The 144,179-nt window shown below is 45.1% G+C and overlaps 2 protein-coding genes across 2 annotated transcripts in view; both read left to right on the top strand.

Moving 5' to 3' along the window:
* Nucleotides 1-52,308: 52,308 nt before the first annotated feature.
* Nucleotides 52,309-122,162, top strand: ALDH1A3 (aldehyde dehydrogenase 1 family member A3). Its single transcript, XM_040342320.1, has 13 exons — nt 52,309-52,499; nt 75,716-75,820; nt 77,994-78,134; nt 79,321-79,450; nt 85,514-85,575; nt 88,884-89,012; nt 93,897-94,010; nt 100,132-100,234; nt 108,614-108,798; nt 112,277-112,441; nt 115,907-116,064; nt 118,455-118,529; nt 121,648-122,162. Exons 1-13 carry the CDS (start codon nt 52,404-52,406, stop codon nt 121,718-121,720), a joined length of 1,536 nt encoding a protein of 511 aa, XP_040198254.1. The 5' UTR covers nt 52,309-52,403; the 3' UTR covers nt 121,721-122,162.
* A 17,632-nt stretch (nt 122,163-139,794) lies between these two features.
* LRRK1 (leucine rich repeat kinase 1) overlaps nt 139,795-144,179 on the top strand; it is a 305,999-nt gene continuing 301,614 nt past the window's right edge. Inside the window, exon 1 of the mRNA XM_040342319.1 lies at nt 139,795-139,907. The gene's annotated coding sequence lies outside the window, so the exon portion shown is untranslated. The remainder of the gene's footprint in view (nt 139,908-144,179) is intronic.

The following is a 144,179-nucleotide window of genomic DNA, read 5'->3' as shown; positions in this document are numbered from 1 at the left end:
AGAGCATTCTCATGAATTGTATTCATCCTGAGCTTTACATACAGCAGTGTGCCAGATTCAGAGACGTCAGAGATTTGAGAACTTGTTAAGTAAACCCGATGATTCGATGATTTCAGAGTTTATAAGCGAAGTGCCGGCTTCCTTCTCCAACAAGCAAAGCCAACAACCAAGTGCTCAGGGTTTATCAGAGTGAGCGTGACACCGAAGGAATCGCTCTACCAGTCCTTCATTAACACTATAATGACACTTCAGTGACTTAGCACAGTTACTCATACTGGCCTTTATGACTAGACGATGAGCTTAAATAAGGGCTCATTTAGACTTGTGTTGACCCTCTGAAAAGTGACCCACAGTGGCACTGTGCCAATTGTCGCCACTGTGCCCTTTAATTGCATATGTACACTACCTCCCAGTGGCGGTTCGTCCATAGAGGGCGCTGGAGCGCCGCCCCCTCTGGCTCTCGCCCACCACTGAGTCTAATAACATACATTCATGCATTGCATGAATGTATGTTATTGTTGCCAGCTGCCGCTGGTCTATTCTGAGATGGCCGGAAATTGAGCTCCGGCCACCTGGTTGGCTGTGCGGAAGTGCCTATCAGAGCCAGCGGCTCCCGGATGTCTTATCCTCGGACGTACGGGGTGCGTTCCTTGGATAAGACTGACGGCCGTCTCAGCCAATCAGGTTCCCCGATTCTGGTTATCGGTAACCTGATTGGCTGAAGCGTCACCAAGGCGGGAGAAGACATCGAGGGACGTGGAAGGAGTAAGGTAAGTGCATTTTACAGGGCACAGCGGCGACAATGGGCACAGTGGCATCAATGGGCACAGTGGTGACAATGGGCACAGTGGTGACAATGGGCACAGTGGCGACAATTAAAGGGCACAGTGACATGCACAGTGGCAACAATGGGCACAGTGGCAACAATTAAAGGGCACAGTGGCAACAATTGAGGGTCACAATGGCGACAATTGAGGGGCACAGTGGCTGCGTTTGATGGCATGACACAGTGGTGACAATTGATGGCACAGTTGCTGCGTTTGATGGCATGGCACAGTGGCTGCGTTTGATGGCATGGCACAGTGGTGACAATTGATGGCACAGTTGCTGCGTTTGATGGCATGGCACAGTGGTGACAATTGATGGCACAGTGGCTGCATTTGATGGGCACAGTGAGGCTGCAATTTTTTTCTTTTTTTTTTTTCGTTTGCGCCCCCCCAAAAATCTTGAGCACCAGCTGCCACTGCTCCCTCCCCCCCATATGGATGGGAGGGGAGCAGTCTGGGAGAGGGGGTGGTAAAAATGTAGCTCAACGTCTGTCTCCAACCGCAAGTGTAAGCAAGCCCTTAAATTGTGAGAGTCTCTATTACAAATCACATACCTTTCAAATGGTCCTTAGTTCTGTACTACATGTCTGTAAAAATGCCAACCCCCCCCCCCACCCACAAGAGAATGAAAAGCGTATTTGGGCACGCAGCAGCTCCTTGGTTTGATAAAGTACAATGGTTTCCGGCAAGTGTGAATTGATGGCTACAATTAAGGCTTATTGACGAAACGCGTAAGCCACTGTACATTGTACACTCCACTCAATGTAATAAAGGACGGGTTGCTGTCTTTTTGCCTTATACCTCCAAGTGTGAATTGATACCAAGTCACCTGAATGTGACTTGGTATCACCCGCTTGCAGTCCCTGTCTTTGTGCAAGGAGAAGTCAACACAAGGACCCAATCAGTTCATGCGCTGACAACAAGCGTGAAGGAGAGAGATGAGCTCATTGCTGTGCTGCTTTTCTTTTCACTGTCCGGTCATAGGCTGGAGGCAGGTCCATGACAATCTGGGCTCAGAGGAAGTGTGTTGAAGGATGTTGGCCATCAAAATAATGACACCTAATGGTGGGAGAGAAGTACTGTGGAACAGCTCCATATTGAAGATTATCATTGCAGCAATGGAACGAACCCTTCATATTTATAGCTATTTCCTTCTTTAGGGATGAAGATTCTGGTTCCTATGTAATCCTACTCAAGAATCCAGAGGGAGGAAAAAAGAAAGAAGAGGAGGAGCTTCACAACTGGAGAAAGTGCAGAGAAGGGCAACCAATCAGATAAGAGGCATGGAGGAGCTCAGCTATGAGGAAAGATTATTAGAGGAACTGAACTTATTCTCCTATGAAGAGGAGACTGAGGGGGGATATGATCTAAATGTGTAAATATATAAGGGGGGGATATGATCACCATGTATAAATACATAAGGGGGGATATGATCTCCATGTATAAATACATAAGGGGGGGATATGATCTCCATGTATAAATACATAAGGGGGGATATGATCTCCATGTATAAATACATAAGGGGGGGATATGATCACCATGTATAAATACATAAGGGGGATATGATCTCCATGTATAAATACATAAGGGGGGGATATGATCACCATGTATAAATACATAAGGGGGATATGATCTCCATGTATAAATACATAAGGGGGGGGTATGATCACCATGTATAAATACATAAGGGGGATATGATCACCATGTATAAATACATAAGGGGGATATGATCTCCATGTATAAATACATAAGGGGGATATGATCTCCATGTATAAATACATAAGGGGGGGGTATGATCACCATGTATAAATACATAAGGGGGGATATGATCACCATGTATAAATACATAAGGGGGGATATGATCTCCATGTATAAATATATAAGGGGGGGATATGATCACCATGTATAAATACATAAGGGGGGATATGATCACCATGTATAAATACATAAGGGGGGGATATGATCTCCATGTATAAATACATAAGGGGGGATATGATCTCCATGTATAAATACATAAGGGGGATATGATCTCCATGTATAAATACATAAGGGGGGATATGATCTCCATGTATAAATACATAAGGGGGATATGATCTTCATGTATAAATACATAAGGGGGGATATGATCTCCATGTATAAATACATAAGGGGGATATGATCTCCATGTATAAATACATAAGGGGGGATATGATCTCCATGTATAAATACATAAGGGGGATATGATCTCCATGTATAAATATATAAGGGGGGATATGATCACCATGTATAAATACATAAGGGGGGGATATGATCTCCATGTATGAATACATAAGGGGGGATATGATCTCCATGTATAAATACATAAGGGGGGATATGATCTCCATGTATAAATACATAAGGGGGATATGATCTCCATGTATAAATACATAAGGGGGGATATGATCTCCATGTATAAATACATAAGGGGGGATATGATCGCATGTATAAATACATAAGGGGGGATATGATCTCCATGTATAAATACATAAGGGGGGATATGATCACCATGTATAAATACATAAGGGGGGGATATGATCACCATGTATAAATACATAAGGGGGGGATATGATCTCCATGTATAAATACATAAGGGGGATATGATCTCCATGTATAAATACATAAGGGGGGATATGATCTCCATGTATAAATACATAAGGGGGGATATGATCTCCATGTATCAATATATAAGGGGGGGTATGATCACCGTGTATAAATATATAAGGGGGGATATGATCTCATGTATAAATACATAAGGGGGATGTGATCTCCATGTATAAATACATAAGGGGGGATATGATCTCCATGTATAAATACATAAGGGGGATATGATCACATGTATAAATACATAAGGGGGGGGGATATGATCTACATGTATAAATACATAAGGGGGGATATGATCTCCATGTATAAATACATAAGGGGGGATATGATCTCCATGTATAAATACATAAGGGGGATATGATCTCCATGTATAAATATATAAGGGGGGTATGATCACCGTGTATAAATATATAAGGGGGGATATGATCTCATGTATAAATACATAAGGGGGATGTGATCTCCATGTATAAATACATAAGGGGGGATATGATCTCCATGTATAAATACATAAGGGGGATATGATTACATGTATAAATACATAAGGGGGGATATGATCTCCATGTATAAATACATAAGGGGGGATATGATCTCCATGTATAAATACATAAGGGGGGATATGATCACCATGTATAAATACATAAGGGGGGGATATGATCTCCATGTATAAATACATAAGGGGGGATATGATCTCCATGTATAAATACATAAGGGGGGGATATGATCACCATGTATAAATACATAAGGGGGGATATGATCGCCATGTATAAATACATAAGGGGGGATATGATCACCATGTATAAATACATAAGGGGGGATATGATCTCCATGTATAAATACATAAGGGGGGATATGATCTCCATGTATAAATACATAAGGGGGGATATGATCACCATGTATTTAAGAGCTGTGAAAATGTGGAATAGTTCTGGCCAGCTCAGGAGATGTGATTACGCAGGTGATTTAATAAAGGAGCTGAATACATCAGGTAAGTGCACATTATACAACTGGATATCAGAAATAAAAAAGATATAAATCAGTGTAGCGCCAGCAAAGATCAACATTGAATCAAAGCCAATCAAATATTTTAATAAAAGTCTCTGCAAACAAATTCCTCTGTGAAAAAGTTCAACAGTGTATCCTGTAACCAGTGTAAGAATATCAATGTAACAATCTCTATCAGATAAAGGACTGATACATTGTTTTTCTTACACTGGTTACAATATTGATCTTTGCTGTGCTACTCTGATTTATATATTTTTTATTTTGTTTTGAGGTGTTGTGAAATAACTTTTTCAGTGGTTGGTGGGATAGCAAGCTAGTATTACTAATAGCATATACATTTATTATTTATTGTTCTCTGCACTGATTGATATAATTTTATATATATATATATATATATATATATATATATATATATATATGCATATATATATATATATATAAATATATATATATATATATATATATATGCATATATATATATATATATATATATATATATATATATATATACCTGAATATCAAAATATTTAGGTTCTAACACCAAAAATTACCGGTAACTGATGATTACGAGGTTATATATATATAATCATTCACTGTCAGGGAATCCCTGTGAGACTTCTGGCACACAGGAGTGCATATGCACGTGGCATTTCCCATTGAATGGTGTTAAGGTGCGTGCAGGAATGCGCATGGGAATGCACGCATGAGCATTGTCCACACTGCCTGTTGGTGGCAGATGGCCCATTCCGGACCAGTTATAATGCGGCAGGCTGGCCCCCCTGCGCGAGCCGTCATAGCCGTACATCGGCTCTTTAACCGCTTGCCGACCGCCGCTCGAACTTATACGTCGGCATAATGGCTCGGCTGTGCAAATGGATCTATATATACGTCCCCTTTAAATTGCCGCCGTGTGGTCGCGCACGTGCCGCCGCCGACCCTGCCGCAAGCTCCATGACCGTGCCCGCGGGATCCACAGACTCGATGTCCGCCGGTGTACCGCGATCGTGTCACGGAACTGAAGAACGGGGAGATGTTAGTGTAAACACAACCTCTCCCCGTTCTGCATGGTGACATGTCACTGGTCGTCTGTTCCCTGTCATCGGGAACAGCGAACACACTCCCCACAGTTAGAAGCACTTCCTAGGTCACACTTAACCCCTTCAGTGCCCCTACAGGTTAACCCCTTCACTGCCAGTGACATTTTTACAGTAATCAGTGCATTTTTATAGCACCGATCGCTGTATAGATGCCAATGGTCCCAAAAATGTGTCAAAAGTGTCCAATGTGTCCGCCATAGTGTCGCAGTCCCGATAAAAATCGCAGATCGCTGCCAATACTAGTAAAAAAAATACATTATAATAAAAATGCCATAAAACTATCCCCTATTTTGTAGACGCTATAACTTTTGCGCAAACCAATCAATATCCACTTATTGTTTTACCAAAAATATGTAAACGAATACATATCGGCCGAAACTGAAAAAAAAAAAAGGCTTATAAAAAAAATAAATTGGGGATACAGTAAAACCTTGGATTGTGAGCATATTTCGTTCCCGAAACATGCTTGTAATCCAAAGCACTTGTATATCAAAGCAAATTTCCACATATGGAAACTCAAATGATTCGTTCCACAACCATTTATTCAGAAGTCCTTCAGTTTATAGTCCATATAAAAAGATTATAGCGATGTGATTGGTTGTGTAACCATAAAATGTCCATCCACAAATGGAAGCCTCCACAAGGGGATTAGAGGCAAAATCCAGCAGGAGCTACTGTCTTGCATACACTCTGTCACACCAAATTCCGACCATCCAAATTGCGGTGACGTGCAACACTACGACGAGCCGAGAAAAATTAATTTCAATGCTTCCGCGCATGCGTCGACTTGATTCTGAGCATGTGTGTTTTTTTCTCCGTTGGAGTTCCATACAGACAAACGGAATTTCCAACAGCAATGTTTTTCATCTGAAAAAAAGAGAACAAGTCGTCAGAATTTCCGATGGAAAAACTCAGATGGGGCACACACACTGTCAGAATATCCGATGAAAAAAATCCGTCTGACTTTTTCCATCGGAAATTTTGATCGTGTGTACGAGGCATAAGTGTAGCAATATGTTGTTAAATGTTGTACCTTCATTAAATGTAACCATATTGCTGCACTTAGAGGCGCCTCTCTTCTCTTTTATACTCAGATGTGACATGACGCTACTCTTATATCAAGACATCGCTTGTATATCAAGGCAAAATGTATTAAAAAATGTTGCTCGTCTTGCAAAACGCCCTCAAACCAAGTTACTATCAAACCAAGGTTTTATTGTATTTATTATAGCAAAAAGTAAAAAATATTGTGTTTTTTTCAAAATTGTGGCTCTTTTTTTGTTTTTATAGAGCAAAAATAAAAATCGCAAAAATTATCAAATACCACCAAAAGAAAGCTCTATTTGTATAAAAAAAGACGTACATTTTTTTTTTTGGTACAGAGTCGCACGACCGCGCAATTTTTTGTTAAATCGACACAGTGCCGAATCGCAAAAAATTACTCGGTCATTGGGCAGCCAATTCTTTCGGGGTTGAAGAGTTTAAGGATGCTACTGCCTTTGCTTGGATGCTGACTGGTCTTCCAGCTGCTCCCTGTGTCCTGCTCACATCCTGTGTTTTCTCCTGTGGCTGATCCGTATTGTTTCTGACCTGACCTTGGATCCTGCTTCTGCTTGACACCAGTTCCTGACCCCGGCTTTGCTTCTGACTATCTCTTTCCCTTTGATTCTATACCTCACTGCTCGCCAGCTGCTGACCTCAGCTACCCTTGTGACCACGCTTCTGTCTCTGACTCTGGCTTCACGTCTCGTCCGAGTGCCTGCATGGCTATCATCCACACCAGGGGGTCTCAAACTGCCAGCTCCATCTGTTGCGAAACTACAAGTCCCATCATGCCTTTGCCTGTGGAAGTCATGCTTGTAACTGTCAGCCTTGCAATGCCTCATGGGACTTGTAGTTTTGCAACAGCTGGAGAGCCACCAGTTTGAGACCCCCTGATCCACACCAACTCTGCTCACTATGGTTCCTGTCTCAATTCTGCAGGGAGCTCTAACAAGCTACACACCCAGGACCTGCAGTGCACAAAGAGCAGTGTTGTTCATCTTCCTTTAAAAAAGTAATTAGTTACAATTACAAGTTACTTGTCCAAAAAAGTAAGTGAGTTAGTGACTCAGTTACTTTATTGGCAAAGTAACTAGTTACTCGGCAAAGTAACTGAGATTTTTTTTTTATATTCTACAATGCAGTTACGGTTAATCATTGCCTTTCTTTCTACTGCAGGGCATGTTTTTTTTAAATCTATACCAAACCTAGAAAGGATTTTAAAGGTGGACCACATTCAAAAAAATTTAAATAAAAAAAAGAATACCGATACTTTTTTTAAAATGTGTCCCCAAATACAGCCATGTCCCCCATATATGCAGCCATGTCCCCCCACATATGCAGCCATGTCCCCCCACATATGCAGCCATGTCCCCCACATGATATGCAGCCATGTCCCCCACATATGCAGCCATGTCCCCCACATGATATGCAGCCATGTCCCCCACATGATATGTGTCAAAAGTGTCCGATGTGTCCCCCATAATGTCGCAGTCCCAATAAAAATCACAGATCGCGGCCATTACCCTGTTTCCCCAAAAGTAAGACATCCCCCGAAAATAAGACCTACTTACAGTTTTGCCTCTCGCTGAAATATAAGGCATCCCCCCGAAAATAAGACCTCTCCGATAATGGGGCCTCCCCCGAACATAAGGCATCCCAATAATAAGGCATCCCGATAATCTGGCTAAAATGGTAATCCCCCTCTCTGATTCTTCTGTGTCATTTTGATCCCCCTCCCCCCTTTGTATACAGGTAATAAATTTCCTTTTTTTTGTTCAACAATAAATGTGTACCGTATTCTTCTTCATGGAAAAATAAGACATCCCCTGAAAATAAGACCTAGCGCATCTTTGGGAGCAAAAATGTATATAAGACACTGTCTTATTTTCAGGGGAAACAGGGTACTAGTAAAAAAATATAAAAAAAAATATGTCATAATTCTGTCCCCTATTTTGTAGGCGCTATAACTTTTGCGCAAACCAATCACTATACGCATATTGTAATTTTTTTTACCAAAAATATGTAGAAGAATACGTATCAGCCTAAACTGAGGAAAAAAATAGTGATATTTATTATAGCAAAAAGTTAAAAATATTGGGCCAGATTCAGGTAGGACTTACACCGACGTATCTTCTTATACGCCGCGTAAGTCCACGGATGCGCCGTCGTACCTATGCGCCGTATTCTAGAAACCAGATACGCCTGAATTCTGGCTCCATCCGACCGACGTAAGTCTCCTACGCCGTCGTATCTTGGGTGCATATTTACGCTGGCCGCTGGGGGCGCTTCCATTGATTTACGTGTTGAATATGTAAATTACCTAAATACGCCGATTCACGAACGTACTTGCGCCCGTCGCAGTAAGCTTATTGTAAGGCGTACGTCCGGCGTAAAATTATCCCTCATAAAGCAGGGGTAAGTCATGTTAGGGTATGGACGTCGGAACAGCCGTCGGATTTTACGTCGTTTACGTAAGTCGTACGTGAATGGGGCTGGGAGTAGGTTACGTTCAGCGCGCGCATGCACCGTTCGTTCGGCCATTCATTTACATGGGGTCACGGTTAATTTTAATACAACACGCCCACTATCTTCCCAATTTGAATTAGGCGGGTTTACGCCGGCCCATTTTCGTTACGCCGCCGTAACTTAGGGAGCAAGTGCTTTGTGAATACTGCTCTTGCCTCTCTATGTTACGTCGGCGTAGCGCAAATGAGATGTGCTACGCCCGCTCTAAGTTACGCCGCTGTACCTGAATCTGGCTCCTTGTGTTTTTTCAAAATTGTTGCTCTTTTTTTGTTTATAGCGCAAAAAATAAAAACCACAGAGATGATCAAATACCACCAAAAGAAATCTCTATTTGTGGGAAAAAAAGGACGTCAATTTTGTTTGGGAGCCACGTCACACGACCGCGCAATTGTCAGTTAAAGCGACGCAGTGGTGCCGAAAGCTGAAATTTCGCCTGGGCAGGAAAGGGGGTATATGTGCCCAGTAAGCAAGTTGTTAATGGGGCACATTTCCTCCCATTGAGACAATGATGGGACACTGGTCCTCCTACTGATACCAATGATGGGGTACTAATCTTTACACTGATACCAATGATGGGGCACAATTTCTCCCACTGACACCAACGATGGGGCATCATTCCTCCTACTAACGACCAATCCTGAGGCCAAGTTTATTCTCACTGATGCTTGGTCCGGGACATTTTGTACCCCTCACCAGCTACAATCCAACCCCCCTAAAGTCAATAAGACAGTAAACTGGCTTCTTGTGTTGAAAGTTTGGAGACCCCTGTTTTAAGAAAAGGCTGGATACATTCCTAAATTAATGAAATATAACGGCATATTAACATTTATAGGCAGGGCCGATCCTAGGGTCACAGACGCCTGGGTGCAGAAATATTTCTGGCGCCCCACATGGGCGTGGTCATCTTACTAACTCCTCCCCTTTACACATGTTTATATGCTCCCCTAAGAAGTCTTCATTAGTGTCCCCCATCAACAGGTGTCCCCCATCAGAGCCCCCCACAGCAGGTGTCCCCCATCAGAGCCCCCCCACAGCAGGTGTCCCCCATCAAAGCCCCCCAGCAGTTGCCCCCCATCAGAGCCCCCTCACAGGAGTTGCCCCCATCAGAGCCCCCCACAGCAGGTGTCCCCCATTAGAGCCCCCCCACAGCAGGTGTCCCCCATCAGAGCCCCCCCCCCCACAGCAGGTGTCCCCATAGACAGTACTTGTCCAATAGATCCCTGTAGCTCGGGCGCGCAGGGAGCAGAAGCATATTACAGGGGGCGGGGCATACGTGGCATCTTTGGTTACTTGGAGGGTGGCACTCAGAGCATTTCTAGGAGTGCACGGGATAATTGGCAGCAGCTACGGCCAACCCAGAAGCCTCTCATCACACCGCCTATGGGAGAAGAGCTGACACACGCAGAGGGGGCGGGGCAGACAGGAGACTGCTCCACGCACACCGGACAGAATTAATTAGTGGAGCCTAGTACCGAACGTGTTTCGGTAATAGGCTCCGCTGTGGTACCCAGCCCGGATTCCGGGGACAGCGAGAGGTATGCGCTCTTGTCAGTTGCCAGCGGAGAGAGCAAGCGGGATGGGGACCCACTGCACCCGCTACATGCGCTCTGCCTCTGGACACAGACAAGGAGGAGGGAGGGGAGCACTTGGAGCTTCGGCGCCCCCACCTCTGTGGCGCCTGGGTGCGGAGCACCCCGTGCACCCTGCCTAGGATCGGCCCTGTTTATAGGTAATACCACCTGGGATTGTTGATCCAGAGAATATCCGATTACCTTATAGGATCAGAAGGATTTTTTTTCCCCCTGCTGGAACAAATTGGACCATTCTATATAGGTTTTTTTTTTTTGGCTTCCTCTGGATCAGCTGGAGTTGTGTAAATGCAGGTTTTTCATAAAAAAAAATCTTGACTTTTTTGTTACTATGTACCAAGACGCTTCGTAGTGTTACTTTTATCAGCGTCTTGCCACTGTAGTTGTTCACCCACTAATACAGTTCTTGGGAAATCTTCTTCCAGATGGCGACGTCTCCTGTCTGAGGATGGAAAGACTGAGCGCGGAGCTCTGGAATATGTTGGCTATGGGGAAGTCTAATATGGATTAACAAATGGAAACAAGAGCTTTTTTTTTTGTTTTTTTTCGCCTGGCTACAAAGCTGTTCCCAGCGCAGAACCTGTCCTCACACACTGTTCTCATTGTTTCCCCTCCATTGCCTCTTGTCACTTCTCCTTGTCAGAGTTTAATTAGGACAACGAGCTTTCACAGGCTCATTTGTCACTTCACCAGCCTTACTAACACTTCCTAACGATGGGAGGTTTAGAGAGCCTTGTGGGTGTGCAGGGTGGTGAGAGGAGAGGGGGGCTCGTACGGGAACACTTTATACAGAAAGGGGGCAGAGGGCACCACTTAACAAGGTCGTTGGGGTCATTTATCAAAGTCTCCAAAGCGCAGACGTGCTGCGGCTGAAAAAAGAAAAAAAAACTCTTATGCAAACAGCACCTGCATTTCCCCCCATTCATTGTTTTTGCGATGTAATTAAAAGGCCATCAAAATAATAAGAAAATGCTATAACAAAGCTGAAATTCAAATGCTGGAGATAGTAGTTTGAGCTTCTTTTTTTTTTACTGGCATATGTCCTAGAGAACAAGTATCCCCTTTATATTATTATTATTATTATTATTATTATTATTATATTGTTATTATCTGTGATGTTGTTACATTTCTGTTTGTATATACAGTAGCACTATTACATTCAACAGTACTTTACAGTAAGCCTATCTTTTATATTTTAACTTATATTTTACATATATTTGTGAAACAGAAAACTGTTTTTATAAATGAACAAATCAATTTGAAATAAATGAATACATTTTAGGAGTCCCACATTACGTGAGAGTCCTCCTTACATCAGGGTCCCCATTAGAGTTCCCACTTACATCAGGGTCCCCATTAGAGTTTCCTCTTTCCTCTTACATCAGGGTCGCTGTTAAGAGTTCCCTCTTATATCAGGGTCCCTATTAGAGTTCCCTCTTACATCAGGGTCCCCATTAGAGTTCCCTTTTACATCAGGGTCCCCATTAGAGTTCCCTTTTACATCAGGGTCCCCATTAGAGTTTCCTCTTATATCAGTGTCCCCATTAGAGTTCTCTTTTACATCAGGGTCTCCATTAGAGTTCCCTCTTATATCAGGGTCTCCATTAGAGTTCCCTCTTATATCAGGGTCTCCATTAGAGTTCCCTTTTACATCAGGGTCCCCATTAGAGTTCTCTCTTACATCAGGGTCCCGTTAGTGTTTCCTCTAACATCAGGGTCTCTGTTTGAGTTCCCGCTTACATCAGGGTCCCCGTTAGAGTTCCCTCTTACGTCAGGGTCCCCGTTAGAGTTCCCTCTTACATCATGGTCTCCATTAGAGTTCCCTTTTACATTAGGGTCCCCATTAGTTACTTCTTATATCAGGGTCCCCATTAGAGTTCTCTTTTACATCAGGGTCCCAGTTAGAGTTCCCTCTTATATCAGGGTCTCCATTAGAGTTCCCTCTTATATCAGTGTCCCCATTAGAGTTCTCTTTTACATCAGGGTCCCAGTTAGAGTTCCCTCTTATATCAGGGTCTCCATTAGAGTTCCCTTTTACATCAGGGTACCCATTAGAGTTCCCACTTACATCAGGGTCCCCGTTAGAGTTCTCTCTTACATCAGGGTCCCGTTAGTGTTTCCTCTAACATCAGGGTCTCTGTTAGAGTTCCCGCTTACATCAGGGTCCCATTTAGAGTTCCCACTTACATCAGGGTCCCATTTAGAGTTCCCACTTACATCAGGGTCCCTGTTAGAGTTCCCTCTTATGTCAGGGTCCCCGTTAGAGTTCTCTCTTACATCAGTGTCCCCATTAGAGTTCCCTCTTACACAAGGGTCCTGTTAGAGTTCTCTCTTACATCAGGGTCCCCGTTAGAGTTCTCTCTTACATCAGGGTCCCCGTTAGAGTTCTCTCTTACATCAGGGTCCCGTTAGTGTTTCCTTTAACATCAGGGTCCCTGTTAGAGTTCCCTCTTACATCAGGGTCCCTGTTAGAGTTCCCTCTTACATCAGGGTCCCCATTAGAGTTCCCTTTTATATCAGGGTCCCCATTAAAGTTCCCTCTTATGTCAGGGTCCCCGCTAGAGTTCCATCTTACATCATCTTATTGCTGGGGACAGGAGGAGCAATTGGTGCTGGGCAAGGAAGTAGGGATTAGTGCTGGGGACTGGAAGGGTGATTTGGGCTGAGGACAAGAGTAGTAATTGGTGCTGGGGATGGGAGTAATGATTGGTGATTGGGACAGGGGTAGTGATTGGTGCTGGGGACATGACTGGTGATTGGTACTGGGCACAGGAGTAGTGATTGGTGCTGGGGATGGGGGTAGAGATTGGTGCTGGGACAGGAATAGCAATTGGTACTGGGTGTAACGATTGGTGCTGGGGGTGGCAGTAGCAATTTGTACTGGGGACAAGAGTAGTGAATGGTGAGGATGGGAGTAGCTATTGGTGCTGATGACTGTTAGAGCGATTAGTGCTGGGGACAGGAGTAGAGATTGGTGCTAGTAATGGAAATAGCAATTGGTGCTGGGATGGGAGTGAAGATTATTGCTGGGGACTGGAAGAGTGGGGACAGGAGTAACAATAGGTTTTGTGAACAGGAGTTGTGATTGGTGCTGAGGACAGAAGTGGTGATTGGTGCTGGGGACAGAAGTGGTGATTGGTGCTGGGGACAGAAGTGGTGATTGGTACTGGGGACAGAAGTGGTGATTGGTGCTGGGGACAGAAGTGGTGATTGGTACTGGGGACAGAAGTGGTGATTGGTGCTGGGGACAGAAGTGGTGATTGGTGCTGGGGACAGAAGTGGTGATTGGTGCTGGGGACAGAAGTGGTGATTGGTACTGGGGACAGAAGTGGTGATTGGTGCTGGGGACAGAAGTGGTGATTGGTAATGGGGACATAAGTGGTGATTGGTACTGGGGAGTGGGGACAGAAGTTGTGATTGGTACTGGGGACAGAAGTGGTGATTGGTGCTGGGGACAGAAGTGGTGATTGGTGCTGGGGACAGAAGTGGTGATTGGTGCTGGGGACAGAAGTGGTGATTGGTGCTGGGGACAGAAGTGGTGATTGGTGCTGGGGACAGAAGTGGTGATTGGTGCTGGGGACAGAAGTGGTGATTGGTGCTGGGGACAGAAGTGGTGATTGGTGCTGGGGACAGAAGTGGTGATTGGTGCTGGGGACAGAAGTGGTGATTGGTGCTGGGGACAGAAGTGGTGATTGGTGCTGGGGACAGAAGTGGTGATTGGTGCTGGGGACAGAAGTGGTGATTGGTGCTGGGGACAGAAGTGGTGATTGGTGCTGGGGACAGAAGTGGTGATTGGTGCTGGGGACAGAAGTGGTGATTGGTGCTGGGGACAGAAGTGGTGATTGGTGCTGGGGACAGAAGTGGTGATTGGTGCTGGGGACAGAAGTGGTGATTGGTGCTGGGGACAGAAGTGGTGATTGGTGCTGGGGACAGAAGTGGTGATTGGTGCTGGGGACAGAAGTGGTGATTGGTGCTGGGGACAGAAGTGGTGATTGGTACTGGGGACAGAAGTGGTGATTGGTGCTGGGGACAGGAGTGGTGATTGGTACTGGGGATGGGAGTGGAAATTGTTGAGGACTGGAGTAGAGATTGGTGCTTGATTCTGGAGTAGTGATAGTTTCTGGGTACCAGGGTAACGACTGGTGCTCTCTATATTTGTTTCGTTGTCCTATTGTTGACATTTTGCTTACCTCCGCAAATACAGTGTGACATAAAATATTGAAATGATCGCCTTTTTATTCTCTAGGGTCTCTGTTAAAAATAAATAATGTTTGGGGGTTCCAAGTAATTTCCCAACTACAAAATAAAAATTTTAACTTTTAAACAAAATGTTCCAGAAAAGGCCTGGCCTTAAAGTGGTTTTATAGGTAAATGAGGGATCTTTTTGACCCCAGATCTCCCAATAAAGAGGAATTGTCATACCCTATTCTCATTACAAAATAAAAAATAAAATATTGGAATGTTTGCCTTTTTATTCTCTAGGATCTCTACTAAAAATATATATATATTTTTTTATATTTAGTTGAGACCTTAGAGAATAAAATGTTTGGGGGGTTCTAAGTAATTCCCCAGCTAAAAATAAATATTTAAATTTAAATTAAAAAGTTCCAGAAAAAGCCTGGTCTTAAAGAGGACTTGTCATACCCTATTCCTATTACAAAATAAAAATAAATTATTGAAATATATATATATATATATATATATATATATATATATATATATATATATATATATATATATATATATATATATATATATATATATATATATATATATATATATATATATATACTGTTTGGGGGGTTCTAAGTAATTTCACAGTTACAAAATTATCTTTTTTACTTTTAAACAAAAAGTTCCAAAAAATGCCTGGTCTTAAATTGGTTTTGAAGGTAAATGAGGGATCTTTTTGACCCCAGATCTCCCAATTAAGAGGACTTGTCATACCCTATTCCTATTACAAAATATTGCCTTTTTATTCTCTAGGGTCTCTACTACTAAAAAAAAATATATATATATATCTATATATATCTCTATATATATATATATATATATATATCTCTATATATATATATCTATATAGATATATAGATATATAGATATATATATGTATATATATAGGGCCAGATTCAGGTACAATTACGTTACTCCGCAGTAACGTATCCCATTTACGTTACACCGCCGCAGGTTTACAGCGTAAGTGCCTGATTCACAAAGCTCTTACCTGTAAACTTGCGGCGGTGTAACGTAAATCCGCTCTGCGCAAGCCCGCCTAATTCAAATGGGGCGGGCACCATTTAAATTAGGCGCGTTCCCGCGCCGAACGTACTGCGCATGCTTCGTCGGGAAAATTACCCGACGTGCATTGCGCTAAATGACGTCGCACGGACGTCATTTGTTTAGAAGTTAACGTAAATGGCGGCCAGCGCCATTCACGGACGACTTACGTAAACGACGTGATTTTTTAAATTTCGACGCGGGAACGACGGCCATACTTAACATTGCTTAGAACACCTAGGAGGCAGCCCTAACTTTACGAAGCGTATCTCGACGGAAACAACGTAAATTTAGATCGACGGGCATCGCGGACAGTCGTGAATCGCCGTAACTAGTCATTTGCATATTCTACGCCGACCGCAATGGCCTCGCCACCTAGCGGCCGGCCTAGAATTGCATCCTAAGATCCGACGGTGTAAGTCAATTACACCTGTCGGATCTTAGGGCTATTTATGCGTAACTGATTCTATGAATCAGCCGCATAGTTAGGACGGGCGGATCACAGAGATACGACGGCGTATCAGGAGATACGCCGTCGTATCTCTTTTGTGAATCTGGCCCATAATGTTTGGGGGTTCTATGTAATTTCCCAGCTGAAAATAAATATTTAAATTTAAATGAAAAAGATCCAGAAAAGTCTGGGTCATAAAGTGGTTTTGAAGTTAAATGAGGGATCTTTTTGACCCCAGATCTCCCAATAAAGAGGACTTGTCATACCCTATTCCTATTACAAGGGATGTTAAAATTCTTTGTAATAGGAAAAAAAAGTGCTAAAAAAATGAGATTACTGAATGAGAAGTAAATAGGAAAAAAAAAATTAAAAGCGCCCTTTCCAAGGGGGCACTCTTTACGTCTAGAGGAAAAGAGATTTCACCTCCAAATACGGAAAGGTTTTTTCACAGTAAGATGAAAATGTGGAACAGACTCCCTCCAGAGGTAGTTCTGGCCAGCTCAGTAGATTGCTTTAAGAAAGGCCTGGATACTTTCCTAAATGTACATAAAATAACTGAGTACTAAGATTTGTAGGTAAAGTTGATCCAGGGTAAATCCGATTGCCTCTCGGGGGATCAGGAAGGAATTTTTTCCCCTGCTGTAGCAAATTGGATCATGCTCTGCTGTTTTTTTTTGCCTTCCTCTGGATCAACTGTGGGTATGGAGTTGGGTGTATGGGATTGTACTGTGTTTTTTATTTTGTTTGTTTATTTTTTGTGGTTGAACTGGATGGACTTGTGTCTTTTTTCAACCTGACTAACTATGTAACTATGTAACTATGTAACTTTCCCTCCGAGCTCATGTGCAGAAGTGAACGCATACGTAAGTCGCACCCATATATGTAAACGGTGTTCAAACCACCCATGTGAGGTATCTCCACGGTCGTTATTGTAAGAGCAACAATTTTAGAGCAAGACCTCCTCTGTAACTCTAAACAGGTAACCTTTAAAAAAAATTAAAGTGTCGCCTATGGAGATTTTTAAGTACCGTAGTTTGTCGCCATTCCAGCTACAATATGTTACAATTGAGGGTGAAACACTGTCCTAATGATTTGCATATGGAAAATACAATATTCCGCGGCTTTGAATGAACTGTATAGATTGCAACACACCCAACGTGTTTTGTACTTACATAGCAGCACATATTGTAGTTTGTTTTAACCATGTACATATACGTCGGCAGAATGGCACGGACAGGCACATTGGCGTACCTGTACGTCCCTGCCTAGACGTGGGTCGGGGGTCCGATTGGGACCCCCCCGGTACATGCAGCGGTTCCCGTGGCTTCAGGAGCGATCTGGGACGAGGGCGCGGTTATTCGTTTCTAGCCGCCCCCTCGCGATCGCTCCCCGGAGCTGAAGAACGGGGAGAGCCGTATGTAAACACGGCTTCCCTGTGCTTCACTGTGGCGGCTGCATCGATCGTGTGATCCGTTTTATAGGGAGACTCGATCGATGATGTCAGACCTACAGCCACACCCCCCTACAGTTGTAAACACACACTAGGTGAACCCTAACTCCTACAGCGCCCCCTGTGGTTAACTCCCAAATTGCAACTGTCATTTTCACAATAAACAATTCAATTTAAATGCATTTTTTGCTGTGAAAATGACAATGGTCCCAAAAATGTGTCAAAATTGTCCGAAGTGTCCGCCATAATGTCGCAGTCACGAAAAAAAACGCTGATCGCCGCCATTAGTAGTAAAAAAAAAAAAAAAAAAACTATCCCCTATTTTGTAGTCGCTATAAATTTTGCGCAAACCAGTCGATAAACGCTTATTTCGATTTTTTTTTACCAAAAATATGTAGAAGAATACGTATCGGCCTAAACTGAGGAAAATTTATTTTTTTATATATGTTTTTGGTGATATTTATTATAGCAAAAAGTAAAAAATATTGAATATTTTTCAAAATTGTCGCTCTATTTTTGTTTATAGCGCAAAAAATAAAAACCGCAGAGGTGATCAAATACCACCAAAAGAAAGCTCTATTTGTGGGGAAAAAAGGACGCCAAATTTTGTTTGGGAGCCACGTCGCACGACCGCGCAATTGTCTGTTAAAGCGACGCAGTGCCGAATTGTAAAAACCCCTTGGGTCATTTAGCAGCATATTGGTCCGGTCCTTAAGTGGTTAATTCTTCTTGCAGCAAACGCTGTCAGACTCTTACATAAAGCATAACACGGAAATGGGCAGCCCAGCTTAGCATTGCGTCCTGCCAAGGGGGGGGCACACAGAGCCGACTTCACCAGATGCTACTGAATTCAGGAAAACAGCTGGAATTAGGAAGCAGGTGTATTTTGGAGCAAAAATAAAGAGGACGACTTCCTGCCTGGTTATTTATTTTTTATTTTTTTATCTTGATGATTTTATACTCTGGAGATCTGTTTTCTCACCGATGGCCAAGAAAAAACTTGGAGAGAAAAAGCCGTGTCTCAAGGCTAATCCAGAGAGCTTAGCAACATCACAGCGAGATGATTTAAATCCCAAAGCGTTGGGTTCACACACAATTCCATCAGTGCAATCATCACCATGTTGTGAGAGGTTGTTAATCTTCATGTATGATTTTATTTGGCAGAAGAACGGCATCCCCGGGTTTAATAACGTAGAATCACAATGAAGTGTTACTATGGGAATCTATAAAATGGAAAAGAAATCTCTTAAAAACCTCAACTCCACTTATAAAATTGTAATTGTTTCTTCACCTGATAGCAATTTCGTCGACTAAAATATATATTTTTTTTGTTGACTAAATTACTGTATATACTCGAGTATAAGCCGAGATTTCCAGCCCTTTTTTGGGGCTGAAAATGCCCCCCTCGGCTTATACTCGAGTCAGTGTACCTGAAATTATTGAGAGGCTGCGGGCGTCCATCGTTTGAAACTTGCGGTCTCCTCCTGGTCCCTTCCGTGTCTGCTGAGAAACGCCTATCACGAACGTTCTCTCATCCTCACCCATCCCAGCAGACACTGTGTTCAGTGTTCCGCCAATCACGGATGCCTTTTCATTCTCGGACAAGAGGACGTCCGTGATTGGCGGAACACTGAACACAGAGGGCCAGATTCACAAAGAGATACGACGGCGTATCTCCTGATACGCCGTCGTATCTCTGAGATCCGACGGTCGTATCTATGCGACTGATTCATAAGAATCAGTTACGCATAGATCTCCCCTTAGATCCGACTGGTGTAAGTGCCTTACACCAGTCGGATCTTAGGCTGCAATCTACCGCCGGCCGCTAGGTGTCGTCGCAGTTTTTTACGCGTCGGATATGCAAATGAGGAGAACCGCCGATTCAAGACCGAACGCCCGCCCGTCGCTTTTTTTTTACGCCGTTTGCGTTCGGCTTTTTCCGGCGGATAGTTACCCCTGCTATAGCAGGGGTAAGTGCGGCGTATCCCATGTTAAGTATGGCCGTCATTCCCGCGCCGAGTTTTGATTTTTTACGTCGATTGCTTAAGTCGTTCGCGAATACGGCCGGACGTAATTTACGTTAAAGTCGAAACCAATGACGTCCTAGCGACGGGCGGGCGTTCGTTTCTGAATCGGCGGATCTCCTCATTTGCATATTCGTCGCGTATACAAATGGAAGCGCCACCTAGCGGCTGGCGGGAGAATGCAGCCGAAGATCCGACGGTGTAAGTCACTTACACCTGTCGGATCTAAGGGAGATCTATGCGTAACCTGATTCTATGAATCAGTCGCATAGATCCGACCGTCGGATCTCAGAGATACGACGGCGTATCAGGAGATACGCCGACGTATCTCTTTGTGAATCTACCCCAGTGTCTGTTGGGAAACTGAGTGCGAGGAAGAACGCCCGTGATAGGTGGAACCGTGTCTGCTGAGAAACACCTATCACAGAAGGGACCAGGAGGAGACCGCGAGTTTTAAACAATGAATGGACACCCACAGCCTCTCAATTTCAGGTACACTGACAATGGACACAGTGACAGTGGGCACAGTGACGACAGGCACAGTGACGACGGGCACAGAGACGATTGGCACAGAGACAATGGGCACAGTGAGGATTGGCACAGTGACGATGGGAACAGTGACAATGGGCACAGTGAGGATGGGCACAGTGAGGATGGGCACAGTGAGGTTGGCACAGTGAGAACGAGAGGCTTCAGCTTTGCAATCTCAGCTAATAAATAGGGGTTATAGTCGGTCTATCCTTAAAAACTTGCTTACTGGGCACATATACCCCCTTCCTGCCCAGGCAAAATTTCAGCTTCCAGCACTGCGTCACTTTAACTGAAAATTGCGCGGTCGTGCGACGTGGCTCCCAAACAAAATTGCTGATCTTTTGTTCATACAATGTATGAACAGAAGATCAGTCATTTCCCCTAGTCAGTCCCACCCCCCTACAGTTAGAACACACCCGGGGAACATACTTAACCCCTTCCCCGCCCCCTAGTGTTAACCTCTTCACTGCCAGTAGCATTTTTATAGTAATCCAATGCATTTTTATAGCACTGATCGCTATAAAAATGCCAATGGTCCCATAAATGTGTCAAAAGTGTCCGAAGTGTCCGCCATAATGTCGCAGTACCGAAAAAAAATCACTGATCACCGCCATTACTAGTAAAAAAAAAAAATATTAATAAAAATGCCATAAAAATACCCCCTATTTTGTAAACGCTATAACTTTTGGGCAAACCAATCAATAAACGCTTATTGCGATTTTTTTTTTACGAAAAATATGTAGAAGAATACGTATCGGCCTAAACTGAGGGGAATTTTTTTTTTTTATATATATATATTTTTGGGGGACATTTATTATAGCAAAAAGTTAAAAATATAATTTTTTTTCAAAATTGTCGCTCTATTTTTGTTTATAGCGCAAAAACTGAAAACCACAGAGGTGATCAAATACCACCAAAAGAAAGCTCTATTTGTGGGGAAAAAAGGACGCCAATCGTCAGTGACGCAGTTCCTGTCGTTTCGGGTTGTCTGTTTCCAATCGTCACTTCCGGTTCATCAGCATGGAAACTGACGTCGTAACTGACGCGCCTGCTCCTCCCATGGATTTTGGCGCCAGTCATGTCCAATGGGAAGAAGGCGAGGGGCCAAAAAAAAGGAGCTGTGTGTTTGTGTTTGTTGGCAAGTTCGGCGTCTTGGGGAAACGATCCCTATTGAGGTCTACGCAGCTCGTTTGAGGGTGCGGTTTTGGTGTGGTTTTAGACACTTTTTCATTTTTGAAAGCCTGATTAATTTTCACCATACTTCTAAGGTATTGGCCAGTCTTTCGGATAGCTAGTTCTGTTCAATCCCTATGCCGCGTACACACGATCATTTTTCAGCATGTCCAAAAAACGACGTTTTTCCAACTTCATCATTAAAAACGGCGTTGCCCACACACCATCGTTTTTAAAAAATGATGAACAAAGCGCGGTGACGTACAACACGTACGACGGCACTATAAAGTGGAAGTTCCATTTGCCTTTTGGCTTCTTTAGCTGATTCCGTGTTAGTAAAAGACGATTCACGCTTTTCTGTCTGTTACAGCGTGATGAATGTGCTTACTCCATTATGAACAGTAGTTTTACCAGAACGAGCGCTCCCGTCTCATAACTTGCTTCTGAGCATGCGCAGGGTTTTTAACGTCGTTTTAGCCCACACACGATAATTTTTTACAACCCGAAAAACGACATAGTTTAAAACGTCGTGAAAAAATAGAGCATGTTCGAAAAAAATTTTGCCCGTTTTTCAGAACCCGCAAAATGCTCTGAAGCCCACACACGATCATTTTAAATTACATTTAAAAAAAACTTTTTTACAACCCGAAAAATGATCGTGTGTACGCGGCGTTTGGCTTCTCTTTCAAAATTTCTAATTTGGGGATTTTGTTGATTTCGATTTTTAGAGTGGATTTTCTCTGTGGAAAGTTGCGGGAAATAATCCTGAGTCTTCTCGGTGTCCAAATCATTGCACTCTAAGGCCGCGTACACACGAGCAAACATGTACGATGAAACCGGTCCGTCGGACCGTTTCCACCGTACATGCCTGCCAGAGGGCTTCTGTACGATGGCTGTACTAACCATCGTACAGAAGTCCGCGCGTAAACAATACGCGGAGCGTGTCCGCGTCGTCGCCGCGACGATGACGCGGAGACGTGGGCAGGCCTGCCATTTAAAGGCTTCCACGCATGCGTCGAAGTCATTCGACGCATGCGAGGGACGGCGGGCGCTCGGACATGTACGGTAGGTCTGTACTGACGACCGTACATGTCCGAGCGGGCAGGATTCCAGCGGACGGTTTTAAAACACGTCCAGGAATATTTGCCTGCTGGGAAAAGGCCCGGCGGGCAAATGTTTGCTGGAATTCGGCCCGCTCGCGCCTACACACGACCGAACATGTATGCTGAAACTGGCCCGCGGACCAGTTTCAGCATACATGTTTGGTCGTGTGTACGGGGCCTTAGGCCACGAACACACGATCGGTCAAACCGATGAGAACGGTCTGATGGACCGTTTTCATCGGACCAAACCGATCGTGTGTGGGCCCCATCGGTTATTTATCCATAGGTTAAAAAAAAGCAATCTTGTTTTAAATTTAACCGATGGATACCTAACCGATAGAAAAAAAAACCCGATCGTTTCTAGGCACGTCCATCGGTTAAAAATCCACGCATGCTCAGAATCAAGTCAACGCATGCTTGGAAGCATTAAACTTAGATTTTTTCAGCACATAGTTGTGTTTTACGTCACCGCGTTCTGACACGATCGGTTTTTGAACTGATGGTGTGTAGGCACGACTGACCATCAGTCAGCTTCATCGGTTAACCGATGAAAACGGTCCATCAGACGGTTTTCATCGGATGGACCGATCGTGTGTACAGGGCTTAACATCTGTTTAGGGGCCAGGTATTCGCAAATATGTCTGCGTTGTAATATACACATATAATTACCGTATTTATCGGCGTATACCGCGCACTTTTTTGCCCTGAAAATCAGGGCAAAATCGTGAGTGCGCGATATACGCCCATACCCGCTTTCCCGCGCCGAGTTTGAATACTGCGCCGGCATATACCGAGCGCAGTACACTCGCATTTAGTCGGGCAGGCTCGGCTCCTCTCGCGCTCACGTCCTGGACTTACAGGACGTGAGTGCGAGAGTAGCCGAGCCTGCCCGACTATACACGAGTGTACTGCGCTCGGTATATGCCGGCGCAGTATTCAAACTCGGCGCGGGAAAGCAGGGATCGAGCGGGGAGGACGCCGCAGGACGCCGGACCCGACGAAGAGGACACCCGAAGCCACAGATGGACGCCGGACCCGACGAGGCCGCCGATGGACGCCGCGCAAGACACCAAAACTGTAAGTACAAAAATCTTTTTTCCACAGGAATGCCGGAGCGCGCAATACCCCGATAAATACGGTATATACATATACATATAATTTTGTCCTGTTTTTTTGCCTCCTTGTCCATCTTCAGCATCCCATCAATGTGGATTCTACTTTTATTTGCACTTGGGTCCAAGTATGTTCCCCCCCTCTATGGTACACCAGGTGACTCGATCCTAGAGGGCTCTGCTCCCAATTACGGCTTTAAATTCGAATTTTAGGCTTTTCCATCATTATTTACAGGTAAACAAACTTAATTTAATTGATATAACCCAAGTCTCTTTAAATACATGGGGCCAGATTCACAGACGAGATACCCTGGAGTATCTACTGATACTCCGGCGTATTTTCAAATTTGCCGCGTCGTATGTTAATTTGTGATTCACAAACAAGATACAACGGCTTTTGGCTAAGATCCGACAGGCTTACGGCTTCGTATGCCTTCGGATCTTAGGCTGCAATACTTCGGCCGCCGCTGGGTGGAGTTTGCGTCGTTTTCCTGCGTCGGGTATGCAAATGAGCTTTTACGGCGATCCACAAAGGTTTTCGCGTTCGTTACGTCGTCGCTAGTCATTTTTTCCTGTCGCAAAGTTAAGCCTGTTTTTACATGGCATAACTTTACACGAGCCATGTTAAAGTATGGCCGTCGTTCCCGCGTCGAATTTCAATTTTTTTTTTTTTGCGTAAGACGTCCGGGAATACGAAAGTATGTTACGCACGTCGCCGTTCAAAAAAATGACGTCACTTCGCGCAAAGCACGGCGGGAATTTCAAAACGGAGCATGCGCAGGACGTCCGGCGCCGGAGCGCGCCTAATTTAAATGGTACACGCCCCATTTGAATTAGGCGGGCTTGCGCCGGACGCCTTTACGTTACACCGCCTTAAGTTTACAGTCAAGTGCTTTGTGAATCAGGCACTTACGCTGAAAACTTGCGGCGGTGTAACGTAAACGGGATACGTTACGCCGCGGCGCAGGTACCTGAATCTGGCCCATGGATTTTTGTCAGTCATTTATTTTCATTGCTTTAAAACTGTGTGCTTTATTGTTATTTTTGTATGTCCATTTTGTGTGATTTCGTTTTTTTGTTTCAGTAGTGCTTGACAAAAAAACTCCTGAGGAAGCCAACAGAATGGCGAAACATGCAGAGAAAATTGTCTGTATGCACACTTGAAACTTTTTTGTATTCTATGATGGATTTTTATCTATTTATTTCATTTTGTATAAACAAAATTAATTTTTTTATATATATTTTGTGTGATCTTTGCACCCTAAAAATCCCATTGAACCTCTCTATGTATACGTTGGCACAGTAAGGTTGCAATGGGCACAGTGAGGTTGGCACAGTGAGGTTGCAATGGGCACAGTGAGGTTGGCACAGTGAGGTTGCAATGGGCACAGTGAGGTTGGCACAGTAAGGTTGCAATGGGCACAGGGAGGTTGGCACAGTGAGGTTGCAATGGGCACAGTGAGGCATGCAAATGGGCATTGTTGACCCTCTTTTCCGCTTACAGTAGCTGCTGCATTCTCACCCTCGGCTTATACCCGAGTCAATACAACTAAAACCAAAAGAATTCAGGGTTCCGGATAGGATTTATATTGTACTTTCTTGTCACGCGGACACTTGAACGTTGTTTGTACTGTTGTTTTTTTTCTTTGTCAAACAGAATAAAAATATATTTGACTCTAAAACCAAAAGAATTCAGATGACTAAAATACGACTAAAGCCCTGTACACACGATCGGACATCTGATGGATTTTTTCGTCGGATATCCGATGAAGCTGACTTTCATCAGTCTTGCCTACACACCATCAGTCAAAAATCCGGCCGTGTCCAACGCGGTGACATAAAACACTACGACGTGCTGAGAAAAACGAAGTTCGATGCTTCCGAGCATGCGTCGACTTGATTCTGAGCATGCGTGGATTTATGACCGATGGACTTCCACACAGACGATCGTTTTTTTTTCTATCGTTTTTTTATCCACAGGAAAATTTTAAAACATGTTCTACTTTTTTTTCACCGATGGAAAACAAACCGATGGGGCCCACACACGATCGGTTTGTCTGATGAAAACGGTCCATCGGTCCATTTTCATCGGACAAACCGATCGTGTGTACAGGGCTTAAAACTAAAATGGCATTTTAGTCAAAAGACAATGGCCCAGATTCACAAAGCACTTGTGCCGACATATCTCCAGATACGCCGCGTAAGTGGAAATATGCGCCGTCGTATCTGTGCGCCGGACCCAGAAACTAAGATACGCCTAAAAATAGGCTTCATCTCACCGATGTAACTTGCCTACACCGGCGTATCGTGGGCGCATATTTACGCTGGACGCATGTGGCGCTCCCATTGATTTTCTATTTAAATATGCAAATGAGGGAGATACGGCGATTCACAAACGTACGTGCGCCCGGCTATGCTATACGCGGTTTGCGTAAGTCGTACGCCCGGCGTAACGTTATTCCCCATAAAGGAGGTGTAACCCAGCAGCAGACATGCAAAGGGCTGCACCAGGGAACACAGCCGTCGTATTTTACGTAGTTTACGTTAGACGTGAATAGGGCTGGGCGTAGGTTACGTTCACGCCGTAGGCAGTGATCCGTCGTATCTTAGGCAGTTGTTCCGACGTGATTCTAAACATGCGCACTGGGATGCGTCCACGGGACAGCGCATGCGCCGTTCGTTATACGTATCGGTCTGGCGCTCGGCCCATAATTTGCATGGGGTCACGCCTCATTTGCATGGCTCACGCCCACTTCCACCTACGCAGGCTTACGCCTTAAAAATCCAGCGCAGTTTGGGGAGCAATGGCTTTGTGAATTCACGGCTTGCCTCTCTGCGCTGAGTCGGCGTAGCGTATATTATTTAACATTGCACTACTCTGGGGAAGTGATCAGGATTTCTTTTTCCTTTTTACACATTCTGATTGCTTATAGCAGTGACTTACAGTGGGGATCGAAAGTTTGGGCACCCCAGGTACAAATTTGTATTAATGTGCATAACGAAGCCAAGAAAAGATGGAAAAATCTCCAAAAGGCATCAAATTACAGATTAGACGTTCTTATAATATGTCAAAAAAAGTTAGATTTTATTTCCATCATTTACACTTTCAAAATTACAGAAAACAAAAAAAAGGCGTCTGCAAAAGTTTGGGCACCCTGCAGAATTAATATCTTGTACTGCCCCCTTTGGCGAGTATCACAGCTTGTAAACGCTTTTTGTAGCCAGCCAAGAGTCTTTCAATTCTTGTTTGAGGTATCTTTGCCCATTCTTCCTTACAAAAGTTTTCCAGTTCTTTGAGATATCTGGGCTGTCTGTCACGCACTGCTCTTTTAAGGTCTATCCATAGATTTTCAATTATGTTGAGGTCAGGAGATTGTGAAGGCCATGGCAAAACCTTCAGTTTACGCCTCTTGATGTAATCCCCCGTGGATTTTGAGGTGTGTTTAGGATCATTATCCATTTGTAGAAGCCTTCCTCTCTTTAACTTCAGCTTTTTCACAGATGGCATCAAGTTACCATCCAAAATTTGCTGACATTTTATTCAATCCATTTTTCCTTCTACTCGTGAAATGTTCCCTGTGCCACTGGCTGCAATACAACCCCAAAGCATGATTGATCCACCCCCATGCTTCACAGTTGGACAGAGGTTCTTTTCATTAAATTCTGTGCCCTTTCTTCTCCAAACGTACCTTTGCTCATTCCGGCCAAAAAGTTCTCTTTTAACCTCATCGGTCCACAGAACTTGTTTCCAAAATGCATCAGGCTTGTCTATATGTTCATTCGCAAAGTTCAAACGCTGATTTTTGTGGTGAGGATGTAGAAGAGGTTTTCTTCTGATGACTCTTCCATGAAGACCATATTTGTACAAGTATCTCTTTATAGTGGAATAGTGTACCACAACTCCAGTGTCTGCCAGATCTTTCTGGAGGGATCGTGCAGTCAAACGTGGGTTTTGAATTGCTTTTCTCACAATCCGGCGAGCTGTTCTGTCTGATATTTTTCTTGGTCTTCCAGATCTTGCTTTAACTTCCACTGTTCCTGATGACTGCCTTTTCTTAATTACATTCCGAACAGAGGATATTGACATCTGAAAACGCTTTGCTATCTTCTTATAGCCTTCTCCAGCTTTGTGAGCGTCAACTATTTTCACTTTCAGTTCTCTAGACAACTGCTTAGAAGAACCCATGGTGCTGATTGTTGGGGCAAGGTCAGATGAGTCTGGGCATTTAAAACCTTTGAGATTGACATCACCTGGTCTTCCCAGACGATGATTGAGAACAATCCATGACACTGGCAGGTCTCAGCTTTGCAAAGGGGGCAGTGCATGCTATAAATTCTACAGGGTGCCCAAACTTTTGCAGACGCCATTTTTTTTTTTCTGTCATTTTGAAAGTGTAAATGATGGAAATAAAATCGAACTTTTTTTTGACATATTATAAGAATGTCTAATCTGTAATTTGATGCCTTTTGGAGATCTTTCCATCTTTCCTTGGCTTCGTTATGCACATTAATACAAATTTTTACTTGGGGTGCCCAAACTTTCGATCCCCACTGTACATTGGTAAAAGCAAGCATTTTACTGAATGAAACTGATTCATTCAGTTGTGTTTTGTTGTGATTAGCTGTGATTGGTCACAGCTATTCACATGGTACAGGTGGGCTGTGATGGGCCCTGTCTGTACCATGGGATCACATTGACCAATCACAACTAGTAACACAATTGTATACAATGGATGGCATAAAAGGAAGCCATCCATTGTTTACAACTGTCATGTGACCTGCTGTGATTGGTCACAGCGATCACATGGTACCAGCAACGAGCCGGTACACTGATCAGTCATTGGCTGTGTCCGGTGGCAATAATGTACAGAAATTCTATTCAATCTGTGCATATGAAGTAAAGCTGATAATAAATATATGATATTATGTAGTTATTTTATAGGGAACATAGAGGAGGATGCACTGTACCATTTGTGGTTGTCCTACTAAAAAAATTTATTCTTATGGGAAGGACTTGTAGAACCTCTCAGTTTTGGGTAAAATTGTCAACAGAGATCCTTAGGGATCTTTTTTTATAGAGAGATTGGATGTATCAGTCCAACCATAAGTGGACAGATCAGGCGAAGATCATCCTATGATTGTAGGAACCTCTATATTGGGTTATAGGCATTTACAGGTATGATGTTCCTTAACCGCTTGCCAACCGATGCACGACTATTTACGTTGGCAGAGTGGCGCGTCTGCGCAAATGGATGTACCTGTGCGTCCAATTAAAATTGCGGGTGCCCGCGATCGTGTCACAGAGCGGCCAAATGGGGAGATGTAAACAAGGCATTTCTCTGTTCTGCCTTGTGTCAGAACAGTGGTCTACTACTCCCTGTAATCGTAATCAGGAGCAGTGATTAATGTCGTGTCACTTGTAGCCCATCCCCCACACAGTTAGAATCACTCCCTAGGACGCACTTAACCCCTTCCTCGCCCCCTAGTGGTTAACCCCTTTCCTGCCAGTGTCATTTACACAGCGATCAGTGCATTTTTATAGCACTGATCGCTGTATAAATGACAATTGTCCCAAAATAGCGTCAAAAGTGTCTGATGCGTCCGAACATAATGTCGCAGTGACGATAAAGATCGCCGCCATTACTAATACAAAAAATAATAATAAAAATGCCATAAAACGATTCCCTATTTTGTAGAAGCTATAACTTTTGTGAAAACCAATCAATAAACGCTTATTGAGATTTTTTTTACCAAAAATATGTAGAAGAATACGTATCGGCCTAAACTGAGGGAAAACATTTTTTTTATATATTTTTGGGGGATATTTATTATAGCAAAAAGTAAAAAAAATATTGTGGTTCCGGCGCCGACGCAGCGCAGAGAGGCAAGCACTGAATTCACAAAGCCAGTGCTGCCAAAACTGCTGGAGTTCTGGGGAGGGTTTGAGGCGGGACCTGGATCAAGGGAAGCAATTCTTCTTTCTTTTCTTTCTTTCTGTCTTTTTATTTCTTTCTTTTTTTTTCTCTTTCTTTCTTTATTTTCTCTTTCTTTCTTTCTTTCTTTTCTTTCTTTCTGTCTTTTTATTTCTTTCTGTCTTTTTCTCTTTCTTTCTTTATTTTCTCTTTCTTTCTTTTCTCTTTATTTCTTTATTTTCTCTTTCTTTCTTTTTCTTTCTTTCTTTTCTCTTTCTTTCTTTCTTCTTTAGTTTCTTTATTTTCTTTCTTTCTTTCTTTCTTTCTCTCTTTCTTTCTTTTCTCTTTCTTTCTTTCTTTCTCTTTCTTTTCTCTTTCTTTCTTTCTTTTTTCTTTCTTTCTTTCTTTCTTTCTTTCTTTTCTCTTTCTTTCTTTCTTTTCTCTTTCTTTTTTTCGTTTCTCTTTCTTTTTTTCGTTTCTCTTTCTTTTTTTCGTTTCTCTTTCTTTTTTTCTTTTCTCTTTCTTTCTTTCTTTTTCTTTCTTTCTTTTCTCTTTCTTTCTTTATTTTCTCTTTCTTTCTTTCTCTTTCTTTCTTTCTTTCTCTCTTTATTTCTCTTTCTTTTTTTCTCTTTCTTTCTTTTTCTTTCCTTCCTCTTTCTTTCTTTTCTCTTTCTTTCTTTTCTCTTTATTTCTTTCTTTTCTCTTTCTTTCTTTTCTCTTTATTTCTTTCTTTCTTTTCTCTTTCTTTCTTTCTTTCTTTTCTCTTTCTTTTCTCTTTATTTCTTTCTTTTCTCTTTCTTTCTTTCTTTTTTCTTTCTTTCTTTTCTCTTTCTTTTCTCTTTCTTTCTTTCTTTTCTCTTTCTTTCTTTTCTCTTTCTTTCTTTATTTTCTCTTTCTTTCTTTATCTTCTCTTTCTTTCTTTCTTTCTTTCTTTTCTCTTTCTTTCTTTCTTTCTTTCTTTTGTTTCTCTTTCTTTCTTTTCTCTTTCTTTTCTCTGTCTTTCTTTCTTTCTTTTCTCTTTCTTTCTGTCTTTTCTCTTTCTTTCTTTCTTTCTTTTCTCTTTCTTTTTCTTTCTTTCCTCTTTCTTTCTTTCTTTTCTCTTTCTTTATTTTCTCTTTCCTTTCTCTTTCTTTCTTTTTTTCTTTTCTCTTTCTTTTTTTTTCTCTTTCTTTCTTTCTCTTTCTTTTCTCTTTCTTTCTTTCTTTTCTCTTTCTTTTCTTCTGCTTTCTTTCTTTCTTCCTTCCTCTTCTCTTTCTTTCTTTCTTTTCTCTTTCTTTCTTTTCTCTATCTTTCTTTTTCTTTCTTTCCTCTTTCTTTCTTTCTTTCTTTCTTTCTTTCTTTCTTTCTTTCTTTCTTTTCTCTTTCTTTCTTTCTCTCTCTTTCTTTCTTTTTCTTTCTTCTTCCTTTCTTTCTTTCTTTCTTTCTTTCTTTCTTTCCTCTTTCTTTCTTTCTTTTCTCTTTCTTTCTTTTCTCTTTCTTTCTTTCTTGTCTCTTTCTTTCTTTTCTCTTTCTTTCTTTCTTTCTTTCTTTCTTTCTTGGAGCCAATTCTTGTTTCCTTTCTTTCTTTCTTTCTGATTTGCGTACTGATTTGCGTTTGCGTATGTGTATACAGTTGCAAGAAAAAGTATGTGAACCCTTTTGGAATGATATGGATTTCTGCACAAATTGGTCATAAAATGTGATCTGATCTTCATCTAAGTCACAACAATAGACAATTGCAGTCTGCTTAAACTAATAACACACAAAGAATTAAATGCTACCATGTTTTTATTGAACACACCATGTAAACATCCACAGTGCAGGTGGGAAAAGTATGTGAACCCCTTGGATTTAACCACTTCCATACAGGGCATTTTAACCCCCTTCCTGCCCAGACCAATTTTTAGTTTTCAGCGCTGTCCCATTTTGAATGACAATTGCGCGGTCGTGCGATGTGACTCCCAAACAAAATTGACGCCCTTTTTTTTCCCACAAATGGAGCTTTCTTTTGGTGGTATTTGATCACCTCTGCGGTTTTAATTTTTTCGCTATAAACAAAAGAAGAGTGACAATTTTGAAAAAAACACAAAGGCCCGGATTCACAGACAGCGGCGCACATTTATGCCGCCGTAGCGTATCTCCTGTACGCTACGCCGACGCAGTGCAGAGAGTCAATATCTTTTACTTTTTGATTTAATAAATACCATAATTTTTTTTTTTTTTCCTCAGTTTAGGCCGATACGTATTCTTCTACATATTTTTGGTAAAAAAAATCGCAATATGCGTATTTGATCGGTTTGCGCAAAAGTTCTAGCGTCTACAAAATAAGGAAAATAATTATGGCATTTTTATTTATTATTTTTTTTTTTACTAGTAATGGCGACGATCTGCGATTTTTATTGTGCCCTTGACATTGCGGCGGACATATCGAACACTTTTGACACATTTTTGTGCAAAATATTGAATTTATTTCAAAATTGTTGCTCTAATTTTTGTTTAAAGACGCAATAAACAAAGACCGCAGAGGTGATCAAATGAAAAAAGTGAATATTACCGCGCTTATCAGGGGAGAGGGGAAGAGGGGGGGAGGGAGGTGGGAAGGGGTAAGGGTACAGCTGCGGCACTGAAAGGTGTATCAAACCATAAATACTTGATAATAGGGAGGGTAGTGCTGCGCTAATGGGTGGTGGGTGGGTAGGTATATGGACAAGTGGGGGAAGGGAATAAAAGATGGTATAACTGAAAGTGGGAACAGTGTAACCAAAATAGCATAAACAAAAAACTGATCAGTGAACAATACTGGTGCAAGTCATAAAACTCCACACATTTCTCTTAATGTGATAAAATCAAACAAGGTATTGGATAGTGCAAAAAACAGTAATTAGTGTATAACACAACACCCGAATAACTGTGATGGGTAACAGTATTAAACTGGTGATAAAAAGTCCATAGACAAGGCTTGAGCTGTGTCAGCCAAAATAAATATGGATAATAATTAAACAGTCCAAAAAATAAGAAAAAGTGCTGGTGTAGGTCCGCAGTGTGAGGTGGAAGAAGGATAGGTATCCAGTGATCCTTTTAAGGTGAATAAGGGTGTCCCCTTACCTTACTGCTGTAAGGTAACAGCATATTGATCCAACCACATTAGGTGGTTAACCAGATGGGCTTTTATCCAGAAACGATAGATCCTCCTTGGAAATCTCGTCCCGGATTGATGAATATCACACCCCAAAGAAAATAGAGCATTGATAGTGTGATATCGTTTAAAATTTTAATTCTCGTAAAAAGTATAAACAAGGGTACTCACATTGTTAAAAATACAATAAGGCATGTAAGAAAGGAGAGCAGTCTGTCGCCAACGTCACCTCCGATACCTCTCATGCGCATTCGTCACTATCATGTGACTTTCTCAGGAAGACTCCTGAGGAAGTCACATGATAGTGACGAATGCGCATGAGAGGTATCGGAGGTGACGTTGGCGACAGACTGCTCTCCTTTCTTACATGCCTTATTGTATTTTTAACAATGTGAGTACCCTTGTTTATACTTTTTACGAGAATTAAAATTTTAAACGATATCACACTATCAATGCTCTATTTTCTTTGGGGTGTGATATTCATCAATCCGGGACGAGATTTCCAAGGAGGATCTATCGTTTCTGGATAAAAGCCCATCTGGTTAACCACCTAATGTGGTTGGATCAATATGCTGTTACCTTACAGCAGTAAGGTAAGGGGACACCCTTATTCACCTTAAAAGGATCACTGGATACCTATCCTTCTTCCACCTCACACTGCGGACCTACACCAGCACTTTTTCTTATTTTTTGGACTGTTTAATTATTATCCATATTTATTTTGGCTGACACAGCTCAAGCCTTGTCTATGGACTTTTTATCACCAGTTTAATACTGTTACCCATCACAGTTATTCGGGTGTTGTGTTATACACTAATTACTGTTTTTTGCACTATCCAATACCTTGTTTGATTTTATCACATTAAGAGAAATGTGTGGAGTTTTATGATTTGCACCAGTATTGTTCACTGATCAGTTTTTTGTTTATGCTATTTTGGTTACACTGTTCCCACTTTCAGTTATACCATCTTTTATTCCCTTCCCCCACTTGTCCATATACCTACCCACCCACCACCCATTAGCGCAGCACTACCCTCCCTATTATCAGAGGTGATCAAATACCACCAAAAGAAAGCTCTATTTGTGGGGAAAAAAGGACATTAATTTTGTTTGGGAGCCACGTCGCGCGACCGCGCAATTGTCAGTTAAAGCGATGCATTCCCAAATCGCAAAACGTGGCCTGGTCTTTGGCCAGTGAAATGGTCCGGGGCTGAAGTGGTTAAAAAACGCTCACACTGAGCAACGATGTGGCACTCTTCCTCCCACTGACACCAATGAGGGGCCACAATTTTTCTCACACTGACACCAATGATGGAGCACAATTTCTCCCACTGACACCAGTAATAGGGCACTATTCCTCCCCCTAATACCAGAGTTGCATTGTTTAATTCCACTGATGCCATGATAATCTCTACTCCCACTGGCCACAGTCCGGCCCCCTGTAAAGTCTGGAGAGCAGTAAACTGGCCCTTTTTTAAGAAAGTTTGGAAACCCATCATGCTCCGGGTGGTGACGACATAAGGGGGCGGATATCACCCGGTGACCCCGCCCCCTTAGATCGTCACCACCCAGAGCATGATGGGACTTTGACGTCATAAGAGGCCTATATAAATCGGTGCGAGCCGCGCACACGGCATTACAGCGGGAGGAAGCAACGTGTCAACTTCGAAGAAGAGAAGAAGAAGGCAGAAGGCGACAAAAGCCCGGGGCCCCCCGTTTGTAGAAAAGCTAAAGAAGAGGCCCCCGGCGGAAGAGAACCAGACGGTGGTGAAGACCGGGACCCCCCCCCCCCCCGGAAGACGTTGAAGGACCCCCCCTCGTAAAAGAGCTAAAGAAGAGAGGGACCCCCCCCCAGCAGAAGACAACAGAGAAGACGCAGAAAAAGCACGGGGCCCCCACTCGTAAAAGAGCTTAGCCCCCCCGGAGCTGACTAATAAATTACTTTAAAAACCCTGTGTAGTGTGTCCCATTCACCTAGGGTGGGGGGCCGGGATCTGGGGGCCCCCTTATTAAAGGGGGCTCCCGGATTCCGATAAGCTCCCCGCCCACAGACCCCGACAACCAACGGCCAGGGTTGTCGGGAAGAGGCCCTGTCCTCATCAACATGGGGACAGGGGGCCAAATCCTCAAAATCGTAGCCTAACTTAATTTTTCCCATTTAAGTTACACTGGCGGGAAATTTCTACCTAAGTGCCCGATCCACAAAGCACTTACCTAGAAATTTCACGCAGTGTAACCTAAATTCTCCCGGCGCAAGGCGGTCCTGTTATCCAGGGGGCGATGACAATTTAAATGAGGCGCGCTCCCGCGCCGGCCGTACTGCGCATGCTCGTGACGTCATTTTCCCAACGGGCAGCGCGCGAAATTACGTTACGCCGGGCTTTGTGGATTGCGACGGGACAATAAAGTTGCGTCGGGTAAAAAAAAAGTTACGCGCCGAAAAATAAAATTCAAAATTTTAAAAAAATCGCGGCGATCGAAAAAAAGGTCTGTTTTTACAAGGTGTAAACAGTTTACACCTTGTAAAAGCAGCCCTAATTTTACGTATGCAAACGTAAACTTACGCAGAAAAAACAAAGCTGAAAAGCTTTGTGGATCTCCGTAAGTCCTCATTTGCATGCGAAATGCCCCCAGCGGCGGATGCGGTACTGCATCCTAAGATCTGACAGTGTAAGTCTCTTACAGATGTCGGATCTTCTGCCTATCTTTGGAAAACTGCTTCTGAGGATCAGTTCCAAAGATAGGCACAGGGATACGCAGGCGGAACAGCAGATCCGCCTGCGTATCCCTTTTGAGGATTTGGCCCAGGGTGCTTTGGGGTGGGGGGGCTGACTGGCCGGGCTGGAGTTCCCCCTCAAGATTCGTACCAAACGCAGCTGACACAGTGCACTGCGGGTACCTGCGGTTATGTGCTGATAGCTGCGGGACTTCGCAGCTGGACGCATTCAGTTCTATTTTTTCTATCCACACAAAACCGCAGGTAACCGTAGTGTGTGAATGATGGAATAGGAAAGCATTGTGTGCTTCTAGCTGCGGTAAAATCCACAGCTAAAAGCACCATTCTATCCGTCCGTGTGAAAGGGGCCTTATACAGCGAACAGTGCTATAAATATGCACTGTTACTGTATAAATTAGGGTGACCAGGCATCCCCGGTTTCCGGAGACAGTCCCCGGATTGAGGACAGTGTCCCCGGACCAAGTCTGTCCCCGGTTTTGTCCCCAGATTGGATTTGAACAGGGGCTGGGGCAATATCAAAGACAGTCAGTGCAGAATAAAAATAATTCTGAATTACACACCCCCGCTCCACCGCTCTTACTAGCTTGGGGGGGTGTGTTTTTTCCCATTATCTCTGATGATCATGTGCTGGTCGGAGCGGAGGGAATATTTCTTCAGTTTCGGGTGCATGCCCGTTCAGCTCCGCTCACATGTTCTTCTGCCTTGGCTCAAGTCCCGGCCAGCCGCCTGCCTGCCTATCTCCTTGCCTTCCCTGGTGGAGTGATCTTCCTCCGCTCCCCATCCAGTAGTAGCCGGGGCCCGGAGAGTAAGACTTAACAGGCTGTGAGACAGGGGAGCGGCGACGGGCCACCATTACTAGTAAAAATAAATATATCCCCGGATTTCATTTTAAAAATCTGGTCACCTTAGTATAAATGTGACTGGCAGGCAAGGATTTAACACTAGGGGGCGAGGAAGGAGTTAAATGTGTACCCTGGGAGTGATTCTAACTGTGGGTGGAGGGGACTGACTGGGGGAGGTGACCGATCTGTGTCCCTATGTACAAGAGACACAGCATCGGTCTCCTCTCTCCCTGACAGGGCGTGGATCTCTGTGTTTACACACAGAGATCCATGTCCCTGCTCTGTCACTGCCAATCGCGGGTACCTGGCAGACACTGCGGCCACCAGGCACACGCATCGGCATCTCAGTGATGAGCCGGGCACGTGCGTGCGCTCCCCAGTGGCCGGAGGATCCGAGGCCGTAAAAAGACGGCCTTCCGGATCTATAAAGCCACCTTGTGGCTGTCTTTTTTTACTACGGCCCGGGTCTCAAGAAGTTAACCGCTTAAGCCCCGGATCATTATGCAGGTAAAAGGACCTGGGCACTTTTTGCGATTCGGCACTGCATTGTTTTAACTGACAATTGCTCGGTCGTGCGACGTGGCTCCCAAACAAAATTTACGTCCTTTTTTTCCCACAAATAGAGCTTTCTTTTGTTGGTATTTGATCACCTCTGCGGTTTTTATTTTTTGGCGCTATAAATAAAAATAGAGCGACAATTTTGAAAAAAATTGCAATATTTTTTACTTTTTCCTATAATAAATATCCCCCAAAAATATTTAAAAACACTTTTTTTTCCTCAGTTTAGGCCGATACGTATTCTACTTATAGAAACTAAGCATTTATTGATTGGTTTGCGCAAAAGTTATAGCGTTTACAAAATAGGGGATAGTTTTATTGCATTTTTATTAATATTTTTTTTTTTTTACTAGTAATGGCGGCGACATTATGGCGGACACATTGGACACTTTTGACACATTTTTGGGACCACTGTCATTTTCACAGTGAAAAGTGGTATAAAAAATGCACTGATTACTGTGAAAATGACACTGGCAGTGAAGGGGTTAACCACTAGGGGGCGCTAAAGGGGTTAAGTGTGTCCTATTGTGTGTTTCTTACTGTAGGGGGGCGTGGCTGGACGTGTGACATCACTGATCGTCGTTCCCCATGACAAGGAACAGACGATCAGTGACAAGCCACAGAGAAGAACGGGGAAAGGTTTGTTTACACACACCTCTCCCCATTCTTCAGCTCCTGTGACCCAATCGTGGGACACCGGCAGCGATCGGGTCCGCGGGTCCCGCAGGAACGGTCAGAGAGCTTCAGGCCGGGTCACGAGCGCTCCGCCGGGGGCGCGCTCGCGACCCACGGCTGGGTTCTTAAAGGGGACGTACATGTACGCCCTTGTACTCAGCCGTGCCATTCTCTCGACGTACACCAGCGTGCGGTGGTCCTTAACCACTTGCTTACTGGGCACATATACCCCCTTTGTGCCCAGGCGAAATTTCAGCTTCCGGCACTGCGTCGCTTTAACTGACAATTGCGCGGTCGTGCGACGTGGCTCCCAAACAAAATTGGCTTCCTTTTTTTTCCACAAATAGAGCTTTATTTTGGTGGTATTTGATCACCTGTGCGGTTTTTATTTTTTGCGCTATAAACAAAAATAGAGCGACAATTTTGAAAAAAAAACACAATATTTTTAACTTTTTTTCTATAATAAATATCCCCCAAAAACATATACAAATTTTATTTTTTTCCTCAGTTTAGGCCGATACGTATTCTTCTACATATTTTTGGTAAAAAAAAATCGCAATAAGCGTTTATCAATTGGTTTGCGCAAAATTTATAGCGTTTACAAAATAGGGGATAGTTTTATTGCATTTTTATTAATTATTTTTTTTACTACTAATGGCGGCGATCAGCAATTTTGTTTCGTGACTGCGACATTATGGCGGACACTTCGGACAATTTTGACACATTTTTGGGACCATTGTCATTTTCACAGCAAAAAATGCATTAAAAATGCATTGTTTACTTTGAAAATGACAATTGCAGTTTGGGAGTTAACCACAGGGGGCGCTGAAGGGGGTTATGTGTGACCTCATCTGTGTTTCTAACTGTAGGGGGGTGTGGCTGTAGGTGTGACATCATTGATTGTGGTTTCCAATATTAGGGAACACACGATCAATGACGGCGCCACAATGAAGAACAGGGAAGCTGTGTTTACACACACCTCTCCCCGTTCTTCAGCTCTGGGGATCGATCGCGGGACTCCAATGGCGATTGGGTCCGCGGGTCCCGCGGCCACGGAGCTTCGTACCGGGTCGCGGGCGCGCGCACGCGACCCACGGCTGGGCACTTAGAGGACGTACCTGTACGTGATTGTGCCCAGCCGTGCCATTCTGCCGACGTATATGTGCAGGAGGCGGTCCTTAAGCGGTTAATTTAATGCTGCTGGGCACCGCCCCCTTTATCCATGAGTATGGCCCCCTGATCTACATGCTGGGTCTCGTACCATGGATTCCAATGGGGGGGTTGTTTTGGTTTTTTTAAGCATGTGATTAGGGCCAGAGACTCTAATAGGCTTCAAATAAGAGTGGGCCAGGGGCGCAAAGCACTGCGCTCCAAGCCCACCCAGTTCTGTGACAATAGAGTATGAATATTCGCTATCACCACACTGATCCTCCTCCCAGGCCAATCAGGAAGGACCCGTCACCCGATTGCCTGAAAGGACAGGCGATCCTATTGGACGCCTAGGAGGAGGAAGGAGGGAGGAGACGCACGACGGAAGCCGCCGTGATGCAGAAGAGGAGTAGAGGACACAGGAGCCGCTGCTCGCCGCCCGTAGGAGCTAGACATGTTCGGCTTGTTTGGTTCCGAATTAAAATTCGATGTATCCGAATTTCTGAATTAGAACAGTACCGAATTTAAACGAAATCGAAATAACGAAATTAGAATTCGGACGAAATTCTAATTCAAATAGTTCTCGAATAGTTTTAGAATTCAAATAGTTTCCCAATTTCCAAAGAGAATAAAATAGAATAGAACATAAAGTAATAGAAGAGAAAAAAAATATATATATATATATATATATATATTTTTTTTCTCTTCTATTTCTTTATTTTATATTCTATTTTATTCTCTTTGGAAATTGGAAAACTATTTGAATTAGAAAACTTTTCAAATTCTAAAAAAAAAAACATTTCAAATTTGAAAACTTTTTGAATTCGAAAACTATTCAAAATTTATTTGAAAACTTTTCGAATCGGTTAACCGGTTCCCGACCAGCGCACGACCATATACGTCGACCTAATGGCACGGCTGCGCAAATGGGCGTGCAGGTACGTCCCCTTTAATTTACGAGCCGTGTGGACGCGACCTTTAATTTACGTGCCGTGTGGACGCGTGCCTGCCGCCACGACCCTGCCGTGAAATCCGTGACTGCGCCCGCGGGACCCGTGGACCCGATCCCGCGATCGTGTCACAGAGCTGAAGAACGGGGAGATGTCAGTGTAATCACAACATCTCCCCATTCTGCCTAGGTGACACTGTCACTGGTCGTGTTCCCCCATCATCGGGAACAACGATCAGTGACGTGTCACGGCAAGCCACGCCCCCTAATCGTTTGAATCACTCCATAGGACACACTTAACGCCTTCAGCGCCCCTACATGTTAACCCCTTCACTGCCAGTGTCATTTTTACAGTAATCAGTGCATTTTTATAACACTGTTCGCTGTAAAAATGACAATGGTCCTAAAAGTGTCCGATGTGTCCGCCATAATGTCGTAGTCACGATAAAAATCACAGATCGCCGCCATTACCAGTACAAAAAAAATGATTAATAAAAATAAAACTATCCCCTATTTTGTCGACGCTATAACTTTTTTTACGAAATATGTAGAAGAATACGTATCGGCCTAAACTGAGGAAAAAATAATTTTTTTAATATATATTTTTTGGGTTTATTTATTATAGCAAAAAGTAAAAAATGTTGCATTTTATTTCCAAAATTGTCGCTCTCTTTTTGTTTGTAGCGCCAAAAATTTAAACCGCAGAGGTGGTCAAATTCCACCAAAAGAAAGCTCTATTTGTGGGGAAAAAAATACATCAATTTTGTTTGGGGGCCACGACGCAATTGTCAGTTAAAGCGACGCAGAGCTGAATCGCAAAAAGTGGCCCGGTCTTTAACCAGCCAAATGGTCCGGGGCTTAAAGGGGTTGTAAAGGTAAATGTTTTTTTCCCTAAATAGCTTCCTTTACCTTAGTGCAGTCCTCCTTCACTTACCTCATCCATCCATTTTGCTTTTAAATGTCCTTATTTCTTCTGAGAAATCCTCACTTCCTGTTCTTCTGTCTGTAACTCCACACAGTAATGCGAGGCTTTCTACCTGGTGTGGAGTGTCGTGCTCGCCCCCTCCCTTGGACTACAGGAGAGTCAGGAGGCCCACTAAGACACAGCTCTTTTCTCTATCTGCAAAGTAGAGAGTGTCCTGACACTCCTGCTCGCCCCCTCCCCCCTCAAGAGGCTTTCTCCACACCAGGGAGACAGCCTCGCATTACTGTGTAGAGTTACAGACAGAAGAACAGGAAGTGAGGATTTCTCAGAAGAAATAAGGACATTTAAAAGCAAAATGGAAGGATGAGGTAAGTGAAGGAGGACTGCACTAAGGTAAAGGAATCTATTTGGGCTGCATTCACACCTGAGCGTAGGTCGTTCGGTCGTTTTTTTTTTGCGTTTTTTTTCGCGCGTATTCATGCTTCTTCGCACGTTTGCATACAGCGTTGTCTGACGTTTTTGTACTTCGATGTTTTTTATTTTAGCCAATAGGAAAAATTATCATCTTTTCATCACTTGTTGCTATGTTGGTAGATTTTTTTTATCTTCTGCCTGGGTGAAAAGTTCTATTGATTAAAGCGACAAAACACCCGTAGCAAACGCTCGTTGTCGCGCTAGTCGCTTGAATCGAGCGTTTCCATTACTTTATATGGGAAATGGAAACGCTCAAAAACGCCCGATTCGCGCGACAAAAAAGGGTCCCGGAACTCGTTTGAGCTTCAGGCGTTCGGCGTCAGGCGTTTTGGAGTGATGATGTGAACCATCTCCATAGAGAATAATGGATTTTTTCCCCTCTAGCGTTTTTGAGCGTCGGGGCGCTCGCTTCAGGCGACAAAACGCTCAGGTGTGAATGCAGCCTTAGCCTTTTTTTTTACCTTTACAACCCTTTTAAGTGGCTTAAAAACAAATAAACAAAATGAATCCTGAAAACTAATGCAACTAATTTAACCTAAACAAATGTATGTAAATAATGAATCGAAACAAAACAAATGTATCTGTTCTGCACATGTCTAGAAGGAGCCCACAACCTAGGTGGGGTAAATACTGGGCTTGAGGACTGACCTACCTACTAGAGCGGGGGGGTTGGGTTGCCCTATTTCTGCACCATTGATTACTGTATAATACTTTCAGAGAGAGACTCCTTTTGAATTTGCTTCTACTCTTGTATAATCTTGTACAGAAAGTGCCGATTTTCTTTATTCTTTTCAATAAAAGGAACTTGGGACCAGATTCAGGTACATTTACGTTGCTCCGCGGCAGCGTAACGTATCTGATTTACGTTACACCACCGCAGGTTTACAGCGTAAGTGCCTGATTCTCAGAACTCTTACCTGTAAACTTGCGGCGGTGTAACGTAAATGCGCTCAGCGCAAGCACGCCCAATTCAAATGGGGCGGGCACCATTTAAATTAGGCGCGTTCCCACGCCGAACGTACTGCGTATGCTCCGTCGGGTAAATTACCCGACGTGCATTGCCCTAAATGACGTCGCACGGACATCATTTGTTTAGACGTTAATGTAAATGGCGTCCAGCGCCATTCACGGACGACTTACGCAAACTACGTGATTTTTAAAATTTCGACGCGGGAACGACGGCCATACTTAACATTGCTTAGACCACCTAGGAGGCAGCCCTAACTTTACGACGCGTATTGCTACGGAAACAACGTAAATTTAGATCGACGGGCATCGCGGACGTTCGTGAATTGCCGTAACTAGTCATTTGCATATTCTACGCCGACCGCAATGGAATCGCCACCTAGCGGCCGGCCTAGAATTGCATCCTAAGATCCGACGGTGTAACACAAGTTACACCTGTCGGATCTTAGGGCTATCTATGCGCAACTGATTCTATGAATCAGCCGCATAGTTAGGACGGGTGTATCAGGAGATACGCCGTCGTATCTCTTTTGTGAATCTGGCCCTTGGATCCTGCAGTACCAGACAATTGGGTTTATAGTAGGAGGGAAAGGATTGCACTCCTTTTTGTGACTTTTATCTCCCAGTAAAGGTTTTATGTCTGTACATCCCCCATATACTTTCTGTGTCTTGATCGTATTCTGGATGGAGCAACACCCTGTAGTCGGGAGTCCTAACCCCAGGATATCAGGACACTGACTAACCTTCTGCTGATACATATCATTCCTCAGAAGTCTCAGGCAGAAGTAGAGTGTTGTAATGTGTTAGTCACACCTGTTAGAGGGCGGCTACATTTATTCTCCATGGTCCCACTCAGTAGCGGCCCGTCCATAGAGGGGGCGCACAGGCGTCGCCTCCCCTATCCATGCGTCCAGCCCCCTGATCTACATATCAGTGGCGCCGGACCATGGATTCCAATGCAGGGTGGGTGTTTTTTTTAACCACTTAAGACCCGGACCGAAATGCAGGTAAAGGACCCGGACAGTTTTTGCGATTCGGCACTGCGTCGCTTTAACTGACAGTTGCGCGGTCGTGCGACGTGGCTCCCAAACAAAATTGGCGTCCTTTTTTTCCCACAAATAGAGCTTTCTTTTGGTGGTATTTGATCACCTCTGCGGTTTTTATTAAAACAAAAATAGAGCGACAATTTTGAAAAAAATTCAAAATTTTTGACTTTTTGCTATAATAAATATCCCCCAAAAATATATAAAAAAAATGTTTCCTCAGTTTAGGCCGATACGTATTATTCTACCTATTTTTGGTAAAAAAAATCGCAATAAGCGTTTATCTATTGGTTTGCGCAAAATTTATAGTGTTTACAAAATAGGGGATAGTTTTATTGCATTTTTATTAATATTTTTTTTACTACTAATGGCCGCGATCAAAAAAAATTTTTCGTGACTGCGACATTATGGCGGACATATCGGACAATTTTGACACATTTTTGGGACAATTGTCATTTTCACAGCAAAAAATTCTATAAAAATGCATTGTTTACTGTGAAAATGACAATTGCAGTTTAGGAGTTAACCACTAGGGGGCACTGAAGGGGTTAAGTGTGACCTCATATGTGTTTCTAACTGTAGGGGGATGTGTGACATCATTGATTGTGTTTCCCTATATCAGGGAAAACACAATCAATGACGGCGCCACAGTGAAGAACGGGGAAGCCGTGTTTACACACACCTCTCCCCGTTCTTCAGCTCCGGGGACCGATCGTAGGACTCCAGCGGCGATCGCTATTAAAACGCACATAAAACACTCCCCATGCATCTCAATGGACCCTTTCACACTGAGGCGTTGCGCTGGAGGAGCGTTGAGAAAAGTCCTGCAAGCAGCATCTTTGGAGCAGCTTTTGAGCGCTGAAAAAAACGCTCCAAAAACGCCCCTCTCCATTGAAATTAATTGAAAACGCGGTGAAAAGGCCCAAATCCCTAACCCTAATCCCACTTCAACTAGTCCCAAATCCCTAACCCTAATCCTAATCCCACTTCCACTAGTCCCAAATCCCTAACCCTAATCCTAATCCCACTTCCACTAGTCCCAAATCCCAAACCCTTATCCCACTTCCACTAGTCCCAAATCCCTAACCCTAACCCTAATCCCACTTTCACTAGTCCCAAATCCCTAACCCTAATCCCACTTCCACTAGTCCCAAATCCCTAACCATAATCCCACTTCTACTAGTCCCAAATCCCTAACCCTAATCCCACTAGTCCCAAATCCCTAACCCTAATCCCACTTTCAGTTGTCCCGAATCCCTAACCCTAATCCCACTTCCACTAGTCCCAAATCCCTAACCCTAACCCCAATCCCACTTCCACTAGTCCCAAATCCCTAACCCTAACCCCACTTCCACTAGTCCCAAATCCCTAACCCTAATCTCACTCCCAATAGTCCAAAATCCCTAACCCTAATCCTGCTCCCAATAGTCCCAAATCCCTAACCCTAATCCCACTTCCACTAGTCCCAAATCCCTAACCCTAATCCCACTTCCACTAGTCCCAAATCCCTAATCCCACTTCCACTAGTCCCAAATCCCTAACCCTAATCCCACTTCCACTAGTCCCAAATCCCTAACCCTAATCCCACTAGTCCCAAATCCCTAACCCTAATCCCACTTTCAGTTGTCCCGAATCCCTAACCCTAATCCCACTTCCACTAGTCCCAAATCCCTAACCCTAACCCCAATCCCACTTCCACTAGTCCCAAATCCCTAACCCTAACCCCACTTCCACTAGTCCCAAATCCCTAACCCTAATCTCACTCCCAATAGTCCAAAATCCCTAACCCTAATCCTGCTCCCAATAGTCCCAAATCCCTAACCCTAATCCCACTTCCACTAGTCCCAAATCCCTAACCCTAATCTCACTCCCAATAGTCCAAAATCCCTAACCCTAATCCTACTCCCAATAGTCCCAAATCCCTAACCCCGCTCCCAAAAGTCCCAATTCACTAACCCTAACTCTAATCCTGCTCCCAATAGTCCCAAATCCCTAACCCTAATCTTGCTTCCACTAGTCCCAAATCCCTAACCCTAATCCCACTTCCACTAGTCCCAAATCCCTAACCCTAACCTCACTCCCAATAGTCCAAAATCCCTAACCCTAATCCTGCTCCCAATAGTCCCAAATCCCTAATCCTAACCCTAATCCCACTCCCAATAGTCCCAAATTCCTAACCCTAACCCCGCTCCCAATAGTCCCAATTCACTAACCCTAACCCTAATCCTGCTCCCAATAGTCCCAAATCCCTAACCCTAATCCCACTTCCACTAGTCCCAAATCCCTAACCCTAATCTCACTCCCAATAGTCCAAAATCCCTAACCCTTACCCTAATCCTGCTCCCAATAGTCCCAAATCCCTAACCCTAACCCTACTCCCAATAGTCCCAAATCCCTAACCCTAACCCTGCTCCCAATAGTCCAAATTCACTAACCCTAACCCTAATCCTGCTCCCAATAGTCCCAAATCCCTAACCCTAATCCCGCTTCCACTAGTCCCAAATCCCTAACCCTTATCCCACTTCCACTAGTCCCAAATCCCTAATCTCACTCCCAATAGTCCAAAATCCCTAACCCTAATCCCACTTCCACTAGTCCCAAATCCCTAACCCTAATCCCACTAGTCCCAAATCCCTAACCCTAACCCTAATCCCGCTTCCACTAGTCCCAAATCCCTAACCCTAATCCCGCTTCCACTAGTCCCAAATCCCTAACCCTAATCCCACTTTCACTAGTCCCAAATCCCTGACCCTAATCCCACTTCCACTAGTCCCAAATCCCTAACCCCAATACCACTTCCACTAGTCCCTAACCCTAATCCCACTAGTCCCAAATCCCTAACCCTAATCCCACTTACACTAGTCCCAAATCCCTAACCCTAATCCCACTTCCACTAGTCCCAAATCCCTAACCCCAATACCACTTCCACTAGTCCCAAATCCCTAACCCCACTTCCACTAGTCCCAAAACCCTAACCCTAATCCCACCTCCACTAGTCCCAAATCCCTAACCCTAATCTCACTCCCAATAGTCCGGAATCCCTAACCCTAAACCCACTTCCACTAGTCCCAAATCCCTAACCCTAATCCCACTTCCACTAGTCCCAAATCGATAACCCCAATACCACTTCCACTAGTCCCTAACCCTAATCCCACTAGTCCCAAATCCCTAACCCTAATCCCACTTCCACTAGTCCCAAATCCCTAACCCCAATACCACTTCCACTAGTCCCAAATCCCTAACCCCACTTCCACTAGTCCCAAAACCCTAACCCTAATCCCACCTCCACTAGTCCCAAATCCCTAACCCTAATCTCACTCCCAATAGTCCGAAATCCCTAACCCTAATCCCACTTCCACTAGTCCCAAATCCCTAACCCTAACCCTAATCTCACTCCCAATAGTCCAAAATCCCTAACCCTAATCCTGCTCCCAATAGTCCCAAATCCCTAACCCTACTCCCAATAGTCCCAAATCCCTAACCCCGCTCCCAAAAGTCCCAATTCACTAACCCTAACCCTAATCCTGCTCCCAATAGTCCCAAATCCCTAACCCTAATCCCACTCCCAATAGTCCCAAATCTTTAACCCCGCTCCCAATAGTCCCAATTCACTAACCCTAATCCTGCTCCCAATAGTCCCAAATCCCTAACCCTAACCCCACTTTCACTAGTCCCAAATCCCTAACCCCAATCTCACTCCCAATAGTCCAAAATCCCTAACCCTAAACCTGCTCCCAATAGTCTCAAATCCCTAACCCTAACCCTAATCTCACTCCCAATAGTCCCAAATCCCAAAACCTAACCCCGCTCCCAATAGTCCCAAATCCAGAACCGTAATCACATTCAGTATTGATGTTTGAAATGTATTAATTATATAAATAAAAAAAAATTACATTTATTATATTTATTACATGACAAAAATAATCACACAATATACAGTATCTAGTACACTCAAAATACTATATACTCCAAAAGAGACAGTAAGAATCACTCCCTTAGGGCACACATAGCCCCTTAGCGCCCCCTCCTGGTTAACTCCTTCACTGCCATTGTAATTTTCACAGTAATCAATGCATTTTTATAGCACTTTTCACTGTGAAAATTACAATGGTCCCAAAAATGTGTCAAAAGCGTCCAAAGTGTCACAATGTCGCAGTCACGAAAAAAACGCTGATCGCCGCCATTACTAATAAAAAAAAAATATTAATAAAAATGCCATAAAACTACCCCCTATTTTGTAAACGCTATACATTTCGCACCAACCAATCGATAAATGCTTATTGCGAATTTTTTTTTCTACCAAAAATAGGTAGAAGAAAGACGTATCACCCTAAACTGAGGGGAAAAAAATGTTTATATATATTTTTTGGGCGATATTTATTATAGCAAAAAGTAAAAAGTATTGCATTTTTTTCAAAATTGTCGCTCTATTTTTGTTTATAGCGCAAAAAATAAAAACCGCAGAGGTGATCAAATACCACCAAAAGAAAGCTCTATTTGTGGGGGAAAAAAGGACGCCAATTTTGTTTGGATGCCACGTCGCACGAACACGCAATTGTCAGTTAAAGCGACGCAGTGCCCAATCGCAAAAAGGGGCAAGGTCCTTAACCTGCATATTGGTCCGGGGCTTAACTGGTTAACTGTCAACTGCGCGGTCGTGCGACGTTGTACCCAAATAACATTTGTGCCCTTTTCTTTCCTGCAAAAAGAGCATTCTTTTGGTGATATGGAGGATATACATATAGATATCTGCCCACCCTCTATAGAGGACACACATACAGATATCTGCCCACCCTCTATAGAGGACACACATACAGATATCTGCCCACCCTCTATAGAGGACACACATACAGATATCTGCCCACCCTCTATAGAGGACACACATCGATATCTGATTATCTGTTCTCCCTCTATAGGGGATACTTGCAATGCCAAGCTGCGGTTTCCAAAGCGAGCAAAGTCCTTTCTTGTATTAGGAGAGGTATGGACTCCAGAGACAGATATATAATTTTGCCCCTGTACAAATCATTAGTAAGACCTCATCTGGAATATGCAGTTCAGTTTTGGGCTTCAGTTCTCAAAAAGGACATCGGAGAACTGGAGAAAGTGCAGAGAAGGGCAACCAAACTGATAAGAGGAATGGAGGAGCTCAGCTATGAGGAAAGATTAGAGGAACTGAATTTATTCTCTCCTGAGAAGAGGAGAATAAGGGGGGATATGATCAACATGTACAAATATATAAGGGGTCCATATAGTGAACTTGGTGTTGAGTTATTCACTTTACGGTCAACAATGAGGACAAGGGGGGCACTCTTTTTTTTTTTTTTTTTTTTTTGTTTCAAAGATGTTTATTGTTAGCTCTTCACAGTACAATCATTAAGACAAAGGTACACGGAATGACATCTCGGTGGTCACAGACCCATAAAGCGAAAATGAGCGGGCGCAGCCGCTTCGCCATACATAGAAAGGGTTTAAATAAAACATCTAAGGGTTATAATGCAGTGAATTAGGGTGATAACCACCTCTATAAACAATCTTCAACTTCTGTGATTGGTAGTCGTGCCAGGAGGCGAAAGTCTGCCCCTCGTGCGGCTTCCATAGCTTGCCTAAAGCAGTGAGTAGCTTATCTGAGGAGCGAAGGTAACGTGCTCCTCTCGTTCAGCCCTGGCGTCTTCCGAGCGCCTTTATGGATAGCTAATATCAAGTGTCTATCTGTCTACCGAGTGTGTCACTAGGCTGATCGCCCTAGCCACATCTCAGCTCTGTTGTCTGTACCGTTTAGCGAAGGGTCATCCCCGTGTGTCGAGGAGGGTATGTGGGATACTTAAAGACAAGGGGAGGGGGGGGGGGGTAGGACCGGCAATGGGACTGGGGGGGGGGCCGGGATGAAGGGAACGGAACATTCCGCCACAGCTCTGTAGGGGGGTATAGCACAGACGTCTGAGGTTCGTGACGTCAAGGTCTAACAGTCCGGTAGTCGGCTGTCGAGGTGTAGTGTTTCCAGCAGGCCCATGTCTCGTTGAATCTGGCAGGGTTGTCGTTGGCTTGATGGATTAGGTCCTCCATCTCCATCGTCTTCTGAATGCGTTGGAACCAGTCCGCCAGAGACGGGGGTTGTGAGGATAGCCATTTGATTGGGATGCACATCCGAGCAGCGTTCACCATGTGCATAGCCAATGAGCGGTTATATCCCTTCGGGAGCGTCAGGGCGTGGTGAAGGAGGTATTGTGCGGGAGAGAAATCTAAGGTAACGGTGGTTATGCGTGCAATGAGCTTGTGGACCTCTGTCCAATAGGATTGGAGTGAAGGGCAAGTCCACCATATGTGGAGAAAAGAGCCCGTCTCCCGATGGCATCTCCAGCATGTTTTCGAGAGCGTGGGGAGGGGGGCACTCTTTACGTCTAGAGGAAAAAAGTTTTCTTCACAGTAAGAGCTGTGAAAATGTGGAACAGACTCCCTCCAGAGGTGGTTCTGGCCAGCTCAGTAGATTGCTTTAAAAAAGGTCTGGATTCTTTCCTAAATGTACATAACATCAGTGGCGTCACTAGGGTTGGTGTCACCTGGTGCGGTAAAACATGATGTCACCCCCCCCCTCCACCAACTATAGTCGCCCCTCAGTACAGACTCCCCTCCACCAAGTATAGACCCCTCTCTGTCAGTGAAGACCCCCCCCCCACTAAGTATAAACCCCCTATGACAAACCACCTCCTCCTCCATTAGTACAGACCCCCCCCTCAGAACAAACCACCCCCCTCCATTAGTACAGACCCCCCTCAGAACAAACCACCCCCCTCCATTAGTACAGACCCCCCTCAGAACAAACCACCCCCTCCATTAGTACAGACCCCCCTCAGAACAAACCACCAACCTTCATTAGTACAGACCCCCCTCAGAACAAACCACCCCCCTCCATTAGTACAGACCCCCCCTCAAAACAAACCACCAACCTTCATTAGTACAGACCCCCCTCAGAACAAACCACCCCCCTCCAATAGTACAGACCCCCCCTCAGAACAAACCACCCGCCTCCATTAATACAAGGTCCCCCTCAGGACAAACCACCCCCCCCCAGAAACAATCATCCCCCCTACATTAGTACAGACCCCCCTAAGGATAAAACTACCCCCCCTTCCATCAGTATAGAACCCCCTCAGTTCAGACCAGCCCCCAGAACAAACCACCCCATCCATTAGTACAGACCCCCCCTCAGTACAGACCCCCCTCCACCAAGTATAGACCACTCTCCATCAGTGAAGACCCCCCACTAAGTATAAACTGTCCAGGACAAATCACCCCCTCCTCCAATAGTCCAGACCCCCCCTCTCAGAACAAACCACCCCCTCCATTAGTACAGACCCCTCTCAGGACAAACCACCCCCCAGAACCAATCATCCCCCCTCCATTAGTACAGACCCCCCCTTTAGAACAAACCACCCCCTTCCATTAGTACAGACCCCCCCCTCAGAACAAACCACCCCCCTCCATTAGTACAAGGTCCCCCTCAGGACAAACCACCCCCCCAGAAACAATCACCCCCCCTACATTAGTACAGGTCCCCCTCAGGATAAAACTACCCCCGTTCCATCAGTATAGAACCCCCTCAGTTCAGACCAGCCCCCAGAACAAACCACCCCATCCATTAGTACAGACCCCCCTCCACCAAGTATAGACCACTCTCTGTCAGTGAAGACCCCCCACTAAGTATAAACTGCCCAGGACAAATCAGCCCCTCCTCCAATGGTACAGACCCCCCCCCTCAGAACAAACCACCCCCTCCATTAGTAAAGACCCCTCTCAGGACAAACCACCCCCCAAAACCAATCATCCCCCCTCCATTAGTACAGACCCCCCTCAGGATAAAACCACCCCCTTCCATCAATATAACCCCCCCAGTTCAGACCACCCCCCAGAACAAACTACCCACCCCTATTAGTACAGACCCCCCTCCCTCAGAAGAGACTCCCCTACACCAAGTATAGACCACTCTCCAGGGGGCACACATAGATGTCTATCTATAGGAGACACACAGATGTCGATCTATAGGGGACACACACAGATGTCTATCTATAGGACACACACACACACACACACACACACACAGATCTCTATCTATAGAGGACATACAGATGTCTATCTATAGGGGACACACACACATATGTCTATCTATAGAGGACACACAGATGTCTATCTATAGAGGACACACAGATGTCTATCTATAGGGGGACACACACAGAGATGTCTATCTATAGGGGACACAGATGTCTATCTATAGGGGACACAGATGTCTATCTATAGGGGACACACATACATCTGTTTATAGGGGACACACACAGATGTATATCTATAGGGGACACACACAGATGTATATCTATAGGGGACACACACACATATGTATATCTATAGGGGACACAGATGTCTATCTATAGGGGACACACATACATCTGTTTATAGGGGACACACACAGATGTCTATCTATAGGGCACACCCATATGTCTATCTATAGGGGACACACACAGATGTCTATCTATAGGACACACACACACATATTTCTATCTATAGGGGACACACACACACAGATGTCTATCTATAGGGACACACAGATGTCTATCTATAGGGGACACACACACACACACGGATGTCTATCTATAGGGGACACACACATAGATGTCTATCTATAGGGACACACACACACACACACACAGATGTCTATCTATAGAAGACACCCACAGATGTCTGTTTCAGGGACACACACACACACACACAGATGTCTATCTATAGAAGACACCCACAGATGTCTGTTTCAGGGACACACACACACACACACACACACAGATGTCTATCTATAGAAGACACCCACAGTTGTCTGTTTCAGGGACACACACACACACACACAGATGTCTATCTATAGAAGACACCCACAGATGTCTGTTTCAGGGACACACACAGATAACACAGATTTGGGATCATCTCATGAATGAACAATCCAGTAAATGACATCAGTGTGATGAGCACATCTGTACAATCACATTGTTACATTGTAAAGAGAAAAGAGGGTGGGGCAGGGATGTCTCTCTCAGCCAATCATCAGAAGTTTCTTCCTCCAATGACACAATGAAGTTGAGTTATTAAAGGGAGAGGAGCTCCCCTGTCTGCCCAGAGAGGAATTCCAGGGAAATCCTGTGCAGAACACATCCAGATCTTTCCTCCTCTCCACCTGACCACTGCGCTCTACAATGACCACCAATGGGACCATAGAGAACGGCCTTCCGGACAAGAAGACGCCTCCATTACCAAAACCCATCACCAACCTGGAAGTCCAGCACAAGCAGGTACAGTCCTGACCCTTTCCATACATTCCATTACACATTATACAGCAGATTGTCATTGGGTTGTGTGAGAGCTTTGTGTATGTGCAGAGATGATCATTGCTGTGATGGGACTGATATAAAGTAGCAATAGAAAATGTACAATACAGAGTAATGATATAACAAATGCAATAATACAAAGTAAGGATATAAAAGTAATGACAAAGTAATGTTATAAAAGTAACAATACAAAGTAACAATGTAAATGTAACGATACAAAGTAATGATATAAAAGTAATGAGAATGTAATGTTATAAAAGTAACAATACAAAGTAAAGGATTTAAAGGTAACAATGTAAAAGTAACGATACAAAATAAGGATATAAAATTAATGATACAATATAAAAAATGATACAAAGCAATGATATAAAAAGCAATATTTTAAAAAGCAACAATACAAAGTAACAATGTAAAAGTAACAATACAAAATAAGGATATAAAAGTAATGCTACAAAGTAATGATATAAAAGTAACAATACAAAATAAGGATATAAAAGTAATGCTACAAAGTAATGATATAAAAGTAATGACAATGTAATGTTATAAAAGTAACAATACAAAGGGGACACAAACATAAACACAGATATCTGTATATAGAGGACACACACAGATATCTGTATATAGAGGGCACACGTATGTCTTTCTATAAGGGAAACATACACACAAATGTCTATCTATAGAGGACACACAGATGGATGTCTACAGGGGACAAACACAGAGACATCTGGGTATAGGGGACACAAATTAACAATACAGAGTAATGATAAAAAAAATAATAATGTTTAAAGCAACAATACAAAGTAAGGATATAAAAGTAATGACAAAGTAATGTTATAAAAGTAACAATGCAAAGTAACAATGTAAATGTAACGATACAAAGTAATGATATAAAAGTAATGACAAAGTAATGTTATAAAAGTAACAATACAAAGTAAAGGATTTAAAGGTAACGATACAAAATAAGGATATAAAATGAATGATACAACATAAAAAATGATACAAAGCAATGATATAAAAATAAATATTTTAAAAGCAACAATACAAAGTAACAATGTAAAAAGTAACAATACAAAATAAGGATATAAAAGTAACAATACAAAGGGGACACAAACATATACACAGATATCTGTATATAGGGGACACACACAGATATCTGTATATAGGGACACACACACACAGATATCTGTATATAAGGGGACACACAGATATCTGTATATAGGGGGACACACACAGATGTCCGTTTATAGGGGACACACACACAGATATCTGTATATAGGGGACACACACATATCTGTATATAGGGGACACACACACACACAGATATCTGTATATAGGGGACACACACAGATGTCCGTTTATAGGGGACACACACACAGATATCTGTATATAGGGACACACACAGATATCTGTATATAGGGGACACACACATATCTGTATATAGGGGACACACACACACAGATATCTGTATATAGGGGACACACAGATATCTGTATATAGGGACACACACAGATATCTGTATATAAGGGGACACACACAGATATCTGTATATAGGGGGACACACACAGATGTCCGTTTATAGGGGACACACACACAGATATCTGTATATAGGGACACACACAGATATCTGTATATAGGGGACACACACATATCTGTATATAGGGGACACACACACACAGATATCTGTATATAGGGGACACACAGATATCTGTATATAGGGACACACACAGATATCTGTATATAAGGGGACACACACAGATATCTGTATATAGGGGGACACACACAGATGTCCGTTTATAGGGGACACACACACAGATATCTGTATATAGGGGACACACACACACACACACACAGATATCTGTATATAGGGGACACACACAGATATCTGTATATAGGGGGACACACAAAGATATCTGTATATAGGGGACACACACAGATATCTGTATATAGGGGACACACACACAGATATCTGTATATGGGACACACACACACACATATATCTGTATATAGGGGACACACACAGATATCTGTATATAGGGGACACACACAGATATCTGTTTATAGAGGGCACACGTATGTATATACAAAAGAAATGACAAAGTAATGTTTTAAAAGTAACAATACAAAGTAAAGGATTTCAAAGGTAACAATGTAAAAATAACGATACAAAATAAGGATATAAAAAATGATACAAAGCAATGATATAAAAAACAGAATTTTAAAAAGCAACAATACAAAGTAATGATATAAAAGTAATGACAAAGTAATGTTATAAAAGTAACAATATAAAGGGGACACAAACATAGACACAGATATCTGTTTTTAGGGGACACACAGATGTCTTTCTATAAGGGAAACACACACACACACGTGTCTATCTATAGGGGACCCACATAGACATCTGTTTATAGGGGACACACAGATGGAAGTCTATAGGGGACCCACATAGACATCTGTTTATAGGGGACCCACAGATGTCTATCTACAGGGGACACCCACAGATATCTGTTTATAGGGGGACACACGTATGTCTATCTATAAGGGACAAACCCACAGACATATGTGAATAGGGGTAAAAAAATTAACAATACAGAGTAATGATATAAAAATAACAATGTTTAAAGCAACAATACAAAGTAAGGATATAAAAGTAATGAGAATGTAATGTTATAAAAGTAACAATACAAAGTAAGGATTTAAAGGTAACAATGTAAAAGTAACGCAACAAAGTAATGATATCAAATTACTGATACATAATTAATAACAACATAAAAAATGATACAAAGCAATGATATAAAAGCAATCATTTTAAAAGTAACGATGTAAAAGTAACGATACAAAGTAAGGATATAAAAGTAATGACAAAGTAATGTTACAAAAGTAACAATACAAAGTAAGGATTTCATAAAAGTAACGATACAAAATAAGGATATAAAAAAATGATACAAAGCAATGATATAAAAGCAATATTTTAAAAAGCAACAATACAAAGTAATGATATCAAAGTAATGATACAAAGTAACGATATAAAAGCAACAATAACACAGGATATAAGGATATAAAAGTAATGACAATGTAATGTTATAAAAGTAACGATACAAAGTAAAGGATTTAAAGGTAACAATGTAAAAGTAAAGATACAAAACAAGGATATAAAATGAATGATATAAAGTAACAATATAAAAGAAAACGATATAAAAAGCAAAGCAATGATATAAAATGATATAAAATGATATAAATGATACAAATGATACAAATGATATAAAAAGCAAAGCAATGATATAAAACAAATAATTTTAAAAGCAACAATACAAAGTCACAACGTAAAAGTAACAATACAAAATAAGGATATAAAATTATACAATATAAAAAAATTATACAAAGCAATAATATAAAGTTAATCATTTTAAAAGCAACAATACAAAGTAACAATGTAAAAGTAACTATACAAAGTAAAGATTTAAAAGTTATAAAAGAAAGTAACAATATAAAAGTATGAATTTTGAAAGCATCGATACAAAGTAATGATATAGAAGTCATGATACAAAGTAACAATGTAAACATAATTATATAAAGTGCCAATACAAAGTAATGTTCAGTTTTTACTACCACATACCTGTGCATCTGTTCTCTATGTGGCATTGTGCCTACTTGTTTTATTTATCGAAAAGCTGGCCATACACTATACAATCCAATTGTACAATCTCCGTACAATCTTCTTTAGGGTTCATGTACACAGGCAGATAGCTCTCCAGCGGCGAGAGTCTGGGGATTCCTGCGACTGTAATGACGGGGGTGCAAAGAGTCTGCTGCAGTCACTCAGCAATGACAGCCGGAGGTGACCTGCGAAGATCAAGGCTGGAAGCAGACAGATCTGTCCCCGATCGATCGCTGGCTGTGTGAATTGTCATTGTATTGTATGGGCTGGGGGGGAGGGGGAATCCACACTGATCACCCATGTTGTGTGATCACCCTCATGGCCCCACACACAATGCGAAAATCCGATGAAGAATACAGTTTTCGATGCGATCGTACGATAATCCGATCGTTAGTACAGAGCGTGCATCCGATATTATCCGATCGGACAAACGCCGGGAAAAAATCTCGTACAATACTGGATCGTACGATTTTCGTTTAATCCGTACAGTTGTCGTCCGAAAATACATCACAACACACAACATCACTTCCGATTTTTTTAATCTGTCGTAAGAGAATTTTCGGTACTTTAGTAAACTCGTCGGGTTCGATATGAGACTAGCATGCAAAGAAAAATAGTCGTCTGATTTTCAGATCGCGTGTACAGGGCGTTACGCTGGTCATACACCATCCAATCTATTATAGGCTGACCATACACTATGCAATCTGATTGTACAATCTCCTTAAAATTATCTATATATTACTCAAGCTTTAAGGAGATTGTGCAATTAGATTGAGTAATATATAGATGATTTTAAGGAGATTGTACAATCTGTGTTAGTGGCCATCCTGACTCTCTAGGACACACTTAACCCCTTCAGCGCCCCCTAGTGGTTAACCCCTTCCCTGCCAGTGTAATTTTTACAGTAATTAGTGCATTTTTATAGCACTGATTGCTGTATAAATGACAATGGTCCCAAAATGGTGTCAAAAGTGTCCCCCATAATGTTGCAGTCATGATAAAAATCGCTGATCGCCGCCATTACCAGTAAAAAAAAATATTATTAATAAAAATGCCATAAAACTATCCCCTATTTTGTAGACACTATGGGCCAGATTCAGGTACAATTGCGGCCGTGTAACGTAAGCCGTTTACGTTACACCGCCGCAAGTTTTCAGTCTAAGTGCCCGATCCACAAAGCACTTACCTGTAAACTTGCGGCGGTGTATCGTAAACACGTCCGGCACAATCCCGCCCAATTCAAATGGGGCGGGTTCCATTTAAATTAGGCGCGCTCCCGCGCCGGACGTTCTGCGCATGCTCCGTTCGCAATTTTCCAGACGTGCTTTGCGCGAACTTACGGCGGCCCGACGTGTTTGTGAATCGCGACGTGCGTAACGTACTTACGCCGAAAAAATAAATAAATAAAAAGCGACGCGGGAACGACGGACATACTTTAACATGGTGGAGTAATTTTACACCATGTTAAAGCACACCTAACTTTGCGACGGGAAAAAAAGACTTGCGCAGACGTAACGACGGGAAAAACCGTTGTGGATCGCCGTAACTGCTAATTTGCATACCCGACGCTGGAATACGACGCAAACTCCCCCCAGCGGCGGCCGCGGTATTGCATCCTAAGATCCGACGGTGTAAGTCAATTACACCTGTCGGATCTTAGGGCTATCTATGCGTAACTGATTCTATGAATCAGTCGCATAGATTGAACAAGAGATACAACGGAGTATCAGGAGATACGCCGTCGTATCTCCTCTGTGAATCTGGCCCTATAACTTTTGCGCAAACCGATCAATAAATGCTTATTGCGATTTTTGTAGAAGAATACGTATCGGACTAAACTGAGGAAAACTATTTTTTTATATATTTTTTGGGGGATATTTATTATAGCAAAAAATTATAATTATAAAAATTGTCGCTTTATTTCTGTTTATAGCGCAAAAAATAAAAACCGCAGAGGTGATCAAATACCACCAAAAGAAAGTTCTATTTGTGTGGGGAAAAAATTATGTAAATTTTGTTTGGGAGCCACGTCACACGACCGCGTAATTGTCAGTTAAAGCGACGCAGTGCCGAATCGCAAGAAGCGGCCTGGTCTTTGACCAGCAAAATGGTCGGGGGCTTAAGTGGTTAAAGTCACGCTCTAAAGTCGTACTAAGACAAGAGCACTGCTGAAAAATGTGTTCGTTTTCGGGTGATTCGTTATGATTGCAATTCATAAATTTTCGAAAATTCATAAATTCGAAAATTTTTAAATCTGAAATAAGGAAGGAAAATTCAAAAGGATAACTAACTAATAATAACTATTAAATTCTAGGTATTGGAATTTCCTTTCTAATTTTGCGTCGTATGACGTCCAGCAGGATAACATGCCGGCGCTCGCCCGCGAAGGGCACGCAGCATGGCGATCGCGAGTGCGGTGTGTCACTCTGACACGCCACATCTCCGATCGTGATAAGAAGCCTCTGTCAGCTGTGACCAATCACAGCTGATCATCGCGTGAACCAGGAAGTGCCGGTGAGCGGCATTCCTCGGTTTGCGCTGACAGAGACAGCCGATCGGCATCTCTCCCTGTCAGAGGGAGGGGGGGGGGGAGTCTGTGCTGATAATCAGCACATTGATTATCAGCACAGCCCTATCAGATGTGCCAAAAAGGTACCCAGTCAGTACCCCCTCAGGAACGCCTATTAGTGCCCAATAAAGAGCCAATCAGTGCCAATTGGTGCCCACCATAGTGCCAGTCAGTGCCCATCACATTGACAATCAGTGCCCAACAGTAACACCTGTCAAAACCTCATCAGTACCTCATCATCAGTGCTGCCCATCAGTGCCACCTGCCAGTGCCAATCAGTGCTGTCTGTCAGAACCTCAGTGTCGCCTATCAGTGCCCATCAGTGCTGCATATCAGTGCCCATCAATTCTATTTTTTTTTTAAGTGTATTTTGTGCGTGTACTCGAGAGAGGAGCCAGACTGCAGGAGTTGGGAGTAGGCAGGCCTCCCCCAGAGGCAATCTGCCACCTTTCTCCATGCCCCGGGTGGCAATGGCGGGTGTGTGAGGGGGTCCTCCCACACAGCCCGCCCTACCTGCTCTGCTTTGAAGCCCAACGGGGCAGAGGGACTCCCTATAAGGGAGTGAGAGGATCTAGCCCGCTCAACCAGCCCCGTTAGTCCTTCGCCTCTCTTTTTAGAGACCGCGTGGTCAAAGTGCGTGCATGTTAACCCAATTTCGAGTGCGTGTAAGTGTGGTGGTTTTTGTGGGAGGGGGGTGGGCGTACAAAGCGCAGGCTTACCTCGCATAGCACACCCACCGGGAGCCGGGCTGAGACCACCAAACTCAATTCACATGCAGCCGAGACCGGGATCCGAATCCCTAGCTGCAGAGGTGAATGGCTTGTCAGCGCAGTGCCAATCGCGTTGAGCCACCGCAGCTCCCCTCTCCCATCAATTCTACATATCAGTGCCTCCTCATCAGTGCCAATTCATCAGTGCCGCAACATCAGTGCCCTTCAGTGCCGCCTATCAGTGCCCATCAGTGCTGCATATCAGTGCCGCCTATCAGTGCCGCCTATCAGTACCCATCAATTCTACATATCAGTGCCTCCTCATCAGTGCCAACTCATCAGTATGTACATTTTGATTGCAACGTCGCATGACCACGCAATTGTCAGTTAAAGCGACGCAGCGCCATGGATCACAAAAAATACGCTGGTCATTGAGCAGCCAAATCTTCCAGGGGTTGAAGGGGTTAAAGTACATGCCTTAAACCTAAACACAGAAAACATGGCTGCTGTCACTAGAGCTGGTTTCTGCATTTAAAGAAATGTCATCCAGAAGACGTTTTTGAAACCTTGTGTGCTCCAAAGGGTTAAAACAAACTCACAGCGGCAGCAGCGTTGTATGTTTTTTTTTTTTTGCAGCTGGCTTCCGACTGTTCGGCAAAACTGATCCCAGCAAATGAGGGCCGATCACTGCGCAGTCCTGTAGTCGATCATCTGGAGTGAAGGGGTCTAATAGACTCTCAATAAGAGAACCTGCCAATGCTATCACACATGGGGGGGCGTTCACCTCCTTGTCCTAGCAATACATTTCATTGAAAAGCTAACACATTTAAAAAATATCAAATTAAATGTAAATTCAAATACTTTTATTTAAAATAACAGAATTTTATTTTTTTTAAGCATACCAGTCACCCTGCACACGCATGCACGTGTATGTAAACAACCATTGAGGTGCCACACATGTTGAGTATTGCTGCAATCTTCACAGTGAGAGCGATAATTCTCATCATTCATTGTTGGCTCTAAATTTATAACGAGGGATGCGACGATACCAAGTATCTTCATACTCGTACTCGTGCGAATCCTCTCCATACCCGAAACCGATACGTTGCCCAAAATGAATTGGTGCAAATCGCAGTGCAAAGAATGGCATGCCAACTGAACAGGAATGCGGTGGGATTCCTGTCCAAATAGTATGCAGTTTCCTCACCGCTCCTGTGCGAACCTGGGCGACGGGGATCCGACTTGGATTCCCGCCAATTCTAGCCACAGCGTTTGGTATGAATCATGAGGGGGAACTCCACGCCAAATTTTAAATAAAAAACTGGCATGGGTTCCCCCCCAGGGGCATACCAGGCCCTTAGGTCTGGTATGGGTTGTAAGGAGAACCCCCTACAATCCATACCAGGCCCGTATCCAAAGCACGCTGCCCGGCCGGTCAGGAAAGGAGTGGGGACGAGCAAGCGCCCCCCCTCTTGAGCCGTACCAGGCTGCATGCCCTCATAATGGGGGGGTTAGGTGCTCTGGGACAGGGGGGCGCCCTGAGGCCCCCTCACCCCTGAGCACCCTGTCCCCATGTTGATAAGGACAGGACCTCCCTGCCCCAGAGTACCTAACCCCCCCATGTTGAGGGCATGCTTTGGATACGGCCAGGGCTGGACTGGGACATAAATTTGGCCCTGGACTTCATCCAGACTGGCCCATTTTGACAGGTCTCTCCCATGGCGGCCGGACAACTCCCGCACCCCCCCGGCCATCCAAGCCCCCTCTCCCCCTTCACTAGCCACTAGCCGTTCTACTTTATTAGAGTAGAACGGCTGGTACTGGTACTCTTATAGGCAGTGCCAGTGGGGAAGCTAGACATTATTTCACCCGGGGAAAATAATCAGTTCGGTGCCCCCCCCTTATGGGACAAGATAAGGCAGAAGGGATAAACTCCCAGGCCATAGCTGTTGAGTCAGCTGTCTGTCCCCTCCCCCATGCTCCTCTGGTCCTCCCCCTGCTTCTCTGTTCCCCCCAGGTGAGCACTGCGGGGAGAGGAGGTGAGCACTGCGGGAAGGGAGAGACAGAGGAGCGGAGGGGGGCGGCGGTCTGCTGTCACTGAAGCCGGCCCACTGAGCCATCGGCCCACCGGGAAACTCCCTGTAGTCCCAATGGCCAGTCCATCCCTGGATACGGGTCTGGTATGGATTGTAGGGGGACTCCCATGCCGTTTTATTATTAAACATTTGGCGTGGAGTTCCCCCTCATGATTCATGAGTCGGATCCCGGTCGCTTCTATGACGCACTCGCTGGAATGTGCTTTTTCTATTCCAGCGGTTGCGAGATGTCGGCACCCTGTCGCCGAGAATCAGCGCGATGCCGTCGTGCTGGAAACACATTCTCGGCGACAGGTACTGTACTTTGATCAGTCATTTCTCCCCTCAGAGAATCGGGATCTGTGTGTTTACATGCACAGATCCCGGTGCTCGCTGTGTCACGAGCGATCGCGGGTGCCCGACGGTCATCTCGCCTGCCGGACACTTGCATCGGCTCTGGGGGCAAGCAGCGGGTGCGTGCACGTGCCTCCGGTGGCGCGCGTGCGTGACCCTAGTGGCCACAAGGCGAATCGACGTAACATAACGTTGTTTCCCCCCCGCCACGCCGTGCTGTCACAGTAAAACTGCGGCGGCTGGTCTGCAAGTGGTTCAAATAATTTTCCAGTCATGCAAAATTTGAAGGAATGATATGTTTGGTGTCTAGTTACTTGATATAACCTTGTGTTTTTTATTATTTTACCCAAAAATGTATATTATATTGTGTTTGTGTGCACTAAAATACATTTTACAGAGTTTTTTTACTGATATATGTTTGGTAAACATAAATGTAAAAAATTGAACTGCTGCCGTTTTATTCTAGAGAGCCTCTTCTTTCAGAAACTATGGGCCAGATTCACGTAGAATAGTGCAAAACTGCGGCAGGGTAACGTATGACATTTACGTTACGCCGCCACAAGTTTTACAGGCAAGTGCTTTATTTTCAAAGAACTTGCCTGTAAAGTTGCGGCGGCGTATCGTAAATTCCCCGGCGCAAGCCCGCGTAATTCAAATGAGCCGTGTAGGGGGCGTAGAACATTTAAATTAGGCGCGTTCCCGCGCCAAACGTACTGCGCATGCGCCGTCCCTAAAATTTCCCGCTAATTGACGTCGCAAGGACGTCATTGGTTTCGCCGTGAACGTAAATGGCATCCAGCCCCATTCACGGACGAGTTACGCAAACGCAAACGACGTAAAATGTTCAAATTGCGACGCGGGAACGACAGCCATACTTAACATTGGATACGCCACCTAGGGGGCATGTTTATCTTTACGCCGCGTATCTCTTACGGAAACGGCGTAAATTTACTGTGACGGGCAAGCGTACGTTCGTGAATCGGCGTAACGACTCATTTGCATATTCTACGCCAACCTCAATGGAAGCGCCACCTAGCGGTCAGTGTAAATATTGCACCCTAAGATACAGGTTTACTGCCGGGGACCATAGAGTATCTTGAGCACAGGTAAAGGCAGACTGGAACAGTATACAGGTTTACTGCCGGGGACCATAGAGTATCTTGAGCACAGGTAAAGGCAGAATGGAACAGTGTACAGGTTTACAGCTGGGGACCATGATAAAACTTGAGCACAGCTAAAGGCAGACTGGAACAGTCCACAGGTTCACGGCTAGGGACCATGGAGTAGCTTGAGCACAGGTAAAGGCAGACTGGACTAGTCAATAGGTTCACGGCTGGGGATCTCAGAGTATCTTGAGCACAGGCAAAGGCAGAACGGAACAGTGTACAGATTTACAGGCAAGTGCTTTATTCTCAAAGAACTTGCCTGTAAAGTTGCGGCGGCGTATCGTAAATTCCCCGGCGCAAGCCCGCGTAATTCAAATGAGCCGTGTAGGGGGCGTAGAACATTTAAATTAGGCGCGTTCCCGCGCCAAACGTACTGCGCATGCGCCGTCCCTAAAATTTCCCGACGTGCATTGCGCTAATTGACGTCGCAAGGACGTCATTGGTTTCGCCGTGAACGTAAATGGCGTCCAGCCCCATTCACGGACGAGTTACGCAAACAACGTAAAATGTTCAAATTGCGACGCGGGAACGACAGCCATACTTAACATTGGATACGCCACCTAGGGGGCATGTTTATCTTTACGCCGCGTATCTCTTACGGAAACGGCGTAAATTTACTGTGACGGGCAAGCGTACGTTCGTGAATCGGCGTAACGACTCATTTGCATATTCTACGCCAACCTCAATGGAAGCGCCACCTAGCGGTCAGCGTAAATATTGCACCCTAAGATACGACGGTGCAGGCCGACGTATCTTAGGCATGTTTAAGTGTATCTCAGTTTGAGAATACATTTAAACATACGACGGCCTTAGATTCGGAGTTACGTCGGCGTATCTACTGATACGACGGCGTAACTCTTTGTGAATCTGGCCCTATGTATTTGTATTGGGGGGGGGGGGGGGGAGGGGGGGTTGTAAGTAGTTTTCCTGCAAAAGAAAAAATGCAGATTTTAACATCTGTGCAAAAAATAAAATAAATTGCTCTGGATGCAAAGTGGATAATCGCGGGAGGCGTCGCCTCCTATAACCTCCCAATAATCCCAGCTCTGGTTATCAGTGCCGGCTACATACAACGTTTTAGGACGGCCATGTGTGGGCTGAGACTGATTCATGATATAATTATGTTTTTACAATTTATATACGAAGCAAAAAAAAAAACAGATCATGAGAGACGTACTTTGCAAGAGATCTGAGATTTTTTATTCATGTTCATCCAAAACAAACATAATCACCGATGTTGGGTATAAATAGCAAAAAAAAAGATCTAATGAAATCTTCCTCTAAAATAAATATAAACTTTACCTGCAGATATAAATAGAAGCCGCATACCACTATCAGTGTCTTTGCGACATTGGCGTCTGGCGCTGAAAATTTTTGGGGGGTGCAAACAAACTTAAAAAAAAAAAAAAACATCAAGCGCAGCCACTGTACCTATAAATTGCCGCCACTGTGCCATCAAACGCAGCCACTGTGCCCATCAATTGCCGCCACTGTACCCATAAATTGCCGCCACTGTGCCATCAAACGCAGCTACTGTACCCATCAATAGCCGCCACTGTGCCCATCAATTGCCACCACTGTGCCCATCAATTGCCACCAGTGTGCCCCATCAATTGCTACCGGTGTGCCCCATCAATAGCCGCCACTGTGCCCATCAATTGCCGCCACTGTGCCCATCAATTGCCGCCACTGTGCCCATCAATTGCCGCCACTGTGCTCATAAATTGCAGCCACTGTGCCCATCAATTGCCACCAGTGTGCCCCATCAATTGCTACCGGTGTGCCCCATCAATTGGCGCCAGTGTGCCCCATCAATTGGCGCCAGTGTGCCCCATCAATTGGCGCCAGTGTGCCCCATCAATTGCCACCACTGTGTCCATCAATTGCCACCACCGTGCCCATCAATTGCCACCACCGTGCCCATCAATTTCCACCACTGTGCACATCAATTTCCACCACTGTGCCCCATCAATTGCTACCAGTTTGCCCCATCAATTGCTACCAGTGCTACCCATCAATTTAAAGCCTCTAGGGCGTGCGCGCGCATCCGTCGCGTCACTGGGAACACAGGGTGCATGCCCGACGGCCGCGATGGCCGCCGGGCACCTGCGATTGCCCAGTAACTGAGCAGGGACGTGGAGCTCTGTGTGTAAACACAGAGATCCACGTCCTGTCAGGGAGAGAGGAGACCGATCTGTGTCTCTTGTACATAGGGACACAGATAGGTCACCTCCCCCAGTCACCCCCTCCCCCTACAGTTAGAACACACATTTAACCCCTTCCCCGTCCCCTAGTGGTTAACCCCTTCACTGCCAGTCACATTTATACAGTAATCAATGCATATTTATAGCACTGTTCACTGTATAAATGTGAATGGTCCCAAAAATGTGTCAAAAGTGTCTGATATGCCCGCTATAATGTCGCAGTCCCGAAAAAAAACGCAGATCGCTGGCATTCCTAGTAAAAAAAAAAAAAAAAAAAATCAATGTCCCCTATTTTGTAGGCAAATATAACTTTTGCGCAAACCAGGTTATTGCGATTTTTTTTTTTTTACCAAAAATATGTAGAAGAATACGTATCGGCCTAAACTGAGAAAAAAAAATATATATTTTTTAAAAAAATTGGATATTTATTATAGCAAAATGTATAAAATATTGTGTTTTTTTTCAAAATTGACGCTCTTTTTTTGTTTATAGCCCAAAACATAAAAACCGCACAGGCGATCAAATACCACCAAAAAAAAGCTCTATTTGTGGGGGAAAAAGGACGTAAATTTTGTTTTGGGAGCCATGTCGCACGACCAAGCAATTGTCAGTTAAAGCGACGCAGTGCCGAATCGCAAAAAGTGCTCTGGTCTTTGAACAGCAATATGGTAATATAGCCGAGTGTTGAAAATGAAACTAAAATACAAGATTGCGAATTACCGCGCCGCGATGTATTTACGAAAGTACAAAATTTACGAAAATTATTATCTACCAGAATTTCGAATCAACAAACATAAATTAGACAGAATTACGAATCATTCAGTATAAACGAAAAAATAAAACTGTTACGAAAATACGGGTCCGAATAGGAAAACTTGCGTCTTACGAAATTATGAGTCTTTATGAATCTACGGAACGAGACGAAACTAAACAAAAAAAAAAATTTTTTTTGTTGTGCACATGTCTAGCTGATACAGACACACCACAGCTAGAGAACTGACCATGGTGTGTTCTCCTGCTTAGTGTGGTCAGTTTTTGATAGGAAAGCAGAGGCACTGGCAGGAACACCAGGTATTTCACACAAAGGAAGTAATACAAAGAGAACAGGAGACTTTCCCATACAAGTACATGGTACAGCAGCCACATATCAGGAATATGAAATGTTGGGTTTACATATTTATTAAAGTTTCTGCAAATGCTGGGGTAGATTCACGTACGGGCGCGCATAGTTACGGCGGCGCAGCGTTTCGTATTTATCTGTGCAAAAAATAAAATAAATTGCTGTGGATGCAAAGTGGATAATCGCGGGAGGCGTCGCCTCCTATAACCTCCCAATAATCCCAGCTCTGGTTATCAGTGCCGGCTACATACAACGTTTTAGGACGGCCATGTGTGGGCTGAGACTGATTCATGATATAATTATGTTTTTACAATTTATATACGAAGCAAAAAAAACACAGATCTTGAGAGACGTACTTTGCAAGAGATCTGAGATTTTTTATTCATGTTCATCCAAAACAAACATAATCACCGATGTTGGGTATAAATAGCAAAAAAAAAGAAGATCTAATGAAATCTTCCTCTAAAATAAATATAAACTTTACCTGCAGATATAAATAGAAGCCGCATACCACTATCAGTGTCTTTGCAACAATGGCGTCTGGTGCTCAAAATTTTTGGGGGGCGCAAACAAACTGAAAAAAAAAAAAAAAACATCAAGCGCAGCCACTGTACCTATAAATTGGGGCCACTGTGTCCATCAATTGCCACCACTGTGCCCATCAATTGCCACCACTGTGCCCATCAATTGCCGCCACTGTACCCATAAATTGCCGCCACTGTGCCATCAAACGCACCTACTGTATTCATCAATAGCCGCCACTGTGCCCATCAATTGCCGCCACTGTGCCCATCAATTGTCGCCAGTGTGTCCCATCAATTGCCACCACTGTGTCCATCAATTGCCACCACTGTGCCCATCAATTGCCACCACTGTACCATCAAACGCAGCTACTGTACCCATCAATAGCCGCCACTGTGCCCATCAATTGGCGCCAGTGTGCCCATCAATTGACGCCAGTGTGCCCCATCAATTGCCACCACTGTGCCATCAAACGCAGCTACTGTACCCATCAATAGCCGCCACTGTGCCCATCAATTGCTGCCACTGTGCCCATCAATTGGCGCCAGTGTGCCCCATCAATTGGGGCCACTGTGTCCATCAATTGCCACCACTGTGCCCATCAATTGCCACCACTGTGCCCATCAATTGCCACCACTGTGCCATCAAACACAGCTACTGTACCCATCAATAGCCGTCACCGTGCCCATCAATTGCCGCCAGTGTGCCCCATCAATTGGCGCCAGTGTGCCCCATCAATTGCCACCACTGTGTCCATCAATTGCCGCCACTGCACCCATAAATTGCCGCCACTGTGCCATCAAACGCAGCTACTGTACCCATCAATAGGCGCCACTGTGCCCATCAATTGCCGCCAGTGTGCCCCATCAATTGCCACCACTGTGCCCATCAATTGCCACCACTGTGCCCATCAATTGCCACCATTGTGCATATCAATTGGCGCCAGTGTGTCCCATCAATTGCTACCAGTTTGCCCCATCAATTGCTACCAGTGCTACCCATCAATTTAAAGCCTCTAGGGCGCACGCGCGCACCCATCGCGTCACTGGAAACACAGTGCGCGTGCCAGGCGGCCGCGAAGGCCGCCGGGCACCCGCAATTGCCCAGTAACTGAGCAGGGACGTGGAGCTCTGTGTGTAAACACAGAGCTCCACGTCCTGTCAGGGAGAGAGGAGACCGATCTGTGTCCCTTGTACATAGGGACACAGATCGGTCACCTCCCCCAGTCACCCCCTCCCCCTATAGTTAGAACACACCCAGGCTACACATTTAACCCCTTCCTCACCCCCTAGTGGTTAACCCCTTCACTGCCAGTCACATTCATACAGTAATTAATGCATATGTATAGCACTGATCACTGTATAAATGTGAATGGTCCCAAAAATGTGTCAAAAGTGTCTGATGTGTCCGCTATAATGTCGCAGTCCCGAAAAAAATGCAGATCGCCGCCATTCCTAGTAAAAAAAAAAAAATAAAAAAAAAATCATTATGTCCCCTATTTTGTAGGCAATATAACTTTTGCGCAAACCAGGTTATTGTGATTTTTTTTTTTTTTTACCAAAAATATGTAGAAGAATACGTATCGGCCTAAACTGAGAAAAAAAATATATAATTCTTTTTAAAAATGGGATATTTATTATAGCAAAAAGTAAAAAATATTGTGTTTTTTTTCAAAATTGTCGCTCTATTTTTGTTTATAGCCCAAAAAATAAAAACCGCAGAGGTGATCAAATACCACCAAAAGAAAGCTCTATTTGTGGGGGGGAAAAGGACGTCAATTTTGTTCGGGAGCCACGTCGCATGACCGCGCAATTGTCAGTTAAAGCGACGCAGTGCCGAATTGCAAAAAGTGCTCTGGTCTTTGACCAGCAATATGGTCCGGGGCTTAAAGCGGAAGTAAACCCATCGATTTGATAGTTAAAAAAAAACAGTTAACATTCCCGGCATGCCGGAAATGCTAGATGTCACATTTGCTTGTGCTCTCAACCAAACTATCAAACCATCCAATGGCTGGTTTCATAACTGATCACATGTGCAGCATCGTGGCAGTTGAGATGGCAGCTTTCTTGGCTGAAAACAATAGGAGGGTTTACTTCCACTTTAAGTGCTTAATATAGCCGCGTGTTGAAAATGAAACTAAAATACGAGATTGCGAATGACCGCGCCGCGATGTATTTACGAAAGTACAAAATTTACGAATCCATTAAACGAAAATTATTATCTAACAAAATTGCGAATTTCGAATCAACGAAAATAAATTAGACAGAATTACGAATCATTCAGTATAAACGAAATAATAAAACTGTTACGAAAATACGGGTCCGAATAGGAAAACTTGCGTCTTACGAAATTACGAGTCTTTATGAATCTACGGAACGAGACGAAACTGAACAAAAAAAAAAACGACATTTTTTGTTGTGCACATGTCTAGCTGATACAGACACACAGTTGCGGTTCGTCCATAGAGGGCGCTGGAGCGCCGCCCCCTCTGGCTCTCGCCCACCACTGAGTCTAATAACATACATTCATGCATTGCATGAATGTATGTTATTGTTGCCAGCTGCCGCTGGTCTATTCAGAGATGGCCGGACATAGGGCGCCGGCCACCTGAATAACGGCAGCTGGTTGGCTGTGCGGAAGTGCCTATCAGAGCCAGCGGCTTTCCGACTACAGCCCTCGGCTCCCGGATGTCTTATCCTCGGGACGTACGGGGTGCGTTCCTTGGATAAGACTGACGGCCATCTCAGCCAATCAGGTTCCCCGATTCTGGTTATCGGTAACCTGATTGGCTGAAGCGTCATCAAGGCGGGAGAAGACATCGAGGGACGTGGAAGGAGTAAGGTAAATGCATTTTACAGGGCACAGCGGCGACAATGGGCACAGTGGCATCAATGGGCACAGTGGTGACAAAGGGCACAGTGGCATCAAAGGACACAGTGGCATCAATGGGCACAGTGGTGACAAAGTGCACAGTGGTGACAATGGGCACAGTGGCAACAATTAAAAGGCACAGTGGTGACAATTGGCACAGTGGCGACAATTGAGGGGCACATTGGCTGCGTTTGATGGCATGGCACAGTGGTGACAATTGATGGCACAGTGGCTGTGTTTGATGGCATGGCACAGTGACTGCGTTTGATGGCATGGCACAGCGACTGCGTTTGATGGCATGGCACAGTGGTGCGAATTGATGGCATAATGACTGCATCTGATGGCATGGCACAGTGGTGATAATTGATGGCACAGTGGCTGCATTTGATGGGCACAGTGAGGCTGCAATTTTTTTATTTATTTTTTTATTTCGTTTGCGCCCCCCCAAAAAAAAAGAATTTGAGCAGCAGCCGCCACTGCATACACACCACAGCTAGAGATCTGACCATGGTGTGTTCTCCTGCTTAGTGTGGTCAGTTTTTGATAGAAAAGCAGAGGGACTGGCAGGAACACCAGGTATTTCACACAAAGGAAGCAATACAAAGAGAACAGGAGACTTTCCCATACAAGTACATGGTACAGCAGCCACATATCAGGAATATGAAATGTTGGGTTTACATATTTATTAAAGTTTCTGCAAATGCTGTTTTTTTTTTTTTGTTTAGTTTTTTTTTTGTTTTTGCACAATTGGAAAGTGTTACAAGATATTAGGAAACTTTTCTTGAAGCTTTCTGAGTTGCTGCCAGTTCCTGAAGGGGTTGAGTTTATCTCTTTCAATGCCAAACACAACACTTTGTAGAAAGCCACGATTTTGCATTGAGATCCTTTCCAGGGGTTGTTTTAGGCTTTTCTCCGGCTGGTTCCTTGGAATTGTTTTTATTGTTCTTTGAAAATCCAATTATCTATCGTCTCTTTTTCCCTGTAAAGTGAACCGTGGAATTAATTTTCAATCAGAAAAATTCTTCCGAACATAAATTCAGACACTACAAAGGTTTTACACTTGTCGAGCCCCCCCCCCCCCCCCTCTCATGTTTAACAGGTGCTTGGTAAAGGTCTGCAATGCCATATTAGGGCATTTATTGTGCGCTGGGCCTCTGCAAACCTTCCCGAGCATTGCAAACAATGAAAACATCACATAGAGGTCAACTGTCTTAGTCTTGGTTCACGGCTGGGGACCATGAAGTAGCTTGAGCAAAGGTAAAGGCAGACTGGAGCAGTCCACAGGTTCATGACTGGGGACCAAGAAGTAGGTTGAGTGCAGTTGAAGGCAGACTGGAACAGTCTACAGATTCACAGTTGGGGACCATGAAAAACTTGAGCACAGCTTAAGGCAGACTAAAACAGTGCACAGGTTCACGGCTGGGGACCATGGAGTAGCTTGAGCACAAGTAAAGGCAGATTGGAACAGTCTACAGGTTCATGGCTGGGGACCAAGAAGTAGGTTGAGCGCAGTTGAAGGCAGACTGGAACAGTCTACAGATTCACAGTTGGAGACCATGAAAAACTTGAGCACAGCTTAAGGCAGACTAAAACAGTCCACAGGTTCACGGCTGGGGACCATGGAGTAGCTTGAGCACAATTAAAGGCAGATTGGAACAGTCTACAGGTTCATGGCTGGGGACCAAGAAGTAGGTTGAGCGCAGTTGAAGGCAGACTGGAACAGTCTACAGATTCACAGTTGGAGACCATGAAAAACTTGAGCACAGCTTAAGGCAGACTAAAACAGTCCACAGGTTTATGGCTGGGGACCATTGAGTAAAAAAACTTGAACACAGGTGAAGGCAGACTGGTACAGTCAATAGGTTCACGGCTGGGGATCTCAAAGTATCTTGAGCACAGGTAAAGGCAGAATGGAACAGTGTACAGGTTTACAGCTGGGGACCATGATAAAACTTGAGCACAGCTAAAGGCAGACTTGAACAGTCCACGGGTTCACGGCTAGGGACCATGGAGTAGCTTGAGCACAGGTAAAGGCAGACTGGACCAGTCAATAGGTTCACGGCTGGGGTTCTCAAAGTATCTTGAGCACAGGTAAAGGCAGAACGGAACAGTGTACAGGTTTACAGCTGGGGACCATGATAAAACTTGAGCACAGCTAAAGGCAGACTGGAACAGTCCACAGGTTCACAGCTGGGGACCATGAAAAAACTTGAGCCAAGCTAAAGGCAGACTAAAACAGTCCACAGGTTCATGGCTGGGGACCATGGAGTAGCTTGAGCACAGGTAAAGGCAGACTGGAACAATCTACAGGTTCATGACTGTAGACCATGAAGTAGCTTGAGCACAGGTAAAGGCAGACTGGAACAGTATACAGGTTTACTGCCGGGGACCATAGAATAGCTTGAGCACAGGTAAAGTCAGACTGGAACAGTCAATAGGTACTCGACTGGGGACCATGAAGTAGCTTGAGCACAGGTAAAGGCAGACTGGAACAGTCAATAGGTTTACGGCTGGGTGTCTCAAAGTATCTTGAGCACAGGTAAAGGCAGAATGGAACAGTGTACAGGTTTACAGCTGGGGACCATGATAAAACTTGAGCACAGCTAAAGGCAGACTGGAACAGTCCACAGGTTCACGGCTAGGGACCATGGAGTAGCTTGAGCACAGGTAAAGGCAGACTGGACTAGTCAATAGGTTCACGGCTGGGGATCTCAAAGTATCTTGAGCACAGGCAAAGGCAGAATGGAACAGTGTACAGGTTTACAGCTGGGGACCATGATAAAACTTGAGCACAGCTAAAGGCAGACTGGAAACAGTCTACAAGTTCACAGCTGGAGACCATGAAAAAACTTGAGCACGGCTAAAGGCAGCCTAAAAAAGGTCAACAGGTTCACTGCTGTGGACCATGGAGTAGCTTGAGCACAGGTAAAGGCAGACTGGAACAATCTACAGGTTCATGACTGTGGACCATGAAGTAGCTTGAGCACAGGTAAAGGCAGACTGGAACAATCTACAGGTTCACAGCTGGGGACTATGATAAAAACTTGAGCACAGCTTCAGGCAGACTAAAACAGTCCACAGGTTTATGGCTGGGGACCATTGAGTAGCTTGAACACAGGTAAAGGCAGACTGGAACAGTCAATAGGTTTATGGCTGGGGATCTCAAAGTATCTTGAGCACAGGTAAAGGCAGAATGGAACAGTGTACAGGTTTACAGCTGGGGACCATGATAAAACTTGAGCACAGCTAAAGGCAGACTGGAAACAGTCTACAAGTTCACAGCTGGAGACCATAAAAAAACTTGAGCACAGCTAAAGGCAGCCTAAAAAAGGTCAACAGGTTCACTGCTGTGGACCATGGAGTAGCTTGAGCACAGGTAAAGGCAGACTGGGACAGTCTACAGGTTCATGACTGGGGACCATGAAGTAGCTTGAGCACAGGTAAAGGCAGACTGGAACAATCTACAGGTTCACAGGTGGGGACTATGAAAAAACTTGAGCACAGCTAAAGGCAGACTTGAACAGTCCACAGGTTTATGGCTGGGGACCATGGAGTAGCTTGAGCACAGGTAAAGGCAGACTGGACTAGTCAATAGGTTCACGGCTGGGGATCTCAAAGTATCTTGAGCACAGATAAAGGCAGAATGGAACAGTGTACAGGTTTACAGCTGAGGACCATGAAAAAACTTGAGCCAAGCTAAAGGCAGACTAAAACAGTCCACAGGTTCATGGCTGGGGACCATGAAGTAGCTTGAGCACAGGTAAAGGCAGACTGGAACAGTATACGGGTTTACTGCCGGTGACCATAGAGTAGCTTGAGCACAGGTAAAGTCAGACTGGAACAGTCAATAGGTACTCGGCTGGGGACCATGAAGTAGCTTGAGCACGGGTAAAGGCAGAACGGAACAGGTTTACAGCTGGGGACCATGATAAAACTTGAGCGCAGCTAAAGGCAGACTGGAACAGTCCACAGGTTCACAGCTGGACAGTAGTTCAAGTAAGGAAAAGAAGAAAAGAGGCTATACTCACTGGATCCCGGTACACAATCACTCCATAGATGCAGCCTCTTGCAAAGTAGTCCAGAATTCACTCCAAAGTGCTCCAGGGGCTGCCTGGTTGCCCCCCTCCTCTCAGCTCACAAATCCATCCCCACATGGGGGAACCGGACAATCTCCTCTCCAGATTATTTAACAGCAACCCAACCTCCATCTGGGCACACCTCTCTAGTAATTGGCTAGGTCCTGCTCAATATTAAGGCTGCTCATTTGAATTTTCCCTTCCTACGTTTCAGAGACTTCCTTGGAGGCAGGGGGAAGTAATCAAACTCCCAGCCTGTGAAGCCCCCAACAGACCAGACAATATCTACAATACAATACAACACAATACAGTACAATATCTAGAAGAAACAATTTTTTATATAACAGATGGCAGATCCATCATACACTATATTACCAAAAGTATTGGGACGCCTGCCTTAACACGCACATGATCTTTAATGGCATCCCATTTTCAGTCCGTAGGGTTCAATATTGAGTTGGCCCCGCCCTTTGCAGCTATAACGGCTTTAACTCTTCTGGGAAGGCCGTCCACAAGGTTTAGGAGTTACTCTTTAACCTCTTCGCGTTGGTGCCTATCAGCCCTTTAAGAGGTTTATGACACCGGGAGGTGGGGTACGGCTTAAGATCACGTTGCTGCCGTGATTGGCTGTCAAGCAGGGATCAGGAGCTTTTGGTTAGGCACCGGTAATTGCACTGCACAGCTCTAGTGTTAGCAATTCAGGCAAATATGTGGCCTCTCGGCGCTAAGGAGCAGGCTCAGAGAGGCCACATATTTGCGTGTGGCCGGCGCCAAGGGGTTATAGAATAGAGATTCTCAACTACTTTAGTAAGTCAACCTTTATTTTGCTCCTTATTTTAATATAATTTCCAAGCTGTCTGCATCCCTGTTGGGAGACTCATTCTACCTGTGGGTTGTGATGACCATTGTCTTTGATACAGAAAGTATGGAAATGTCCATAAATGAATGAATGAGTGACTTATATAGCGCTACACATGCTAACTGAATCGCCTCTTGGCGCTTTTTGCAGCCAGTGTCTTCCTGGCTGGTGCGGTCATTTACCCCGTAGGATATTGACACGCTTGGGACACACATATATACATATATATATATATATATATATATATATATACTGGGCCATTTTGGACAGGATCCAATTAACCTACCAGCATGTCTTTGGAGGGTGGGAGGAAACCGGAGTACCCGGAGGAAACCCACGCAGACACAGGGAGAACATGCAAACTCCAGGCAGATGGTGTCGTGGTCAGGATTCGAACCAGCGACCCTTTTGCTGCTAAATGAAAGTGCTAACCACTACACCACTGTGCTGCCCTAACACGAATCCTAATGAATCCAACTGAACCTCGAGCCGAACAATTATCTCATGGTTGCAAGTCCGTAATTACATGCAAAATCCCTGTTAACCAATGAAAGACTACAAAACAAAGGGTGTTTCAGGACTCCTGGAACCTGTTGCTCTATCACCCTCCTCTGCAGATCACTTTTCAGAGGGGTGGTGGAGACTAATTATACCCAACAGAGGGTATAATCCCTCCCCCACTTTATCCAAAGCCAACAAAAAAAAGCTATTGTATTCTCCATAACATTGAGGCGCTCAACCTGTGGCCCTCCAGCTGTTTCGGAACTACAAGTCCCATGGGGCATTGCAAGGCTGACAGTTACAAGCATGACTCCCAAAGGCAGAGGTATGATGGGGCTTGTAGTTCCGCAACAGCTGGAGGGCCACAAGTTGAGCAACCATCTAACCTTTTAATTCAGTCACTAAATATACATCAGTAAGTAATTGAGACATGGTACATAGGTATTTATTTTGTAGATATTTGGAAATGACCAATGACACCATCTTCTCCTCCTGCAGATCTTTATTAATAACGAGTGGCACCAATCAGTGAGCGGCAGAACATTTCCTGTGCACAACCCAACCACAGGGGAGAAGATCTGCGATGTGCAAGAAGCAGATAAGGTGAGAACCGAGTGCTGCTCTTTGGTATAAGATTGGGAGACCTTGATCATCGTCAGTTGTGAGGACATGGGCGTCCGCTCCATAGGGCAAGGGAGGGCACTTGCCCCCCCCCTAGAAATAAGTGCCATGATCCTCTGTGAGAAAAACAGCAGGCAGGAAGCAAGGTGGCGGCACGGCGAATCCAATTAGAGACGCTCTCTCTCTCTTCTAGCTCCAGCTGACAGAGAGGGGGAGGGGGTTGTTATTTCCTTGGGGGGGCTCAATTTTTTATGATATTGTTATTCAAAGTTGCTAGTTGCTTGATATTTGCATCAGGTTTCTCAAACCTTTGCATGCCTGCGCTATATGTGATAATGACTAAGCCCCTCCCCTTCATGACTTTGTCAAAAAGTGCCGTTTCTAGAGGGGGGTCAAGCCGTGACTGGCGGCTCCCGCGCACATACGCGGGAGTGACGTCACGCGACTCCGGCCAGTCACAGAGCCGCAGTCCGCGGGCCCAGAAGGAAGAGGGCTGAAGATAAACGCTTCCAGCCAGCGGGGACATCGCAGGCTTCCATTTCAGGTAAGTGACACATAATGGGCTAATATTCCCTATTGTCTTCCTAATTCTCCTCCCGGCCAATCAGGCAGCGGGTCTTGATTGGCTAAGGGGAGAAGCAATCCTATTGGCTGCCTAGGAGAAGGAGGGGGGAGGAGACGCACGGCGGAAGCCGCCATGTTGCCGAGTAGGAGACGCAGGGAAGCTGGTGCCGACGCCCAGGAGAAGTGCTGCCCGCGACCTAGATGGGGTAAGTGCGGGGCTGGTGACCAACCGACTGGGGGGGCAGGTTTAATTCCTCAACTTCACCTGATTGGGGTGGCAGCCAGCCACCACAGCAGGGGACCAGGAAATCAACACTCATGGAAGAGTCTGTATCTTAGTCATGTGGAACATGAGGTTCCTTAGGGGTCAGTGATCTAGGCAGGTGTCAGTGGTAGGCAGTAAAGATTTAGGAAATATGATCCGCACTCCGGTTGTTGCTCTTTAACCACTTCCTTACTGGGCATATATACCCCTTCCTGACCAGGTGAAATTTCAGCTTGTGGCACTGCGTCACTTTAACTGACAATTGCGCGGTCGTGCGACATGGCTCCCAAACAAAATTGACGTCCTTTTTTCCCCACAAATAGAGCTTTCTTTTGGTGGTATTTGATCGCCTCTGCGGTTTTTATTTTTTGCGCTATAAACAAAAATAGAGCGACAATTTAAAAAAAAAAACAATATTTTTTACTTGTTGCTATAATAAATAGCCCAATTTTTTTAAAAAAACATTTTTTCTCTCAGTCTAGGCGATACGTATTCTTCTACATGTTTTTGGGGAAAAAAATAAATAAAGTTATTGCGCTTACAAAATAGGGGACAGGATTATTATTATTTTTTATTAATTTTTTTTTACTACTAATGGCGGCGATCAGCATTTTTTTCGTGACTGCGACATTATGGCGGACACATCGGACACTTTTGACCCATTTTTGGCGCCATTCACATTTATACAGCGATTAGTGCTATAAATATGCACTAATTACTGTATAAATGTGACTGGCATTGAAGGGGTTAACACTAGGGGGTGAGGAAGGGGTTAAATGTGTACCCTAAATTGTGTTCTAACTGTAGGTGGAGGGGGGGTGACTGGGGGAGGTGACCGATCTACGTCCCTATGTACAAGAGACACAGATCGGTCTCCTCTCTCCCCTGACAGGACGTGGAGCTCTGTGTTTACACACAGAGCTCCACGTCTTGTCCCTGTAGCCGCCGATCGCGCGTCCCTGGCGGACATCACGGCCGCCAGGCACTCGCATCGACATCTCAGCGATGCGGCGAGCACGCGCGCGCCCGCGCCACTGGATGTGCACACAGGCCGTGTTTTTACGGCCTGTTAGAGATTGAGAACCACCCCGCGGCCGTATAAAGTCGTACGGCCGTCGGGTTGTGGTTAAAAGATCTTTGTTTTATTAAAAAAGCCACAGTGAGCAAACGGAGATGAAATCAGTTGACATGTTTCAGCCTATAAGGCCTTAGTCATAACTAGGCAGTTAAGATACATGTGAGTACTGGAGGGGAGGGGGGGGGGGGTCTGCTAGATAAATTGAGGAGGCTGCTAAGGACTTAATGATGTTTGGTGACGTTCAACAGGCAGATGTGGACAAGGCGGTGGAAGCTGCAAAGGCGGCTTTTCAGAAAGGTTCCCCGTGGAGAAGACTGGATGCCAGTGGAAGGGGAAAACTGCTACACAAGCTTGGAGACTTATTGGAGAGAAACCGAGTGATCCTAGCGGTAAGTCTGTCCATTCATTATTTACTTCTTTTTTTTTACTCTCCATGTACCAGCAAGAAGAATAGTGTATCATTGCTGGTATCAGTGGGAGGAATAGTGCCCCATCACTGGTGTCAGTGGGAAGAATAGTGGCCCATCACTGGTGTCAGTGACAGGAATTATACCCCATGATTGGTGTCAGTGACAGGAATAGTGCCCCAAGGGCCGGATAAAGGCATGCATAGGGCCGCAGTTTGGAGACCACTGGTCTACACCCTTACCTGTTATATGACTGTACACTGTATACCAACAGCAAACATACAGAACAGCTACAGTGTAATGCACAATACTTGTATTTGCCTCCTGATTAATCATTCATGTCTCAGAAGGACACCACTATTGTTTACAGGGGGCCAGATTCAGGTAGAACTGCGGCGGCGTAACGTATCGTAGATACGTTACACCGCCGCAAGTTTTCATCGCAAGTGCCTGATTCACAAAGCACTTGCAATGAAAACCTACGCCGGCGGCCTCCGGCGTAAGCCCGCGTAATTCAAAGGGGCGTGTGCCATTTAAATTAGGCGCGCTCCCGCGCCGGACATACTGTGCATGCTCCCTTTTGAATTTCCCGCCGTGCTTTGCGCAAAGTGACGTCATTTTTTCGATCGGCGACGTGCGTAGCGTACTTCCGTATTCCCGGACGTCTTACGCAAACAACGTGAATTTTTAAATTTCGACGCGGGAACGACGGCCATACTTTATACAGCACATACGTGTGCTGTGTAAAGTTAAGGCACCAAAAACGACGACAAACTTTGCGACGGGGAAACTAGACTAGCGGCGACGTAGCGAACGCGAAAAACCGTTGTGGATCGCCGTAACTCCTAATTTGCATACCCGACGCTGGTTTACGACACGGTGGCCGAGGTACTGCATCTTAAGATCCGACAGTGTAAAACAATTACACCTGTCGGATCTTATGGATATCTATGCGTAACTGATTCTATGAATCAGTCGCATAGATACTCTGAGAGATACTCTGTCGTATCTCCTTTGTGAATCTGGCCCAGGATCTTCCCACATTCACACTTTGTAATAATAATATCCTCTAATTCTAACACACTGTGTGAAGCTGTGAATGATCCCTGAGCCCGATCCCAGGGCAGATATTCTCTGGATCTCTAACACTAATGTTTCTTTTTTTCAGACTCTGGAAACCATGGACACGGGGAAACCTTTCCTCCACGCATTCCTCGTAGACCTGGAGGGCGTAATCCGAACTTTGCGCTATTTTGCTGGCTGGGCTGACAAAATCCAGGGGAAGACAATCCCGGTGGGTAAGTCACAGAATTCTTTCTTGCAAGAGATTAAATCATGTTCATGACAATTTAGGAGAAAATTATGAAATCAAATGTACTTAACCACTTGTCGCCCCGCCCATTGCAGATTGACGTCGTCAAAGTGGTTTGAATATCCTGAGTGGACATCATATGACGTCCTCAGGATATTGAGCTGCGGCGATCGTTGTTGCAGGGTGTCAGTCTGAAACCTCGCAAAACCGATCTAGGTAAAGAGTCTCCGACGGAGACTCTTTACCACGTGATCAGCCGTGTCCAATCACGATGTGAACAGGAAAAGCCGGTAATCGGCTTTTCCTCACTCGCGTCTGTCACTCGCGAGTAGAGGAGAGCCGATCGGCTGCTCCTCTGACAGGGGGTTTTGCGCTGATCGATTATCAGCGCAGCCCCCCCCCCCCCCGAGGATGCCCACACTGGACCACCAGGGATGCCACTAGACCACCAGGGATGCCCACCACAGGTATGCCACCCTAGACCACCAGGGATGACAATCACAAAAAAAGGATGCCAATCAGTGCCCACAATGGATGCCAATCAGTGCCCACAATGGGCATCACTGATTGGCAGGCATTATTGTTTGGCACTGATTGGCATCCATTAGTACAACACATACATTAGTACGTTAGTGCAACCTATCAGTGCCCATCTATGCCCATCCGTGCTGCCTATCAGTGCCCATCCATGCCGCCTATCAGTGCCCATCCATGCCGCCTATCAGTGCCCATCCATGCCGCCTATCAGTGCCCATCCATGCCGCCTATCCGTGCCCATCCATGCCACCTATCCGTGCCCATCCATGCCGCCTATCCATACCCATCCATGCCGCCTATCCATGCCCATCCATGCCGCCTATCAGTGCCCATCCATGCCGCCTATGTGCCCATCCATGCCACCTATCCGTGCCCATCCATTCCGCCTATCTGTGCCCATCCGCGCCGCCTATCAGTGCCCATCAATGCCACCACATCAGTGCCACCTCATCGGTGCCCATCAGTGCTGCCTTATCAGTGCCCGTCAGTGCAGTACCATCAGTGCCCATCAGTAAAGGAGAAAACATACTTATTTACAATGTTTTATACCAGAAACAAAAAAATAATTTTTCTAAATTTTCGGTCATTTTTTTTTTTTGCAGAAAATAAATATCGCAGAGGTGATCAAATACCACCAAAGGAAATCTCTATTTGTGGGAACAAAATTATAAAAATTTAGTTTGGGTACAGCGTAGCATGACCGCGCAATTGTCATTCAAAGTGCAACAGCGCTGAAAGCTAAAAATTGGTCTGGGCGGGGGGGGGGGGGGGGGGGGTATAAGTGCCCGGTATGGAAGTGGTTAAATTGATACTAAAGTCTCCGTTTTTTTTTCTTTAAAAATAAAAAACATGTTATATTTACCTCCTCTGTGTAATGGTTTTGCACAGAGCAGCCCAGATCCTCCTCTTCTCGGGTCCCTCGCTGGCACACTCCTGGTCCCTCCCTCCTCTCGAGTGCCCCCACAGCATGCAGCTGGCTATGGGGGCACCCAAGCCAACTTGCAGCTCTGTGTGTCCATTCAGACACAGAGCCGTGATTCGCCCCCTCTCTCTCCTGATTGGCTAACTGACTTTGATTGACCGCAGCGGGAGCCAATGGCGCCGCTAGTGTGTCTCAACCAATCAGGAGGGGGAGTCTGGGATGGCCGGGGCACTCGTGCACATCGCTGGATCGAGAGGGGGCTCGGGTAAGTATTAGGGAGATTGCTGCACACAGAAGGCTTTTTATCTTAATGCATAGGATGCATTTTAACATGTTTTGTTGCGGAAAATCGCACTGTATTTGGGGTGCCATTAAGAAATAATGGCATCGTAAACGCGCCCCGTGTCAAGGTATGATCCTCCCCGCGATTCCAGAATCGAAGCTAAAAAAGGCGCTCATTTGCGTGCAATTTCAGTACGCCCAGGTGTGATTGGAGCCTAATGCCGCGTACACACGTTCAGATTTCCGATGGAATAAAATCCAATGGAATTTTCCGTCGGAATTCCGATGAAGCTGACTTTCATCAGTCTTGCCTACACACTATCAGACTAAATTCCGACCGTGTCCAATACACGATGACGTAAAACACTACGACCAGCCGAAAAAAATGAAGTTCAATGCTTCCGAGCATGCGTTGACTTGATTCTGAGCATGCGTGGATTTTTCTCTGATGGAGTTCCACACAGACGATCGGAATTTCCTATTGTTTTTTTTTCCCCATCAGAAAAATTTAAAACTTGTTCTATTTTTTTACACTGATGGAAAAAAGTCCGATGGGGCCCACACACGATCGTTTTTTCCGATGAAAAAAGTCCTTTGGAACTTCCGATCATGTGTACACGGCATAAGTGAATATCTCAAGGATTCGCACCTCCATCATCAATAATCCCTAGTAAGGAGCCGAATATGTTTACCGTATATACTCGAGTATAAGCCAAGTTTTTCAGCAAATTCTTGTTGTGCTGAAAAGGCCCCCCCCCCCCCCCCCCCTCGGCTTATACTCGAGTCCCCCGCGGTGCCAAGCAGTCAATTGGCGACCATCCGTCCATCCAGGAGGCAGCCATCCAGTGTAACAAAGCCCCGCCTCCTCCTCGTCCTCGTCCGTGATAGGCGGAACACTGGGAAACTAAATCAGTGTTCCATCTATCACAGACGAGGACAAGGAGGAGGAGGAGGCGGGGATTTGTTACACTGGCTGGTGGCTGCGCTCATGCATGTGCAGAACCCTCGATTGGAGAATTTGACGGGGTTGGAAAATATGACAGAACACCGGCCGCCGACTCACTGCATGACACCGCGGGAGACTCAGAGGCTTTGTTACACTGGACGGAGATCAGGTACATGAAGCACAGTGAGGCATGCAGATGGGCACAGTGAGGCATGCAGATGGGCACAGTGAGGCTGCAAATGGGCACATTGAAACTGTAAATGGGCACAGTGAGTCTGCAAATGGGCACAGCGAGGCTGCAGATGAACATTTTTGACCCTCTTTTCCACTTGCAGTAGCTGCTGCATTTTTCACCCTAGGTACATGAGGCACAGTGAGGCATGCAGATGGGCACAGTGAGGCATGCAAATGGGCACAGTGAGGCATGCAAATGGGCACAGTGAGGCATGCAAATGGGCACATTGGATGCTGCAAATAGGCACAGTGAGGCTGCAAATGAGCACAGTGAGGCTAAAAATGGGCACAGTGAGGCTGCAAATGGGCACAGTGAGGCTGCAAATGGGCACAGTGAGGCTGCAAATGGGCACAGAAAGGCTGCAAATGGGCACAGAAAGGCTGCAAATGGGCACAGTGAAGCTGCAAATGGGCAAATTGAAACTGTAAATGGGCACAGCGAGGCTGCAGATGAACATTTTTGACCCTCTTTTCCACTTACAGTAGCTGCTGCATTTCTCACCCTAGGTACATGAGGCACAGTGAGGCATGCAGATGGGCACAGTGAGGCATGCAGATGGGCACAGTGAGGCATGCAGATTGGCACAGTGAGGCATGCAGATGGGCACAGTGAGGCATGCAGATGGGCACAGAAAGGCTGCAAATGGGCACATTGATGCTGCAAATGGGCACAGTGCCTCAGAGCTTCATCTCATTCACTGACCTCTGGGGAAAATTCCATTGGAAAGTGTAACTTCTCTCCCCCCCCCCCCCCCCCCCGAGTACAACCCCCGGAGTACAACCCCCGAGTACCCATAATAAGGGCTTAGAAATAATCTTTGTTTTCATTAGAATGGAGAACTGATAATACAATTATGTAATGGTTTTACAATTAGTTTGTTTATACACTGAGCCAATTTTATATTAGTTTTCCCCCTTGTGTGTGTTATCTCATGCCAAGGTTCTGTGGACTGGAATAACTGGTGTCACACTGGTGCTTGCAGGTTATATTTAGCACTTATTAGCATGTTTAACAGTCACAATGGAAGTTTGTTCTTTTCCCACCAATCTGAAGGGTTGACACTCCCCCTTGTGGTGTAATAGCAAACTGCAGGCTTGCCAAAATCAGTGGCCCAGATTCAGGTAGAATGGAGCAATATTTGCGTGGGCAAAGAGCAAAGATTTTTCTCTGCGCCCACGCAAATATTTCCATTTGCCCAGCGATTCACGGAGCAGTAGCTCCGTAAATTGCGCGGGCGCTATGCTAATTAGCCCTGCGTAAGGGCGCCTAATGTAAATGATCCCGCCGGGGGCGGGAATCATTTAAATTAGGCGCGCTCCCGCGCCGAGCTAACAGCGCATGCTCCGTCGGGAAACTTTCCCGACGTGCATTGCGGCAAATGACGTCGCAAGGACGTCATTTGCTTCTAAGTGAACGTGAATGGCGTCCAGCGCCATTCACGGTTCACTTACGTAAACGACGTGAAATTTAAATTTCACGGGCGGGAGGCGCAGCTATACTTTAGCATTGGCTGCGCCTGCTATTAGCAGGAGCAGCCTTATGCTAAAGGCGCCGTACGGAAACTCCGTACCTTGCGTACGCAGGGCCCGCGCAACTTTTGTGAATCGGTGGTAGTATGCAATTTGCATACTACACGCCGATCACAATGGCCGCGCCCCCTAGCGGCCAACGCAAGAATGCAGCCTGGGATGTGAAGGCATAAGGAGGCTTATGTTTGTCACATCCTAGGCTGCATTCGGTGTAACGAGGTTCCTGAATCAGGAGCACTCGTTACACCGGAGCAAGTAAGCACTTGCGCCGCGCAACTATGGTTGCGCGGGCGCAAGTGCTTCTTGAATCTGGGCCACTACTGTATTTATTCCAGGTATTCCAGTCATTATTCCCCCCACCGAATCCAATGATGGGACACTATTCCCCCCACTGATACCAACAATGGGACACTATTCCTCCCACTGATACCAACAATGGGACACTATTCCTCCCACTGATACCAACAATGGGACACTATTCCTCCCACTGATACCAACAATGGGACACTATTCCTCCCACTGATACCAACAATAGGACACCATTCCTCCCAGTGATACCAACAATGGGACACTATTCCTCCCACTGATACCAACAATGGGACACTATTCCTCCCACTGATACCAACAATAGGACACCATTCCTCCCAGTGATACCAACAATGGGACACTATTCCCCCCATTGATACCAACAATGGGACACTATTCCTCCCACTGATACCAACAATGGGACACTATTCCTCCCACTGATACCAACAATAGGACACCATTCCTCCCAGTGATACCAACAATGGGACACTATTCCCCCCATTGATACCAACAATGGGACACTATTCCCCCCACTGATACCAACAATAGGACACTATTCCTCCCACTGATACCAACAATGGGACACTATTCCTCCCACTGATACCAACAATGGGACACTATTCCCCCCACTGATACCAACAATAGGACACTATTCCTCCCACTGATACCAATGATGGGGCACTATTCCTCCCAATGATACCAATGATAGGACACTATTCCTCCCACTGATACCAACAATGGGACACTATTCCTCCCACTGATACCAATGATGGGGCACTATTCCTCCCAATGATACCAATGATAGGACACTATTCCTCCCACTGATACCAACAATGGGACACTATTTCTCCCACTGATACCAATGATAGGACACTTCAGGCATTCAGCGCATTGCACTTCACAGCGTACACGCATCATTATTGACTCTACAGCCATTATCTTGACCTAAGTTCATATATTGCTTCCTGCCTGATGCCTGTCCATCCTGGGTGTGCGCCTCTGTGTGTGGGGTGCCGTCTGCCGTTTAGCACCCTGCCTCAGTCCCTGGCAGGATCTACGCCTATTGGGGTCAGTCTGAACTCTACTTCCATGCCATACTGACCTGTAATACTGACCTGTAATCACACACAGGTTGGACTTGATGGACTTGTGTCTTTTTTCAACCTCACCTACTATGTCACTATGTATCTCTTTCCAAGCTTTTATCACTTGCACTGACTTTTTTTGTGATGTTTCTATTATTAGTATTATTATTATTATTATTATTATTATAACCTATTATTGTCTTATAGATGAAAGTTTTCTCTGCTACACAGTACATGAGCCTATTGGAGTGTGCGGGGCCATTACACCGGTGAGTACCAATTGTATATACCAAAAGAAAATACAAACACCTTAAAAATGACATAATATGATGATATCCCAGTCCTTGGTGTTACTTAGGTTCAGGGTGGATTTGATTTAACCACTTGCTTACTGGGCACATATACCCCCTTCCTGCCCAGGCGAACTTTCAGATTTCGGCACGGTCACGCTTTAAATGAAAATTGCGCGGTCATGCGACGTGGCTCCCAAAAAAAATTGGCGTCCTTTTTTTCCCACAAATAGAGCTTTTGTTGGTGGTATTTGATCACCTCTGCGGTTTTTATTTTTTGCGCTATAAACAAAAAAAGAGCGACAATTTTGAAAAAAAACACAATTAGCCGGATTCAGAAAGACTTACGCCGCCGTATCTAATGATACGCCGCGTAAGTCCATGGATGTGCCGTCGTATCTATGCGCCGTATTCAGCAAACTAGATACGCCTGAATTTTGGCTTCCTACGACTGACGTAAGTCTCCTACGCCGTCGTATCTTGGGCGCATATTTACGCTGGCAGCTAGGGGCGCTTCCATTGATTTATGCGTCGAATATGTAAATGATATATAAAACTTGGTTCCAAGGTCCCCAAACCAAAGAGCCAAGTGGGGGGTTTTTTTGGGCCATTGTTGGACTATCACGGTACTAGTAATATATGTAGGTAGTGTACAACAAGAACAAGTAAATAATAATAAAAAACACTTTTTATTGAATAAAATGTCGATAACGACACAAGGGGGATACAGGGTTAAAAAAATACACAATATACGACCAACATAGCGCCAGTATAGTAGTCCCCAGGAGGGGGAGAAGCATAGTGGGTTGGAAGTCATATCAGGACATCTTAACTAGTTTCGTGGCTACACACCACTTCATCAGAAGAGTCTAAAGTTAAAAATGACATGGGTCAGACAATAATACATGCAACAACAAATACAAAAATTATACATTGTGGAAAGGGAGACTCGGCTGCTCACCTAAACGCCCCCCCCCCCACATAGGGCCAGCGGGGAGGGCGGCCACCACCTCAGAGGGTCCCGTGTGACGACCATGGGGCACGTGTATGGGCGAATGGACCTACTTCTCGGATATAGAGGGTGGAAGATATAATTAATATATGAGGCCCAGAGTGTGAATAGGAAGGTAGGTGCAGCACACGTGATGTGTAGACCAGTGGTGCAAATACAAAATGAACAGTAATGTGGAGGTAGGAATGGTGATGTGGTGTGGTGATGGGGGGACATTCGAAAGAAGGGGGGGGGGAAGAGGAGGATAAATGAGGGAAGAGAAAGGAAAGAGGTAAAGTGAAAAGGTAAGGCAAGGCGAACAACAAAAGAAGGGGGGTGAAAAAAGAAAAAAAGTAAAAAGGGTACCTTGAATACAAGGAAATGTAGTGCAAATAGGGGGCCCCGGGAACGAGAGCCCGGGTAGGGATATCTCGGGCCACTTGTAGCCTCCACAAGGGGGAGTCCATGGTACTGGACCCCAGCGGGAGGGGGACCACATAGGGTCCCATGGTGGCGTCAGGATAATGATGCCTACCAGTGATACCTTAACCCACTTGTCAAGACTAAAGGAGCTGTGTCCGTCCATGGACGACAGAGAAAAGGATTTTACAGGGAGTACAAAAATACAATTTTTTCGCTAACAGGCCAACAATTTTTTTTTTTAACGGATGGGCACTGATAGGCGGCACTGATGGCACTAATAGGTGTCACTGATGGGCACTCATAGGCCGCACTGATGGGCACTGATAGCTGGCACTGAATAGGCAGCACCGATAAGGAGCTACTGACAGGTAATATTGAGTGGCACTGATTGGCACCGTTGTGGGCACTAATCGGCAGTTTTATGGGCACTGACAGGTGTTTATAGAGGGGGACAAGCTGGTAGCTGATGGGCACTGATTGGCAGCTGACGGGCACCTTTTGATGGGAGCTGTGCTGATAATCAATGTGCTGATTATCAGCACAGACCCTCCCCCCTCTCTGAGTCACTCTCCCTGTCAGCGTGATCCAAGGAAAGCCGTTTATCGGCACTTCCTGGTTCACGTGATGATCAGCTGTGATTGGTCACAGCTGATCACGTGGTAAGAAGCCTCTGTCAGAGGCTCCATACTACGATCGGAGTTGTGGTGTGTCAGACTGACACGCAGCACCTCCGATCGACGCGCTGCACACCCCCGCGGGCGCGCTCCGGCTCTGTTATCCTGATCATGTCATATGACGTCCGTACAGGATAACACCGCCGTCATTTTTCTATACAGTGGGTGGCAAGTGGTTAATATATTGCTTCACTTATCCACTGGGGACCCCTAGTGACCGTGTATGTTTTTGCAATGTGCACTTTAATTTAATGTAAATAGGGAGCGCGGTTCATCACTGAGGGCCAGATTCAGGTACAATTGCGCCCGTGTAACGTAAGCCATTTACGTTACACCGCCGCAAGTTTTCAGTTTTAGTGCCCGATCCACAAAGCACTTACCTGGAAACTTGCGGCGGTGTATCGTAAATACGTCCGGCGCAAGGCGGTCCAAATCGAATGGGCAGATACAATTTAAATTAGGTGCGCTCCCGCGCCGGACCTACTGCGCATGCTCCGTTTCGAAATTCCCACCGTGCTTTGCGCGAACTGACGTCATTTTTGCGATCGGCGACGTGCGTAGCGTACTTCCGTATTCCCGGACGTGTTACGCAAACTACGTGAAATTTTAAATTTCGACGCGGGAACGACGGCCATACTTTAGACAGCAATACGTTTGCTGTCTAAAGTTAAGGCACCCAAAACGACGACTAACTTTGCGACGGAAAAATAGACTAGCGGCGACGTAGCGAACGCGAAAATCCGTCGTGGATCGCCATAACTCCTAATTTGCATACCCGACGCTGGTTTACGACGCAAACTCCCCCCAGTGGCGGCCGTGGTACTGCATTCTAAGATCCTACAGTGTAAAACAATTACACCTGTCGGATCTAAGGGCTATCTATGCGTAACTGATTCTATGAATAATACTCTGAGAGATACAACGGCGTATATGAGATACTCCGTCGTATCTCCGCTGTGAATCTGGGCCTAAATTTTTATTTATACAGTATACGGTTGGGAAGCAGTTAAAGCCGAATTCCACATACTGTAGCTTCTGGTTGCTGGAAGCTTCGGCTTCACCATGAATTCGTTTTTGCCATTTTCTTGCTAATTTGTTGAACGGATTTGCCTAAAAGCAGCGTCCATGTTTGGTTTACTTTACTGCATCGCTTCTATTGTGTTTTATGATCATTGTTGTGCTTTTCATTTGTGTTTTAGTGGAACTTTCCTCTGCTGATGCTGATCTGGAAGATGGCTCCAGCTTTGTGCTGCGGAAATACGTTGGTGATAAAACCTGCAGAACAGGCCCCTCTCACATCTCTCTACATGGGATCGCTAATAAAAGAGGTGGGACTGATCGTTTCTATCTTCTACATATCTATACATAACAATTTTTTGATACTCGTCGTAAAAACTATTTCTTGGAGTTCATTAACCACTTCCCTACCCGCCCATTGTCAAATGACGTCCACAGATGGGATCTCCCATCCTGGGTGGACGTCATATGACGTCCTGGGCTTCCCGTGCCGTCTACCCGTCGGGGAAAGCAAGACGCTTTCCCCGACTTGTTCATTCCCCGACTTAATTGGGGTAGGCGGTACACTTTGGTGGGGGTGGGTCAGCCACGCCCTGTGACCTTTGACCTCTGGGAACCCGCCTTCTGACCTTTGACCTTTGGGGGAGGTCCCTGTTCCAATTCCTGAGTCCTAGCCATATTCTTCAATGGGAAACCCTAACCCGTCTACCCGGTGCGCGTGCCCGGCGGCCGCGATGCCCGCCGGGCACCCGCAAGTGCCCACAATCACAGCAGGACCGAGGATCTGTGTGTGTAATGATGGGGTGTAAACACACAGATCCACGTCCTGTCAGAGGAGAGGAGACTGATGTGTGTTCCCAGCAGGGCCGGCCTTTGGGGTGTGCGAGCTGTGCGGCCGCACAGGGCGCCATGGGCAACAGGGGCGCCGTGTGGCCACCCAGAGGTGTACTAAGGGGGGGCGAGCCGCCCCCGGGTACCACACACTGGGGGGGTGTCAGACCGACACCCCCCTCCGCAATTGTTTTACACCCGCGGTGGCATTTTTTTCCTCTATGTGTATGTTTAGGTGACCAGGGGGCGAGGGGTGAAGATGGGGGGGCGCCACAGGATTAGCTCGCACAGGGCACCTGAACACCTAAAGCCGGCCCTGGTTCCCAGTACAGATAGAATCACTCCCTAGGGGACATATTTAACCCCTTGATCGCCCCTAGTGTTAACCCCTTCCCTGCCAGTCACATTTATACAGTAATCAGTGCAGTTTTATAGCACTGATTGCTGTATAAATGTAAATGTGAATGATCCCAAAAATGTGTCAAAGGTGTCCGATGTGTCCGTCGCAATGTCACAATAAAAATTGCAGATCGCTGCTATCAATAGTTAAAAAAAAAAAAAAACAATAAATCTATCCCCTATTTTGTAGACGCTATAACTTTTGCGCAAACCAATCAATATACACTTATTTTTTTTATTTTTTTACCAAAAATATGTAGAAGAAGTGAGAACTGAGGAAAATTTTTGTTTTTTTATCGATTTTTTGGAGATATTTATTATAGCAAAAATTTAAAAATATTGATTTTTTTTCAAAATTCTCGCTCTATTTCTATTTATAGCTCCAAAAAATAAAAAATAAACACAAAAAGAAAGCTCTATTTGTGGGGTAAAAAGGGCCTAAATTTTGTTTTTGGACCCACGTCGCACGACCGCGCAACTGTCAGTTAAAGCGATGCAGTGCAGAATCGCAAAAAGTGCTCTGGTAAGGTAAGGTAAATTTTTCCGGAGCTGAAGTTTGACCCTGGCAGTCTGATTTTTGAATGTCAAAGCAGTACATTGTTTTGCATTGAAATTTGGCATTTTTTATTGTAGGCCTTGGGAATAACACACTTAAATCTGTCCAAACAAGAGTCTAGTAGACATTAGACATGTGCGGTTCGTTGCGTTTTGAATTAAAATTCAGACAAATTTTTGTTATTTCTGAAATTCAGGTGTTACCTGAATTTCCTGAATTAGAAGAATACCGAATTTAAACGAATCCAAAATAACAAAATTTGGAATTTGGACAAAATTTGAATCGTTCTTGAATAATTTTCAAAATTCAAATAGGGCCAGATCCACAAAGAAGTTACGTCGGCGTATCTATTGATACGCCGCGTAAGTTTTACGATGCGCCGTCGTATCTTTGTTTTGTATCCACAAAACAAGATACGCCTGAATGTGGTCTAGATCCTACCGACGTACGTGTTAGTACGCCGTCGGATCTTAGGTGCATATTTACGCTGGCCGATAGGTGTCGCTTCCGTTGATTTCCGCGTAGAATATGCAAATTAGCTAGATACGCCGATTCTTAAACGTACGTCCGCCCGGCACAATTTTTTAACGTTGTTTACGTAAGGCATTTTTTGGCGTAACGTTACCCCTGGCTCTATGAGGCGTACGCAATGTTAAGTATGGACGTCGGGACAGCGTCGAATTTTCCGTCGTTTGCGTAAATCGTTCGCGAATAGGGCTTTGCGTAAGTTACGTTCACGTCGAAAGCATTGACTATTTGTGATGTGATTTTGCACATGCGCACTGGGATACGTCCACGGACGTTCGTAAAAAGCGTCAATTACGTGGAGTCATACTAGATTAACATACAACACGCCCACTCCAAGCCTACTTTGAATTACACGGCCTTACGCCGGCAGATTTACATTACGCCGGCGCACATATGGGAGCAAGTTCTTTGTGGATACCCTACGAGCCACTCTGATTTACGGTGGCGTAGCGCATATGCGATGCGCTACGCTTGCCTAAATATACGCCCGTTTTTGTGGATCCGGCCCATAGTTTTTAAATTCTAAAACTTTTCGAATTCGAATAGTTTTCCAATTTCCAAAAAGAGAATAAAATAGAAAATTAAGGAGTAGAATAGAAAAAAAAAACATCTATTCTATTCCTTTATTTTCTATTTTATTTTGGAAATTGGAAAATGTATCGAATTCGAAAAGTATTCGAAATTGATTCGAAAGCTTTTCGAATTGTTTCAAAAACAAATAAATGAAATGAATCCCAAAAACGAAATAAATTAATGAGATTAATTTATGCAAGTAACGAAACTAAACAATTTTTTTTCGTTCTGCACATGTCTAGTGTGATAAAATTTGAACCACAAAATCATAAATTATAATATAATAAATAACGATAAATATTTATAAAAAAATAATATAATAATAATAAATTTTATTCAATAATCAAACCAAAAACACTGAAATGTTTCCAAAACAAGGGTGCAATTTCACTAGTCAATGTAATACTGGACACTGCATATTGGTTTAGTAAACATTTCGGGTATGATACATTTTGAAGCCTAGGACTGTCAAAATCATGACAATGGAAAGCGTCCCTTTACGCAATCCATACTAGCCCATTATGCTTTTACTTTGCAGGGAACAAAAGAGGAAGTAAAACTCATCAGAATTTACTTCCTCTTTAAAAGTGATTTGTCACCTCCTGGCCAGTAAGTGAATTAGTGGGAGGAGGCAGCAAAGGACGAAATTGGGCGTTAACCTCTTGGCGCCAACAGAATGCAAATATAGGAGAGCATTGGCGCCACATATTCAGTACCGCATTTCTGCCACAGCTGTGCTCAGAGCGCACACCCAAGCGGCTAACGGAAAGTTCCCAATCGCTGCAATCTGGAGCTTTCCGATCATGTGACCGACACGACAGCCAATTATAGCGATCACGTCATCATAAACCCCCACCTTCTGGCATCTGAAACCACTTAAAGGGCCAGGAGGCGCCAGCGCCAAGAGGTTGAAGGTTGAAAAGAGTTTAGGGAGACTGAGTGAGAGGGTGGTAATGAGAGTGATAAAATACGTCTGTTTGGCAGTATGGAGGCAGGAATTACATTCTTTGGAGGGCAGATTTATACTGGGTGAAGTCTTGCTGGGACTTTGTCTTATGCCACAGAAGCTCAAGAGTGCGGCTACGACTTCTGACATTTCTGGTGTCATCTGTTTGCCAATGCAGTGAAACCTCGGATTGTGAGTGTAACGGTCAGGGGTTAACACTGTTCACGATCTTCCATTCCACAAACCCAAGACAGCTTATCCGACACTCCACAATCCAGCAGACGCGATCCATAAGCATTCCCCAGAGGGACGAGACACCAGCTTGATTCTGGTTCAAACAAATTAATGATTTAATGGTAACTCGGCCTTGTTATACACAGTTACAAGCATGCTACAGTAATCACAGGGACAATAAAAATCTCCACCCAAAACATCACACAATGGGTGCTTAACGAGTTTCCCCCCAATCCACATCCCAGACAGACATTCGGGCACCGAATCTAGAGGAGTTAATTACTACAGCTGACAAGTCACATTCCACATCTATTATCAATAGCATTTTCACACAAAACAGTGTCATTAGCATACACAATAAAATATGTTAGGAGCAGACCTAATTAGCACAATGGACAATAGAATGCAATCACAGCTTTCATCACTACAGCCAGGTAGCTGGATGTGATTACCATCAATTAACATCTTAACAGTAGCAGACTTAATTAGCACCTCAACAGTCTATGTTACACATTGAATGAATCACACTCTATTGACCTGTTGTGGTCAGAATAAACAACCTGTATTATTCCAAGATCTCCTGCAATACCTGAATTATCATTAATGTCCCATCTCATGTAATCTAGATATCAGTTCTCAGTCATCCTATGCCCAAAAGGGACTCTTGTTACAATGAGTAACGCGGTTAACGAGCATTTCGCAATACGAGCATTTTTTTTTAATCCTGACTCGGTTTGTGAGTGTTGTCTCGCAAAACTAGCAGGATTCAAGCCACATCAGTGTGCAATACCGCATGTGGCCTGAGGTGCAGGGGCGCCGGAGCCGAGCGGAGCTGATCAGAGCCGTTTGGAAATACTCAAGGTTTTCCAAGTCCAGTTGAGCTGTCCCCGAGCCTTTCCGAGTATTTTCAAGGCTCTCTGGCGCCCCCCCCCACCTCTGGCCACATGCGGTATTGCATGCCATAGAAGTCAATGCAGAACAAATCATTTTTGTTTCCATTGACTTCTTTGGCGAAACTCGCTTTGATATGCGAGTGCTTTGGGTTACGAGAATTCTCCTGGAACGGGTTATGCTCGTAATCGAAGGTTTCCTCTGTATTAAAAGCTCTTTGTCTTTCTGTTCTTGCAGGCCGGGTTCCCTCCAGGAGTTGTTAATATAGTGCCAGGATACGGACCAACAGCTGGATCTGCCATCTCCCACCACCCCAACATAGACAAAGTTGCTTTCACTGGTTCCACAGAGGTTAGTAAAATACACACTAGAAATAAATGAGAACGGTGAACATGTAAAAGGGGCCATTTAAAGGGATATTTTAAAGTCTACATTTTTAATAGCCATTATATCAGCTGACCTGGTTGCTTACCTGGTCTGCTGCTGTTTTTCAGATTCGGTGTTTACGAGACTAAAACATTTTTTTTGCTATAAAATTACTTAAAACCCCCAAACATTATATATATTTTTTTTCTAACACCCTAGAGAATAAAATGGCAGTCATTTCAATACTTTTTGTCACACCGTATTTGCGCAGCGGTCTTACAAGCGCACTTTTTTTGGAAAAAAATCACTTTTTTAAATTAAAAAATAAGACAACAATAAATTTGGCCTATTTTTTTTACATATTGTGAAAGATAATGTTACGCCGAGTAAAATGATACCCAACATGTCACGCTTACAAATTGCGCCCACTCGTGGCATGGCGTCAAACTTTTACCCTTAAAAATCTCCATAGGCGACGTTTAAAAAATTCTACAGGTTGCATTTTTTGAGTTACAGAGTAGGCCTAGGGCTAGAATTATTGCTCTCGCTCTAACGATCGCGGCGATACCTCACTTGTGTGGTTTGAACACCGTTTTCATATGCGGGCGCTACTCGCTAATGTGTTCGCTTCTGCGTGCGAGCTCGTCGGGACGGGGCGCTTTAAAAATTTTTTTGGGGGGTTTTCGTATTTATTTTTATTTATTTTACAATTTTTAACACTGAAATAAAAAAAAAATTATCACTTTTATTCCTATTACAAGGAATGTAAACATCCCATGTAATAGAAACAAGCATGACAGGTCCTCTTAAATATGAGATCTGGGGTCAAAAAGACCTCACATCTCATATTAAATGCAAAAAAAAATAAAAAAATTGAAACTGTCATTTTTTCAAATGACAAAAAAAAAAAAATGTTGCTTTAAGAGGCTGGGCGGGACTGACGTTTTGACGTCACTTCCACCCAGCAGAGCTATGGGGACGGGCGAAGGAGATTTTCCTTCAGTCTCGTCCCCGCTCAGCTGCCGAACAGTCCCGATCACCTCCGCCGCTACCGACGGCTACGGTAAGCGGCGGAGGGCGCGGGAGAGCGGCGGGAGGGGGGGGCTCTGTCCCGCCACCGATAACATCGATCTCGCGGCGAATCCGCCGCGGAGACCGCCGTTATCGTTTACACGGCCGCCCACTGAAGAGATGAATATCTCGGTTGTGGCAGCAGCTGCTGCCGTTACCGAGATATTCATCTTTAAAGTGCCGACGTAGAATGACGGTGGGCGGTCGGTAACTAGTTAACCACTTAAGGACCGCCTAATGCCGATATACGTTGGCAGAATGGCATGGCTGGGCACAATCACGTCCAAAGCTTCGTGACCGCGGGACTCGCGGACCTGATCGCCGCTGGAGTCCCGCGAACGTTTTTTTATCACACAGCAAAAATATCAACAACCACTTCACCTTCAGAAGTCTTCCTCAGCTCACTGCTCTCCTTAACTCAACAAGCCTCAGGATGCAGCATTCAGTAGTAATCCTCTGGACAACTTATAGAGGCCTTAATTTCCATTCTGAACAGCTGAAGCTATCCAACGTCCTTAACCACTTCCCGCCCGGCCTATGGCCGATTTACGTCCGGGAAGTGGTTGTGAAATCCTGACAGGACGTTCACGAACGTCCTGCAGGATTTCATGCCGCGCGCGCCCGTGGGGGCGCGCAGCGATCGGTGATGCGGGGTGTCAGTCTGACACCCTGCATCTCCGATCTCGGTAAAGAGCCTCCGGCGGAGACTCTTTACCACATGATCAGCCGTGTCCAATCACGGCTGATCACGATGTAAACAGGAAGAGCCGTCGATGGCTCTTCCTCACTCGCGTCTGACAGACGCGAGTAGAGGAGAGCCGATCGGCGGCTCTCCTGACAGGGGGGGTTCGCGCTGAACCACCAGGGAAGCCCACCCTGGACCACCAGGGTGGGCCAAAAAAAAAAAAAAAAAAAGCATGAAATTTTTTTTTAAAAAAAAAGTAAAAAAAAATAAAAATAAAGCATTAAAAAAAAAAGATGCCAATCAGTGCCCACAAATGGGCACTGACTGGCAACCTGGGTAAATCACCTGTGCTGCCCCACAGTGTCCATCAGTGCCACCCCAGTGTCCAGTGCCATCCCACAGTGCCCATCAATGCCCAGTGCCCACCTATCAGTGCCCATCTGTGCCACCCATAAGTATCCATCAGTGCCACCCATAAGTGCCGCCCATGAGTGCCCATCTGTGCCGCCTATGAGTGCCCAGTGCCGCCCAAGAGTGCCCATCAGTGCCGCCTATGTGTGCCCATCAGTGCCGCCTATGAGTGCCCAGTGCCGCCTATGTGTGCCCATCAGTGCCGCCTATGTGTGCCCATCAGTGCCGCCTATGTGTGCCCATCAGTTCCGCCGATGAGTGCCCATCAGTGCTGCATACCAGCGCCGCCAATCAGTGCCACCTCATCTGTGCCCGTCAGTACTACCTCATCGATGTCCATCAGTGCCATCTTATCGGTGCCCATCAGTGCCACCATATCAGTGCCCGTAATTGAAAGAGAAAAACGTATTTACAAAAAAATGAACAGAAAAAAATAAAAACATAATTTTTTTTCAAATTTTTTTTAGTTGTTGCGCAATAAAAAAAAATCGCAGAGGTGATCAAACACCACCAAAAGAAAGCTCTATTTGTGGGTAAAAAAGGACGCCAATTTTGTTTGGGTACAGTGTAGCACGACCGCGCAATTGTCATTCAAAGTGCGACAGTGCTGAAAGCTGAAAATTGGCTTGGGCAGTAAGGTGCGTAAGTGCCCTGTATGGAAGTGGTTAAACCTTTCTGGCTACCTTTGCAGCCGACACCTGATAGTAATTGGTGAATTTTCTAAACAAGGCAGAAATGTATCTCCCGTCTGTGACAACACCCCCAGATTTACCTGACTTCCTGTCACAATATATATATATATATATATATATATATATACAGATATACATATATGACAGATATGAAAGCACATAGGGCAGTATTAAATTATTATATAAAAGTATGTACTATGAAATACCACGTGAACATGACCTGAAAGAATAAGCAAGCGTTAAGCATTGATGCAGGCAATACTTCTAAAGGGAAACCCAGGCCAGCCTATACAACTTTTAATCCTAATGAGAGATCCACCTAAACAAGAACGATAATAGGGTCCTTTAAGCAGCAAAAACATCAATGTCTTCACCGCCAGTCGGAGCTCATTAACTATATCCAATAAGGTGCAGTAACAAGGTAATGATATTTCCTGCAATGGTTGTAACTTAAGGTGTCTATGTACAGTGTTCGAATAGAAGTGTAGTCAGGGCTGGACTGGGACAAAAATTTGGCCCTGGACTTCATCCAGACTGGCCCACTTTGACAGGTCTCTCCCACAGCGGCCGGACAACTCCCGCCGGCCACCCAAGCCCCCTCTCCCCCTTCACTAGCCACTAGCCGTTCTTCTTTATTAGAGTAGAGCAGCTGGTACTGGTACTCTAAGGCCCCGTACTCACGACCAAACATGTCTGCTGAAACTGGTCCGCAGACCAGTTTCAGCAGACATGTTTGGCCGTGTGTAGGCCCGAGCGGACCATTTTCGGGCAGATCGGACAGGTTTCCAGCGGACAACTGTTTCCTGGACTTGCTTTAAAACAGTCCGCTGGAAACCTGTCCGGCCGGACATGTACGGTCGTCTGTACAGACCTACCGTACATGTCCTGCCTCCCGCCATCCCTCGCATGCGTCGAATGACTTCGACGCATGCGTGGAAGCCTTTTAAAGGCAGGCCACCCACGTCGCCGCGTCATTGTCGCGGCGACACCGCGTCATCGACGCGGCGACACGCCCCGCGTATTGTTTACGCTTGGACCTCTGTTCGATGGTGTGTACGGCCATCGAACAGAAGTCCCCGGGCAGTCCCCGGGCAGACATGTCCGATGAAAACGGTCCACGGACCGGTTTCATCGGACATGTTTGATCGTGAGTACTCGGCCTTATAGGCAGTACCAGTGGGGAAGCTAGACAATTTTTCACCCGGGGCAAAGAATCCGTTTGGTGCTCCCCCTTATGGGACAAGATTAGGCAGAAGTGAGAAACTCCCAGGCCTTAGCTGTTGAGTCAGCTGTCTGTCCCCTCCCCCATGCTCCTCTGTCGTCCCCCCTGCTCCTCTGGTCCTCCCCCTGCTTCTCTGTTCCCCCCCAGGTGAGCACTGCGGGGAGGGAGAGGAGGTGAGCGCTGCAGGAAGGGAGAGACAGAGGAGCGGAGGGAGTGGCAGTCCGCTGTCACTGAAGCCGGCCCACTGAGCCATTGGCCCACCGGGAAACTCCCTGTAGTCCCAATGGCCAGTCCATCCCTGAGTGCAGTAAAGTGTTCCAAAGGTAAAGCTGTCTGTACACAGTGTCCCAGTAAAGCAACAAAGGAAAGATTTGCAAATGGTGGGCGATTGCCCTCTCGCCAACGACCAGGGCGATTTAATGCCTTCTCGGAGTGACATCCTTGCAGTAGGGTGACCACGTGTCCCGGATTGCCCAGGACAGTCACGCATTTTGCAGGTCTGTCCCGGGCACATTCATTCCAGGACAATACAGTGTGAGTGAGAGGGGCCGCCACCTCACCACTTCACTCACTGACAGTACTTGTCCTGGCTGGGAATGCCTGGAGGAGCATAATCCCACCCCCTGCTTGTGATTGGAGAAACCATAAATCCCGCCTCCTGTGTCCAATCACTGTGCTGTGATTCATTTCAGCACAAGCTCATTTTTGGGAAGGGAGGGTGTCCCTGAATGGTAGTTTGGAAATGTGGTCACCCTACCTTGCAGCGGACCCACCTGTGACGACCCACCAATGCGAAGCAGGAAGCGCGGGTTGTCGGACTGCCGAGTGGATGATGAATAAATGTCTGACGAACAGCTGGTAGTGCTAGGCCCTCCGCGGCCGGATTGGAATGTTGTACACCGCGTGGTAGACCACGACCTCACTCTCCCTATGCTGAGAGGTCCGTTAGAAACAAAGCCCAGGAAGAAGAGAGCATGGGGCGGATCTCTGGCCGCTTTTATAGCTCCTCCCAGAAGTCTCCCAATGATGGCAGCAAAGATCCCTGGGATATGTAGTCCGGGTGTATAGTCGTGCGAAGGAACAGACATTCTGAGGAACTACTAGTCCCACAATCCAGTTGGTTGGGCTCACAAATATGAAGTCTGTTAGTGACGCTGGACACCAGAGGGGTAACACAATGGGTAAAACGACAGGGAATCGCTGTACATTGCAATTGCAGTCTATGGGGCAGATCCACAAAAGGATTACGCCGGCGTATCTACTGATACGCCGGCGTAATTTTAAATTTCCTGCGTCGTATCTGTTTTGTATCCACAAAACAAGATACAACGGCATCTGGGATCGATCTGACAGGCGTACGTCTTAGTACGCCGTCGGATCTAAGCTGCAAATTTTTGGTCCCGTCGAAATCCGCGTCGAGTATGCAAATTAGCTAGTTACGGCGATCCACGAACGTACGTCGGCCCGGCGCATTTTTTTCCGTCGTTTGCGTTCGGCTTTTTCCGGCGTATAGTTAAAGCTGTTGTTATGAGACGTACTCAATGTTAAGTATGGCCGTCGTTCCCGCGTACAATTTTGAATTTTTTACGTCGTTTGCGTAAGTCGTTTGCGAATAGGAATTTGCGTAGAATGACGTCACCGTTGTAAGCATTGGCTTGTTCCGGTTAAATTTCGAGAATGCGCACTGGGATACCCCCAGGGACGGCGCATGCGCAGTTAAAAAAAACATTGTTTACGTCAGGTCACGACGTATTTACATAAAACACACCCCCATTACATCCATTTGAATTCCGCGCCCTTACGCCGCAAGAGATACACTACGCCGCTGTAACTTACGGCGCGAATTCGTTGAGGATTCGAAACAAAGCCAAGTAAGTTACAGCGGCATAGTGTATCTTAGATACGCTACGCCCGGCGCAATAATGCGCCGTTGTACGAGGATCTACCCCTATATTGCTACATCTGTATTAATGACGCAGGTATTGCCATTCTGTTGAAGTTGACATGTAATCTATCTGCACACAGGTTGGCAAACTGATTAAAGAAGCAGCTTCTGCCAGCAATTTGAAGCGCGTCACCCTGGAGCTTGGCGGGAAAAATCCATGTATCGTGTTTAAAGATGCCGACAGTGAGTTACATCCTATACATTTTATTTTTTAAAAAATAAAAGTTTTATTAAAGTTTTTAAACATTTGTAACATTATTAACATTAGAATAAAAATGTCTTCCTGTACACTGTGTGAGATTCATATGCCAATGTTATGTGACCAAGGCAGAAGTGTTAACCACTAAGCCACTGCGCTGCCCAATGTGGTCATATTCAACAAGTAAAATGTGTAACAACAAGGGCCCAGATTCACAAACGAGATACGACGGCGTATCTCCAGATACGCCATCGTATCTCTGAGTTGCGCCGTCGTATCAATGCGCCTGATTCTTAGAATCAGTTACGCATAGATTTCCCTTACAGGCGTAAGTCTGTTACGCCGTCGGATCTTAAATGCATATTTACGCTGGCCGCTAGGGGCATGTACGCTGATTTACGCCTAGAATATGTAAATCAGCTAGATACGCGAATTCACGAACGTACGCCCGGCCGACACAGTACATTTACGCCATTTACGTTAGGCTTTTCCCGGCGTATAGTTACCCCTGCTATATGAGGCGTAAATGCGGCGTACCAATATTAAAGCGGGGGTTCACCCTAAGAAAAAAAAAATCTTGGTCTACCATGCCATCCAGCATACTAGCGTTAGCTACAGTATGCCTTTATTTATTTTTTTGGCGCTGTACTTACAGTTTAATCCCTTAGTTTAGTTTCAGACTCCCGCGGAGAGTAGGCGTACCTATGAAGAGGGGAACATGATTGACGTCCGGCTATGGCGCGTCACGCTTTCCGAAAATGGCCGAGATAGGACTCGGATCTATACGGCGCCTGCGCAGTCAGCTCCTAGTCTGTGCGCAGGCGCCGTATAGCGCCATGAAGAGCCGAGTCCTACTCCGGCTATTTTCGGAACGCGTGACGCGCCATAGCCGGCCGTCAATCATGTTCCCCTCTTCATAGGAACGCCTTTCCCCGCGGGAGTCTGAAACGAAACTAAAATAATAAAGGCATACTGTAGCTGACGCTAGTATGCTGGATGGCATGGTACAAAGTTGTTTTTTAGGGTGAACCTCCGCTTTAAGTATGGGCGTCGTTCCCGCGACGAAATTTGAAAATTTTACGTTGTTTTGCGTAACTCGTCCGTGAATGGGGCTGGACGTAATTTACGTTCACGTCAAAACCAATACGTCCTTGCGGAGTATTAGGAGCAATGCACACTGGGAGATTTCCATGGACTGCGCATGCGCCGTTCGTGAGAAACGTCAATCACAGCACTTGCCCGTCTAAGTTGCGGAGGCGTAACGTAGATCGGATACGTTACGCCCGCGCAAAGATACGCGGATCTACGAGAATCTGGCCCAAGGACTGTATTTTTCCGTGTATAAGACGCTACTTTTGTCTAAAATCATTCGACTAAAAATTGAGGGTCATCTTATACACGGAAGAAAGCCGAGGAGTGAACCGCAAGGTTGCGAAACTGCCCCATACCTTGTCACTGCTTCCTCCAGTCATGAGCCTTATGTAACTGACATCAGCTGATGCTGAACAAACCAATTGGAACACATCCCGTTGGAGGTGGAGAGGCACCTGGTATTATTGTGAAAATTCATGAGAAGGGATGGATGAATGAAGGTATTATGATGACCATCTCCCACCCGGCCTATAACAGAACGACGGCCGGACATTGGTTGCATTATCCTGATTGGACGTCATATGACATCTTTCAGGATAACAGCGCGGCGATCGGTGGTGCGGCGTGTCAGCCTGGCAGACAGCAACACCGATTTCTCTCTGACGGAGACTCTACTAGGTAGATTCAGGTACCTATGCCTAACTTTGCGGCGGCGTAGCTTAAGGCATTTAAGCTACGCCTCCGTAAGTTAGCTAGGCAAGTACATGATTCACAATGTACTTACCTACTTAGGCGTAGCCTAAATCGGCGGGCGTAAGGGCGCCTAATTCAAATGTGTTTGAGGGGGGCGTGTTGTATGTTAATGGGGCTTAACCTTAAGTCTTTTACGTTTTTTGCGAACTGCGCATGCGCCGGGCGCCTACATTTCCCAGTGTGCATTGCGGCTAAGTACACCGCACAGGCCTATTGATTTTGACGTGGACGTAAACAACGTAAATCCCGATTCACGGACGACTTGGCCGATACTTACGCAAACGACGTAAAAAATTTGAATTTCGACGCGGGAACAGCGGCCATACCTGACATTACTATTTCAATAGGGCCTAGCTCTAACTTTAACTCTATCTCTTACGTAAACGGCGTAAAAGTACTGCGTCGGCCGGGCGTACGTTCGTGAATCAGCGTATCTACTCATTTACATATTCTACGCCGACCGCAATGGAAGCGCCACCTATCGGCCATCCGAAATATTGCAATCTAAGATAGGACGGCGTAAGCCGTCGTATCTTAGATATGTTTAAGCGTATCTCTGTTTGAGAATACACTTAAACATAAGTCGGCGTAGATTCTGTGTTAGGTCGGCTTATCTACTGATAAGCCGGCCTAACTCTTACTGAATCTACCTATACCACATGATCAGCCGTGTCCAATCACTGTTGATCACAGTGTAAACAGGAAGCAAGGTCCATTAAAAAAAATGGATGAACGAGTTTGGAGTGGAGGAACTTTACTGGCCTGCACAGAGTCCTGACCTCAACCCGATAGAACACCTTTGGGATGAATTGGAGTGGAGGCTGCCAGCCAGGGCTTCTCGGCCAACATCAGTGCCTGACCTCACAAATGCGCTTCTGGAAGAATGGTCAAACATTTCAATAGACACACTCCTAAACCTTGTGGATGGCCTTCCCAGAAGAGTTGTTAGAAAGTTATGAAAGAGAAACTAGATTGAACTTTGGTTAATCCTGAGACTTGCTGCCACATCCCAAAATAATTTGAGAAAACAAATGCCTTGGCCCGGATTCAGAGAGCAATTGCGCCTGCGTAACCATCGTTACGCAGCGCAATTGCTTACTTGCGCCTGCGTAACGAATGCTCCTGATTCAGGAACCTCGTTACGCCGACTGCAGCCTAAGATATGCGTGGCATAAGGCTCTTATGCCCGCATATCTTAGGCTGCATTCTTGCGATGGCCGCAAGGTGGCGTTCCCGTTGTGCTCTGCGTATAGTATGCAAATTGCATACTAACGCCGATTCACAACGTTACGCGAGCCCTGCGTACGCAGTTTACGTCGTTTGCGTACGGCGGTTTTCGCGTAAGGTTGCCCCTGCTATTAGCAGGGGCAGCCAATGTTACGTATACCCGTCGTTCCCGCGTCGCAAAATTTTAAATTGACGTATTTTGCGTAAGTGAATCGTGAATGGCGCTGGACGCCATTCACGTTCACTTTGAAGCAAATGACGTCCTTGCGACGTCATTTACCGCAATGCACGTCGGGAAAGTTTCCCGACGGAGCATGCGCACTACGATCGGCGCGGGAACGCGCCTAATTTAAATGATTCCCGCCCCCTACGGGATCATTTAAATTGCGCGCGCTTACACCGGGCAATTTTAAAGAGCGCACACGCAATTTACGGAGCTACTGGTCCGTGAATCGCGGGTAGCGCAGAAAATTTGCGGGGGCGAAGGGGAAAAAAAGTTGCCCTGCGCCTCCGTAAAAAAAGCGCAAATGTACCTGAATCTAGCCCCTTGTTTCCACTGAATGGAACGGTTCGGGTCAGTAAATTTGGAACGGTTTAGAATGGACCGGTCTATTCTCGTGAGCGTTTCCACTGCAAATCGGACCGTCAGGGACCATACAGGATTTAGAAAAAATGCCTAGCGCGTCCACCAATCAGTGGAATGTATTGCATCTCCGCCCTAATGGAACCTTTCCATTTTCTATGGCCCCACATCTAAAGCAGGACCCAGAATGGTCCGGTACGGTTCGGTTTTATGGCACACTTTCATAATGGAAACACCCAAAATAGCGTACCGTACTGAACCGATCCGCTCAGTGGAAACGAGGCAAAAGAGAAACCCCAAGGGATAGTGCGGGCAGGAAGCCAGACCAGGATACCGTGAAAAAGTACAAAAAGTACCGTATTTATCGGCGTATACCGCGCACTATTTTGCCCTGAAAATCAGGGCAAAATCGTGGGTGCGCGGTATAGGCCGATACCCGCTTTCCCGCGCCGAGTTTGAATACTGCGCCGGCATATACCGAGTGCAGTACACTCGTGTATCTTCGGGCAGTCTCGGCGCCTCTCGCGCTGACGTACTGAGCGTACAGGATGTCAGCGCGAGAGTTGCCGAGCCTGCCCGACGATACACGAGTGTACTGCGCTCAGTGTATGTCGGCGCAGTATTCAAACTCAGTGCGGGAAACGAGCGGGGAGGATGGGAGGACGCCGCAGAAGGACGCCGGACCCGACGAAGAGGACACCCGAAGCCGCAGACGGACGCCGGACCCGACGAGGCCGCCGATGGACGCCGCGCAAGACACCAAAACTGTAAGTACAAAAAAACTTTTTTCCACAGGAATTCGGGCAACTTTAGGGTGGCTCGCTATACGCGGGAGCGCGTTATACCCCGATAAATACGGTGTATATAAAAGTATAAATTGTATTATAAAACAGGTAAATGTTTAAAAACAATGGTGGAACAATAGAAATAAAAAATAAATAAGGTACAGCTACTCAACTGCCGCAATTCACAATTGTACTGATAGACATAAGTCAAAAAACAGATTGTCATTGCAGTAACAACCCTACATGGTTCGGATTCACATAAGAGGCATACAATTCCTGTTATGACGGGGACAGTTCCTTCTTCAGGAGTTGAGCGTGAGCTGACTGTTCTATTTCTATAGAGAAAATATATGTAAATAGGTAAATGTGACAATACACAGTCATTTTAAATTTTTTGATTTTTTGACCTTTAACCACTTGCCGACCTGCCACCGTCGTTTTACGGCGGCAGGTTGGCTCCCCTGCGCGAGAGCACGTAATATAACGTCGGCTCTCACGCAGGCCACTAGGGGCGCGTGCACGCGCCCGCTCTCCCCCGACCCCCGTGCGCGTGCCCGGCGGGCGCGATCGCCGCCGGGCACCCGCGATTGCTCGTTACAGAGCGAGGACCGGGAGCTGTGTGTGTAAACACACAGCTCCCGGTCCTGTCAGGGAGAGAAATGCTGATCTTCTGTTCATACAATGTATGAACAGCGATCAGACATTTCCCCTAGTGAGTCCACCCCCCCTACAGTTAGAACACACCCAGGGAACATACTTAACCCCTTTCCCGCCCCTCGTGTTAACCCCTTCACTGCCAGTGGCATTTTTATAGTAATCCGATGCATTTTTATAGCACTGATCGCTATAAAAATGCCAATGGTCCCAAAAATGTGTCAAAAGTGTCAGAAGTGTCCGCCATAATGTCGCAGTACCGGAAAAAAAATCGCTGATCGCCACCATTACTAGTAAAAAAAAATATTAATAAAAATGCCATAAAAATACCCCCTATTTTGTAAACACTATACTTTTGCGCAAACCAATCAATAAACGCTTATTGCGATTTTTTTTATCGGCCTAAACTGAGGAAAAAAAGTATTTTTATATATTTTTTGGGGATATTTATTATAGCAGAAAGTAAAAAATATTGCTTTTTTTCAACATTGGCGCTCTTTTTTTGTTTATAGCGCAAATAATAAAAACCGCAGAGGTGATCAAATACCACCAAAAGAAATCTCTATTTGTGGAAAAAAAAGGATGCCAATTTTGTTTGGGAGCCACGTCGCACGACCGCGCAATTGTCAGTTACATCGACGCAGTGCCGAATCGCAAAAAGTGGTCCGGGGCAGAAGTGGTTAAAGGGGTTGTAAAGATACAATTTTTTTTCCTAAATATCTTCCTTTACCTTAGTGCAGTCCTCCTTCACTTACCTCATCCTTCCATTTTTCTTTTTAATGTCCTTATTTCTTCTGAAAAATCCTCACTTCCTGTTCTTCTGTCTGTAACTCCACACAGTAGAATCAGGACACTCTCTACGTTGCAGATAAAGAAAGGAGCTGTGTGTTAGTGGGCATCCTGACTCTCCAGTAGTCAAAGGGAGGGGGCGAGCACGACACTCCACACCAGGGAGAAAGCCTCGCATTACTGTGTGGAGTTACAGACAGAAGAACAGGAAGTGAGGATTTCTCAGAAGAAATAAGGACATTTAAAAGCAAAATGGAAGGATGAGGTAAGTGAAGGAGGACTGCACTAAGGTAAAGGAAGCTATTTAGGGAAAAAAGGGAGGGTTATAACCCCTGTCACGGTTTCTTTTTTGGCCTCTGTTTCCCATTGGGGAGGTTTCCCTTCGCTTCCTGTCCCATTGCCAAAACAGGAAGTGAGGGAATCCCTGCTTGTCATCAGAGCTAGTGTCCCCATTGGGAGATTTCCCCCCTGTTAAGGCCCCATACACACGGGAGGATTTATCCGCGGATACGGTCCAGCGGACCGTTTCCACGGATAAATCCTCTCGAGAAATCCGCGGATTTCTATGCGATGGAGTGTACTCACCATCGCATTGAAATCCGCGCCGAAATCCTCTGGCGATGACGTTTAGCGCCGTCACCGCGATTATGACGAGGCGACGTGCGCGACACTGTCATATAAGGAATTCCACGCATGCGTTGAATCATTACGACGCATGCGGGGCATCCCTTCGGACGGATGGATTCGGTGAGTCTGTACAGACCAGCGGATCCATCCGTTGGGATGGATTCCAGCAGATAGATTTGTTCTGCATGTCAGCAAATATCCGATCTGCTGGAATCCATCCCAGGGGAGATATATCCGCGGAAACAGATCCGCTGGCGTGTACACACCATAGGATCTATCCGCTGAAACCCATTTGCTGGGATTTTTCAGCGGATGGATTCTATCGTGTGTATGGGGCCTTACTGTTCTGTGTACAACCTAAAATTTCTGATTTTCTTTCACTTTTGGTAAAAATGGTAAACAGGACAAATAGGGTGAATCTCTCTAACGGGGACACAGAATGCAATAAAAAAAAACTGCCAGGGTTTCTAATCCCTCTTCACTCTATCCAAAACAAACAAAAAAAGTTTTGCCTTTAACCACTTGAGACCCGCGCTATAGACGAAAGATGTCAACAGCGCGGCTCTCAAGTTGCGGGTGGACGTCCTGCTATTTACATTCCCCACGCGCGCCCCGCGCGCCCCGCACAGCGGGGAAACACTGGGCCAGATTCACAAAAGAGATACGACGGCGTATCCCCTGATACGCCGTCGTATCTCTGTTTTAGGGCCGTTCTAACTATGCGACTGATTCATAGAATCAGTTACGCATAATTAGCCCTAAGATCCAACAGGTGTAATTGAATTACACTGTCGGGTCCTAGGATGCAATACTTCGGCCGCCGCTGGGGGGAGTTTGCGTCGTAAACCAGCGTCGGGTATGCAAATTAGCAGTTACGGCGATCCACAAAGGTTTTTCCCGTCGTTACAAGTCTTAGTTTCCCGTCGCAAAGTTAGGGGTACTTTAACATGGTGTAAAATTACTCCACCATGTTAAAGTATGCCCGTTTTTCCCGCGTCGCTTTTGAATTTTTTTGTTTTCCCGGCGTAAATACGTTACGCACGTCGCGATTCTCAACACGTCGGCGTGTCGTAATTTCGCGCAAAGCACGTCGGGAAATTTGCGAACGGAGCATGCGCAGTACGTCCGGCGCGGGAGCGCGCCTAATTTAAATGGTACCCGCCCCATTTGAATTGGGCCACCTTGCGCCGGACGTGTTTACGATACACCGCAGTAAGTTTACAGGTAAGTGCTTTGTGGATTGGGCACTTAGACTGAAAACTTGCGGCGGTGTAACGTAAACGGGTTACGTTACGCTGCGCCGCAGGTACGAGAATCTGGCCCACTGTGCCTGGTGCATCGCTGAGAAGCCGATGCGCGTGCCTCACGGCCGCGATGTCCGCCAGGTTCCCGCGATCGGCGGTGTCACATTTATACAGTAATCAATACATTTTTTAGCACTGTTCGCTGTATTAATGTGAATGGTCCCAAAATAGTGTCAAAAGTGTCCGATACGTCCGCCGCAATATCGCAAAAAATAAAAAAAATGGGATATTATTATAACAAAAAGCAAAAAATTTTGTTTTTTTTTTCAAAATTTTCTGTCTTTTTTTGTATATAGCGCAAAAAATTAAAACCGCAGGGGTGATCAAATACCACCAAAAGAAAGCTCTATTTGTGGGAAAAAAAATCATAAAAATATAATTTGGGTACAGTGTTGTATGACCGCGCAATTGTCATTCAAAATGCTACAGCGCTGAAAGCTGAAAATTGGTCTGGGCAGGAAGGGGGTTTAAGTGCCCAGTAATGAAGTGGTTAACTAATAGTAGAAGATGCTTTCCTAATGCTCCAATCCGATGTTCTCTGTATTGCAGTGGATCTGGCTGTGGAATGTGCCCATCAAGGAGTTTTCTTCAACCAAGGCCAGTGCTGCACGGCAGCCTCCAGGGTCTATGTGGAGGAATCGGTGTACCCAGAGTTTGTGAGACGCAGCGTGGACCACGCCAAGAGACGGATTCTCGGAGATCCATTTGATTTCAAAACAGAACACGGTCCTCAGGTATGGCCAGAGCCACACAAATAAATATATATAACCAGAGCTTTTTTTCTCCGAAAATAGGTGCAGGAACTCAACCACGACCCGTTCAGATTTCACAAACAGTAGGAGGGTCTTAAAGGGGCATTAAATACCAGGATTGCATTACACACAGAGTGCAGAGTTCAGGGGGGTTACAAAGCTGTCACTTGTAAACAAAGAAACCAGAAAAAAAAAGAGAGCAGGGTCTCTTTTTTTCCCCGTCAGGAAAACCATTCGTCTGTATGCTTTTCCGAAGAGAAAGAAAACACGCATGCTCGGAACCAATTCGACGCATGCTCGGAAGCATAAGGCCAGATTCACCAAAGAGATACGACGGCGTATCTGCTGTCTATCTGCGTATCTTTCTATCTATGCGGCTGATTCATAGAATCAGTTACGCATAGATATCCCTAAGATCCGACAGGTGTAATTGGATATCGGATCTTAAGATGCAGTACCGCGGCCGCTGCTGGGGGGAGTTTGCGTCGTAAACCAGCGTCGGGTATGCAAATTAGGAGTTACGGCGGATCCACGACGGGTTTTCGCGTTCGATACGTCGCCGCTAGTATAGTTTCCCGTCGTTTTTGGTGCCCTAACTTTAGTCAGCAAACGTATTGCTGTATAAAGTATGGCCGTCGTTCCCGCGTCGAAATGTAAAAAATAACGTCGTTTGCGTAAGCCGTCCGGGAATACGGAATAACGCTACGCGCGTCGCCGTTCGAAAAAATGACGTCACGGCGCGCAAAGCGTGACGGGAATTGCGAAACGGAGCATGCGCAGCAGGTCCGGCGCGGGAGACCGCGCCTAATTTAAATGGCAAACACCCATTTGAATTGGCCCGCCTTGCGCCGGAGGCCGCCGGGGTAGTTTTCATCGCAAGTGCTTTGTGAATCAGGCACTTGCGATGAAAACTTGCGGCGGTGTAACGTATCTACGATACGTTACACCGCCGCGATTCTACGTGAATCTGGCCCATAGAACTTAATTTTGTCGGTTCGTCTTTTACGTCACCACGTTCTTGGCAGTCAAAAGTTCACCGGGCTTTTGTGTGACTGTGTGTATGCAAGGCAGGCTTGAGAGGAATTCCGTCGGGAAAACCATAGTTTTTTTTTTTCTGACAGGAAAACCGTTCGTGTGTACGGGGCATTACACAAAATAAATTATTATTATTATTATTATTATTGTATTTTTTTGTTTGTGTCTGGGTGTTTATCGTTATATTATTATTAGCATTATTATTATTAATAATAATAATAATAATAAAAATGTATTTAATGTTTTTTTTAAATTAGAGGTTAATTATTATTTATTAATGTAATATTACATAATATTCATTTATTTTACTTATATATGATGATTTTTTTAGTTATTTATGTATTTATTTTACATTTATTTATTCATATATTATTACTATTTTATTTTTAACTTGAGCAGAAAATTGCGCGCGAATGGTGTGTTTCCATTAATTTCTATGACAATCCAAACGTACCAAAAAACGCCCAAATCTGACCGATTCGAGCGACAAAAAAAAGCTCCAGAACTTGTTTGAGCTTCAGGCGACATAGGCCCGGATTCACGTAGAACCGTGTATCTTTGTGCGGGCGTAACGTATCCTATTTACATTACGCCTCCGCAACTTTTACAGGCTTTTACAGGCAAGTGCCGTATTCTCAAACGAAAGTTGCGGCGGCGTAGCGTAAATAGGCCGGCGTAAGCCCGCCTAATTCAAATGTGGTAGATGTGGTCGTGTGTTATGTAAATTTTATGTGACCCCACGTAAATGACGCTTTTTACGAAACGGCGCATGCGCCGTCCGTGAAAGTATCCCAGTGCGCATGCTCCAAATTAACCCGCAAGAAGCCAATGCTATCGACGTGAACGTAAATGACGCCCAGCCCTATTCACGAACCACTTACGCAAACGATGTAAAATTTTCAAAATTCGACGTGGGAACGACGTCCATACTTAACATTGGTACGCCTCATATAGCAGGGGTAACTTTACGCCGGGAAAAGCCTAACGTAAACGGCGTATCTGTACTGCGTCGGCCGGGCGTACGTTCGTGAATTCGCGTATCTAGCTGATTTACATATTTCTAGGAGTAAATCAGCGTACACGCCCCTAGCGGCCAGCATAAATATGCAGTTAAGATCCGACGGCGTAAGAGACTTACGCCGGTCGGATCTAATACAAATCTATGCGTAACTGATTCTAAGAATCAGGCGCATAGATACGACGGCGCGGACTCAGAGATACGACGGCGTATCTCCTTTGAGAATCTGGGCCATAGAGTGGAGATGTAAACCATTTCCATAGAGAATAATTGATTTTTCCCCCCTCCATTGTTTTGGAGCTTCAAGCTCCAAAACTCTCAGGTGTGATTGGGGCCTTAAAGGAACACTAAAGGTACAATTTAAAAAAAATAAAAATAACATACATGTTATACTTACCTCCACTGTGCAGATCGTTTTGCACAGAGTGACCCGGATCCGTGTCTTCTGGGGTCCCTCGGCGGCTGTCTCGGCTCCTCCTCGCAAAAGCTTTCCACGTTCATGCGAGCTCCCTCGCATGGTGGAAAGCTTTTGCGAGCGCGCTCCCGTGATACAGCAGCGGCCATAGCCGCCGACTGTATCACTCGGCCCCGCCCCCCGGCACGCCGCGTCATCTGCTGTGATTGACAGCAGCGCCAGCCAATGGCTGCGCTGCTATCAATCCGCCCAGCCTAGCCAATCAACGGCCAGGCTGGGAACCGAGCAAGATGACAAGCACGTGCCCGGGACTTTCGAACGGTGAGGTAAGTAAAACGGGGGCTCGGGGGGGGGGGCGGTGCTGTCAGATGTTTTTTTACCTTAATGCATAGGATGCATTAAGGTGAAAAAACTTTTACCTTTACAACTCCTTTAAGCCCTGTACACACGATCGGATATCTGATGGAATCTAATCCGATGGATTTTTTCATCGGATATCCGATGAAGCTGACATTCATCAGTCTTGCCTACACACCATCGGTTAAAAATGCGATCGTGTCCAACGCGGTGACGTAAAACACTACGACGTGCTGAGAAAAATGAAGTCCAATGCTTCCGAGCATGCGTCGACTTGATTCTGAGCATGCATGGATTTTTGACCAATGGATTTCACCACAGACGATCGTTTTTTTTCTATCGGGTTTTTTAACCATAAGAAAAATTTGAAACAGGCTCTATTTTTTTTTTCACCGATGGATAAAAAAACTGATGGGGCCCACACACGATCGGTTCTTCTGATTAAAACGGTCGATCGGTCTGTTTTCATCAGAAGAACCGATCGTGTGTACAGGGCCTTAGAGTTAAGCCTTTTTGGCCAACTTGAGTCTTTTGGATCCGGTTGAGTTGAGTGCTCACCATGTGGTCTTTATTATGCTCGTTCAAGTGATCGTAATCGTAATGGTAAATGTGACTTGTCTGTTGGGTCCTCTTAGATTGACCAGGAGCAATTCGATAAAGTTCTGGAATACATACAAAGCGGGAAAGATGAAGGAGCCAAACTGGAGTGCGGTGGATCCGCCGTTGGAGAGCGAGGATTTTTCATAAAGCCCACCGTCTTCTCCGACGTGACCGACGACATGAGGATCGCCAAGGAAGAGGTAGTCTAGTCTAATTGACCAAAACCATATCATGAGGTCACACCTAAATACTTTAGCTTTGTAGGAATCGGGCAGGCCTTTGCACTACATAGTTGAAGGTAAATCTAAAGGATATTGAATAAGAAAATTGTACAGTGGTACCTCGGATTGCGAGGAATGCGGGTGTTTCGCAATACGAACATTGGGCTAGATTCATATAGTCCGCCATAAGTTTGTGCGGGCGTAGCTACGTAGATACGCTACGCCGCCGTAACTTAGTGAGGCTGGGGCTGGATTCACAAAGAACCTGCGCCCTAAGTTACGGCGGCGTATCGTAAATCTGCCGGCGTAAGCACGCCGAATTCAAATTGAGAAGAGGTGGGCGTGTTTTATGTAAATAAATCATGACCCCACGTAAATGACGTCTCTAACGAACGGCGCATGCGCCGTCCGTGAACGTATCCCAGTGCGCATGCTCCTAATCACGTCGCAAATAGTCAATGCTTTTGGCGTGAATGTAATTTACGCAAAGCCCTATTCGCGAACGACTTACGCAAACGACGTAAATGATGCAAAACTCGACGCTGTCCCGACGTCCATACTTAACATTGGCTATGCCTCATATAGCAGGAGTAACGTTATGCCGGAAAAAGCCTTACGCAAACGGCGTAAAAAAATCCGCCCGGCGCACATACGTTTCTGATTCGGTGTATCCAGCTCATTTGCATAATCTACGCTGAAATCGACGGAAGCGCCACCTAGCGGCCAGCGTAAATATGCACCCTAAGATACGACGGCGTAGGAGACTTACGCCGCTCGTATCTTAGCCTAATTTAATCGTATCTGGTTTCCAGAATACGCTTAAATTTACGACGGCGTAAATTCAGAGTTACGACGGCGTATCTACTGATACACCGGCGTAACTCTCTATGAATCTAGCCCATTGTATTTTTAAAAACCTGACTCGGCTTGCGAGTGTTGTCTTGCAAAACAAGCAGAATTCAAGCCAAAGCGATGTGCAATACTGCGTTTGGCCTGAGGTAAGGGGGCACTGGAGCCGAGCGGCGCCGTCCTGCGTTATTCAGAAATGCTCAGAAAATCTCGGAAATACTCCATTTCCGAGCCTTTCCGAGGTTTTCCAAGTTCAGCCGAGGTGTCCTCGGGCCTTTCCAAGTGATTCAGAGGCTCCCCGGTGCCCCCCCCCCCCACCTCTGGCCACATGCGGTATTGCATGCCATTGAAGTCAATGCGGAACAAATTATTTTCGTTTCCATTGACTTCAATGGGGAAACTCGCTTTGATATGCGAGTGCTTTGGATTACGAGCATTCTCCTGGAACGGATTATGCTCGTAATCCGAGGTTCCACTGTATAATGTATGGCCAGCTTTACTGACTGGATCACCAGGTGAAAATAAAGGAAAGAGAGACTAAAAAAGACAACTAGACATCATATCTAAGAATTGGTAAGCTGCAATATGATAAATATTTTCATTTGGGTTTAATACCGCTTTAACCTTACTGTTTTAAAGAAATGTATCAAACAACTACATACCCTGCCCCATGCCGGCATTATCGCTGGATGACCTTTAACCACTTAAGGACCGCCTCCTGCACATTTACGTCGGCAGAATGGCACGGCTGGGCACAGGTACGTACACGTACGTCCTCTTTAAGTGCCCAGCCGTGGGTCGTGGGCGCACGCCCGCGACCCGGTCCGAAGCTCCGTGACTGTGACAGCTGGACCCGCGCACCCGATCGCCGCTGGAGTCCCGCGATCGGTCCCCGGAGCTGAAGAACGGGGAGAGCCCTGTGTAAACACAGCTTCCCCGTTCTTCACTGTGGCAGTGTCATCGATCGAGTGATCTCTTTTATAGGGATCCACAATCGATGACGTCACACCTACAGCCACACCCCCCTACAGTTAGAAACACAAATGAGGTCACACTTAACCCCTTCAACGCCCCCTTGTGGTTAACTCCCAAATTGCAATTGTCATTTTCACAGTAAACAATGCATTTTTATAACACTTTTTGCTGTGAAAATGACAATGGTCCCAAAAATTTGTCTAAAGTGTCCGAAGTGTCCGCCATAATGTCGCAGTCACAAGAAAAATCGCTGACCATTAGTAGTAAAAAAGAAATAATTAATAAAAATGCAAAAAAACTATCCCCTATTTTGTAAACGCTATAAATTTTGCTCAAACCAACTGATAAACGCTTATTGCGTTTTTTTTAACCAAAATTATGTAGAAGAATACGTATCGGCCTAAACTAAGGAAAAAAAAGTTTTTTTATATATATTTTTGGGGGATATTTATTATAGCAAAAAGTAAAAAATATTGCATTTTTTTCAAAATTGTCGCTCTATTTTTGTTTATAGCGCAAAAAATAAAAACCGCAGAGGTGATCAAATACCACCAAAAGAAAGCTCTATTTGTGGGAAAAAAAGGACGCCAATTTTGTTTGGGAGCCACGTCGCCCGACCGCGCAATTGTCTGTTAAAGCGACACAGTGCCGAATCGCAAAAACTGCCCGGATCCTTTAGCTGCCTAAAGGTCTGGGTCTTAAGTGGTTAAAGTCAATGCCATTTATTTGCTCTAATTTGTCAAAAGTATTGGGACACCTGCCTTTACACACAAATGAACTTTAATGGCATCCCAGTCTTAGTCCGTAGGGTTCAATATTGAGTTGGCCCACCCTTTGCAGCTATAACAGCTTCAACTCTTCTGGGAAGGCCGTCCACAATGTTTAGGAGTGTGTCTATGGGAATGTTTGACCGTTCTTCCAGAAGCACATTTGTGAGGTCAGGCACTGATGTTGGATGTGAAGGCCTGGCTCACAGTCTCCACTTTAATTCACCCCAAAGGTGTTCTATCGGGTTGAGGTCAGGACCAGTTCCTCCACCCCAAACTCACTCATCCATGTCTTTATGGACCTTGCGTTGTGCACTGGTCCAAACCATTTGGTGGAGGGGGGGATTATGGTGTGGGGGGTTGTTTTTTCAGGGGTTGGGCTTGGCCCCCTTAGTTCCAGTGAAGGGAACTCTTAAGGCATACCAAGACATTCTGGACAATTTCATGCTCCCAAATTTGTGGGAACAGTTTGGTGACGGCCCTTTCCTGTTCCAACATTACTGCGCACCAGTGCACAAAGCAAGGTCCATAAAAACATGGATGAGCGAGTTTGGGGTGGAGGAACTTGACTGGCCTGCACAGAGTCCTGACCTCAACCCGATAGAACACTTTTGGGATGAATTAGAGTGGAGACTGTGAGCCAGGCCTTCTCGTCCAACATCAGTGCCTGACCTCACAAATGCTCTTCTAGAAGAATGGTCAAACATTCCCATATACACACTCCTAAACCTTGTGGATGTGGAATGTATGTTCTTTGCTAAAGAGCATTATTTTTAATCAAGGAGTTATGGGTAAATCAGTGTCTTTCTCTGGGTTGGTATCAGTTACTCATCTCACGTTGTATATCCTGCAGATCTTCGGACCCGTCCAGTCCATTCTGAAATTTAAAAGCATAGATGACGTGATCAAGAGGGCCAACAACACGGAGTACGGACTGACAGCCGCTGTCTTCACCGAGAGCCTGGATAAAGCACTGAGTGTGGCCTCTGCCCTGCAGTCTGGAACAGTATGGTGGGTATCAGTGGCGCCGACATCAGAGGTCATGTGACATTCCTTGTACTGGGCTGCTTACACAGTAAAACCTTGGTTTGAGAGTAACTTGGTTTGAGAGCGTTTTGCAAGACAAGCAAAATGTTTTAATACATTTTGCCTTGATATAAAAGCGATGTCTTGATATAAGAGTAGCGTCATGTCACAACTGAGTATAATAGAGAAGAGAGGATCCTCTAAGTGTAGCACTATGGTTACATTTAATGAAGGTACAACATTTAGCAACTTATTGCTACACTTAGGCCTAGTGCACACGAGAGGATCGATCCTCTGGCGGATTTTGATCTCATGGTTGTACTCCGCGGTGACGTGTCGCGCCGTTGCCGCGATGATGAAGCGGCGACGTGCGCGAAGCTGTAATATAAGGACTTCCACGCATGCGTCGAAACATTACGAGGCATGCGAGGGATGGATTCGGGCGGATTGATCCGGTGAGTCTGTACAGACCATCGGATCAATCCGCTGGACTGGATTCCAGCGGATCGATTTCTTAGCATGTAAAGAAATTTTGATCCGCTGGAAATCCATCGCCGGGAAAAATATCCGCTGGATCGTACACACCAGGGGATCTATCCGCTGAAACCGGTCCACGGATAAATTCCAGTGGATAGATCCTCTCGTGTGTACGGGCCTAAGAGGAGCCTCTCTTCTCTTTTATACCCTGTAAAACAAATGCTTTGATATTACAAGCATGTTTCTGGAACTAATTATGCTTGCAAACCGAGGTTTTACTGTATTTTATATACAATATTGATTGATAAATGTCAGGTCCGCTATTTTTACACTTTGTATTAATTAACCACTTTAAAACCGCATGCTGTCATATGACGTCCAAAAAGGGGATCTGTTATCCCGGGTGGACGTCATATGACGTCCTGTACTTTGTGGGGGGATATCTGAATGATGCCTGCACCTTGAGGCATCATTCAGATATCATTTTCTTCCGGCGGCGATCCTGCGCACCGTAAGAACGATCATAGCGGCGGTTCCGCCGCTTGATCGTTCTTAGGCCTCATACACACGAGGGGACATGTCCGATGAAAACGGTCCGCGGACCGTTTTCATCGGACATGTCCGCTTGGAGATTTCTGTCTGATGGTTGTACACACCATCAAACAGAAATCCGCGTGGACAGGATACGCGGTGACGTGGCCACGCCGTCGCTGCGACGATGACGCAGTGACGTGCGCGACCCTGAAAGGTCAACCCTTCCACGCATGCATCGAATCACTTCCACGCATGCGAGGGCTTTCGGCCGAGCGGACATGTCCGGTAAGTCGTACAGACGACCAAACATGTCCGACAGACAGGCTTCCAGCGGACATGTTTCTTAGCATGCTAAGAAACATTTGTCTGCTGGAAACCTGTCCGATCCGCTGGAAAATTGTCCGATCGGCCGTACACACGACCGAACATGTCCGCGGAAACTGGTCCGGTCGTGTGTACGAGGCCTTATAGGCGGCGGGAGGGGACATCTCCCCCCTCCCGCCGCCATCCGGTGTTTCTCCGGGCTCTCCAGTGCCATCGGGGGGCCCGGAGAGATGATCGCCGTCCGCCGGATGTGCAGCATAGAGATGACTGGTGACCAGATGGTCACCAGTCATCTCTATGACCGTCGGAGGCCCAGGCACGATGTGATGACGTCACGCCCGGGTACCCCTAAGTAAACAAACCGCAATTGCGGCTAGTAAGAATGAGATCTGTGAATGTTTTTTCACGATCTCATTCTTTCCAGCCTGGAGGAGAGATGTGAGGTCTTATTAACCCCGCATCTCTCCTTAAAGAGGACCTGTCACACACTATTCCTATTACAAGGGATGTTTACATTCTTTGTAATAGGAATAAAAGCGATCGGAAAAAAAAAAGTGTAAAAAAATAAATAAATAATTAAAATAAAAAATAAACAAATAAATAAAAAAAAATTGAAACGCCCCTGTCCCCGGTAGCTCGCGCCCAGAAGCGAATGCACACGTAAGTCCCGCCCACATATGTAAACGCTGTTTAAACCACATATGTGAGGTATCGCCGCGTGCGTTAGAGTGCCAGCAACAATTCTAGCACTAGACCTCCTCTGTAACTCTAATTTGGTAACCTGTAAAACAATTTAAAGCGTCGCCTATGGAGATTTTTAAGTAACGAAGTTTGGCGCCATTCCATGAGTGTGCGCAATTTTAAAGCGTGACATGTTAGGCATCTATTTACTCGGTGTAACATCATCTTTCATATTTTACAAAAAAAATGGAGAGTGTAGTGTCACTTTTAGCTAGTTTGTTATCAATAGCCGGTATAGTAAGTAAAGTGTATCTGGTACAGTGGATGTCTCCTATACTAATCACTCTGCTCTTTTGTAGGATAAACTGTTACAATGCTCTTCATGCACAGACTCCCTTTGGAGGCTTCAAAATGTCAGGAAATGGCAGAGAATTGTAAGTATATCTTGTCAGATGTTAATAAAGTTTACTGGGTTCATTAAAAAAAAAAAAAGAAGAAGAAAAGAAACAATACCATGGCAACCGTTTTATTATTTTTATTATTGAGTGTTTCCCCGAAAATAAGACCTAGCGTTATTTTCCAGGAGGGTTGCAATATAAGCCCTACCCAGAAAATAAGCCCTAGTTTAAAATGCTTGTAAAATCGTATAATCCACTCTATTACAGTATTATATATAATGTACAATGTGTGTGTTTCTGTAATATAATTACTGGGAAGAGAGCTCCGGCGGGTCACAGAAGCGCGGAACGGCGCTATAACGAAGATATTTAGCACAATTATATTACAGAAACGCACACATTGTACATTATATAATACTGTAATAGAGTGGATTATAGGATTTTACAAGCATTTTAAAGCGGAGGTCCACACAGAAAGTGAACCTCCGCTTTTCGGAACCCCCCCCCCCTCCCCCCCTCCGGTGTGACATTTGGCACCTTTCAGGGGGGGAGTGGGTGCAGTTACCTGTATAATACAGGTATTTGCACCCACTTCCGGGAATAGACTCGCCCCTTCGCGTCACCCAGGGCAGTCTTCATAGCATCATGGGCCCCTGGACAAAGTAATGCTCTGGGGCCTCTACAATGGAGACAGTGCAGGTAAACAGAAATCAAGTAGGTAGGAGGTAGGGGATATCTAGGGTGTAGAGGGATCAGAGTGCTGGGGGGATATCTAGGGTGTAGAAGGGCAGCCCGGGCTGCTTTGGAGAAAGGGCAGGGCCCTCCATGCAGCTGGGGCTCCTGGGCAGTGCCCAGGTATGCCCTCTCATTAAGACAGCCCTGGCGTCACCACCCCCTGCTGTCTTCTGGGAAACACACAGGTCCCAGGAGACAGCGGCCGAACCTTGCGCATGCGCAGTAGGGAACCGGGCAATGGCGGCGGGGGCAGCCGAGTGCGATTGCTCATCTTATGCTGTCGACATTGCGGGAACCCAGGACAGGTAAGTGTCCATTTATTAAAAGTCAGCAGCTTCGGTATTTGTAGCTGCTGGCTTTTAATATTTTTTTGGCAGACCTCCGCTTTAACTCGGTTCACAATGGGGATTCCTGACAGGCAGGGAGGGAGAGGGGGAGAGAAGACAGCACAGTACATGGTAAGACCTACCCCGAAAATAAGCCCTACTGTATCTTTTGTTGCCAAAATGAATATACGACTATGGCTTATTTTCGGGGGAAACACGGTAGTGACTCTAAATTATTATTGCATCAAGCATTGATTTACAGAATATACCTCCTGGGGGGGGGGGGGGGTTATTTGTAACAAACTCAGAGCTATTCATCCTGCAGAAACTGGATGCGCATTCATATATTCACACTTGTGCAGGGTGTATTTAAATGAATGATTTTTTTTTATTATTATTTGATTTCTTTTTTTTATTTAAATTTAGATTTTCTTTTTATTTAAAACATTTTTTTTTATTTTTATCAAATTTATTTAAATACAATGCTTTTGGAGTAAAAATCTATCTAAAGATATACAATAGAAAAGAGTAGTTTTGGGACTTTAAAGGGGTTGTAAAGGTACAAATTTAATTTTTCCTAAATATCTTCCTTTACCTTAGTGCAGTCCTCCTTCACTTACCTCATCCTTCCATTTTGCTTTTAAATGTCCTTGGGCCAGATTCAGATAGATTAGCGGATCTTTAGATCCGCGTAACCTATCTGATTTACGATCCGCCGCCGCAAGTTTTTGAGGCGAGTGCTTAATTCAGAAAGCACTTAACTCAAAACTTGCGGCGGCGTATCGTAAATCTCCCTGGCGGAATTCAAATTCCGCGGCTAGGGGGAGTGTACTATTTAAATCAGGCGCGTCCCGGCGCCGATCCAACAGCGCATGCGCCGTCCGCGATTTTTCCCCAGTGCGCATGCTCGAATTTCCGTCGCAAGGACGTCATTGGTTTCGGCGTGAGCGTAACTTGCGTCCAGCTCTTTTCTGAATCGACTTACGCAAACGACGTAAAAATTCAAAACTCGGCGTGGGAACGACGGCCATACTTAACATAGGATACCCCTCACATAGCAGGGGTAAATATCCGCCAGAAAAAGACGAACGCAAGCGACGTAAAAAAAAAATGCGCGGGCGGGCATTCGTTTCTGAATCGGCAGAAATCGTCATTTGCATATTTGTCGCAGAAAAAAACGAAGCGCCACCTAGCCGCCGGCCGGGAATTGCAGCCTAAGATCCGACGGTGTAAGTCACTTACACCTGTCGGATCTTAGGGGGATCTATGCGGAACCTGATTCTATGGGCCAGATTCACAAAGATACGACGGTGTATCTACAGATACACCGTCGTATCTCTGACTTACACTGGTCCTATCTATGCGCCTGATTCATAGAATCAGATACGCATAGATAGGACTAAGATCTGACAGTGTTACACTGTGTTACACTGTCGGATCTTTTTTTCAATTTAAAAATGGCGCCGGGGGCGTTCCCGCTGATTTACGATAAATAATATGTAAATCAGCGAGATACGCAAATTCACGAACGTACGCGGACCCGTCGCAGTGTTCTTACGTCGTTTCCGTAGCGGTTTTCCCGTCGTATACTTACCCCTTCTTTTATCAGGCGCAGCCAATGTTAAGTATAGCCGGCGTTCCCGCATCGAATTAGAATTTTTCCTACGTCGTTTGCGTACGCCGATTCACGAACACGCGAGTCGCAAGTCCCGCTCACGTCGCAACCACTGACGTCCTAGTGTCGTCAGTGGGAGCAATGCACGCCGGGAAATTCCCCGGACGGCGCATGCGCATTTAAATCGGCGCGGGAACGCGCCTGATTTAAATAGTACACTCCCCTAGCCGCGGAATTTTAATTCCGCCGGGGGATTTAGGATCCGCCGTCGCAAGTTTGGAGGTAAGTGGTTTGTGAGTTACCCACTTGCCTCCTAAACTTGCGGGAGCGGATCTTAATTCACGTAGATCGAGCGGATCTATAGATCCGCTGAGCTACGTGAATCTGGCCCAAATACTTTTTCATATGTCAGGCCAGCATTGGCTGTGTATAATATTCCGGCATTCGCCGCTCTCAGTAATGGCCGTTCTCTTCGCAGGGGTGAATACGCTTTGGCGGAATACACGGAAGTGAAGACCGTCACCATTAAACTATCACAGAAGCACCACTGAGGATAAGAAGAGGAGACCGGTGTGTGCGAATCTCACTTCAGCATCATCCAGGACCAGAATGGACTCATTAATACTGAGAGATTCTCTTACTTTTATTTTTTTTATTAAACCATGAACAATATTACAGATCGATCGTCTGTGGTGACTTGCCCCTGACTCTGAGAACCCGCGAGTCTCTTTTCATCTGGACGTAGTGATTACAAACTGCATAGCTGTTCATCCATCAAAACTACATTTAAATCCAAATAGGGAAAAATCGATTGCTCTCAGGATATATACTCCGCCATTCATGTGAGTGTAGAAAATACTGCTTTATGGCCACAAGATGGCACTGAGGAGCACACTTACAGTGTAAGTATGCGGCTCTATTACTAAAAGTATTGGGATGCGCACATTGGCCCAGATTCAGTAAGAATCTGCGCCTTTCTTACGCAGGCACAGGGCAGCGTTTTTGCCCTGCGCCCGCGCAAATTTTCTGCGCTGCCCGCGATTCACGGAGCAGTAGCTCCGTAAATTGCGGGGGCGCTGTGTTAACTTGCCCTGCGTAAGGGCGCCTAATGTAAATGATCCCGCCGGGGGCGGGAATCATTTAAATTAGGTGCGCTTCCGCGCCGAGCGTAGAGCGCATGCTCCGTCGGGAAACTTTCCCGATGTGCATTGCGGCAAATGACGTCGCAAATGACGTCGCAAGGACGTCATTTGCTTCAAAGTGAACGTGAATGGCGTTCAGCGCCATTCACGATTCACTTACGCAAACAACGTAAAATTCGAACGTCGCGACGCGGGAACGCCAGGTATCCTTTAGCATTGGCTGCCCCTGCTTTTAGCATGGGCAGCCTTACGCTAAAGACGCGGTACGCAACCGACGTAACTTGCGTACGCAGGGGGCGCACAACATTGTGAATCGGCGTAAGTATGCAATTTGCATACTATACGCTGACCACCATGGGAGTGCCCCCTAGCGGTCAACGCAAGAATGCAGCCTAAAATCTGCGTGGCATAAGAGCCTTATGCCACGCAGATTTTAGGCTGCAGTCGGCGTAACGAGTTCTCTGAATCAGGAGAACTCCTTGCGCCGGCGCAAGTCAGCAATCGCGCTGCGTAATTATGGTTACGCAGGCGCAATTGCTACCTGAATCTGGGCCATTATTATTATTATTATACAGGATTTATTTGGCGCCAACAGTTTGCGAAGCGATTTACGGCGTGAAGTCAGACAGTACAGTTACAATACAATACAGGAGGAATTAGAAGCACATGAACTTTAATGGCATCCCAGTCCTAGGGCCAGATCCACATAGCGCGGCGCTTTTTTAAGTCGGCGTAGTGTATCTCAGATACACTACGCCGCCGTAACTTACAGCGTATTTTCCGTATCCTGATAGAATTTGCGCCCTAAGTTACGGCGGCGTAGTGTAACTGTGTCTGCGTAAGGGCGCGCAATTCAAATGGATGAGATGGGGGCGTGTTTTATGTTAATACGTCTTGACCCGACGTAAATTACGTTTTTTTTTAACGGCGCAGGCGCCGTCCGTGGGGGTATCCCAGTGCGCATGCTCCAAATTAACCCGCAACAAGCCAATGCTTTCGACGTGAACGTCATTCTACGCAAGCCCTGTTCGCGAACGACTTACGCAAACGACGTAAACTTTTCAAAATTCGACGCGGGAACGACGTCCATACTTAACATTGAGTACGCCTCATATAGCAGGGGTAACTTTACGCCGGAAAAAGCCTTACGGAAACGACGTAAAAAAATGCGCCGGCCGGACGTACGTTCGTGGATTGGCGTATCTAACTAATTTGCATACTCAACGTGGAAATCGAGGGAAGCGCCACCTAGCGGCCAGCGTAAATATGCACCTTAGATCTGACGGCGTACTAAGACGTACGCCAGTCGGATCTAGCCCAGCTTCAGGCATATCTTGTTTTGTGGATACAAAACAAAGATACGCCGGAGCAACCTAGAAGTTACGCGGCGTATCAATAGATACGCCAGCGTAAAAGCTTTGTGGATCTGGCCCTAAGACTGGGATGCCATTAAAGTTCCTGGGGTAGATTCAGTAACATTTGCGCAGTTTTTACGTAGGCGCAGGGCACCGTTTTTGCCCTGCGCCCCTGTAAATTTTCTGCGCTACCCTCGACTCACGGAGCAGTAGCTCCGTAAATTGCTTGGGCGCTCCGGCAAAATGCCCGGCGTAAGCGCGCGCAATTTAAATGATCCCGTAGGGGGCGGGAATCATTTAAATTAGGCGCGTTCCCGCGCCGAGAGTAGAGCGCATGCTCCGTCGGGAAACTTTCCCGACTTGCATTGCGGTAAATGACGTCGCAAGGACGTCATTTGCTTCAAAGTGAACGTGAATGGCGTCCAGGGCCATTCACGATTCACTTACGCAAACGACGTAAAATTTAAACCTCGCGACGCGGGAACGATGGGTATCCTTAGCATTGGCTGCCCCTGCTTTTAGCATGTGCAGCCTTACGCGAAACCCGCCGTACGCAAACGACGTAAACAGCGTACGCAGGGCTCGCGTAACGTTGTGAATCGGCGTTAGTATGCAATTTGCATACTATACGCTGACCACAACGGGAACGCCACCTAGCGGCCTGCGTAAGAATGCAGCCTAAGATATGAGGGCATAAGAGCCTTATGCCACGCATATCTTAGGCTGCAGTCGGCGTAACGAGCTCTCTGAATCAGGAGAAGTCGTTACGCCGGGGCAAGTAAGCAATTGCGCTGCGTAACTATGGTTACGCAGGCGCAATTGCTCTTTGAATCTGGGCCCCTGTGTGTGTAAAGGCAGGCGTCCCAATACTTTTGACAATATGGTGTATTTTCTATGCTGGTCGGTGCCATCTAGTGGCCATAATGCTGTATTTTCTGCACTCGTCCCATTCACATTGAAGAATATAGCCAGAGAACATTTGATTTAGCTCAAGACGGATTTACACGGAGCCGTGATTGGTGAACCGCTAGGCAACTTTTTTTTTTGTTTTTAAATATACCCCCAAAATGTCTGCTTGGTTATCATTTGAAATTTACTGATATTTATATTTTGCATTTTCTGATCTCTTAAAGGGAATGTCACCGTATTTTATAAAATGTTTATCCCACAATATTTTCTCTACCTGCCCCCATACCCGAGGATTTCACTTTTTACTGCTTCCTCTTTTTATTTCATCATACGCACAATATTCACTTCTACAAATGTGCGCAATTTTTATAAAACACGCTTATTTTATAAGAATTAGGCTGGCCATACACTACATTTCCCGCGTTGGGCTGAACAAGAAATATACAGTGGGGGAAAATAATTATTTGATCCCCTGCAGATTTTGTAAGTTTGCCCACTGACAAAGGGGGGGGGGGGGCTTGGTAATGGCTGCCGTTCATCTCTCGTGGGGGATGGGGGGGGGTTTGATGTTAGTTTGTGTCGCCTCCCCCCAAATTTTGAGCACCAGCCGCCACTAACTCAAATCATACACATATCATTACATCAACCAATAAATATGATCTTTGTAAGGCCTAGACATGTGCAACTTTTTTCATTCCCAATTAGTTAAAAAAAAATGTAAATTTGAAAAAAAATCTGAAATTCTGAAATTCGAAAAAAAAATGAAAAAAATCAGAAATTTTAAAGAAATCTGAAATTCGGAAATGCAACAATCAGAAATTCGAAAAAAAAAAAAAAAAAAAAGGAAATTCAGAAATTTTAAAAAATCGTAAATTTGAAAAAAAAATCAGAAATTCTGAAATTCTGAAATTCGAAAAAAAAATGAAAAAAAATCAGAAATTTTAAAGAAATCTGAAATACGGAAATGCAAAAATCAGAAATTCGTATTTAAAAAAAAAAAACGGAAATTCAGAAATTTTTAAAAATCGTAAATTTGAAAAAAAATCTGAAATTCAGAAATTCGAAAAAAAAAAATTAAAAAAAATCAGAAATCTGAAATTCGGAAATGCAAAAATCTGAAATTCGGAAATAAAAAAAAAAAAAAACGAAAATTCAGAAATTTAAAAAAGTCGGAAATTTGGAGATTAAAAAAAAAACTAAAAATTCGAAAACTCGAAAATTTGAAAATCTGAGATATTATCTCAGATTTTCAAATTTTCGGGTTTTCGAATTTTTAGATTTTAACTAATAATGACTTTATCCGAAATAACGAATGCCATATCTAAACGAATGGAACGTAATGAATTAATAATAATAAATTACAATAATAATAACAAAAAAAAAATATTTGTACTATTAATTATTATTCATTTGTTCCGTTCCATTTGTTTAGATGCAGCATTTGTTATTTTGGAAAATTCGTAACTTCGTAAAAATTCATATTCGTTACGTTCACTAACAAACAAATTTTGAAAGAAAATACCTATCATTTAATAGTTGCGTTATTATTAGTTATTTATTTTTTTCGATTTTCGAATTTCCAAATTTTTTTTCAAATGTCTGAACTTCTGATTTGTTATTCATTTTGATTTTTTTTCCTAATTTCTGAATTGTTATTTTTTTTTCTGAATTTCCAATTGTTTTCTTCTAATTCTTTTGAATTTCTGATTTTTTTTATTTATATTTAAAAAAAAAATTGAAATTCCAATTTTTTTATTTGGCCATTAGTGAATGTAACGAATACAAATGTATTTGAAGTTAAGAATTATCCAAAATAACGAATGCCGCATCTAAACAAATTGAATGGAATAAATGAATAATAAATAATAATAATAAAAAGTTTATATTATTATTTATTATTATTAGATTGTTACGTTCCATTCGTTTACATATGGCATTCGTTATTTCGAAATCTTTACATTCACTAACAGCCAAATTTGAAAGGAAATTCCAATACTTATAATTGAATAGTTAGTAATAGTTAAGTTATTATTAGTTAGTTATTATTTCAGATTTTTGGGTTTTCGAATTTTCGTTCTTTTGAATTTTCAGATTTATATTCTTATTTTAGAATTTCCGAGTTTTCAGATTTCCTTATTTTAGAATTTCCAAATTTTAAAAATTTCGGAATTTCGAATTTTAGAATTTCCGAAATTTCACATTTCTGAAATTTCACTTTTTCGACATTTGACATTTTCGAAAATTTCAAATTTCTGAAATCTCAAATTTCCGAAATTTCAAATTTCCAAAATTTCTAATTTCCGAAATCTCTAATTTCCGAATGTCTGCAATTTTGAACTTCCGAATTCGAATTTCCGAATTTTCGAATTGTCGAAATTCGGAGTTTCAGAAATTCGAAAATTCAAAAATGTGACAATTCGGAAATTTCAGAATGAACTAATTTGTTAAAAAACAAATTCGGAACTAAATGAATTGCATATGTCTAATAATAATTATAATAATAATGGTAACTGCATCAAGCTCCTGACAATTTCTCTTTATGAGAAGACCATCCAATATTGTTTTTATTATCCCTTTTTCGTATGTTTTTCCTTAGCGGCCTCTGATTTTTAAATTGAAACTCTAATTGCTATATTAATATCATCATTAATTTCCCAGAGCCTATTGATGTTTAATGAGTTAGTGTCATTTAGTGCTAGCAGATTTAAAAAAAAAAATGTTTTTTTTTTTTAAACTTGTATATGTTCCACCTCTGATATTATTATATATACATAAATGTTACTACTAATATGTAAATTCTGGGTACGGAATATTTTATGTTGTGATAAGATAAACTGTATTCTGCTTTTTTTTATGGACCAGTAAAATTTTAAAAGATTATATATATGTATATTTATGAAATAGATCCAGTTAATCGAACAATATTTTTTTGTATTTTCTTAGTGCAAAATAAAGGATATATACTGTACCTTACTGGCTTTTATTTGCTTCCCTACCATTTTATTCTTCTACACCTAATTTATATCTATACACAGAGGCGGTTCTAGGCTTTGCGAGGCCTGAGGCAAAACTTGACATGGGGCCCCACTCACACCCATGAAGGGAAAAAATAATTTAAGGACAAGAGCCTCTTCCCCACAACCCTGGCCGGTGGTTGCGGGGGTCTGCCGGGCAGGGGGCTTATTGGAATCTGGAAGCCCCCTTTAACAAGATGGCCCCTAGATGCTGCTCTTAAATAACTAAGGGGCGGGGGCCACCCGGTGATGTCACCTGGTGAACCCGCCCCCTTGTGATGTCATTGACTGAGGGCATGCTGGGTCACTGACGCCACAAGGGGTGGTGTCACCGATATTCACTGGTTGTTAGGCACGCTGAGTCAGGGCTCTTAACGCTGCCTTAGCTCAGCAGCGTTAAGGTCCCCTGTCCCTAAAAACTGGGGAAATGCATTGGGTAGGTTAGGCGGCCGCAAGGCCCCTGGAGTGTGAGGCCTTAGGTGACCGCCTAATTAAAGCGGGAGTTCACCCATTTATTACATTTTTTTTTTTTCCCCTTAGATTCCTGCTCGTTTGGTCTAGGGGAATCGGCTATTTGTTTTAAAATATGAGCAGTACTTACCGTTTTCGAGATGCATCTTCTTCCGTCGCTTCCGGGTATGGGTCTTCGGGAGCGGGCGTTCCTTCTTGATTGACAGTCTTCCGAGAGGCTTCCGACAGTCGCATCCATCGCGTCACTCGTAGCCGAAAGAAGCCGAACGTCGGTGCGGCTCTATACTGCGCCTGCGCACCGACGTTCGGCTTCTTTCGGAAAATCGTGACGCAATGGATGCGACCGTCGGAAGCCTCTCGGAAGACTGTCAATCAAGAAGGAACGCCCACTCCCGCAGCCCATACCCGGAAGCGACGGAGAGGATGCATCTCGTAAACGGGTAAGTACTGCTCATATTTTAAAACAAATAGCCGATTCCCCTAGACAAAACGAGCAGGAATCTAAGGGGAAAAGTGCCCTCTAAGGGTGAACCACCGCTTTAAAGAGCCGCCTCTGTCTATACATATTTTATGTTTTGTTGCTAAGATAATCAAAACTGCATAGCACAGTTTATTCAGTCTAGCGCTAGAATTATTGCTCTCGCTATAATGTTTGCGGTGATACCGCTCACACGTGTGGTGCAAACACCACTTACATATGCTTTACGTTACCTGTGTTCGCTTCTGCCTCTGCGAGCGAGCACCCAAGAACGGAGGCGCTTTAAAAAAAATAATTATTTAACTTTTTTATTTTTACACAGTTTCTTTCATTTTTTTTTTATCACTTTTATTGCTGTCACAAGGAATGTAAACATTTCTTATGACAGCAATAGGCAGTATAAAAAACAATTCAGGAAACCACGCTACTGTTATTACTGTGTTCAAAAATAAAAGTGATGTGTGCAAAGCAGCGACTTAACCATGTGACATTGCCACAGCAAGTATAGGGCTAGATTCACAGCCATCTGTGGCGGCGTAACGTATCGTCTTTACGTTACACCGCCGCAAGTTTTCAGCGCAAGTGCCTGATTCACCAAGCACTTGTGTGTAAACTTAAGGCGGTGTAACGTGAAGCCGTCCGGCGCAAGCCCGCCTAATTCAAATGGGGCGTGTACCATTTAAATTAGTCGTGTTCCCGCGCCGAACGTTCTGCGCATGCTCCATTAGGAAATTTCCCGCCGCGCCTTGCGCGAAATTACGGCGCCCCAACGTGTCTTTTGAACGGCGACGTGCGTTACGTCCTTTCGTATTCCCGGACGTCTTACGCAAAAATAAAAAAAAATAAAAATTCGACGCGGGAACGACGGCCATACTTTAACATGGCTGGTTTAAATATAAGCCATGAAATAGGACTCGTAACTTTATGACGGGAAAAGCCGACTAGCGACGACGTAAGAGAATGCGACGAACGCGCGTACCTTCGTGGATCGCCGTAAACAGCTAATTTGCATACCCAACGCAGGAAAACGACGCAAACTCCACCCAGAAGCTGTACGCCTGTCGGATCTATGCCAAAAGCCGTCGTATCTTGGTTTGAGGATTCCAAATCAAGATACGACGTGGCAAATTTGAAAATACGACGGCGTATCAGTAGATACGCCGGCGTATTTCAACTGTGAATCTGGCCCTTAATTGCAGAAAAAACAAAGCCGCGTTATGCAAAAAATATTCAACCAAATATAAAATAACAAATAAAGTCCACGTGAAAAAACATCAAACAAATATAAAATAACAAATAAAGTCCACGTGAAAAACATTAAACAAATATAAAAATATAGAATGACAAAAAAAAGTCCACGTGAATCAGCGAAGAAATCTCCTCCAGTAAAAACCTCCACCTCTTGGAATAGGGCACTTACCAGATCTTATTGGCCCTCCATCTCTAGAGAAGTCAAACAATCAGTAGTCATTGCCATCTATGGGACATTGCAGACACAGGTACTCATATGGAAAATGGTTGCCACTGTTAATCTCCCGGCCGACCTCGCCAGATACCGTGGATTGTAGTATATAAGAGAAAGGAAGCTCCAATAGTGTAAAATAGTCAAATGATTTATTAACCACTTAAGGACCTTGCCTGTTTTTCAGATTTGGTGTTTACAACATTAAAACAGTTTTTTTTTTTTTTTTGCTAGAAAATTACTTAAAACCCCCAAACATTATATATATTTTTTTCTAACACCCTAGAGAATAAAATGGCGGTCATTGCAATACTTTTTGTCACACCGTATTTGCGCAGCGGTCTTACAAGTGCACTTTTTTTAATTAAAAAATAAGACAACAGTAAAGTTAGCCCAATTTTTTTTTAGATTGTGAAAGATAATGTTACACCGAGTAAAATGATACCCAACATGTCAAGCTTAAAAATTGCGCCCGCTCGTGGGAATGGCGTCAAACTTTTACCCTTAAAAATCTCCATAGGCGACAATTTAAAAATTCTACAGGTTGCATCTTTTGAGTTACAGAGGAGGTCTAGGGCTAGAATTATTGCTCTCGCTCTAACGATCGCGGTGATATCTCACTTGTGTGGTTTGAACACCGTTTTCATATGCGGGCGCTACTCACGTATGCGTTCGCTTCTGCGCGCAAAATCGTCGGGACGGGGCGCTTTAACAAAAAAAAAATGTTGTTTTCTTATTTATTTTTATTTATTTTATTAATTTTTACACTAAAAAAAATGAGTCACTTTTATTCCTATTACAAGGAATGTAAACATCCCTTGTAATAGAAAAAAGCATGACAGGTCCTCTTGAATATGAGATCTGGGGTCAAAAAGACCTCAGATCTCATATTTAGACTAAAATGCAAAAAAATAAAAAATGTGTAATTTGAAAAAATGACAACAAGAAAATATGCCTTTAAGAAGCATGGGTGGAAGTGACGTTTTGACGTCGCTTCCGCCCTGCTATGCTATGGAGACGGGTGGGGGCCATCTTGCCCTCACTCGTATACCAGCCGAGCAGGACACAGGAGGACGCGGGAGAGAGGCAGGAGGGGGGCCCCTCTCCAGCCGCCGATAGCGGTGATCTTGCGTCGAATCCGCCGCGGAGACCACCGTTATCGTTTAAAGGACCGCTCACAGGAAAGATGGATAACTCGGTTGTGGCAGCGGCTGCTGCCATTACCGAGATATCCATCTTTAAAGTGATGACGTATATATACGTGAGCGGGTCCATAAGTGGTTAAAATAGATAAAATTGCACTTACGTAGGTCAATGTAAAACACGCCAAACTGTAAAGTCTCTCCTGGCAAAAGCAATCAGCCTGCGCTTCTGGGATCTGTATGAATACGATGATGTTAGCACGTAGCACCGCCCTACATATTTCGTCATAAATGTCGTCTTCTGGGGCAAAGACGAAACATGTAGGGCAGTGCTGCGTGCCTACGCCATCGCATCCATACAGATCCCGAAAGCACAGGCTGATTGCTTTGTTACTGATGGTGTTGGACCCCTTGATGACACTATAAGGAGATTTCTTCACTCACTTATTCACCTGGACTTTGTTTTTTTTATCTTTAGTTGAATATTTTTTTGAATAGGCGTGGATTTGTTTTTTTTATCTATAGGCAAGAAAGGGTACTCTTTATGGAGAGATCTGGAGTCTATTAGACCCCAGATGTCTGCTCTGCCCATAAAAGCATCTAATCACACCTTGGTGTGATGGGCGCTGTTTACATTTTACATCCGAGGAAACCGGAAGTGTCGGAAATGCTCGCCATTTCCAGTCTCCTAGCCCAAAGAGGTGATCGGTGAGGTTCCGGTCTACCATCACCTTTACTGTAAGCCGGTGCAACCGCCAGATCAGATCCCGGGCTCCTCGCCTGAGGGCGGGAGGAGGGGGGGAAGGACCCCCTTCTGCTGCCTATGAAAGCAATTCAGTGGCTAATTAGCCGCTAGGATTGTCTTTTACCTAGAGCAAGGGTCTTCAAACTACGGCCCTCCAGTCGTTCAGGAACTACAATTCCCATCATGCTTAGTCATGTCTGTGAATGTCAGTGTGTTACAATGCCTCATGGGACGTGTAGTTCTACAACAGCTGGAGGGCCGTAGTTTGAGGATCCCTGCTGTAGAGCTTCGCAGGCTCTAAAAAAACAATACTGGTGTTATGGCTGACAGCTGCAGCCATAACCTTGGCATAACCACTTGCTGTCAATCATGTATTTGTACTAGATTTGGCGGCAAGTGATTTTTTTTGCTGTCTGTGCCCCCTAGTAGGGAGAGTCACCCTCTCTACTTGTCCTGTTTACCGTTGCCACCAAAAGGGGAAAAAAATCCCAAATTTCGGGTTGTCACCAGAACAGGAACGGAGGGGAAATCTTCCAACAGGGTCATTAGTTCTGGTGACAACCAGGGATTTCCTCACTTTGCAGGGATTTCCTCTCATTTCCTGTTTTGGCTATGGGACAGGAAAATGAAGGAAAATCTCCCTAATGGGACACAGAGGGCAAAAGGGACCTGACAGGGGTTATAACTCTGCCTTAAGCCAGGTACACACGATCGGATATCTGATGGAATCTAATAAGATTGCATTTTTTCGTCGGATATCCGATGAAGCTGATTTTCATCAGCCTTGCCTACACACCATCGGTCAAAAAATCCGATCGTGTCCAACGCGGTGACGTAAAACACAACGACGTGCTGAGAAAAATTAAGTTCAATGCTTCCGAGCATGCGTCGACTTGATTCTGAGAATGCGTGGATTTTTGACCGATGGACTTCCACACAGACGATCTGATTTTTCTATCGGTTTTTTATCCATAGGAAAAATTTAAAACATGTTCTATTTTTTTTCACCGATGGAAAACAAACCGATGGGGCCCACACACGATCGGTTTGTCCGATGAAAACGGTCCATCGGTCCATCTGTCAGACAAACCGATCGTCCCCCTCCCCAGCCCTAAAGCTGGGATTTTGCTCCCACCCCCACATCCTCAGGTCCAACAGCTCCAATTCCAGGGTCCGCCACCACTTAGTGTTTGATCCAGGGCTCCCCGATCGCCCTTGTGGGATCAGGAAGGAATTTTTTTTCCCCTGGTCATGGCAGATTGGCATAGCACGGCCAGGGTTTTTTCGCCTTCCTCTGTATCAAACGGGGAGGAAGATTTGCCGAGTGGGGAACCCACTTGGAAATCGCCCTTCCCATCATCATTTAATACTCCCCCGATCAATTATCACTTTCCCCGTCGTTTTTCTGCGATTATGTCTAATCTGAAATACTCTGCAGAAATCATTTGGGGTCTAAAGTCATTCGCCTCAATATTACCAGCCGTCACCAAAAAAGCTCTAAGGAATGAGCAACTGTTAAGAATCAATCGACGATCGACAGTCAAAAATTACACGCATTTACCCCAACCTAAACACATATCATGCGCTTTGGTCAATACAAGGTCGGCAGTAAAACACCAACAAGAAATCCATGATTTCATTCTACAAAACGATTTAGACTGCCTTTTTATCACAGAAAGCTGGCTCACAGCCGACTGTAACACCATTCTAGGAGAATTGGTGCCAGAGAATTATCGCATTCTAACAGAAAACAGAGTGGAGCAAAGAGGAGGAGGCCTGGTGGTGATCCACAAGACTCACCTCTCAATCACTAAACCAGTCCTTCAGTACTCACTTCCATTCATGGAAACCCTCACTCTGCAACTGCAAACAAATCCTCAGGACACTGTTCACATACTCCTGTGCTATAGACCACCGGGTCCAAAAACGCACCTGCTCATGTCATTGACAGAGTTAATCTCCACCTATACGCTAAACACCAAACATCTCCTGCTGCTCAAGGATTTTAACCTCTGGGCCAACTCCTCACAGGACCCCGTCGCCGACGCCTGCATTGACCACTTGGAAGGATTAGGTCTGCAGCAACTAGTATGTGGGCCCACACATGCTTCAGGTCACACGCTCGATCTCATTTTCAGACAAGATCTGGAAATCAATATTCTGGAAAATGAGCCGCAACCATGGACTGATCACCATGGCATTAAATTCACAATCAACATAAACGCCCCCTCAAAAAAAATGGTAAAACCGGTGACAACACACTGGACTAGATCTCAGAAGAAGCTCCACTCGGAAATCTTCAAAACTACATTAGGGAACAAAATAAAAACAATCCAACTACATCAAACAGCCACAGAAACTCTTGATGCTATAAACAAGGCTCTGCTACAGTCAGCCGACTTAGTAGCGCCAAAACGCACAACGTGCATCCGGAAAAACAACTCCAGCTGGTTTAACGACCAGCTGTTGTTGCTAAAGCAAGAGCGCAGAAGAGCTGAAGCAGCCTGGAAAAAAAGCTCTTCAGAGGAAAACCACACCATTTATAAGATAATAACCAAAAAATACCATAAAGAAATCTTTATTGCCAAAAAAAATCATTTTTCCAATATTATCACCAATGCCCTAAACTGCCCCCGTGAACTGTTCAATCTAGTTACCAAGACCATGAACCCAGTCTGTCTAGAAGCCCCTAATTCCGATTCACAAGAATTTTGCAACAAATTATCGGATTATTTCATCAACAAAATTGAAAGAATCCGTGAAAGTATTCAGCAAAATACAACCTCCATCTACCTCCCCCCCCCGCCCTATATCACAAACCTAATACCCATATAATTCCGCCACAATCACCTAAATTCAATCTAAAACCCATTTCCATCGATGCCACTAAAAATATCATCAGGACTCTGCGAAATAGCACAGCGCCCAATGATATAATCCCCACCAAACTGCTGAAAGAATGTGCCGATATTTTGGCTCCAGCTATCATGCAGCTCATAAACCAGTCATTCAAGGAGGGCGTGGTGCCACCCTTGCTGAAACAAGGTATAATCAAACCAATTCTAAAAAAAACACCCTCGACCCAAAGACCCTAACCACCGTCGCCCCATAACAGGCCTGAATGTCTTCTCCAAGGTAATGGAGAAAGAAGTTGTACAACAGCTACAACATCACTTAGACACCCACAAATTACTTGACCCATTCCAGTCCGGTTTCCGTCCGGGTCACGGGACAGAAACAGCACTGCTCAAAATATGGGATGACGCTCTACAGGCTGCAGACAAAGAAGAATCTTGTCTTCTAATACGGCTGGACCTAAGCGCAGCTTTTGATACGGTAGAACACGAATTATTACTGACACGGCTAGTTGAAGTAGCCGGAGTTGCGGAATGTGATTTATCGTGGTTCTCCTCCTTCTTGGAAAACCGATCACAAATAGTGAAACTGGGCCCTTTCACTTCTGAAAAACGCACGGTGTCATGCGGAGTCCCCCAGGGATCCCCTCTGTTGCCTGTTCTTTTCAATATCTATCTCCGCCCGCTTTTTGAAATCATCAGCAACCAGAAGTTACTTTACCACTTTTATGCAGATGACACACAACTATATTTTCGCATCTGCAACAAAAAGGATCATCATCTCGGACTAGAGAAATGCCTTACTTTGATAGAAAAGTGGATGACAAAGAGTTACCTTAACCCCTTCCCGACCGCCGCATGTACATATACGTTGGCAGAATGGCACGTACAGGCACATTGGCGTACCTGTACGTCCCTGCCTTTCCGCGGGTTGGGTTCCCACCCGCGACATGCGGCAGTCGGGTTCCTGCGGGGAGCGATCCGGGACGACGGCGTGATCGAGTGATCCCTTTTATTAGGGAGACTCGGTCGATGATGTCAGTCCTACAGCCACACCCCCCTACAGTTGTAAACACACACTAGGTGAACCCTAACTCCTACAGCACCCCCTGTGTTTAACTCACAAACTGCAACTGTCATTTTCACAATAAACAATGCAATTTAAATGCATTTTTTGCTGTGAAAATGACAATGGTCCCAAAAATGTGTCAAAATTGTCCGAAATGTCCGCCATAATGTCGCAGTCACGAAAAAAATCGCTGATCGCCGCCATTAGTAGTAAAAAAAAAAAAATGCAATAAAACTATCCCCTATTTTGTAAACGCTATAAATTTTGCGCAAACCAACCGATAAACGATTATTGCGATTTTTTTTACCAAAAATAGGTAGAAGAATACATATTGGCCTAAACTGAGGAAAAAAAAAAAATTATATATGTTTTTGGGGGATATTTATTGTAAACCGTATCCGGACTGTATCCGCGGATAAATCCTCTCGAGGATTTCCACGGATTTGGATCCGATGGAGTGTACTCACCATCGGATCGAAATCCGCGACGAAATCCCCTCGCGATGACGTGTCGCGCCGTCGCCGCGATGATGACACGGCGACGTGCGCGACGCTGTCATAAAAGGAATTCCACGCATGCGTCGAATCATTACGATCCCTTCGGACGGATCGATCCGGTGAGTCTGTACAGACCACCGGATCGATCCGCTGGTTCCGATTCCAGCGGATAGATTTGTAGACATGTCTACAAATTTTTATCTGCTGGAATTCGGAAATATCCGCGGATAAATATCCGCAGGAATGTACACACCATAGAATCTATCCGCTGAAACCGATCCGCTGCGATTTTTCAGCGGATGGATTCTATCGTGTGTATGGGGCCTCATAGATGTCTATAGGACTGTGGCTAAAACCGCAGGGTAAAACACACTAAAACCATGGATACAACCGTGCTGTGACCAAACCACAGGCAACCAGTGCGAACCCGGCCTAAACTTAGAACCCAAGGTGCCCACCAAGAAATGTGCTAGCAGTGCCCATGGTTGCCGGCACCTCCCCCCCCTCCTCCCCCAGAACAACCTAATAGAACCCAATGGAACTGTGAATAAAACCGCAGGTAAAACACACTAAAACATTGAATACAACCGCGCTGTGGCCAAGCCACAGGCAACCAGTGTGAACCCGGCCTAAACTTGGAACCCAAGGTGCCCACCAAGAGGTGTGCTAGCAGTGCCTGTGGTTGCCGGCACCTACCCCCTTCCTCCCCCAGAGCAACCTAAAGATCCCCATGGAGCTATGGCAAAAAAATGCGGGTAAAACTGACCATGGATACAACTGCGCTGTGGCCAAACCACAGGCAACCAGTGTGAACCCAACCTAACCTTTGTACCCAAGGTGCCCACCAAGAGGTGCACCACCGGTGCCCATGATTGCCCCCCCCATCCCGGAGCAACCTAATAGTTGTCTATAGGACTGTGGCTAAGACCTAAGGCAAAGCACTAAAACCGTGGGTACACCAGTGCTATGGCCAAACCGCAAAATGCAAGTGTGGACCCGGCCTAACCTTGGAACTGAGACGCCCACCAAGAGGTGTGCTAGTGACGCCCATGATCGGGTCCACCTGGAGATCCGGAAGCCAACCATGGGCATCGCTAGTGCACCTCTTTTTTGGGCACTTCAGGTTCCAGGGCTGCAAATTTTAACTTTAAAAATGGAACTAAAAATTGTACTTTTCTTTTCATTTTGGATTTTAGGGGCCACACTGATATACAGTACATAGAGGTCACTGACTGGGGTCATCCCATATACAGTACATAGAGGTCACTGACTGGGGTCACCCCATATACAGTACATAGAGGTCACTGACTGGGGTCACCCCATATACAGTATATAGAGGTCACTGACTGGGGTCACCCCATATACAGTATACAGAGGTCACTGACTGGGATCACCCCAAATACAGTACATAGAGGTCACTGACTGGGGTCACCCCATATACAGTATACAGAGGTCACTGACTGGGATCACCCCAAATACAGTACATAGAGGTCACTGACTGGGGTCACCCCATATACAGTATATAGAGGTCACTGACTGGGATCACCCCATATACAGTATACAGAGGTCACTGACTGGGGTCACCCCATATACAGTATACAGAGGTCACTGACTGGGGTCACCCCATATACAGTACATAGAGGTCACTGACTGGGATCACCCCATATACAGTATATAGAGGTCACTGACTGGGGTCACCCCATATACAGTACATAGAGGTCACTGACTGGGGTCACCCCATATACAGTATACAGAGGTCACTGACTGGGGTCACCCCATATACAGTATATAGAGGTCACTGACTGGGGTCACCCCATATACAGTATACAGAGGTCACTGACTGGGGCCCCCCTATATACAGTATATAGAGGTCACTGACTGGGGTCACCCCATATACAGTACATAGAGGTCACTGACTGGGGTCACCCCATATACAGTACATAGAGGTCACTGACTGGGATCACCCCATATACAGTATATAGAGGTCACTGACTGGGGTCACCCCATATACAGTACATAGAGGTCACTGACTGGGGTCACCCCATATACAGTATACAGAGGTCACTGACTGGGGTCACCCCATATACAGTATATAGAGGTCACTGACTGGGGTCACCCCATATACAGTATACAGAGGTCACTGACTGGGGCCCCCCTATATACAGTATATAGAGGTCACTGACTGGGGTCACCCCATATACAGTACATAGATGTCACTGACTGGGGTCACCCCAAATACAGTACATAGAGGTCACTGACTGGGGTCACCCCATATACAGTATATAGATGTCACCGACTGGGGTCACCCCATATACAGTACATAGAGGTCACTGACTGGGGTCACCCTATATACAGTATATAGATGTCACTGACTGGGGTCACTCCATATACAGTACATAGAGGTCACTGACTGGGGTCACCCTATATACAGTATATAGAGGTCACTGACTGGGGTCACTCCATATACAGTACATAGAGGTCACTGACTGGGGTCACTCCAAATACAGTACATAGAGGTCACTGACTGGGGTCACCCCATAAACAGTACATATAGGTCACTGACTGGGGTCACCCCATATACAGTACATAGAGGTCACTGACTGGGGTCACCCCATATACAGTATATAGAGGTCACTGACTGGGGTCACCCCATATACAGTACATAGCGGTCACTGACTGAGGTCACCTCATATACAGTATATAGGAGTCACTGCCGGGGGTCACCCCATATACAGTACATAGAAGTCACTGACTGGGGTCACCTCATATACAGTATATAGGAGTCACTGCCCGGGGTCACCCCATATACAGTACATAGAGGTCACTGACTGGGGTCACCCCATATACAGTATACAGAGGTCACTGACTGGGGTCACCCCATATACAGTACATAGCGGTCACTGACTGAGGTCACCCCATATACAGTACATAGCGGTCACTGACTGAGGTCACCCCATATACAGTATATAGAGGTCACTGACTGGGGTCATCCCATATACAGTATATAGAGGTCACTGACTGGGGTCACCCCATATACAGTATATAGAGGTCACTGACTGGGGTCACCCCATATACAGTATATAGATGTCACTGACTGGGGTCACCCCATATACAGTAGTGGTCACTGACTGAGGTCACCCCATATACAGTATATAGGAGTCACTGCCCGGGATCACCCCATATACAGTACATTTTGAGGTCACTGACTGGGGTCACCTCATATACAGTATATAGGAGTCACTGCCCGGGGTCACCCCATATACAGTACATAGAGGTCACTGACTGGGGTCACCTTATATACAGTATATAAGGGGGTCACCCCTCAGACTGCTCTGTAATGTATGTGAGGAGATTTCCTGCAGAGTGGAGAGGGTTGCCATGACGGCCCCTCAGTCAGTGCGAGCGGCGGGTGAGAATGGGGTGACCCGACTGTGCCCGGTTCGAGCTCCATTTTTATTATTATGAGTATTATGAAGGGTTCTCGCCGCCCTGTGAGGAAGTGCCCGCCCCGCTCCTCCTCTCCAGGATTGAGGAAGTGGACGGACAATGGGGGCGATGAGAGCGGAGCTGGCTGAGCGGAGACACCCGCCGGGCGGACGGTAAGTGGAGCGGATGACAGGACGAGGGGAGGGAAGAGGACGGGTCACTGCGCCGGGTGAGGGGACAGAAGTTTGTCCGGGAGTACACATCACCCGGAGGAGGGAGGATGTGACTTTACAAGTACTGGGGCCATGGGGAACATTTACTGAGAGTGACAACCAATCACATTCTGGCTTTAATTTTCAAAGCCTAACTGAGTTTAAGAGGAAGCTAGAAGCTGATTGGCCGCCATGCACACTACTCCAGTCATGGTATATTTCCACCATTATCACCCTCCCCTGTTTTTACATTGGGGGGGAAATTTACTTAGACTGGAGCAGCTATGCATGGTTACCAATCGGCTTGTAGCTCCTACTTGCACTGTTCAGGTTTGAAAAAGAAAGCTAGAAGCTGATTGGCTGCTATCCACAGCTGCTTCAGTCCTAGTAATGTAACAAAGAGGGGAAAAATGATGGGGGAAATATGCTAGGGTGACCAATCGGCTTCTAATTTTCTTTTTGTAAACGTGAACCAAGCAAGTTGGAGCTATAAGCTGATTGGACGTCATGCACAGCTGCTTCAGTCAAAGGGCCAGATCCACGAAGAAGTTACGTCGGCGTATCTATTGATACGCCGCGTAACTTCTAGTTTGCTCCGGCGTATCTTCGTTTTGTATCCACAAAACAAGATACGCCTGAAGCTGGGCTAGATCCGACTGGCGTACGTCTTAGTACGCCGTTGGATCTAAGGTGCATATTTACGCTGGCCGCTAGGTGGCGATTCCGTTGATTTCCGCGTTGAGTATGCAAATTAGCTAGATACGCCGATCCACAAACGTACGTACGGCCGGCGCATTTTTTTACGTTGTTTACGTAAGGCTTTTTTCGGCGTAACGTTACCCCTGCTCTATGAGGCGTACGCATTGTTAGGTATGGACGTAGGGCCAGCGTCGAATTTTACGTCGTTTACGTCAAACGTTCGCGAATAGGGCTTTGCGTAAATTACGTTCACGCCGAAAGCATTGACTATTTGCGACGTGATTTCGAGCATGCACACTGGGATACCCCCACGGACGGCGCATGCGCCGTTCAAAGAAAAAAAAAACGTCATTTACGTGGGGTCAAGTAGAATTAACATAAAACACGCCCACATCTTTGTCATTTGAATTCCGCGCCCCTTACGCCGACACGTTTACGCTACGCCGCCGTAACTTTAGATGCAAGTGCTTTGAGAATACAGCACTTGCCTGTCAAAGTAGCGGTGGCGTAGCGTAAAAACTATACGCTACGCCTGCTTAAAAATACGCCGATCCACGTGGATCTGGCCCATAGTATATTTCCCCCATCATTTCTTCCCCCTTATTTTACATTCGGAGGAATGTACTAGGACTGAAGCAGCTGTGCATGGTGACCAATCAGCTTCTAGCTCCATCTTGCTCAGTTCAGGGTATGAAAATGAAAGCTAGAAGCTGATTGGCTGCCACACACAGCTGCTCCAGTCATAGTATATTTCCCCCATCATTTCTACCCCCGCCTTTTACATTCGGGGGAATGTACTAGGACTGAAGCAGCTATGCATGGTGACCAATCAGCTTCTAGCTCCATCTTGCTCAGTTCAGGGTATGAAAATGAAAGCTAGAAGCTGATTGGACGCCATGCACAGCTGCTCTAGTCATAGTATATTTCCCCCATCATTTCTTCCCCCTCCTTTTACATTCGGGGGAATGTACTAGGACTGAAGCAGCTGTGGATGTCAGATGTCAGCCAATCGGCTTCTAGCTTTTATTTTCAAATCTGAACCGAGCTAGAAGCTGATTGGTTGCCCTGCACAGCCATTGCAGTCCCCCCCCTCCCCCCCCATTATTTTGCTCTTTTCACCTACATCTTGGGGAACGGAGAATTTCCTAAGACTGGAGAAGCTGTGAATGGCAGCCAATCAGCTTCTAGCTCCATTTTGCTCTGTTCAGGTTTGAAAATGAAAGCTAGAATCTGATTGGCTGTCATCCACAGCTGCTTCAGTCCTAGTAAATTCCCCCTGAATGTAAAAAGAGGGGGGGAATAATATGGGGGAAATATACTAATAGCTAGATTCATAAAGAGTTAGGCCGGCGTATCAGTAGATACGCCGACCTAACTCGGAATCTGCGCCGTCGTAAGTTTAAGTGTATTCTCAAACAGAGATACACTTAAACCTATCTAAGATATGACGGCTTGCGCCGTCGTATCTTAGGGTGCAATATTTAGGCTGGCTGCTAGGTGGCGCTTCCATTGAGTTTGGCGTAGAATATGTAAATCACTAGATACGCCTATTCACGAACGTACGTGCGCCCGTCGCAGTAAAGATACGCCGTTTCCGTAAGAGATAGGCCGCCTAAAGATAAAGCTGCCCCTAGGAGGCGTAGCCAATGTTAAGTATGGCCGTCGTTCCCGTGTCGAAATTTGAAAATTTTACGTCGTTTGCGTAAGTCGTCCGTGAATAGGGATTTATGTCCACGTCGAAACCAATACGTCCTTGCGGCGTACTTTGCCGCAATGCACACTGGGATATGTACACGGACGGCGCATGCGCAGTTCGTAAAAAAACGTCAATCACGTCGGGTCACAGTTAATCTACATAAAACACGCCCCCCACATCCTCATTTGAATTTGGCGCGCTTACGCCGGCCTATTCACGCTACGCCGCCGTAACTTAGCAGGCAAGTACTTTGTGAATACAGTACTTGTCTAGCTAACTTACGGCGGCGTAGTGTAAATACGATACGCCGCCGCAAAGATGCGGCGGGCTGTCTGAATCCAGCTATAAGACTGGAACAGCTGTGGAGAGTGACCAATCAGCTTCCAGCTTTCATTTTCAAACCTGACATATTGGGAAGAGGGAATTGACTAAGACTGGAGCAGCCAATCAGCTTCTAGCTTTCATTTTCAGGCCTGAACTCAGGTTAAGATGATTGGAAGATTTTGGAGGACATAGAGTTGTGTCGTTGGACTTGGAGGAGGATAGACCGCTTGCCTGTTTAACCACTTAAGACCCGGACCAAAATGCAGCTAAAGGACCTGGCCAGTTTTTGCGATTCGGCACTGCGTCGCTTTAACAGACAATTGCGCGGTCGTGCGACGTGGCTCCCAAACAAAATTGACGTCCTTTTTTTCCCACAAATAGAGCTTTCTTTTGGTGGTATTTGATCACCTCTGCGGTTTTTATTTTTTTGCGCTATAAACAAAAATAGAGCGACAATTTTGAAAAAAATGCATTTTTTTTCCTTTTTGCTATAATAAATATCCCCTAAAAATATATATAAAAAACATTTTTTTTTCCTCAGTTTAGGCCGATACGTATTCTTCTACCTATTTTTGGTAAAAAAAATCGCAATAAGCGTTTATCGGTTCGTTTGGGCAAAATTTATAGCGTTTACAAAAAGGGGGGATAGTTTTATTGCATTTTTATAATTTTTTTTTTTTTTTTTTAGTACTAATTTCGGCGATCAGCGATTTTTTTTCGTGACTGCGACATTATGGCGGACACTTCGGACAATTTTGACACATTTTTGGGACCATTGTCATTTTCACAGCAAAAAATGCATTTAAATTGCATTGTTTATTGTGAAAATGACAATTGCAGTTTGGGAGTTAACCACAAGGGGGCGCTGAAGGGGTTATGTGTGACCTCATATGTGTTTACAACTGTAGGGGGGTGTGGCTGTAGGTGTGACGTCATCGATTGTGGATCCCTATAAAAGAGATCACACGATCGATGACGCCGCCACAGTGAAGAACGGGGAAGCCGTATTTACATACAGCTCTCCCCGTTCTTACGCTCTGGGGACCGATCGCGGGACTCCAGCGGCGATCGGGTCCCGCGGTCACGGAGCTTCGGACCGGGTCGCGGGAGCGCTCCCGCGACCCCACGGCTGGGCTTAAAGGGCAACGTACATATACGTTGATGTGCCCAGCCGTGCCATTCTGCCGACGTATATGTGCAGACGGCGGTCCTTAAGTGGTTAATTTCCCATGTTTATCGGGGTCTGATGGGTCACTTGGATGTCACCCGTCTTCTGGTGACCACACCCACTTCATTTTTTACATGCCAATCGAAATGCGATTTTTATTACAACGATCGGTCCCACAAAAGGAAAAATATTCATAGCTTCCTTTCTAATCAATTTAGAGTCGATCGGTCAGGGAGGAAAAGCTATTGATCGTTTTGCATCTGTCAGCAGCAAAGCAGGGATCTGATCGTATAGTGCTTGGAAAAAGTATTCACACCCCTTGAAATTTTCCACATGTTGTCATGTT

Source organism: Rana temporaria, chromosome 3 (assembly GCF_905171775.1).
Source record: "Rana temporaria chromosome 3, aRanTem1.1, whole genome shotgun sequence".
NCBI lineage: Eukaryota > Metazoa > Chordata > Amphibia > Anura > Ranidae > Rana > Rana temporaria.
The sequence above is the reverse complement of the archived record's forward strand: the minus strand, read 5'-3'. Positions and strand labels throughout refer to the sequence as shown.

Bases quoted from the DNA above. Each gene is read 5' to 3' on its own strand.
- ALDH1A3 (XM_040342320.1), top strand. From the start codon at position 52,404: ATGACCACCAATGGGACCATAGAGAACGGCCTTCCGGACAAGAAGACG. The intron at 75,821-77,993 runs GTGAGAACCGAG...GACGTTCAACAG, and splicing joins ATGTGCAAGAAGCAGATAAG to GCAGATGTGGACAAGGCGGT. The intron at 78,135-79,320 runs GTAAGTCTGTCC...TCTTTTTTTCAG, and splicing joins GAAACCGAGTGATCCTAGCG to ACTCTGGAAACCATGGACAC.